The 121,896-nt window shown below is 38.2% G+C and overlaps 4 protein-coding genes across 4 annotated transcripts; 2 read left to right on the top strand and 2 right to left on the bottom strand.

Moving 5' to 3' along the window:
* Window positions 1-10,537: 10,537 nt before the first annotated feature.
* On the bottom strand, window positions 10,538-34,554 carry LOC307127032 (uncharacterized protein). The gene is made up of 3 exons (XM_079817964.1): window positions 34,486-34,554; window positions 33,058-33,204; window positions 10,538-12,471 (listed from the first exon to the last, which is right to left on the bottom strand). Exons 2-3 carry the CDS (start codon window positions 33,140-33,142, stop codon window positions 10,781-10,783), a joined length of 1,776 nt encoding a protein of 591 aa, XP_079674090.1. The 5' UTR covers window positions 33,143-33,204; window positions 34,486-34,554; the 3' UTR covers window positions 10,538-10,780.
* A 1,172-nt stretch (window positions 34,555-35,726) lies between these two features.
* Window positions 35,727-49,874, top strand: LOC307126773 (uncharacterized protein). Its single transcript, XM_079817464.1, has 3 exons — window positions 35,727-35,786; window positions 41,290-41,428; window positions 47,263-49,874. The coding sequence occupies exons 2-3, from the start codon at window positions 41,344-41,346 to the stop codon at window positions 48,918-48,920; spliced, it is 1,743 nt and encodes a 580-aa protein (XP_079673590.1). The 5' UTR covers window positions 35,727-35,786; window positions 41,290-41,343; the 3' UTR covers window positions 48,921-49,874.
* A 9,636-nt stretch (window positions 49,875-59,510) lies between these two features.
* On the top strand, window positions 59,511-75,408 carry LOC307126645 (uncharacterized protein). Its single transcript, XM_079817274.1, has 3 exons — window positions 59,511-59,541; window positions 61,963-62,064; window positions 73,306-75,408. The coding sequence occupies exons 2-3, from the start codon at window positions 61,980-61,982 to the stop codon at window positions 74,487-74,489; spliced, it is 1,269 nt and encodes a 422-aa protein (XP_079673400.1). The 5' UTR covers window positions 59,511-59,541; window positions 61,963-61,979; the 3' UTR covers window positions 74,490-75,408.
* Window positions 75,409-81,263: 5,855 nt separating this feature from the next.
* LOC307126683 (uncharacterized protein) lies at window positions 81,264-107,517 on the bottom strand. The gene is made up of 3 exons (XM_079817326.1): window positions 107,271-107,517; window positions 107,001-107,152; window positions 81,264-82,904 (listed from the first exon to the last, which is right to left on the bottom strand). The coding sequence occupies exons 2-3, from the start codon at window positions 107,083-107,085 to the stop codon at window positions 81,634-81,636; spliced, it is 1,356 nt and encodes a 451-aa protein (XP_079673452.1). The 5' UTR covers window positions 107,086-107,152; window positions 107,271-107,517; the 3' UTR covers window positions 81,264-81,633.
* Between the last annotated feature and the right edge of the window lie 14,379 nt (window positions 107,518-121,896).

Raw genomic sequence — 121,896 nt, 5'->3', positions numbered from 1 at the left:
TGACCCCCTTTCGCCTTCAGAACTGCCTTAATTCTACGTGGCATTGATTCAACAAGGTGCTGAAAGCATTCTTTAGAAATGTTGGCCCATATTGATAGGATAGCATCTTGCAGTTGATGGAGATTTGTGGGATGCACATCCAGGGCACGAAGGTCCCGTTCCACCACATCCCAAAGATGCTCTATTGGGTTGAGATCTGGTGACTGTGGGGGCCATTTTAGAACAGTGAACTAATTGTCATGTTCAAGAAACCAATTTGAAATGATTCGAGCTTTGTGACATGGTGCATTATCCTGCTGGAAGTAACCATCAGAGGATGGGTACATGGTGGTCATAAAGGGATGGACATGGTCAGAAACAATGCTCAGGTAGGCCGTGGCATTTAAACGATGCCCAATTGGCACTAAGGGGCCTAAAGTGTGCCAAGAAAACATCCCCCACACCATTACACCACCACCACCAGCCTGCACAGTGGTAACAAGGCATGATGGATCCATGTTCTCATTCTGTTTACGCCAAATTCTGACTCTACCATCTGAATGTCTCAACAGAAATCGAGACTCATCAGACCAGGCAACATTTTTCCAGTCTTCAACTGTCCAATTTTGGTGAGCTCGTGAAAATTGTAGCCTCTTTTTCCTATTTGTAGTGGAGATGAGTGGTACCCGATGGGGTCTTCTGCTGTTGTAGCCCATCCACCTCAAGGTTGTGCGTGTTGTGGCTTCACAAATGCTTTGCTGCATACCTCGGTTGTAACGAGTGGTTATTTCAGTCAAAGTTGCTCTTCTATCAGCTTGAATCAGTCGGCCCATTCTCCTCTGACCTCTAGCATCAACAAGGCATTTTCGCCCACAGGACTGCTGCATACTGGATGTTTTTCCCTTTTCACACCTAGGGTTGCCACCTTTGGTGTGGCAAAATAAGGGACACCCATTCACAACCCCCCCCCCCCCCCCCCCCCAAAAAAAAATAAAAACACGTCATGAAATGATTATTTCTACATTGACTACTAGACATCTCAATAATAAACTATAAGAAAACATGAGATCAAGTATGTGAACTTGCAACAGAACACATTTTATATTATTTTACATTTGATTATTTTATTTATTTCTAAAGAACTCTTTAGTAGTCTATTTGTTGCACTTTAAAGGGACAGTTCAGCCCAAAATGAAAATTCTGTCACAATTTACTCGCCCTCATGATGTTCCAAACCTGTAAGAGTTTCTTTGTTCTGCTGAACACAAAAGAAGATATTTTGAAGAATGTTTGTAACCAGACTTCTTTGGGGGCACCATTGACTTCCATAGTAATCTTCCTATTTGTTCAACAGAACAAAGAAATGTATACATGTTTGGAACAACTTGAGGGTGAGAAAATGATGACAGAATTTTCATTTTTGGGTGAACTGTCCCTTTAAGCAGCCATTCTGAACCAGTAATCACTTTTTTGAATTTCAAAAATGTAATTTTTTAAAATTAATTTACTTAAATTATGACTATATTATCATGTAATTATTTGTCCCATTTTTATCTTATTTTTTTTTAAATGTCATAAACTTTATATGACAGGATTATTGGTTATGTATGATTAGCTAAATTATAAATTAATAATTACATATATTAGGCTATTATCTATTAATTAACCTGTCTAAAAAATAATAATTCTGTCTGCCAAGCTCTGATAATGTTTGGAATATTATATGAATATATTATCCATAAAAAAAAACTATAGGCTACCTTTAGAAGCACAGATGTGTCTGTCACCGCTGTTGCTTTAAGTCAGTCAGTCTGAGCAACTGAAATGCTTCTCACAAAGTGTGCAGCTGGCCTGAGGTTCATCATGAGTTACTGGACAGACCCATTGATACCGGTTTGATATTCAGCTCTATATCTGGAGATCCTCTTGCGTTTAAACGGTGAACGCACGCGACGCGAGCTCGACATGTTTTTTAAAAAACGCGCAAGTTTACAGGCACACGGCACAGGGCATGTTCTCGAGACTCCGCCGCTGTGACAACAAAGCCGCTAAAACGCAATCACGCACAAATTAGCTCCTGTACTACTTATTGTGAAATTGATTTGTTTATATTTGCTATCAGTATTCTCCAAACTGCAAAATCCTTGTGTGTTTATTGAACTATGTGTGTGGACCTATGTAAAATACGGAACAAATCGCGTCCCGTATTGGTTTGATACGGAACGCGTCATTTTGCTTTTAAATACGGGACGATTCCGTATTTTACGGGACGGGTGGCAACCCTATTCACACCATTCTTTGTAAACCCTAGAAATGGTTGTGCGTGAAAATCCCAGTAACTGAGCAGATTGTGAAATACTCAGACCAACCCGTCTGGCACCAACAACCATGCCACAAAATTGCTTAAATCACCTTTCTTTCCCATTCTGACATTCAGTTTGGAGATTGTCTTGACCAGGACCACACCCCTAAATGCATTGAAGCAACTGCCATGTGATTGGTTTATTAGATAATTGCATTAATGAGAAACAGGTGTTCCTAATAATCCTTTAGGTGAGTGTATACAGGTGCATCTCAATAAATTAGAATGTCGTGAAAAAGTTAATTTAGATCTTGGGGGTTTCATAAGATGTTGGGTCTGGGAACTCACCATTGGCAGGGCTCAATCCGAGGGGCAGGATAAACGGTTGTCTTTCAAATTCCCTCTGCACGCAATCGGATAGCGCTACAACCAACCAGAGCAACGTAAAAGGTGAAGTGGAGCTAGTTGATAGATTAAACTTTCGCCCTATGCGGCCGACAAAACTCTGAACACATCTTCCTTTCTTAAGAATGACTTCAGTGCCGTTCTTTGTTCTTTTCTCAAAGAAAAGCTTAACACCAAGTCTTTCAGAGTCGCGGCCAAAGCTGATTCGAAAGACCGCTGTTCGCCAGCTTCTTTGTTGACAGGTAGCTGCCATCATTATGTTAAGCCCGCCCACCGACTCTATACACGATGTGATAGGCCTGACCAGAGTTTGGTATTTCCAGCTCACAAGTAAACGGAGAGTTGTTAGACTCAAGGTTATTATAGTTTTGCATTTTTAAATTAGTTTTTATTTTATTATCGTTTTCGATTTTGCAACAAATTTCAGTTTAGTTTTAGTTCGTTTTATAAATTATTTTGCTAGTTTTAGTTTAGTTTTTATTTTGTAAACACATTTCTATTTAGTTTTTATATATTTAGTTTCAGTTTTAGTTTTAGTAATTATAGTTTAGCAGAGTTACCAGAACGCAGTGTAGAGACCAAATCAAGATTTTTAACTTCAGCAAAGTTTAATGTTTGCTCCGATTAGAGTTTACTCTTATGCAGACATCTTAATAATATAAATAAAATAATGTAATAAAGATTGTTTTATTTAATGCCATGTCAGCAGCTAAGGCTATATTCATGGCAAAAATTAAATTAAAAAAATACAAACATCATATAAATACAAAAGACCGCTGCTCGTCAGCTTCTTTGTTTACGAGTAGCATGCGGAACCTCTGCAACTCTGCCGTGACGTACCATCATTATGTTAAGCCCGCCCACCGACTCTAAACACGCTGTGATTGGCCTGACCATAGTTTGGTTTTTCCAGCTCTCAGGTCTACCGAGAGTTGCTAGACTACACTCGCGGCAAAATAAATTTTCTGCCACTAGGGTGCGTCTAGATTTCTAGGCTAACCTTCTCCAGCATTTTTGCTAAAAAGGCACCTTTGGTCTATAATTGTTTAACATAGAAGGGTCTAAACTCAGTTTACATGCACAAATGGTTACAACGCGCCATAAGTATGTGAATTAACTGTTTCTATCACCTTCATGCACATTTTAACTAACGCAAAGCTCAAGATAATCTACATCTAGCACCTTAAATTCTGAGTTTAATTAGCATGCTAAAGGGATAGTTCACACAATAATGAAAATCAGCCCATGATTTACTCGCCCTCAAGCCATCCTAGGTGTATATGAAATTCTTCTTTCATACGAATACAATCAGACTTATATTAAAACAATTCCTGGCTCTTCCAAGCATTATAATTGAAGTGAATGGCAGCCCAAAATTTTAAGCCCATAAAAAGTGCATCCATCCATTATAAATGTAATCCATACGGCTCCTGGGGGTTAATAAAGGCCTTCTTCATAGAGTTCAATGGTCAAAATGTAAGCTCGCACGGATTGATCCAACTATTGACCCAGAGTGTGACAGGTGTCACCTAGGCCCAGCCACACTAACACATGTTTTGGACCTGTCCAGCTCTTTCTTCGTTTTGGGGGTGAGTATTCAATTCTCTCTCAGCCATTACATCTATAGACATACCTCCATCTCCTATCATGGGCCTTTTTGGGGTGTTGCCCGCTGGGTATTCGCTTCCCACTCACTTTTCTAATTTTGTTGCCTTTCTTACACTGCTTGCTAGACGTGTAATTTTATGAAACTGGAAAAGCCCTCAGCCTTCTCACACATACTGGATGAAGGATGCTCTGTACTTCATGAAACTAGAGCAGATTAGACAGGGGCCTAACAGTACTTTACTAAAATCCGGAAGCCCGGAAGCCCTTCCTAGGTCCCTAATCTAATCTAATCTAATCTTGTATATGTTGAGACTCTCCAGCTGGACCCAGTCTTATAACCCTAACCCCCCTTGATAATATGGTGGATTAGTTTGTGACCCTCTGTAACATTTAATGTGTGTTGGGATGGATGTTTATGTCTTATCAGGTCTTTTATGTACACTTGCATGTGTATCTAATTATTACAATTGTTTTTTTTGTTGTTGTTCTTTTTCTGTTTATTGTTGTCTGTACTGTAACTTCATCATCAATGTCTTCCTTTTGTACCTTCTCTGGTTGTAAAAATCATAAATAAAATATCCATATTTAACACTTAAATACATGACTGTTTTGCCAAACATTCTCACATATTCGGGTCTTTAGCGACCCTGATCTACAGCATATCTAACATGGATAGATCTCTACCTGTCGCAATAATATATAAAACTCCTGATATTAGAGTAACAATTACAGAAGAATAAAAAAAACGTATTCTTTTACATTTTGGAGCTTGAAAGGGTTCAGTTTGAGCAGATGTTTTATACTATCATCACTGTCCTCGTCAGAGCTAATTTCCCAGTACATTCAGCATCTGGCATATTCTCAAAACTCATTTTCAATGTCTTCAAAATCAATATTTGGATCACTGACAGCTTCCTTCACCAGATCCATCATCAAGTGACAGTGACAGTAACATTTGAATGTGTTCAGTACTTGCTCTGCAGTAAACCGCTGAGCCATTTCAAGTTTTGCAGATTATAATTATTAGTGTTTTGTTTTCTGTTTGTGGTAACTGAGTGAAACGTCACTTCATCATTGTGTATCAGACATCTTGTGGAATAAAGGTGAATTGCACTTATTTCGTCATTATAGATTCATTTATTATTGTGGAGGAAAAAAAAAGTACAATTTTATTCACCTCGGGCTGTTAGCAACCCTATACAATTTTGACCAAAAAAAACTAGAGGAAAAACAGGCATTCAATTATTATTCTTTTTTTTTTCTTGTTATATTGTTTAAAATGGATTGATTGAGGAATACTAAGAAGGTTGATGTCTAACTTTAAAAAATGAAAGAGGAGGAGGGTAGTGAATGATGTCTTGGGTCGCTAAAGACCCGAGGTATGCATTTAAAGGTTAACAAAAAAGTAAAACATCAAGCTCTCCAGGGCCCTCAAGAAAATTGCAAACCAGCGCGTCTTTAAAATCCCGAAGGTGTGCTCAATGATGCCAGGGCTATGATGGGAACTGTACCCCAAGGCAGTGTACACCTATTGTAGGAGCCATGCACTTAATTTGGCACTTAATTTATTGAGAAACACAATGTCCATCATAGAAAAGATTGCAGTGTTGTTCTCAGCCACAGGGGCCAGGAAAGATGCCCTGCAGGTAGAGATTAGAAAAGAAAGACAACCAAGAACAGCAGGGATCCCACGGATGTCAGACACTAGATGGGGTAGCAGAGCAAACACACTGAGTGCTTTTGTGGAGAAATTTACTGCTATACATTCTGTTTTGGAGACCATGGAGACAGAAGTAACTACCACCTCTGGAAAGGCCAGTACTCTCCGGCATGGTATTGGAACATTTGAGACCATCATTACAGCTGTAATGGCCAACAAAGTGCTGGGTTATATGCAACATTTAACCAAACAGCTGCAGGCTACCAACTTGGACATCATCATGGCATATAAGGAGGCAAGAAATGTACGGCAAGTCATAGCCAACCAAAGAAATGAGCAAGGATTCAGTCCATGTTTTCAAAAAGCCACAGCACTGGCCAACTCAGTTGATGTGGTTCCAGCAAAGCGGAGAATATCAGTTAAACAGAATTACAGACCAAACATATCCACAGAGTTAGTGGAAGACCACTATCGGGTGAATCTCTTCTATCCCTTCATAGATCACATAACTAATGAGCTGGATGAGAGATTCTCTGAAAGTAATGGGCCTGTATTACTAGCAGCTTACCTGGTACCAAAATATTTGAAGAAACTCGCAGAAGGGAGAAAAAGATGGTAATGTGGTACCATGAGGAACTCCCAAGTTTCACTCTGGAGATGAGAAGATAATGCATGTTGTAAAGAGTATAGTCATTCCCTTTTACTTTTGCACTGATTAAATATTATTTGTCTGAGGTCTTAATCTTCTTTTTTATTTTGTCATTTCAGTGCTTAATCAACACACACACACACACACACACACACACACACACACACACACACACACACACACACACACACACACACACACACACACACACACACACACACACACACACACACACACACACACACACACACACACACACACACACACACACACACACACACACACACACACAGCAAATAGCTTGTAAATAGTTTATAACATATAAGATGTAAAACACCATATTGAATAAAACATCTTTCACAAACATCTACATCTGTCTATTTTACAGTTTAGGCTATATGTTGTATGAAGAGTTACATTTGTGGGTGTTATTATAGCACAATTCTTAAAATCCCACCCCGGACCTCACTAATTTTCAAACTCTGGTTATGGCCTTGCTTGTGTTTGAGTCAGAGCATGTGAGCGAAGCGTAGTGGTGTGACGCTCAGCTCAATAATCCGCTCTATGCCAGTGCACTCAATCGCTCACAGCCCAAGCGCACGCTCCACTCATGAACCGCTCATGTTCACCGGTAAAACAAATCCCACTCCAACATGAAATTTATCTGTAGTAGGCTTATTGCTTTCTGTTCATAATGAATTTCTTGAATAAATGTATTAATTACAGTTGAATGATTATAAATAGGCAAGCAGCTATTTTGGGGTGACAGTCTGTCTTTACCGATTAAACAAATATGTCTAGACCTTTGGCAAACTTGCCTATAAAGTGCAATAACTGAAAAAGTATATTTGATTTGTTATTTTATTTCCGTGAACATACGTTGTTGCAAAACAGGCACATTAAACAAACACAAACACACACAAGATGAAATGCATTAGATCGTCACAAAACACATCTGGATTATCATGCCCACAAAAAGCACACACGAATGAAATGTACTTAACAAAAGGCTACCGGTACTTGTCTCACAAACATGAGACATATGTCTAAAGAAACGTTGAAAAGTCAGGTTTTAAATAATGTTAATCAAATATTCTATGTTTATGCAATCTGTTTAAAAAACAGAGAGATGTCAGTCGTTCGCGAGTGTCTCATTATCCGCTAATTTGTTATTAAATCGTACGCACAATTAACAATATAATTGTTCCCTGTTTTGATAAATCATGGCCACATTGTAGTAATCCGTCTAGTTTTAATGTTTTAAAACTACCATGTTTGCGTAGCACATCCTCGTGCTTTCTGGCAATGTGCCTCTTTAGATTCCAATATGAATCTTGGCTGACTCTCACAATCTCTCCACACTACCTTTCAATTTCATCTCCCTGCTCATTCTTTGATTTTTACTGTGAATTTATGTATATGGCTTGCAACTTAATTAAAACAATATTTGAACTCCATAACCTACTGCTCCACTATTTCACAGATTCTAGATCTAGCAAATCACCAAAGGGCATTCTGGGTTGAGTGGGTTGAGTGAGCGACACTGAGCGGAATGAGCGAGTTGAGCGGAATCATCAGAAAGGCGCTCACCGCTCTGGAGGAAATATTACTGCTCGTGCTCCGCTTCGCTCACATGCTCTGGTTTCCAGTCAAGTCACCTTTATTTATATAGCGCTTTTTACAATGCCGATAGTTTCTAAGCAGCTTCACAGAGTGAGACAGGAAAATAATGCAACAGAATTTGATTCGGCTGTACTGCTGCTCTGGAGAAAATGGTGATGTTATCCAGATCTCCATTCTTACTCTGTGACTTTGTGAGCATTCTCTTGATGGTTTGAACCATTCTTTCTGCTTGTCCGTTAGACTGAGCGTATCCCGGGCTAGACGTTTTGTGCTCGAACTCCCAGTTTTCTGCAAAACACTTGAATTCTCGACTGGCATATTGTGGACCATTATCGGATATTACCACATCAGGTATACCATGTCTTGCAAACAGTGATTTCATTGCAATGATTACACCTCTGCTGGTAGTGTCATTCAGCTTTGCAATCTCTGGAAATTTAGAGTAGTAATCTACACACAGCAAATACTCAGAACTATTGTGCTGAAACAAATCAGTACCGACTTTTGCCCATGCTCTGCCTGGCAATGCATGATATATTACTGTTTCGATGAGTGTTGCATGTGGCACATTGAGATACCGTTTTCTCAATTTCAGCAGACATTCCCACTGCAAGCCACACCTTGGGTTTGATACGGCAAGGATATGGCATCCACTATCCAGTGGTCCATCTTCTGCTTGGAAACAGCCTTTGCCTTCTGCTGACCTCCGTAACAGATGAAGAGCTGTTCTGAGGTTCTGAAGCTTTGCGTTCTGTCCATGTATACCCGCAGATAATGGACGGGACAGAGAAAAGCCAGGGCTGGGTCTGCCTCTTCTGAGGGCAGTGCTTGCAGGTTCACCACCTGGTCCCTGTAGGGGGTGGAGGGAACCTTGGGCATATATCTGGGCCGAGGCCTCAGGATCACATGAGAGTTAGCCGCCCCGAATTCTATTCATGATTCATTGACCAAAAATGCGTGCAGGTCCCCTACCCTCTTGATGGAGGCCAATGCAAAGGCTCAAAGGGCACTCTCTGAAGTGCCGTAAGCACCAGAGACAAGTCCCAAGAGGGTACAGAGTGAGAGCGAGGTGGATTTAATCTCCTCGCCTCCCTCAGGAACCTGACGATCAGATCGTGCTTCCCCAAGGACTTACCATCAACTGCATCGTGATGTGTAGAAATAGCGGCAACATACACTTTGAGGGTGGAGGGAGACAGCCTTCGCTCCAACCCATCTGAGCACAGAACAGATCGAACACTTTCGGGAGTCTTCCTGGCAGGAAGAACACCACTCAAAGAACAGGTTCAACTTGAAAGCATAGAGGCGCCTCATAGAGGGTGCTCTAGCTGAAGGGATGGTGTCTACCACCGCTTGGGGTAGATCACCTAGAACCTCCATGTCCCATCCAGGGACCAAGACGGGCTAAGAAACGCTAGCCAGGCTCTTATTATTAAGAGGCATTTATTAACCCCCTGAAGCCGTATGGAGCAGTTATATGACGGACAGATGCACTTTTATGGACTTCGAAAAACTATGCAACAATTCACTGCCATTATAAAGCTTGGATTAGCCAGGACTTTTTTAATATAACTCTGATTTTATTTGTCTGAAAGAAGAATGTCATATACACTGAGGATGACTAAATCATGGGCAAATTTTTACTTTTGGGGGAACTAACCCTTTAATTGCAAATCTGCATTAAACCCAAGTTGACAAAGAATGTTTATACTGAGCGTTGTGAGACCACTGAACCGGATCTAAACCAGGTAGGAATTGTCAACTCTACACCTACTCTGAAACTTTTTGTTCAGCTAGCTTCATGCAACAGGCCTCATGATTATGTCAAATAGTCAACAATGCAATCCAGCTAACTGAGTAATCCACATATTCTCGCGCATGCGTCGTGGAGGCACACGCGGAAGGCAATAACAAGCTGGATAAAGGTGTTATTTTGATTTTTTTTTGCGCACAAAAACTATTGTCGTCGCATCGTAAGATTATTGTAGAGTCACTGTGGTGAGATGGACTTTGTAACGACATTTTAAGTGCCTTTTATCGGTCTTGGGAGTATAAGTGTACTGAATGCCAATGGAGGCCTATCTGAAGCCTTTCTCAGCCATCAGCTTTCAACAAAAATATCTTCATTTGTGTTCCGAATATGAACGGAGGTCTTACGGGTCTCGAACGACATAAGGGTGAGTAATTAATGACAGAATTTTCATTTTTGGGGGAACTAACCCTTTAACCTTGCTTTCTGGAATACCCCCCTGATTGACAACATATATTTACCAGTGGATTCTTTCAAAATAAATAAATCCAGTAAAATATTCATAATTCCTTTTATTTTAATTTTCATTTACATTGTGGCATTTCCCTGCAAGACAGAAATGTATCTAACATTTTGATTCCAAGGCATTAAACATGAGAGATGCCTCCAAACAACAGAATTTAGAGTCAGTCTTCCACAATCACTATAAATGGGAAGCTATCGCATAGGAGATGGTCGGGCATTCCGTTGTAAATGACAAAAAAAAAATAATAATTTGGGCAGAAAATCATATTTGGCACACATTCATCTGTGGCGTGAACGTAGCCTCGATCTCACACAGACACGCATTTTCTGGTGACATTTTAAATTGCCAAGCCATTTAAATCTCTTTCCACACAAAGAACACGAATAGGGTCTCACATCCACATGACTTTTCAGGTGTATCTGTAAGTGTGATGGCAAAATAAACTTTTTATTACACTGATCACAATTAAATGACCTTCCTTCAGATTGAACGCACAGGTGATTTTTGAAATTGCTCCTTTTTCTAAACCCCTTTCCACACTCAGAACACTGCAATTTCTTTCCACAATGAATTTGTGAATGACGTTTCAAATCTTTTTGATATGTGAAACTCGTCTTGCACTGAAGACATGTAAAAGGCTTCTCTCCAGTGTGAACTCTCATGTGAACTTCAAGGTTTCCTTTGAATGTGAAACTCTTTCCACACTGAGGGCAGATGAAAGGCTTCTCTCCAGTGTGAATTTTCATGTGACTCTTAAGGTTTCCTTTAAATCGGCAACTCTTTCCACAGTGCTGGCACGTGAAAGGCTGCTCTCCTGTGTGAATTATTACATGCCTCTTAAGGTTTTTTCTGTCTGGGAAACTCTTTCCACACTGCTGACATTTAAAACAGTCCTCTTGTGAATGAATCCTCAGATGGTAATTAAGAGATTCTTTTCGTGTGAAAGATTTTCCACACTGAACGCATTTGAATGGTTTCTCTCCGGTGTGAACTCTCATGTGAGTCTTAAGATTTCCTTTTTGTGTGAAACCCTTCCCGCACAGTTTGCAGCTGTATGGGGTCTCTCCAGTGTGTCTTCTCATATGGGATTTAAAGGTTGCTTTATATTTGAAACCCTCTCCGCACTGGGAACATGTGTAAGGCTTCTCTCCAGTGTGAAGTCTGATGTGAGTCTTAAGACTTTCATTAAATCTGAAATGCTTTCCACAGTGATGACATGTGTAAGGCTTCTCTCCAGTGTGAATTCTCATGTGAACCTTAAGGCCTGCTTTCAATCTAAATCTCTTTTCACAGTGTTGGCATTTGAAAAGCTTCTCTTTAGAGTGAATTACTACATGCTTGTTAAGGCGTGTAATGTCTGGGAAACTCCTTCCACACTCATGACATATAAAACAGTCTTCTCTTGAGTGAACTCTAATGTGGGAACTAAGGGTTTTTTTACGCCTGAAACTCTTTCCACACTGATCACATGTGAATGGCTTTACTCCACTGTGAAAGTTCATGTGATTTGCAAGGCTTGCGCTCCACGTAAAGCTCTTTCCACACAGTTTGCAGGTGTAAGGCTTCTCTCCAGTATGAATTCTCATGTGCTTAGTAAGGCTTGATTTTTGAGCAAAACTTCTTCCACACTCTTGGCAGGCAAAAGGCTTCTCTCCAGTGTGAACTCTCACATGGCTTTTAAGGGGTGCATTTTTGGGGAAGTCTTTTCCACAGTATCGGCAGGTATAAGGCTTCTCTCCTTTGTGAATTCTTATGTGGACGTTAAGGTCTTCCTGTTGATTAAAACTCTTTTCACACCTAAAGCATGTGAAACGACTGTTAGGGTCAGTCTTCTGAGCTCTTTCTTGTGAAGAAGTCTTTTTAGTCTGCATGGAATTTACGGCAGTCATGAAATCATGATGTTTCTCATACTGATCTTTCTCTTCTTTTTCATTCAGTACTCCACTCTCCTCTTTCAGTGGCATCACATCTAGGGTGAAAAGAGACAACAACAACAAAAAAATGTAATGGTACAAAAGCAACAGATGTTAAAACATTTAAAGCATTGAAACCAACAACCTGACTAAGACTTTCCTATAATCCCAAAACCTCTTATTTTTCTATCTCAATATTTTTAACTCAATATTTTCTTAGTTTTCAGAATGTGTTCTAAATAAAGTGTTCAAGCTAGTAACTCCTAACCAAAACCACAGTTTGACCCAGGAAAATCGGTTCATTACAGACCTCTCAAATCAAAATATTAGAAAAGTGTCCTCGATTTGTCAAGAATTTCCGTCAGAATTTAAGTCCCATCACAGCACAGAGAATTTGCTTATCAAAAGTTACAAATGCCCTGCTTTTGGCATTTGTCACATCTACATCATTCTTCTCTTGCCAATAGACCTTTTGACAACATAGACCACAACTTGAAGAGTTTTTTCTTTTAAAGCTTGAGAATTATGTTGGCATTTGTGGACAAGTATTAGAATGGTTTATTTGTGTAAATGAAAAGATGTTTCATCAAACATAGCATAGAGCGCCACGTGGCTCAGTTCGGGCTGTGCCGGTAAACATGACAACCGCAGGGGGGTCGGCCTAAACACTGTTTTTGATTGGGAATGCTGTTTTACATGACACGTGTGAAGCACAAATCTTTATTTACAAAATAAATAATAGGTTTGCGATTAAATGTTCAATCGCAGCCATGGAAACACAACATATGGAATCATGCCAAACGAGAGAGGTAGGCTTTGTTAAAGGGTCATGAAACCATAAACCAAATTTTCTGAGATTTTATGAGTGTTGAGCATCATAGAAGTCAATGTTACCATCCATTAATTTTGATTGTAGGAGAAAACTAGTTCATTTTAAACATTTTTGCGCTATATTCAACTTCCGGGTTTAAATTAATCTTTGTATCAACTTCACAGAATGTGACGTTTTGTCGTACTATAGTACAGCGATGACTACTCTGTCTCATAATTATTCACGAGTCTGCGTGTCCTTATCCTATGAGAAGATGCCTCACTTAACACAGCAGCACACGCTGATTGACAGGCGCTTCAAAGAGTGAGATCATATTCGTAAGTGAGATTGTAAGTGAGAGATGCATTAATGGATCAAAAACGAGTGATTATTTTTGCTTTGTAAGAGTTTCTGCGTCGCATACGTTCTCTTCAGTAGATCCTGAGTCTTCACACAAACGCGATTCATCCACACTGTGAGTGTAACCTCTCTTTACGGCCCATTAACCGAACAAACGGCTCATAAAACACTGCAAAATAAGTCTCAAAAGTTATCAATGATGCAACAGCGTGTTCGTATATACACTCACCTAAAGGATTATTAGGAACACCATACTGATACTGTGTTTGACCCCCTTTCGCCTTCAGAACTGCCTTAATTCTACGTGGCATTGATTCAACAAGGTTCTGAAAGCATTCTTTAGAAATGTTGGCCCATATTGATAGGGTAGCATCTTGCAGTTGATGGAGATTTGTGGGATGCACATCCAGGGCACGAAGTTCCCGTTCCACCACATCCCAAAGATGCTCTATTGGGTTGAGATCTGGTGACTGTGGGGGCCATTTTAGTACAGTGAACTCATTGTCATGTTCAAGAAACCAATTTGAAATGATTCGAGCTTTGTGACATGGTGCATTATCCTGCTGGAAGTAACCATCAGAGGATGGGTACATGGTGTTCATAAAGGGATGGACATGGTCAGAAACAATGCTCAGGTAGGCTGTGGCATTTAAACGATGCACAATTGGCACTAAGGGGCCTAAAGTGTGCCAAGAAAACATCCCCCACACCATTACACCACCACCACCAGCCTGCACAGTGGTAACAAGGCATGATGGATCCGTGTTCTCATTCTGTTTATGCCAAATTCTGACTCTACCATCTGAATGTCTCAACAGAAATCGAGACTCATCAGACCAGGCAACATTTTTCCAGTCTTCAACTGTCCAATTTTGGTGAGCTCGTGCAAATTGTAGCCTCTTTTTCCTATTTGTAGTGGAGATGAGTGGTACCCGGTGGGGTCTTCTGCTGTTGTAGCCCATCCGCCTCAAGGTTGTGCGTGTTGTGGCTTCACATATGCTTTGCTGCATACCTCGGTTGTAACGAGTGGTTATTTCAGTCAAAGTTGCTCTTCTATCAGCTTGAATCAGTCGGCCCCTTCTCCTCTGACCTCTAGCATCAACAAGGCATTTTCGCCCACAGGACTGCTGCATACTGGATGTTTTTCCCTTTTCACACCATTCTTTGTAAACCCTAGAAATGGTTGTGCGTGAAAAGTAATTGAGCAGATTGTGAAATTCTCAGACCGGCCGTCTGGCACCAACAACCATGCCACGCTCAAAATTGCTTAAATCACCTTTCTTTCCCATTCTGACATTCAGTTTGGAGTTCAGGAGATTGTCTTGACCAGGACCACACCCCTAAATGCATTGAAGCAACTGCCATGTGATTGGTTGATTAGATAATTGCATTAATGAGAAATTGAACAGGTGTTCCTAATAATCCTTTAGGTGAGTGTATGTTCTATACAGAGAACATGCGAATGGCTGTGCATTTAATTGTACAATAAATAGCTGTCATAGGATTGGTATTTTATGTATTTGTGTTATTTAAGGTGAGCTTACAAAACCATGTGTATATTGTGTTAGGTAATGATATTTTGCAGCATGCAATTTTTTGGGAAGCGTTGATGCTTTTACTGAGAGTGAAATAAAACTTGTTGTTGTTAGTCAGTCTCCCCGCATCCGCCTCCACTCCGCAGCTTAACCACGCCCACTTTTATAGCACATTTCAAAACTGCGGTGAGAACTGACGGCTGCTGAAACCATGACCCTTTAAATTCCACAAATTTAACAATAGGCTTACTCCATTTTATTCTACTGGATATGGAATCTCTTATTTATTTTCCCAAATCTTAATTTTCATCTCTCACAGGGGATTATAAACGTTTCTTCCTTTTGTTTGCTTTTAATTAGGAGTATATAGGCATCATTTACTGTGGTAAAGTAGAAAAGAGTGTAGGACAGATACATAATTTCAAATTCTAATATCTCAAATATCGCAATTAGTTGTGAATTATTGAATTATTTGGGTTTAGTTGGTCGTTACATCGCGTTGCTCCAGGAAGAGCACGTGCACAATACAATAGTATGTTTATTTTGTATATATATATATATATATATATATATATATATATATATATATATATATATATATATATATATATATATATATATATATATGATTCATCTATATATATTATATATGATAATCTCATATAGGAAGTATTTCTTTGAGTTAAAATAACACGCTAGCAAAGAGCTTCACTGTACCGGTGTTCATTCAGCGCATTTACAGGAAGAGCACATCCACATATTCTGAATAAAGGCCATTACACATACTCTGCAAGAACAGAGAAAAAAAGTTCCCGCTCCCAGGGCTGCAAGAACAAAATAACATGATTTTGTTCTCGCAGCCCTGGTTTGGGAGTTCTCGCAGCTTGTTCTCGACACATCGTCTGAGCAGAACTTTTTTCTTGTGGGTGTCCGAGAACTATTGTGTGATTCGTCAGAAATTTTAAGTGGGCGGGGTTAATGCAGAGAAACGGAAATTGTCATTCCCCCTTTTCCGCTCAATAAATTTTTTCATCCAAATAAACACTATGCTGGACATACACCTGTAAATTGACAGATTATGACTGTGGTCATAAAAGCGGACCATCTACTACTTATATTTCATAAAGCGGTGTTGGATATTAAACTTGAGTCTGCAACAACCTGTAGTATCTAGTGCTGTGTGTAAACAATGTTCTCATTCAATAGTCAATATTAAAAGTAACTGATCAAAAAACACTTCTTATTTTGTTTTTGAGGAAATGGATTTAGACCCAGAGGAAGGACCATCATGTCAGCCTCTGTTCCCAGCTCCTCACTATCAGCATGACAGACCTTGGGAGCTCAGTTCTTGTGTCTCCATCAAACTTTCCAGCCCTACCCACAACCACCAATAACTCCTCGTGAATCAACTCCAGTTCCCACCCAACCTTCCACCATTCCATCATCTCCAACTTCACCTACTGGTCCAGCTTCAAGGCCCATGAAGAGGAAGCAAAGCAGCTCTGCCTTTTTGAAGCTGCACTTGCAGCCCTGGACAAAAGGAGAACCTGGCGGGAAACTGCAATGGAAGCTGGATGGCGGAGAAGGGGTGCCATGCTGCAATTGATTGACAAAGTTGCCATGCTTGGCAACAACACTGTAGAAATGTAAGTGCCTTCTACAGTAGGGCTGCACAATATATATATCAAATGTATTGTTATCTCAATATTCGTATCCCAAAGAATTACTTATTGCAATAACGCTATACTCTTCCATTTTATAGACATCCAAAATAAAAAATCATCCAAAATTGTACAAACAAAGCTTTAAATCAAACTGAGATGTGTCCAAATGAAAAAGTCCTGGGTTAGACCTGGTTCATTCCTACTTTTAGTCCTAGTTTAGACCCGTTTAATCCTGGTTTAGTCCTAGTATAATCTTTGATACAAATTTAGCTCCTGCTTTGACGAGTTGAAGTTAGTCCAGAGGGTTATATATATTTTTCCTGTAAAAGAGCATTCAAATATCGCAGCTAATATCATTATCACAATATTTTAAATAGTTATCATAAATTTCAAATTTTTCCAATGCAGTGCAGCCCTATTCTACAGTGATTGTTGGTTTTCTCTGTTGCCATTTTAGTTATCTGTATTTATTCTATATATTAAAAATATACAGTTCTGGCAGTACAGTTGTTAGAATACACCTTTTTATTGATTACACCCATTTGGAATAGGGATACATGAGGTTGACATGCAGGGGAAATGCAGCATCTCCCACATACACAGGTGGAGTCTTGATGGTCGTGCCAAGGAGATGTGCTGGTGGTGGCAAAGGAAGTTGCCCATTCTTCAGAGCAGACCCAAAGCAGCTCTGCTCAAACGCTCCACCATCACTCTCTTTGCCATAGGCCCCGACGTCAACCATTGTGAACCTATATCTAGCCCCAACGCAATTGGGAAAGTTCCACAACCTCCAAAAGTCCTGGGCAATATCAACCATCTGTGCCAGTGATGGAAAGGCCACAACGTCATCCTTCAAGGCCAGCCAGATTGCCTTGGTCACCTCGGAGACAATTGAGCACACAGTTGTCAATCCCATTTTGTAGCTAGCAGCCACACTGTTTTGTGAGCTCCCATAAGCTAATATTCGCAGCGTGACTGCTAATCTCTCTGGGGTAGAGATCGGCACACTGTGTGTGGGTGCATGCTGAATGAACAGTGTGATTCAATGGACAAGGTCATCAAAACGACTGGCCGACATCCTGAAATAAGAAAAGGGAGAAAAGTGCATCTCGTCGTCCATCTCCCACATCTGTTGAATCAATTAACTTAACTCACCCTGCTCAAGTCGGTTCGTATTCTATGGTCAAACATGCCACCTACATTTTTGTCTCATCTCAGCAATCACAGATAGCAGCAATAAATCTTCTTCTTCCTACGCTTCAAAAAAGTTGTTCTCCTCCTCTTCCTCTTCCATCATCAAAAATGCCATCTCCGCCATTGCTATGGTGCTTTCACAGTATTGTTGTTTTGATTGATTCCCACAATGCTTAGCACGCGTGACTTGTGCTACAGTGAGTGGGGCCTCTGAGGACTCCCCAGAAGTTCGGTATCTGCTTTTCTTGTGAAGTATGGAATGTCCTGGCCAGAACAAACTTTGTTCTTGCCACCTTGAGAAAACAAAAAATTTGTTTTGTTCTTGTGAAGTATGTACCAAGCGTAACAGATCTGAGGCAAAGTTGGTGACACATTGTATTAGAGGTTATATTTGATTATTAAATACAGGGTTTCTGCAGGGTTTAATCAGTCAAATTTAAGACTTTTTAAGACCTTTTTATGACCATTATGACTTAAATTTATGACCTACACGAATTACGATAAATAACTTCAGCCATTAAAATTCCTTTCTAAAGTCTTTATTGTTGACTTTTATTGAAAGTAACAAGTTTTATTATTTAAAGAGTAATTCTATTATTTCTTACTTAAGATTAAGAAACTGAAGCCTTCGCCTTCTTTTTCTTGAGTATCAAGAACACAGGAACACTTAACAATTGTAACATTGTAAAGTAACATTGTAAATTAACAATTATTTTATGGCATTACTTTCCAAAATAACAAGTCAGTCAGTCAGTGTCTGGCACTGGATGCGACAGAAACGGAATGCCGCGCTGTCAGGGTTCCTACTCTTTTTCAGCGATCATTTTCCAGGACTTTTCCAGGATCCATCCATCCATCCATCCATCCATCCATCTTCTTCCGCTTATCCGGCGCCGGGTCGCGGGGGCAGCAGTCTAAGCAGAGATGCCCAGACTTCCCTGGGCATCTTTTCCAGGATATTTAAAATTTTACTACAGTGAGAATAAAAGACAAGGATCACTCCTAAAGTAATATATTGCTCTCTAAGTCTTTAAAAGGCGCACCGTTTATTGCCATGACTTAACCCTCAGAGCCCGACGGCATCGCCCACGACGTCACACGGCACCTCCGATAAATATCTATATTATTTCATGAAACTTTTATCGATTTTCTTACCGTTTTTTCCAGCAGAAAGCTAACGAGCTAGCCATCACGGGGGTGTCTTTGGTGTCTTTGTAGCCTTTACAGAAGGTTTTCTATCCAGCCTGGAACATGTGCATCTTTTTGGAGTTGTTCAGCAATAAATCAAAACGCTTACATCCAAGATATATCCACTTGATGTCCATAATTTATAAATTTTTCGGTCATTTTTGCCGCTAGCGCGATGCTAGCTGCCATTTTGGATGAGGGTTTGACCAATGACAGGCTGATCCGTCATCCACGTTGGTGTGCGTCATTACGCATCAACCACAGCTCTGTTATTGTTGATAGAGAGACGCACGGCTAGTGTTGAGGAGAGAGAGAGAGAGACGCGCTGCAGTTTTTAGTAGTTTTGTGGAGAAAGTTTGAGGAAAAAGTTTGAGGAGAAAGTTTGAGGAGAAGTTCCTGATAGGAACTGTTTTGAGGCTTGGCACCAGTAAATATCCAAAATCCAAAGAGGCCAAAAGCGCCTGGACTTTTTTTGGAAAAATGTAAATAGTTTTGGTTCTGTATAAGTTATCATGTTTATTCCTGAGTTCCAGGACTCCAAAGACTTGAACAAACTGTTTTCCAGAGGAAATATGCTTAGCTTTTATTTATTTGTGTGTGTTTTCAATAAATATTTGAGTGATTCAATTTCCGTTTTATGTTTTCATTTGTCTTTATGGTCCCATAACTTATTTTACATTCAGGTGACATCAATGCAACACAAATATACTGACAGAGCAACTTGTCTTGAAAAAAAAGAGGTGTGTCAATTGTCTGTGCACAACAGGGTTGATGTTTTACAAGCTTTTTTAGTAAATAACACCAGGCGGAAAATTAATTGTAAAAATACCCTTAGGTCTTAAAGGGTTAACTATAAAATCAGTTTTTAATATGAGCTCTTAATCATACATTATGACTAAGGAAGCTTGTTTCCGTCACAGAATTAAAAAAAAGGGTAATTGCGACATATCTTGGTATTCTGAATTATTATTTTTTTTGCAATTGTGATTTTCAGTCTTTTTTCCCTCAAACTTTTGGACTTTATGTCAATTTTGAGAAAAGTAATAATTGCAAGATATAAACTTGATATTGCGAGAAAAAAGTCAGAATTTCGCAATTCTGACTATATCTCAAAATAATTCTGAGTGAGAGCCTACCCATATGGGCGTTGGTTATGGGGTTATGGGGTTGAAAACATGCGGAACTGGCTCCTTTAGTCTATAGCCTCTGGCCAAAAATCCTCCGATGACACAAAATGACGGTATTTGCGTCATCGGAGGATTTTTTCCAGAAATAAAATGCATAATTCTCTCGTCTCAGGGGGATATGAGGGGGGAAAGTACCATAATTCAAATATACTACCGGGTTTCTACTGATACAAAGCCTAATGCTAAATCACTGAAGTTACCCTTTAACTTTTTTAAAAATAATTTTCCAGGACATTTTACATTTTCTCTAACTTTCCATGTGTTTTCCAGGACTGGAAAATGTATCATACATTTTCCAGGTTTTCAAGGTTTTCCAGGACAAGTGGGAACCCTGGCTGTACTTGGACCGGGTAACGTTAGTGACGGAGCACTGACGGATCGCCTGCACCCGCTGCAGGCCTTTTACAGCAACGATATGCTTTTCCGACTTTGCATGCGACTTCAAGGCTTTTATGCCTAAACTAGACAGCTCCAACGTCTTCTTACACAGAGTGTAATAGGCTTGATACCGATTGTTAGCGACGGGCTTGAGCCAGGCCCAGTTCCAGAATCAAATCACTGAGGGTGCTTCTGAAATTACTGAGGGTGCTCAAGTAAATGTGCTCCACCACAGCAGTGTACAGTGAGAAATGTATGATTATTTATTTACTATTCACTTTTACCAATAATTGGAATTTCACAAATATTTTGCTTCAAATTGTATATTAATCTATTAGTCTGCCTTTCCATTGCTTTAATGCGTTACTAGTATTTTAACTCATCATCTTCCTGAGAACCAGAAAAAAAGGTTTTGTGAATTTAGATTTTTTTTTAGGCCATTACATTGTTTGGAGCATAAAAAAAAAATCCTATGTTATATCCTCTGCTCTGTAGAGGACACCAGAACTATTTATTGAGAAAATGAAAAGACATGAATAGACAAAAACAATGGGATTTTTTTTTCATTCACCAGTCAATTTTTATTCTTCAAGCTTTTTTTATCCAAACTTTGTATAAAGATGATCTCAATGTTATGAAATATATAAAAGAATAATTTGATATACCATTTTACTATGCAATATGTGTGTAAACACATGGCCATATGCCATTCCCATTCTATGCAATGCATCTATACACTGAATATAATTTGTATATTCATGTGTTTTGGGACAATATGTAATTGTAAAAAGACGTGTAATAATATTTTCATAAGAATATCCAGACTTAAAACTGTGCATGTTGTCAGAGAAATTTGCTAAAATATAATTAAAACCTCTATTCTGGGTCTCAGGAGGATATTTCTGTCTCGAGCAGAGTGGCATTTATATTTAGATGTCACTTCCTAAACTTTGCTGCATGCGATTGAAATAATAGTTTTATTCAATGAATGTTACAGACTGTAGCCTCGAAAGCAAGCCAAGATCGCTACGATCACTAAAATGCTGTTGCTTTGTCAGTTCATCGCGATCTCACAAAGATTTTATAAAAATTAAGTTGTCAACAATAAATATCTTACCTACATCGTGTCTTGTTAATGAGAGGTTTCGCGAGCCTGCATTAACTGCATAACGTTAGCCTAAAAACGCTGCCGCTTTGAGCAGTGAGATTCTGATCGCGTTCAAGAGATCAATAACTATCTGTGATTGCAATCATTGGCTGCAATACTCACCGCTGCAAACACTCTCTGTAATAGATGCATTTGATGTTCTCCAGAGGAAACAAATGTGAAAATCTGCCAAATCTGTTTCGCCAATATTACTACAGTATCAACTGAGGGTGCTTTTACTTGCGTTTGAGGGTGCTTAGCACCCCCGTTTAACCGGGCCTGGCTTGAGCCAGCTACTAAACGCACCGTCTTCGAGCCATAGATCATTAAAGGTACATTTTCCCATTGTGATAGCCAGGATGATTTCAATTAAAGTAAGCAGTGACTCAGTATGATACAGTATGTTCGGAGTTCGCGCGGGTTTCTGTGAAAGTGCTTCCGAACAAGTCTGTATGCTGCCGCATGGACCTTGTAGTTCTGGAACGCTGTGATACCAGTGTGTGATACCACCCAGATTCCTCATACAGAACTACAACAGGCGATTAATGCCATAGCCGCCGCGAGTGCATTTTGATGGAAGAACAAATGAACGGACGAGCATATCAATTTTAGACGTGGCTAAATGTTTTTTATGACCTTGTATGGAAAATCCGGACGTTTTTATGACCTTTTTATGGCCTTAAATTCTTATTGTTAAATTTATGACTTTTTATGACCCCGCGGAAACCCTGTAAATAAGTCATTTAATTAAATGATCGATCACATCGACTCCTTTTACAATCCTACTAGCTAAAAACCCTTCTCATTCATTTGGTGAGGAACATGGTGTTGAGCAGCATTTGCACACCCTGTCATGCTGTTGGCTATAAGCCACTACTGTAGACGCATATTGCATTATTAAGGCTAACAATTAATCGATCAATTGATTGTTTCATTTCTTTTTCTTTATTTATTTTAAAGAGGACAATGTACATTGATCAACATTACAATAATGTAAATGTACCCGAGTTAGCTCAAAAGTGCTAATTTTCATCGGCAGTCCTCCAGCCAGATGTTAAGAATGGCAACCTTAAAAATAATCAAAATTATAAAATCACAAAATAAAATTGCATACTACACATTATGGTTAGCAAATACAATGAAATATAAAATAGTTATATAATATATAAATACACAGATGGAATTAGTGCCGACAGGTTTGATTCTCTACAAGCCATTTTTTTGCATTCTTTTTGAATGAAGAGAATGACAAAGACTCTCTGATGGTTTCCGGTACTGTGTTCCATTGCTGACCTGCCCTTGCGGAGAAAACAGCCTGACCAAAAGCAGTTTTTCTCCGGGGGATAATACAGTCTTCCCTCACTGCTCCTCTTGTTACCCTAACCTCACTTGATCTAAACTGTATAAAGTCACATAGTGGAGGAGGTGCTAAAACACGTCTGATTTTATAAATTAAACAGATGTGGTTGAATTTAATAAGATTATCCCAAGTAAGTATCTGATATTTACTTAGAATACTACAGTGGTGGTAGTAGTATGGTTTTTTATCCAGTATTTTTAATGCTTGTTTATATAGGGTTTCTAATGGTTTTATCGTTGTAGAATGCGTATTGGACCAACTTATTAGGCAATATGTAATGTGGGATAAAATCATGGAAAATAAATATAATTTCGCAGCTTCTGTCGAAAGGGAGTCTCTAATGAATCTAAAGTTTACTAAACTGAATTTAATCCTATTACTAATTTTTTTAATGTGAGTTTTGAAATTGAGATTCGAATCTATATATAATCCTAAATATTTGAATTCTGTGACGACCTGTACTCTTTCTCCAGATACAAAAATTTCAGGTTTTATAATTATATTATTTTTTGAAAAGAACATGGAAACTGTTTTAGATATGTTCAATTGCAGACAGGATTGTTCAAGCCAAATTGAGATCAATGACATGGCCTCTGTTAGTTTTGAGGCAACTTCCTCTGTAGATTTTCCATAGGCCAAAATAACTGTATCGTCTGCATACATCAAAGTGTCACAGTTCTTACACAAAGATGGTAAATCGTTAATATATAAACTAAAAAGGATTGGACCGATAATTGAACCCTGTGGAACACCAGTAGATAATAGTAAGGTTGTAGAGTTATATTGGTTAATTCTTACGCTTTGTGAACGAGATAAAAGGTATGAATTAACGAGGCTAATGAATTTGGACGAGAAATTAAATGCATGAAGTTTGTGCAGTAAAACTGAATGGTTAACTGTATCAAAAGCTTTGCGAAAATCCAAAAAAATAGCTCCCACTAACCCTCCTTTGTCCATATTTGATTTAACCTTTTCCAGAAAATAACATGTTGCTGTCTCCGTAGAATGATTAGCCCTAAAGCCAAACTGCATTGAATGTAATAGAAAAGAACTGCAATTAAGATGATTGGTGATTTGTTTAGCAACCAGTTTTTCAAAAACTTTAGATACCGTTGGCAAAATGCTAATAGGTCGGTAATTAGATATAAGAAGGGCATTACCACCTTTAAATACAGGAATAACACTAGCAAGTTTCCATGACTCAGGAAATTTCCCTTGATCTAATGACACATTAATAATATGTGTTAGTGGACCCATAATTGGCTGACCTATTTGTTTTAGCATGAGTGTGTCCATCCCATACACGTCTTTTGCTCTTGAAGACTTAAGCTGTGTAATTGCCTTTTCCACATCGGATATAGAAACAGATTTTGGATATAGTGGAGGCTCAATTAACAAATCTGAACTCATGACAGGTAAGTTGTTACATTCCACAGGGAAACTTTTGGCTATGGTATCAACAGAATCAACAAAATACTCATTAAATGTCTGTGCCACGGCAGATGGATCCTGTAAAAGCATGCCATTATTCTTTAACTTTATTGAATTGTTACTAGAAGAAGTTTTACCTGTTAGTTTATTGATCTGTTCCCAAATCACTTTTGAGTTTCCATGACAGTTTTTAATGATTGTAATAAAAAAGTCTGCCTTTGCTTTTCGTATTTGTCTTGTCACTTTATTCCGTAACAAAGCAAATTTTTGTCTCTCACAAGGTAATTTGGATTTTATGGCTTTTTTAAGGGCATTGTCTCTGTCTTTCATTAATTTTCTGATATCATCACTGATCCAGGGAAGAGAACACTTTCTATTTTTGAGTTTAATTGTCACTGCAAGGGACATTTAAGTAGGCATTCAGTGAATTTCTGACTAATTATTTCCCAGTTCATATTTCTTACTGCTGTATGAAATTCTTCCTGTTTGCTCCTTGGAATGCCGATGAACTCCTTTTTTCCGGAATAAGCTGCAAATCGCTTTCTGGTTAATTTCCTTATTATCAGCACCATGTTGTGATCTGAAAGGCCAGTTAACATATTGTACGATTTTATGATCCGTTCCGGATGATTGGTGAAGGTGTTCATTTAAACAATGACCGATCATGGGAATTCATGTAAATTGACATCCCTAATCTCTACCTCGCATTTTACTTCAGTGATTAAGCATTAAGCTTTGTATTTAAACTGGGTCATTTATGTAGTAGGAATGTGAAATTATTTTTGAATTTGGTGCCTTCTAGACTGAGAAAAGACAGAAAATGTATTTTTGTCTCATGTGGATGAAAGACAACAACTCCCAGAATGCACTTGCTTTGCTGCCCTACGAGGCCACTCTGTACACCGTCGTTTTGATCTTCATAGTAATACAATCATTTCGTTCAGTTAGAGAATAACTGCTACAATTAAAAACTGAACGTGTCTTTTCAATAAAGTGTGAGTAAGCCGAACAAAAGTCACGGCACAGACGCAGCAGTGTCAGATTTCATTCCTCACGAAGAGCTGAGCAGAGCTGAGGTAACGTTAAGCGCCAGTCTGGCACGTTTTCAGATCGCATATGGAAGCTAAACTATCACAGGAATTCAATGATAGTTAAAAACTCACTTTGCTCTGCAATGCTCCGTTATGATTGTCCGTGCGGCCGTCTGTGTCTTACATTCTTTGTGTGGGATCTCTCCCCTATGGGCGGGTTGATAACATGCGGAACAGCTCCATCTAGTGGCTGTAGTCTTTAGCCTCTGGACACATTTTTTTTCCAGAAATAAAATGCATAATTCTCTCGTCTCAGGGGGATAGGAGGGGGGAAAGTACCATCATTTGAATATACTACCAGGTTTCTACTGATACAAAGCCTAATGCTAAATCACTGAAGTTAACCTTTAAACTATGGAATGGCTTCAGAACACTTGGAATATAGCACACGAAATGGTGATGATGATGCTTTTTAATGTTGTTGTGCCTTTTGTGGGGCTTAACAAGAACACAGAATATTATACACATAATATCAGATTTGGATCGGTCTTGTCTGACTGATACCCGATTCGGCAAAAATGGCAGTATCGAAGACGATACCTGATCTGAGTATCAGGCTGCTTGATGCCGATTCAGCATGCCAATTCAATTGGCCAAAAAGCTACGACAGGGTCCGACTGGTGTTGGTATGGTACACACTGCAAAAATTAAGCTGACCATCATTTAACAATGAATTTGGCCAATTGCTGACCGTGAAAACTTGGTGTATGGCGGCATTAAGATGATCCTTCACTGGCCACCCAAAATTTCAAATGTTTTCCTTTTAAAAGGAAGAATTTACAGGAGTAAAGGGCACACAGGTGTTCTCAATCAGTCTGCCTGGAAACAAAGCCGTGTTTACAAGAGATCAGTTTGATATAGGGACGAGTTCACAATAACCCGGATAGATATTATAATTTGACTATCGTAGATATTATAGTCTTTGACTAGGGTTGGGTACCGAAATCCGGTTCCAATATGGCACCGGTACTTATATAACCGGTATGTACCGGACCGAATCAGAACGCAGATTTCGGTTCCTCATTTCGGTGCCAAAATTCAAACGTGCTTTCGCGCTTTGGCTGAGCCAGAGACAGACGCTCAGCGCTCGTCACATCACAACTCATGACAACTATTCAGTGTTTTCAACCACATCATGTTTATTTCAGGTTTCAGACATTTAAATGCTCATAAGTAGAGCTAGCAAAAAACACACACTGATGTCTATGAAAGCGCCTATGACAATCCTTTCAGACGGTTTTAATTTGACTAACGTTACGTGTTTTATTCACATCAGATACATGCACATTATATAGTTACCTATATAGTTTACTCTATTCTTCTTCCAGTTCACTGGTCACTTACTTTCATGTATTTCGTGAGACGAGAATGAACTCAAGTGTTGTAAATCCGACAGATCCGATTCTGAGGCGCAAACTAACATGGCGCCGCCCATTGCGCTTTATAGATCAACTAACACACATTCACTCACACATTTGAACATCAGATAGTTCATGACACAGTTAAGAAGTTTGTGAATATTTTGAATAAAAAGAAAAAACGAAATAAACCCGATACAGCTGAGCTGTCAGCGCTATTGCGGCTGCTGTGTGTCATGTGAGAAACATGACGCGTCGCCATGGAAACATTAAGACGATGCGTTCAAAAATATTTAGCCAGAGAATATGATCATATTTCAAAATAAAGCTGAAGCTCGAAGCTGGTTCGTAGCAGAGCAAGAATACAGACGACTGCTGTTATTACTGTAACTGTTATTTAGAGTTAAATTAGGCTTGTTGTAGTTAGGTTAGGTGGCTTAGGTTTTACTGTGAATTTGTAAATAAGTCAATTATAATTTGTAAATAAGTAAATTGTGTTTTGTATTTATTTATATTCATACATTTAAGTATGCATTAAACTTTTAATAAATGGTTCAATTTAAATAACAAATAAATAAATAAAAAGCCATTTAATGTCTGGCTTTAATGCCATTTAATGTCATCCACCTCGTTTTGTGGCCTTTTAAAAAAAAAAAAGTATCGGTTCAGGCACCGGAACCGTTTTAAAAGTATCGGTTTGGCACCGGAATCGAAAAAAAACCCAAACGATACCCAACCCTATCTTTGACTATTGTAATTTTGAAAACTCACGGTAAATCCTGTCCAGCCAGCATCAGTCTGACGCAGGCGCAGCATGCAATAATGTATTTTGTACGAGAAGACATGACGAAAGTCAGTACAGGTGCTCAGGAGATTTTTCAGCCTTCTAAGAGGACTAAATCTGAGGTTGGGACAATAAATCAATGCATCGCAATTTGTGGATCGATTCTGAGATTTCCGCTATGCATCGTGATACACTTTCCAATCGATTCTGAGCTTAGTTTTTAACAGCAGATGGCACTGTAGGCTAGTTTTTAAATTAACCGTAAAGGCTCTGCTACACAGAGTGTTTCTTAAATCGAAAACAAAGTTACACCAGCTTAAAGTGTCGTGCTTTTCAGAGACACTACTGGATTAACTGTGACAGAGGGACCAAACAGCAATGCTTTATTTCCACCAAAGAAACACCTGAAGTCAGTAGTCTGTAGCTGAGCCCCAGCATGAGGTTTTGTTTTAAAGCGACCGTTATTTTAGAACATATTTTTTTCCATGCCGATGCGTCATGCGGTCACAATACTGCGTTTATTATGTTTTTTTCCTAAATACAAACTTGTTAACTATATCATAAATTATGATATATTCCGATTGTCAAATATGTGGAAGTGAATGCGTTTTGTCATTTAAACCCGTTTATAATGATCATGTTAGTTGATATAAGCATTATTATTGCAGCTTTCATAGATATCAGTGTATGGAATTTAAATGTAACAAACTATACATGTCTTTTTTATATAGGCTAATAATTTATTTAAATGTCTATTTAAATCTCTGGAACCTCAAATAAACATTATGTGGTTGAATAGTGATATATGAATAGTGATATATGAAAAGCAATGAGCGCATCGTCTCTGGCTCAGCTCCAGCCAAAGCACGGAAGTTTGAATTTATCAGTGAAGCAAACAAACAAACCAAAATAATTGACATGACTTTCTCAGGCCACATGTAAAATTAGATTATTAAAATGAATACGTATGGATGACAGTTAGTGACAATAACAGTTCAGTTTATTCGCCTCACACTGACATGGATGTTTACAGAGCATTGGTCACCTTTCTTTAATTCCAAAGGGAGAGATGGACTTTTGTCTTTTATTATTATTTTGTGCTGTATTATTTGGTTACTGTGTTATTTCTGGTTCAAAAGGGAGCAAAAAATAACATTTTAAAATCTAAAGAGTGTTCATGTGATTTTATACATTGTTGTGAAATTAATGAATGCATAATAATCGTGACTATAATCGTAATCGTAACAAAATCTATAAATCGCTGCATCCCTAGTTGTTGGTTCATTGTCCTGCGATTCAGGATCGGGCCAAGTAATAAAAAAATAACATTCCAATTAATTGTGGATGGATGAGAGATGAATCATTGTGTTTGTTTGATAAAGACATTTTGCGAACCCTGTTGGTGAATCATTCCAATTGCCGTTTTTCCACATTGGAAGTTTTCAAAACAATTCCTCACGTGTCAAAACTCATTATTATGCAAAACTGTTATCCAATCATAGCAGTGAGCATTTACTTCTAAGTCTTCAATGCGGCACGCCCATAAAAACTGAGTGTTCCAAGAGCCAGGCTCAAAACCAGGGTAGAAAATAGCCTATTACTTGTTCATTATGATGTTTTTGAATGTAAAAACCACACAAACATCATAAGTTGACCTCAGACAACAGTATAAAAGAATTAAAAAAGCCAGTTCATGACCCCTTCAATAAGACAATGAGAAAACTGTTATTCATTTTTACTTATACAAACATATTTCTATGATCAATTTGTGAAAAGGAGTTCAGTTAGGAGGTCAAAAGTTGTAGAAGCTCATAAATCATGTGCAGTTCTAAGGTCTGAAGAGACTCGTGTGAAGTCAAGTCAAGTCACCTTTATTTATATAGTGCTTTATACAATGCTGATGGTTTCAAAGCAGCTTTACAGTGGTAACAGGAAAATAATGGTTAACACTTTACAATAAGGTTCATTAGCTAACATTAGTTCACTACATTAGTTAACATGAACTAATAATGATCTGCACTTATAACACTCCCGGCACCTTAGGGGTCTGGGCCCGCCCACAGAGCTCCTGTGCTTTTTTTTTGAGCTTTTTCAAATCGTCAGCTTCTGGAGGGAAGAAACTGACACCTGTGGCGCCTGAAACACCTGCTACAACGACAGAAGGTGGTGATCCAAGCTATGTTTTTTCTGGCGCTAGCCAGTCTGGTGAGCATGTCGTCACGGTGGGACCAAGCAGGCCAGTGGAATTATTAAAATTGAAATTGCGAATTGAAAATATTTCGAAATAGTTTTTTTATCGATATTTAGATAATAGCGCAAAACAGCTGCGCAAATCTGTAATGGAAACGCAGCTACTGATATGCTATGTGTGTGAGTGTGTCGTAGTTGATTATGCATGGTTGATTTAATACTTAACTTGAGATTTGTGACTATTAGGCTGTTATTAGGAAGTTGGCTTATAGCATGCTGTGTTCACGGAACAATGCAGACCAAGGCTATAACTGTAACATGATTTCTTCAGTAACCGAAATATGAGTGGGCAATAGGCTAATTGTAGTTAGGATATTGAAATCGCCGTGAAACTGTTGTAGAAATAGTTGATTGTTGTCCTATAGAAAAATGTATTGGATGTCATAATTAGGCCCCCCCAAGAATATTAAATGCCCGTCCATTGATTTGTTTCTGCCGCCGGCTCTGACTTATAAAGCATTTATTTATCTTTGTTAATGTCAATTTCAACATTTCCTAATACTTTATTAAAATCTTGTTAACATTAGTTAATGCACTGTGAACTAACATGAACAAACCATGAACAGCTGAATTTTTATTAACTAACGTTAACAAAGATGAACAAATACAGTAACAAATGTATTGCTCGTGGTTAGTTCATGTTAGTTAATACATTAACTAATGTTAACTAATGAAACCTTATTGTAAAGGGTTACCGAATAATGCAACAGAATTTGATTCGGCTATACAGCCGATGACAGTGATGTAATCCAACTCAGTTCAATTGTCATATAGACTATATTTACATGGACAGCAGTAATCTAATTATTGACCTTACTCTGAATAAGACAATAATCTGATTAAGGCGTTTACATGAGTTGCTTTTAGAATATTACGTTCATGTTCCCGTTTTACATGTTACAGAACATAGCTCGATTAATGGTACGTCATTACGTCCCCATGCCACGCTACACTGTCCGACGTCCAATCATAGCGTGACTTTCGTAGGTCTGTTCAAATCAATGGGCTCAGGCAACCTGCTGTAACTTTACCTGCGGGTGTCGCTGTTGAACAGTGTGACTTCATAAAAACGAGTGACTTTTAGACTTTTTAATGTAATTATATATATATATATATATATAGTTTTATTTTTTGTAATATTATATATATTGTGTCTTTCAGTTTTTTTTAAGAGACACTGCCCATCTTGCCTCCTTCTTGACAGCCAACATTTCGAATAATAGCTTTGATTAATGATGAAAATTAAGGTTTCAAAATCGTGATTGTTTGGATTGTTTTTTTTCTGCCATCGAGCCACAAGCGTTCACTGAATGCCCATATGGCTCGCGAGCCTAGAGGTTCCCGACCGCTGTTGTAAGCAGACAATTATGAATCTGGGATTACAGATACAAACTTATTGTATTTTACTTTTACAATGAGCAGAATTATTACAACACAAAGAAAAAAATATAGAGGAGGTCGTGTCCGAGTGAGCAGTCAAGCAAGACACGCAGTCACGCACCATAGCAACACGTCATGGCAACGACATATCAGACTGAAAGATACGTAAAAGATAAACGGGAATGTGAGCGCATTGTTACTGTTTTGTACGCGCGGTTATATTAATTATAATCCAAATTCTGTTTTATTTGTCACAATATTATTGATGATTGTTTAGAGGGGCACTTTATATACTTTTGATACGAGCCCCCAAAGCCCTCCCCTCTGCACTTGCCTGGTGTGTGTGCCTGGTGTGTGTGTGTGTGCCCTGTCACAAAATGCGGCGAAAACTCCTACACAACGTTAATAGTTAGATTAAGGTGTGTACATGTCTACAATGCACTTAGATAATGCGACTAAAATAGGCATACTCCACATGTCTTAATTCTTGTTTAATTCGAGTATGGCTTTAACCGGATTAAGGTAATTAGAAATCGCTGTTTACATGGTAGTTTCTTAATCAGAGTATGGTCTTAATCAGATTAATATCGGAGTATTGTTGTCCATGTAAACGTACTGATAGTGTCAATGCGGGCAGATCAGTAACATAGTATATATAACCAAGCAAGCCAAAGGCGACAGTGGCAAGGAACCAAAACTCCATTAGGTGACAGAATAAAGAAAAAAACCTTGGGAGAAACCAGGCTCAGTCAGGAAGCAATTTTCTCCTCTGGCCAACGAACAAACAGTGTAAGATTATGATTCAGGCAAACATTACAAGTCAGAAGTCATAATCATACAGGGGAGAAGCCAGTCAAGTTTGTGGCAAATCCATTTACAGTGCTTGAGTATTGTTGTCTCTAACTGCATATGATCATTCATACTCAGAAAGTAGAACTTAAATGACATTAATTACAAGACGAGTTAAAACATTTCAAATGCACCTGCAGAGTATTGTTCTAGTCATGGATTTCGTCACTGAGGATTTCTTAAAAATACTGTGTAAAAATCTCGTCTCGTGAACCCAATCTCCTCCCACCCCTAGTATTAAAACTAAAGTCTTCTGATTTCATATTCAATACAATCAAAAACTCAAGACAGCATTGCATTTGAAATGAAACGAGAGAGTGTGTTCACGGTTATACATAAATACATTCGTTCACTGATCTATATAAATGACAGTGGCTATCTTATAAAGCATTGCTATTGATGACGGTCATATAATTTAAGGTTTATGCTTTAAAAAAAGAACAAAGCTGCTAATTTTATTGTTTGTTTGTTGATTTTCAAATACAAAACTGATCATTTTGGTTACTAAAATCGTAATATGAAATGTTCATACTGTTTCATCTCTAGTTTAAAACAATAAGTGCTTGAGGTTAAAAAGAAAAATCGCTTACAGACAACAAATGCAAAGTGTGACATTCTTCAAAAATATAATTATTTTATGTAGAGGCATTTTAATAAGGATCAAATGAAACCAACCTGTTTGTGCCTCAGCATCTTCTTGTTTCATGCTGAATACTTCTTCAATCTTGATGTCTTCACTCTCCTCCTTAATCAACGTCATCTTTACAATAGTGTCACGTGGAACTCAGCTGCTAGAGTTTTTCTGTGTTTGGACACTCTGTCCTGTTTAAGATGAGAATAATTAACAGGAAGAAAAATAAATCCAACCTAAATCTCTGGGATCGTCTCAATCAGCTCTAGTTCAGTAGTCAGCACACTGGCAAGGGATGGAGTCATGATGATAGTCATAAATAACCTGATTTAGGGATGGCTGACGCGAAACTTTCGCCGCTTTGTCAAGATCTCGAAGCGAATATGTTTTGAAACACTGCTCCGGCCTGTGATTCGAAACACCCATGTCACATGACTATGGCTAAATGAAGCTTCGAAGTGTTTCATCAGGTGGCGCCTGTCGAAACTGCGTTTGATTGAAAGGGGCGGGAAAAAACCACACAGTCACACATCTGTATGAACCTAATTCACCACAGTTTAAAAGGGAAGTTAATCCATCTTCACCTCATGGGTTTTTGTGAGAGGAGAGAGATTTTGTGATAGCAGTGATTTTCCCTCATTTGTACTTGCTAAAAAATATTTGTGCATGCCAGCAACAAGTGTCCCTTGTGAGAGGATTTTTTTCAAAGGCTGGAGAAATTATATGTTAAAAAAAGAAGTCGGCTAAGTCCTTCAACAGCAGAGCAAATAATATTTTTGAATAAAAATGTTATGTAACAAATGTGACACATTGTGGCTTTATTTATATTATTAATGTTCATTTTTCATGACAAAAAAAACCCTATAGATATTCACAATGAGGATGCTACAGGTTACAAAACCAAGATAGTCAGACAGATGTTAAAAACTATTTTTTTTACATGGATCATTGTCAAGGTTATTTCAGATCAACACATCCAAGTGACCACAGGTGTTGCCGTAGAGACGGGTGTCGGATTGATCTGTTTCAGTGCTTCACAAAGCCTTGGTCTGCCCATCACTATGATTAGCGAAGCACTCCTCAAAAACTCTTCAGTAGATTCCACTTTCATTCAAAAAAAATTCGTTTGTAAAAGTTGTCACTAAACGTTTGTGCTCTTTTGTTCCATGTGCACACTAGTATGTGATCATGCGAAACATTTTGTGATTGGTTCAGCTGTTCCGAAAAGCTCCGTTTCTCCCATCACTATTTGTCAGTGACCAGTTTGTGTTTATGATTTATGATATAGGGCACGAAATGAGACTCAACGTGACGCAAATACTGTTCATTAATTTTAGATAAAGCATGACTATTATGTGGAATAATATAACATGCAATTCCTTCATAGTTACCCATTCTTCAAAGTTAATAAAACTGTAAATGTTATAACATTTGCATTGACTTAAACACTTAAAATGCTTTAAAACACAAACCTTTCTTCTTCTGAATCAAGACCATTTCAAGACGAATGAATGTGTCGCTGTGCAGCCTTATGATGTCATGTCGCCAAACCAAAATAAAAGTCTTGCTCCGTTTTGGATAAGAAAAGAGATTGGCACAAATACATTAAAATGTATGAAATGCATTTAAAAATACAATTAATCTGACATCACAAAAATACACAAAATAATTTTTTAACACTATCTGCTTGTTAAGACAAACGTCATATTACAACATTACAACATTGTGTGCTAACTGCATTTGACTAACACATTGTTAAATTTGGTGTCTTTTTGGACAACAAAAATATCAAAGTTTTGTGTAATAATGTTGATTTTAGCCAGGTTTTACCTACACAAATGTAGATTTGTTAAAGTTGCTTCATGTTTTGAGGCATTTAAAACTGATTTTAAGCTTTTATTTCAATCCTTAAAACAATTTTAAAAAGAGGAGTGCCAGTAATATACATTGCCAGTAATTTATAATTTGCTTTTCATGTTTTTGTATTTTCTTTTGTTGTTATTGTTTACAATATGCTGCTTGGTCTTATTGTTAATGTGTTTAACAATGATAATATGTCAATGCCTGTGTGTTATTTGAAATAATTTAATAAAGTAAAAAAAAAAAAAAGAAAATCTTAATTCGTCACATTATTGTAAAACATTTTTTATTTATTTATTACAAATTACACTTTAAACACTCTAAATACTTAAAAAACAAAAACAAAACAAAATTCTGCACAGATTTTTTTATGTAATATTATTATGCATCAAACACACAGGTAGAACCTCTGGAATGGAATCGGATCCTTATGTAAAGCAAAAACAAAACGAGAGAGAGAGAGAGAGAGAGAGAGAGAGAGAGAGAGAGAGAGAGAGAGAGAGAGAGAGAGAGAGAGATAACAAACACATACAAAGGAAAATATTATGCATAAGTGGTATTTTTGGCAACAACAAAAAAATCATAATATTTAAAGAATCTGTCACTTTTCTTGTTTTTGTTAATCACAGTATTTGATTCATATTTCAATTGTTTGATTTGTGATCAGTATTTGACTGATATTTGTTATAATTGATGCATGTTCTTTCAAATTAAATTGTTTATCCCATTGAAATGTCATGCTGATCACTTGTCTTTGTCTACCCACTGACATATGTTTTATTATTTTGTGTTTTCTGTATGTAAAGTTTTATGCACTGGTTTTACCGCATGAACAGGACTTTTATTTTGGTTTGGCGATTTGACGTCATAAGGCGGCGCCGCGCCCCTGCATCAGTGATTCGGCTGAAGAAAGGTTTGTGTTTTTAAGCATTTAAAGTTTAAATCGATACATACATTTGAGATCTCTACTATAGTTGTTTTGTTTGTACAAGAGCTGTTAAATTATTTATTATTGAATGAAATTGTGTAATGCTTTATCTAGCATTAATGAACTGTTTGTGATCAAAATGCGTGCACACGAGTAAGTTAACTGAAAAACGAGGCTGTTTGTTACTTATTGAAGTGTGAACCTCACTTTAAATGACACAACGCTTCCTTAAGCCATTGTTTATGTTAGACAATGTTAGAATTGAAAGACTAAATTCAGCATATCTCCTATACCTGAAGGGTTGCCACCTTCAATGTGCAAAAATAACAAGGGGTAGCAGAACAATGCCAGACTTCAATGACCCAATTGAAAACTGATTGTTTCAACACGACAACTTGACATCTTGCAACAGAGCATATTTTATGTTTATTTAGATTATTTTATTATTTTTTAAAGATATGTTTGTGCGCCTTAAGCAGTCATTCTGTCTGGAACCAGTAATCACTTTTAGACAATCCTCCTGCAGCTGTTACCTGGATCCAAATCATTTTAAATTTGTTAACTTAAATTAGGACTACTTCATGTAACTATTTGTCCCATTTTTAACTAAATAAACTAACTCTAAAATAAATCAAACTCTTTTTTATGTCATAAATAGGGTAAAAGTCAAATATTACAAACAGTATAACAGGGACATAAATTAACATTTAATGTATATAAAAGACGTGAGGACTTTGCCTCCTCAATTAAAAAAACCACTGCACACACACACATATATATATATATGTGTGTGTATGCGCAGAGTCCTCACGTTTTTTTATACATCAGATGTTAATTTATGTCCGTTACACTTCATTTTCCTGGTTAAATAAACTTTAAATAAAAAGAGAGACCAAATTTAGTTCTATTTTGTATCTTTATGTTATGTTCTATTTATTAAAATCAAGTATTCATTTCATCAAGTTTTTACACATTTTATATTTATTCCAAAATAATAACTAAAGTTAACTAAGTTACAATTTAAACAATATATATTATTTGTGAACTAATGTTCAGCTTTTCTTTTTAATAGTCAACTTATTTTCAACAGGCATCAAGCTTGTACATGTAGATTACATTTCAATTACCTAGCACAAAATTCAGCGCACGCTTTTGGGTATCTGCTTTAAGTCAATGGGGAGAGAGGAGGTGCGCAACTTCACTGGCGGGTGTCTCTGTTGGACAGTATTACTTTATAAAAACGAGTGCCTTTTACAATTGTAATCGTCATATTTTGTAATATATGCTTTGTTTTATTTTTTTGTAATATCGATTATTTTCTCTCATCCAGTTTTTTTGAGGAGGCACTGCCTGATATATATATATATATATATATATATACACACACACACACACACACACACACACACACACACACACACACACACACACACACACTCGGGCAGAAACGATTCCTCGAGTTACTCGAATTCAAAAAATCATTGAGGCAAAATCATTTGCCTCGAGGCTTGGTTTAGTCCATTTAACAACACACTACAAATTTTTTTTTTTTGTAAGGACTCTGAGTATGCGCGGATTACGGTTATATCCGCGGGTCAGGTGGGTAAAGTAATAAAAAGTAACATTCCAAAAATGCGGGTGGATAAGATATATAAATCATTAATGTATTAATTTTAATAAAGACACAGAACTCTCATTTCATGATAAAACGCTTAACTTTCGCTTTCAGCTCATTTCAAGATCAAAGACCGCAATGCAAGAGAGCGGCATCAGCACTGCTAATATAATTTCCCTATTTTTAAATGAAGACAACTGTGTTGTGCTTCAGGATGCGACACGGAAACATTTAAGTTTAATTTGTGGCAGTTCATGTGTCAGCTGAAGAGATACGAGCAACTCGAAACACATGAACAGCATGAATGGAGTTTGCCCATGCATCACCGTCATTGTGATGTGTATATGAAATGTTTAATGGGACTTTATTTACTTGATATCTCCGAAATACACCATTGTAATGTTCTCAAAGCTAGGCGCAACAAATAGCAGAACAAGCTGTAACTGTTGTGTGCGTGTGATCGCGCAGCGCTCGTGCTTTCAGAGCTGCATGCTTTTATTGATTTGCGTTATTTAAATTTCACACTTCAATCATATTTATAGCTCCTAACTTCATAAAACAAGCTGTGTAACTTACTAGGATTAATGATTAGCTCAAAATGTAGATCTGTATGTGCGATGTAGGCTACTTTATCTGAATTAAATACAAACACATCTCTCTCTTTTGCTCACATTCCAGCAGTTACTCCTCCGTGTGCTGAATAGGTTGTCGACCCTAGTTTAGGTTATTTAAGAAATGTAATTTTTAATTTTCTATATAAACAACCCACTTCAGTGTAGCTAATATGTTACAATAGCATTGCACTTAACACTAAAAATTTGAATAATTGTAATGTGACGATCGGGTGCGGATCTAAAGCAGAGAAAATCATGTGCGGGTGGATGGTTTGTTTTTATCAGCGGATTCGCTGACGTTAAAGCTGATCCGCGCGTCTCTAGTGTGCCCATCTCTTAGCCTGGATGCCAGCCAAACTTAGCCCCGCCCACAACATTTTTACTCGGGCAGTTCGGTCTGGAATTGATCGGTAGAGAAGTAATTATGCCCGAACAGAAACTGTTCGGACCAATTAAATTGTCAGGGCGGGCTTTAGACGATGATGGACAGATGATCAACAGTAACGTAATCATCCACGTCATCAAAGGCGCTTGGGTTGAGTTTGTTCTAATCCTAAACGGAGAACTTGTTCATATGCATTCACCTTTACTATTTCTCTCAGAAATGATGATCGTGTTGGTAAGTACTCTGTGTATCCTTAAATTATTTTTTTACAACACCGGCAAAGATCGTTTACACTCATCTTTTTCTTCTAACGTTAGGCTACTTATTCCAGCGTGCGTGCAGACAGGGTTGCCAACAACAAAACCTGCCCAATTGCCAACGTTCCTCAAAACTAGCCAAAAACAAGCCCAATAGCTTTCTAGGGGGGGGGGGTTCTCCGGGAAAAAAAAGGCATTTGGGGGGTAAAATATGTGTTATTTTGGCAGGGCTGGCAGCTAAAAATCGCATTCCTGGGTTTGTATATCACATAATTGGGGTCGCTTCAACCCGTGGACTTGGCAACACAGTGCTTTACTAATTACTAACGTTATGCGTCGCTCCGTTGCTCTGATTGGTTGTAGGTCTATCCAATTGAGGTCTTTCCTGGTTCGGTTGAAACACGCCCCATAATCACAGCCCAACGGAGCGGTCTCAGACTCATATTCTGACTAGAATTGAGTATGACGACGTCAGGCTACCCATCTCTACTCTTGTTCTTGTTCCAAGTTACCTTCCTGTCCAATATTTTTTGCTTCTTACAAAAGCCACAAAGCAATTTACTCAATATACTTTATACAATTTACTCACCCGAATACAATCGGGTGAGTAAATCATGGGCTATTTTTTCATTTTTGGGTGAACTATCCCTTTAAAGGGATAGTTCACCCAAAAACGAAAATTTGATGTTTTTCTGCTTACCCCGAAGGCATCCAAGATGTAGGTGTCTTCGTTTCTTCAGTAGAACACAAATTAATATTTTTTACTCCAACCGTTGCTGTGTCTAACTTAGGGCTACAACGACACGTGCGTGAAATGCGTCGACGCGTCGGCGGCACATTATTTACGTTCTAGAATGGAACAGAAGATCTAGAATAATGGCAGCTTCTGCTCCCGGGCATAGTGAAAATTATCATTTATCATATAAAGCCAGACCGCGACATTCAAAAGTGTAGGAGTACTTTAAACAGAAGCCGAATAAAACTGTGCTTTGTTCGCTCTGTAACGCCGGTTTATCACTGCGCGCGGTGGCAGAGCAGAAGCTGTGCGCGTGGAGAGCGGGAGCTTTCACACTGCCAGTCAGTGTTGCCAAGTCCGCTTTTTTCCGCGGAATTGGGCTACTTCTACACTGTTGCCGCGGGCTGTGTCTCATGTCCGCGGGTTGAAGCAAAAAAACACACATATTTAACCCCCCGAACGCGATGTTTACCAGAGAACCTCCCCGAAACGCGATTGGGCTTGTTTTGGGCTAGTTTTGAGTAATGAATGGGTGGGGTTTGTTGTGTAAACCTGGCAACCCTTCCAGTGTTCTCTCGCGCAGCTGAACTGTGGCGCGTGTATTGCAACGGTCACATTTTCCTGGGTTCTTCTCCGACCCCAGTACGTCTCGTGCTTTTATTTATTATGGGCTGCATATATCTCCTGTTAATGCGACCCGGTTCCCCTCTGTCCCAAACACATATGCATAATAACATGCTGTATATAGGTAGTTTGCATGATTAAAGTAACATTAAAGTTAAGATATGCCTCTAGCTTTAATCATTTAAATGTGTCTTTGAAGTTTGGGCTAAAACTTCTGGCAGCTTTAGTCGTTGTTTATGCACATGTATCTTCAAAATAGACGACTAGTTATACATTAACACTATGCTGAAAGCTCCTGTATGTGAACCTTTTGCAGATAAATACAAGTGCATTTTCGTTTACTATTGACACAAATCAATAAGTAAATCATACTCAACTACTATAGTAAACAACTTTTCCTAATTAGGCCTACTCTGTATACATTTTATGATGAATAGTATCATTATATATTATGTTTAAAAAGCTTCTTTTGTTCATACATTTCATTATAAAATGGCATACTATGTACACTACCCTTCCTGAAATACAATTAATATTGTCATCATTCATTGATTTCATGTTAAAATAATATACAAATTCACTACCCTCTTTTAAATACAATAATCAGTAAAAAAGAATAATAAGATTAATCTGGAAAAATAATCGTTAGATTAGTCGACTAATCGAAAAAATAATCGTTAGATTAGTCGACAGAAAAAATAATCGTTAGTTGCAGCTCTAACTCATATAATGCTTGTCAATGGGGTCTAATTCTATTAGAGTAAAAAAAAACATGGACAGACAACTTCAAATTAAACCCCGCGGCTCGTGACGACACATTGATGTCTTAAGACACGAAACGATCGGTTTCTGAGAGAAACCAAATGGTATTTATGCAAATATATCACCTCATATCAGACGAATGCTTCAGCTCTGCAGACTGCCATCACTTCCCGTAGGTGAGGTCAAAATAGCGGCCGGGTCATGGATATGTATACGTAGATTCCTCATTCGAGCGATCCACGCAGGCACTAATGAGGTATCTATGTATATATCTATGACCCGTATTCGGGTCATAGAATACGGGTCATTCAATTCGTATTCAATTGTATTCGGGTGAGTAAATTGTATAAAGTATATTGAGTAAATTGCTTTGTGGCTTTTGTAAGAAGCAAAAAATATTGGACTAGGGAGCTGATTGAGACCGAGACACACCCAGTTGTATTATTTTGGATTCCTTTTTCTTTCTGTTAATTATTCTCATCTTAAACACGACAGAGTGAAGTCAACTCCTGGTGAAGCAACTGAGATCCACGCCACACTATTGTAAAGATGGCGTTTATTAAAGAGGAGAGTGAAGACATCAAGATTGAAGAAGTATTCAGTTTGAAACAAGAAGACACTGAGGAAGAAACAGGTTGGTTTCATTCTCAAAGCTGAATTAATTGAAATGCCTCTACAGAAATGGATGATGTTTTTGAAGAATGTCACCGGAGTGTCCTAATTAAAGCAGCTTTATTTGACATGAAGCGGGTCTCTCATGTGGGCAGACATGTTGAGATCACATGACTAGATACATTCCAATGCTGCCTTTAAATGCACCTGAGAAGATCCTACTTGCAAGTTGGGCATTCGTTAAATTGAATTAACTTTTTTTTTTGTAACATTAAACCCATTATCTATTTCTGAACTCAAAATTATGAAAGCCGTTTATGCAACAGTATCTAAAAAAACATTTATCATTATTATTATTATATATTGTCATTCCACAATCCTGGCCAGTGTTGTCCTCCAAACAAATGTGGCAGTTGAATGCTATGAAAACAAAAGAAGGGAATGTATCTGTAGTCTATGCAATATAATAGGTGCCAAATTAAAAAAAAATATATATATATACACATTTAAAAAATATATAAACTATATATAATCTACAATAAAACAGCTTGCCTACCATTTAAAGCAGAAGCTAAAAAACTAAATTAAAAATGATAAAGAAAAACAAAAGTAAAGACAGATTCATTGATGCTCAAGAACAATGTCGTTTAGTACTGCTCTTCAAACGCTACATTAGATATTTACATTGTATGTAAATATCTTTACATTTACATTTATGCATTTGGCAGACGCTTTTATCCAAAGCGACTTACATTGCATTCAAGGTACACATTTTTTACATTTTTTTGTCAATTCTTTACATTGTATAAAAGCAGTCAAACATGATGGGAAAACCTTTCCACACCATGTTTCACTTGAATTGGATCAGGTTTCTATGGACAACCAAAAAGATGCCACACTTGTGAATGATAATAAATTCCTTAGGACTCCCAGAAAAAATACGTTTTGCGATGTGACGGAATCCACAAAAAAAGGACAGATTTTTACAGACAATTGTATTACTCAAAACAGCAAGAAGTGAATTTGGAAACTGCACTGAGCGTGTGCCCCCAACTTTTAAGACCTTGTACGCCAACTTCAGAATCTTCTCTTCAGGGATCCTCTGACTGCATGTATCAGTTTATCCATATCTTCTGCACAGATGTCAAATCATTCACTTTCAAGGTTTCTTTCCTCTGCGTGTCCCAGACAAGAACCTTCTTGGTGCTCATATATACAGATGGTGCCACAAACGGCTGCCTTGATAAGGAGCTCTGCAATTATTTTGCGAGTAAAATCTAAGCATTCATTAGTCAGTGTGTGTGTGTTAGAGGCTAAGAATAAGTTTCAGTTTCACCAGAGAGGAACTACTGGATATAAGGCAGCATTGGCAAGAAACCGAAACTCCATCAGCTGACAGAATGGAGAAAGAAACCTTGGGAGAAACCAGGCTCAGTCAGGGGGGGCCAATTCTCCCCTGGACAATGAAACAAACAGTGTATGATTATGATCGAGGCAGCATTACAGTTCAGAAGTGAGATTAGATTGGATCTAGGGCTGTGCAATTAATTGGATTTTGATTTTGATTTTGGCTCCCAACGATCACCAAAATAGTACAATCGAGAAAAAACTATTATTTTGCCATGTTCAGTTTTGCAATAACACTCTTATTTTGTCTTGCGTTCTGAATGAAACGCGCACGCACACATCCGCCACTCCCGAAGCCACAAACTCTCTCTCAGGTCGTGAGTCTCGTGACTCATGTGCATATCATCCGCTGGAATTTAAAAACTTGCCGCGAGTAAAGATGGCAGAAGGAGGGCAGTTACAGCAGCGTTTGGTGAGCAAAAAAGGCAAAACCAACTCCGTTGTCTGGGGACAGTTTGGCTCAACATGCTACGTGCAAGATTTGCTACATGGTAGTGGCTGCAACGCAAGGGAACACCACAAATTTGTTTAACCACTTGAAAATTAAACACAGAGTGACCTATGACAATCTAATAAAGAAACAAAAACTGACGAGAGCAGGGGTGCTGTGTAAACGTCCTTTTTTTCCTTCATATTTTTCAAATAATTCTCTCTTTGTAAACGTTGTTTAATGCATGCGAGTGCTGTCTTATGTTCGAATATGACCAGTCATTTTCGCCGTCATCACCCGGGTTTAGTGCCAGAAAACGCGAATGAGAAGTAGCGCGCGCTTTAGGGCTGGGTAAAAATATCGATTCATCAATGCATTGCAATTATTTGTTTCTCAATTCAATATCGATTCATCAAATCCTATGAATCGATTCAGCCCACCGGCCAGTGGCGGCGCTGTGGGTAACACTCTAGTGAGAGCGTTCAGCGTTGTACAAGACACGCTTTACAAAAACAGCAAGATGGCAGACAGCAGCTGCGCTCCGTTCAAGCCTGCACCGCCAACGTTAAAAGCCGACGTTTGGGCTCATTTTGGATTCCACTGTAACGGCCGTTTCACACCGCAAGCGTGAGCAGCCCGTATTTTTTCGGCGCCCATGTTAATCAACGAGTGCATTCACACCGGGAGCAGGAGCTTCGCGTGAGCAGCAGTGTGTTTTAACAAAAACTGAAGAGTGTCAGAAAAGAAAATTAAAAATAAAAAGATATTTGTAGAAGATTTACCCATTAAACCGTTTTAATTAATTAGCTTGGGTTAAAGTATATATATATGTATGTATGTATGTATGTATGTATGTATGTATGTATGTATGTATGTATGTATATATAGGCTATTATTTTAGGCTACACAGAGAGGTCTAGGCTCTAGCACTATAAATCAAACGAGTGTGCGTTTTATTTTTGTCTACGGAGTTTGCTGTCTTCTAAACATCGAAGTATGAATGAAACCACATGATCGCAGTTTTCTTGGTTGTGTTTGTCGTTTACCATTTACATGCAAATGTTGCAGCCTACACCTCCCCATGTTAACAAAGTTTCAGAACTATCAAGTTTATAAATGACCACCTTCTAAAAACAAATATAGGCTAGTTGTCTTTATAAAGAAATGCTCACATATGATATAAGTGAGCATTATATGTAGCGTTGGAGCCGGGACAGGAAACATGCTGGGGTCAATATGTTCTTAAACATTGGTAATACTGCACACATTATTTAAAAATATACTCAGGTACTTCATTACTTGTGTATTTACTTATTATTGAATCGATATCGAAGCTAATAAATCAATATCGAATCGAATCGAAGCCTCAAGAATCGAAATCGAATCGAATTGTCAAATTTCTAACAATACCCAGCCCTAGCGCGCTGAGAAAATGTGTCTCTGTGCACTCATCCGAAAGCGCGCACACGTCTTACAGCGCGCAAATATTGAGTTCTCTTTCAAGTCTTGCTCTTGAACGGACAAACTCACACAAAACGTATGTCAACGTCCATCTTGATGAGTGTTCTAGCAGACATAGTCTTTATATGCCTTAAGTAAACTTTATACAGTCGAGAAAGATGACGCATATCCGAGAATTAGGTCTTAAAGGGGCAGTAGCCTTTACTGCTGTCTGTTTAATGTCAAACAACAAAAGACAAGGACATCACTCACTGCTCTTGATTGAATAGCTTTTGTAAGTTTAATAGGATTAATCTTTAATTTATGCACTCACATATGCAATGTTATTTTACATTTGATACATTTCTGTACCTGAAAACTAATGTTAGACGTACCTGAAAAACCTGAAAACCATATCTAGCCGAACCATATTGTTGATCTTATTTATTTGTGGTTATCATTTTTACTTGAATACTTTTATACTTTGATTTGAATATGTTATAATATTTATTTTAATAGTTCAAAAAGTACAACAAATGTTACAATTTCAATTGAATTGTTGAAAGGTGTCTTTTTTAACAAATGCAACACATTCCCAAAGTCATGTGAAATAATCGTGTTACATAATCGTGATTTCAATATTGACCAAAATAATCGTGATTATGATTTTTTCCATAATCGAGCAGCCCTAATTGGATCATTCAGAATCTTTATCCAGTTTCATCTGGTTGAATATCGGAGTCATCACGCCGGTATGGAGACGGGTTTGTTGAGGATCTGTTTCTCAACAAACTGGCTGTTGTTTCGATGAGGCCTAAACAGGAGAGTCTAGTTGGGACACTTAATATTCAACAATATTATTAATCTGCCTGCATTGACAACATTCTAAGAGAACTGAACTGTGCTGGACAATGACATCGCTGTTTTCCCCAGAGCGGCTGTGTTGATAAATTAACTACATTTACTTTTTTTTTACAACAGAAATAAACCATCACTGAATTTTCACTATGACGCTATTTTATTCTAGATCTGCTGTACAGTCTAAACAAACTTTGTTGCATTATTTTCCTGTTATCACTGTAAAGCTGCTTTGAAACAATCTGTATTGTAGAAAGAGCTATATGAATAAAGGTGACTTGACTTGAAAGTTTTGGGACGTGTCCTAAAGAAAACAAAGAGTTAACAATATTGATAAGAGGTTTTGACATTACAGAAAACACCTCTTTTCAGTAGCTTTGTCTGTATAGGATTTAGCATACATGTTGTTGCAACCCTGTACAATGCGAGTAAATCACTCGCGTATCTGAGTAAATCTTCACTCGGGCGACTAAATATCATTAGCCATTGGCGAGTAAATTCTAAGCATTCATTAGTCAGTGTGTGTGTTAGAGGCTAAGAATAAGTTTAGCATAGATATATTTTCACTCGCTGAACACTCAGAGCAACATAGTTTCGCTCTCTGATCAAGCGATTTGTCTATTTCAGTTCTACTCAACGAATGCGCAGCGTACCTGTGTGTGAAACTCTAGTGTGAAGGCGAAACCTCTCCGTTCCTCTGAGAGTGCTGTTTCTCAAACACACACGCACGCAAAGAGAGAATCTGAAAAATCACGCAGAATCGACACGCTACATGTGAATGATATTCTTTGTTGTATTTTCCTGTCAAAATAACGGAGTTTATTTGGAAATATTCGGCTTTTAAGAACAAGCAGAAGATATGTGTTTTGATGTATAATATGGTATGTGATATAAACGGCAATCTCAATGGCTGGCTCTCATCTATAACTGTCCCTGTTTTGATTTCAGCAAATCAGTTTGAGCGAACACAGACAACGTGATTAATATTCATGAACCCAGCAGCTCATAATTTCTTTGTGTTGTATATTGTTATTAATAGTAGAATTAGTAGTATTATTATTATCTTTTAATAATAATTATCAATTTTCTTTACAGAAACACTGAATGAGCACCACCACCAGTCCTATATTTGGTTAAAAGGACAAACTATGCATTCATACATTACATGAATAAGTTTTAGTTCTAATTACTAATGTTCTGTCATTAAATAGTGCTTGATAATCATCATAACATAATATAATGCTTGATTGGGTGGAATATATATATATATATATATTATATATATTAGTGCTGTCAAACGATCAATTGCGTTTACTCACCTGGCAAATAAAAGTTCATGCTTTTATTATATATGTTTGTGTACTGTGTATAATTATTATATATAAATACACACACATTCATGTATACATTTAAGAAATATTTTCATGTATATACTGTATATTTATATAATTTATTATATTAATATTTTATATATAAATATAACACATTTTTCTTAAAGATATACATGTATGTGTGTGTATTTAAATATACATAATAATAAAACACAGTACACACACATATAATGTAAACTAAAAAATGTACTAGCCAATGGCAATTATTTTGCCAAGGTGTGCGTAGAGGGTTGTGTTGGTTTTGATGCTTTAAATGTCTAAATGTTTTGATGTCTGTTGCTCTGGGTCATTACACTGAGGGTAACTTGTATTTGTCTCTTTTTTCCTTAGACCTGATGCCGCTAAAAGAGGAGAGTGAAGTACTGAATGAAATTGAAGAGAAGGTTAAAATTGAGAAACATGATTTCATAAGTGGAGAAAAATCTTGCTCACAGACGGTAAAGAATCCCTTACGAAACAGAGCTCAGAAGAAGGCAACTAAAAGTTATTTCTCCTGCTTTGAGTGTGGAAAGGGTTTCAGTCAACATGGCGACCTTAAAGTCCACATGGGAATTCACAACGGAGAGAGCCCTTTCACCTGCCAACAGTGTGGAAAAGGTTTCACTGAAAAAGGAAGTCTTAAAAGGCACATGAGAATTCACACTGGAGAGAAACCTTACTCCTGCCAACAATGTGGAAGAAGTTTCACTCAAAAAGGAAGTCTTAACAGGCACATGAGAATTCACTCTGAAGAGAAGCCTTTCACCTGCAAACTGTGTGGAAATGGCTTTAAAGCAGAACTAAACCTTAGGTATCACATGAGAATTCACACTGGAGAGAAACCTTACACATGTGATCAGTGTGGAAAGAGTTTTAGATGTAAAGTAACCCTTAATTGCCACATGAGGATGCACTCAAGAAAAGACTGTTTTATATGTCAGCAGTGTGGAATGAATTTCCCAGATAAGCAATGCCTTAACATGCACGTAAAAACAATTCATGCCGGAGAAAAAACTTTTAAATGTGACCAGTGTAAAAGAAGTTTCCAATTCAGTAAATGCCTTAAGACTCACATGAGAATTCACACTGGAGAGAAGCCTTACTCATGCTCTCAGTGCGGAGAGAGTTTCACTTATAAAGCAACCCTTGATTCCCACATGAGAATTCACACTGGAGTGAGCCGTCACACATGCAGCCTGTGTGAAAAGAGCTTCTCACACAATGGAAATCTAAAGACTCACATGAGAATTCACGCTGGAGAGAAGCAGTTCATATGTGTTCAGTGTGGAAAAGGTTTCACTCGTAAAGAATCCCTTGATTATCACATGAGGATTCACTCAAGAGAAGACTGTTTCGTGTGTAATCAGTGTGGAAGGAGTTTCCCAAACAGGAACAACCTTAGGAGACACGTTAAAACTCATGTTGGAGAAAACCCTTTGATGTGCCATTACTGTGGAAAGAATTTTACACATAAAGGAAATCTGAAGACTCACATGAGAGTTCACACTGGAGAGAAGCCTTTCACATGTCATCAGTGTGGAAGGAGTTTCAGACATAAAGTAAGCCTCCAAACTCATATGAGACTTCACACTGGAGAGAAGCCTTTCACATGCCATCACTGTGGAAAGAGTTTCACGCATAATGTAAGCCTCAAAACTCACATGAGAGACCACACTGGAGAGAGTTTCACATATCAAAGAGACCTGAAACGTCATTCGCAAACTCATTCTGTAAAGAAATTACAGCGTTCCGACAAAAGGTGTGACAAAATGAGCAAATTTAAAAATCGTTTGAGCGTTCACTCTGGAGGAAGGCCATTTAATTGTGATCAGTGTAATAAAATGTTTATTTTGCCATCACACTTAAAGATGCACTTGAAAACGCATGCGGATGTGAGACCCTATTTGTGTTCCATATGTGGAAAGAGTTATAAATGGCTCGGCCATTTAAAATGGCACCAGAAAACACGTATCTGTGTAAAATTAAAGCTACGTTCACACCGTAGATGAATGTGGGCCAAATCTTTGGCTCAAATATGATTTGTTGAGACTGTTCACATAATCTGTAGCCTGGTTAAAACCAGACCATTCTCAGTAGTAACTGAGTTATGGTCTGGCAAAGCTTCATAGACAAATCATTTCCAAAGGGGCGTCACCAACGGGCGTCGCTCAAATGCCTCTCGGCACAATTGGATAGACCTAAAACCAATCAGAGCGATGAGGGAGATGACGTTTGCAGAGCGAAGGAGAAACAGCTGAGACTATCAGCTGGCCGTTTCTCAATATGCGTTCTTGTCTGTACTTGTGTTCTCAAATAGGAAATGTCCCCGGTTTCCATTTCAGAAATCTGGTCACTTTACCTAAACCACATATTAATGTTTAATATATTATTTTTAAAATGTTAACGAAAAGAGGCAGGGTGTTTTATACTTAGTTTTATTATAAATATATAAGATAATCAATGTAGGCCTAGCTATGCGTTGCCTGAACCACATTCGTGTGGCTATTATTATGTTTAATTATTATAATTTTTTTTAATGAAATGAGGCAGTGGTGTTTTTTATGACATATTTCGTACGCGAACTTCTGACTTACCAAGTTTGACTCCGGAGAATGAACTCCCGAGGACGGGAGGACACTAGTCCGCCTACTATGCTCTTGACAGTATGACTCACTATATATTTGTATATGTAGTGCAGGCAATGCATATTATCTTTAATGCATGTTTATAACAAAACGAAATATAAAAAACCCAGCCTCTTTTCGTTTACATTTACTATGCTCTTGACAGTATGACTCACTATATATTTGTATATGTAGTGCAGGCAATGCATATTATCTTCAATGCATGTTTATAACAAAACGAAATATAAAAAACCCTGCCTCTTTTCGTTTACATTTAAAAACACACACACACACATAATATAGGCTATGATTATCACTGTAATAAATTAAATATGACACAAAATACAACCCAGTCTCTTTTTGTTAAATGTCAGTTTATGTGTGATCATCCATAGCAATCATAAAAGTATAAGTAAAAGGTATAAGAAGCTATACAATAAATAAAGCAATTCAGTCAAAGTCAGCGCCAGGAGACTACAACGGTAAAGTTTAATATCTTAAAAATATAAAGTTATGAAACTTCACTTTGCCCACAGACAAAACGATCTGTCTAGGAACAAATTATAGATTAATGAGAGCAAAGATCAGCCGTTAGATCTACACAAGACGAGACGGTTTAACCACTACAGAGACATCAGAGCCAGCGGCAGACGGCAGAAGGACTGGCCGAGGAAAGGCGCCTCTCGGCGGGCTCAATGATCAATTGAGCGCCGCTGAACCACTGGCGCTCACAACTCCGAAAACGGCAGATAAAATTTTAAAAAAGGCGCTCTCTTTATAAATAAACCACATATTTGAGCTTTAAACAACTACATTCACGCCTGAAAAGGACTTAAAACTATATTTTGTAAAACATTAACACTACCAGAGGGCTCTCGCTAAGACCCATTCGTTTAGCCACCAAAGGGCCAAGCTGGTATCAGACTTTTGCCGAATCCAGTCGGTAAGACAGCGATAACATCTTTTTTAGATATGAAGGCTTCGAGTGTTGTTCTTTGCTCGGGTTTTAACGAAAAGGAAAAGTTTAAATCGCTTAAAACAGACGCGATAGCTGATTCGAACGAGTGATACTCCACAGTAGCGGCAAATCTGCTTCAATGTCGCTGCGCTGTCGTCATCGTGTAAAGCCCGCCCCAACGTTTCTAATTGGTGCCGCGATTTCTAGGGTTTAGAAATGGGTTTGAATGGACTCTTTGCCAGACTACTTGCAGAACAAATCTAAATTTGCCGGAAGTTGTCTGGGTTTTCCCAGGCTACATAATCTGTGGTTGGAAGAGCAAGACACTGAGTGGGTGTGGCATCAGGCCTCAGAAAGGCATTTATTTAACAGAAAACTAAAAGTGAAAAGTGTCTAAATAAACAGGGACTCTGGTGCCCTCACCATGCTGGGGAATTGTAAAGGAGGGGCAGTGTTCAGTCAGGATTGGTCCGGGTAAGAGGACAGGGTCAGCGGCCCATCAGCGGGGACACACATGGTTCTAATACAGACGTGGGTCTGATGACTCAAGCACTCACGGCAGTCTCTTTCCCTGCTGGTGTCCTCTTGGTTTGTGTGGAAGATTCCTGCACTGCTGAGTACTCAAGTTGCCGGATTTTTTCACGTTTTGCTGCTGAGTAGCTAGGATGTCAAGCTGCCATTCCCCGCTCACACGCTGCATCCCCAGGGATAAATAAATGCCTCTCTGAGATCTGTGCCACACACTGTCTGTCTTGCTCATCCTCCCCACAGACCTTTTTGTGGCTCATACTTGTGGCGTAGATACTTGAACAGGTGACACTTCTACAACATTTCTTCCATGTCTTTTATTTGAATTCTTCAATTTTTACTTTGACCTTCAGGCTGTTTATTTTCTTTTTTTGATGTACATATAAACTCATGGCCACACCTGATAATTTCCTTTGCTATAGTTTTAAATACTAAGTGGTAACGGTAGATGCCTAATTGTGATTATATAGAGGCATGTCTATAAATATTTGATTCAGTTTAATATCTTGAAATCAAAAGATTCTAGATTTAAAAAAAACTTTTGTCTTGTGGTGAAATTCCACTGTGTAAATGGAACTTTATCAATAAAATGGCCATGAACATTGCACTGCATTATTCAATTAATCTTTAATTAGAGAAAATGTCGCCACCTTGGAATAATAAGGTTCTATCTGCATTCTGACTGGTTTGGAGGTATTGAGCTTTAAAGTTTTTTGCATTCCATTTGACTGTGTAGAAAGAACCTTTTTATTTTCTAAATAAAAAGTTCCAAAAAACTTAAAAAACAACATCACATAATATAAAGAAGTTGTCACAGAATAAGAATATGTGAATAACTCAATTTTGACAAAAATGTCAGATAGAACCTTATAATTCCAAGGGGATTTCCAAGGGGTACTGTTGGGGCTCATTTGATGACATCTGGAAGCTGGTTCTAGCTGCGGGGGTCTCGTCATTGATCCTAGGTGTTTTTAGCTTATTCAATTAGTCCAGTTGATTTCTTTAACACAGTCAAGTCACCTTTTTATATTGTGCTTAATGCAATACCGATGATTTCAAAGCAGCTTTACAGGGATAAACAGGAAAATAATGATTTGATGCAAACAGTTTGATTATGTTGTAAAGCTGCTCTAAAAAGAAAATAGTGTCATTGATTCAGTGAACACAGTGCACACTGTTTCAATACACCTTTACAGAAAAATAATGTTTTGAATTTGTTAAGGTCATTATTGAATAGTCTTAAAATCTTCATATCTTCATTGGGCAACTCACCTGCCTGTAACTTTCTAGTAATCCTGAAGACATTGATTAACCTGTTCAGGTGTTTGATTCAGTGGTGTAAAGTATTTGAGCAAATTTTATTATTTACTGTACTTCTATCTTTTTGGCTACTTTTTGGGTGGTTTATATCGCCATCTACAGGGCATTGAAGGCTCTATATGTTGTGCGTTTTGCCCTTACCCAACCAAACTTGTCAACAAGTCTACTTTACATGAATATGTCCATTAACAGGTAGTTGCTGAATTTTTTTTAGGCTTTAATTATAGTTAATAGGGCTGTGACAATACACTTAGTTCACAAGACGATACACGATATCGGGTAAACGAGAGTGAGCCATTTCCATTTGTACCCTGCCAACTAACGCAAAATGGCACCTGTTTTCGAGTACAAATTAACAGAACTTGCATTTATTAATGCATTGAATAACAGATAAAAATTACATTTAATTTTTGCCTTATATTGTGAGCTCACGTAGCAGTAGTATACATTTGAGTGTGACGTCTTCTTTTCTAATCTTCAGTTAATTTCATCTAAGGCTGTGGCTAAAGTCAGTTGTAGTTCTTGTGTTTTTCTTTCCTTCGGTGATTCTGCTCATTATCATCAGGTGTTCATCACTATCGCTCAATTATCACTTATTTAATCACTTAAAGGTGGGGTAAGTGGTATTTCAAAACTGCTTTAGAAAAGTGTCTCAGGTCAAGTACCAAAACACACTATAGCCAATCAGAAGTAAGGGGCGTGTCTACTAATGACGGGGAGAATATGAGAGTAGTGCACTAATGCTCAGTGCACGTCATTATTCAAAAGACACGACACAGGACGGACATTAGCCGGGTGACAACAGAAATGGCAGATAAAAAACAAATGTGGAAGATGTCTGTGGAACAAAATAAGTCTTACGATCAGGCTAGAAGTAGGACCCGTGTAAATATCTGATTAGCTTTCCAGCGCTGGAGAGAACTCAAGGAGCTAAGGTCGAGGTTGCTTTATTTCTTCTCGATAGGCAAGTAACATTGATTTTGTTTTGTTTCACAGAACTAATATATGCTGGCTTTTGCTTGAATACAGTGCCGGCCCGTGGCATAGGCGGAATAGGCAAATGCTAGGGGCGTCATTCATCCATAGGGGCGCCAAAATGTATTACTGATAGTATTTTATTAATATTAATTTGAAATATTACCAAATAAAGCGCAAAAAAAAACCTAACTAAGTCCCCCCTTCCCGGTCGGCCTCATCAATCTCCCCCCGCCGATCTACTTGAAGTGCGTCAGAAATATAACGCGCGATCAGTTTATCGTTAGGGGAATTTGTTGTGTTGCGTCGCCTCTCGCCGCATCCAACGCAGACAGGATTGCTTTCATTTTTTAGGGTGCTTGGCCGTTCGCGCCAGGTGTTGACACGGTGTAAGTTGCCTCATTATTATTGACGGATGGCCGAATTGAAGTGTCAAAAAAGACAGAAGCCCTCTGATGCAGCGAAGATAAGGGATAAACTACTCTTCTTACGTAGTATTTGTCTTGTTTCTAGTCTAAATATCTAGAAATTCTTAAATCAAGGTGCATTTACTAGATAAGTAAAATGACAAGATATTTTTCTTGTTTTCTTGAAAATAAAATCAAAATGAAGTGAGTTTTTGCTTAAAAATAGCAAAATTATCTGCCAATGGAGTGAGAAAAATAATCTGGTTTCTGATTGAAATCTTGTTTCTGTCCCAAACAGAAATAAGATTATTTTTCTCACCCCATTGGCAGATAATTTTGCTTGTTTTAAGCAAAAACTCACTTCATTTTGATTTTATTTTCAATAAAAGCTTCTTTTTTTTTATTCCAGTTATTTTTACCTTAAACTTTATGCAAGCAGCTGTTCTGGGTTCTCCAGAAGCCACAGCCAGTGTAATTTTGTAAAAAATAAATACAATAAAAATATTAAACGCATGTAATATCACTTTTTTAATAGCCTAATGTTTTTACTCTGCAGTTTTAAGGGGGTGTATAGCAATTTTAAAATGTGTTTGCCGAAATTAGTAATGATATTTATATACAGGTTTATTTAAAATAGCAACATTTTATGTAAAATTCACATTAAAGGTCCTGTTCTTCGTGATCCCATTTTTCAAACTTTAGTTAGTGTGTAATGTTGCTGTTAGAGCATTTATAATACCTGTAAAATTATAAAGCTCAAAGTTCAATGCCAAGCGAGATATTTTATTTAACAGAAGTTCCCTTTCAAAGCCTACAGCGATCGGCTGGTTAGGACTACATCCTGGTATTTCCTGCTTTAATTACGTCAGTAGAGCAGTATGTCGACTAACCTCCGCCCACAAGAACGCACGAAAAAGGGGGCGTGGTCTTGTTGCTCCCGCGTGGAGAGAGGAAGTGTTGCGTTCGGTTGCGTTCGTATAGCTTGTTTGTTGCCATGTCGTCGAGACGCTGTTATTTTCATCCCGGAGTCAAGTCACCTTTGTTTGGCTTTCCCAGGGACGCTGTACTTAGAGATCATTGAGCGCATGCATCCCCGTTATGGTGAGAGGCGTGACCTTTCCGGTAACGTGCGCTCTGCGTGCCCTAAGCTGCTGTCCAATCACAACACGGGAACCGCTGGCACAATCAGAACTCGTTACGTGTTTCTGAAGGCGGGACTTCATAGAACAGGGAAATCTTTCAAGCCGTTTTGAGGACAGTGAAAACAGCAGTATACAGATAAGTAAATTGTGTGAAAAATACTGTGTTTTTTTACACGCGAAACATGAACACATTATATTGCACACTGTAAACACAATCAAAGCTTCAAAAAAACACGAAAAACTGGACCTTTAAATATAAACATTTCTCAGTTGAATTCCTGGTGAAAACATGAATGCTCATAGTTTAGTGGAATATTGCTGCCATCTACTGGAAAACAAACACTTTTGCTTGTTCTAAATGAATAGTTTGTGCATGAATGTTAGATGCACTCTTGCTCTTTGTGTTTAGGCTGTAATGTGGCATTGGTGCAATTTTTGTACAGTTTTACTATCATCAGCCTTTAAAAAATAAAAAATAATATCATGAACATAATGACGGGGTAGAATGGACTGGACATAATATAAAACAACAACAATAAAAATAAAACATCAGTACAAGTGTTTCCACAACTTAAGACTGATAACGTGTAGTGCTAAACCTTGATACAAGGGGCACAAAGTAAAATCTTGCCTAGGGCAGCAAATTGGTCAGGGCCGGCCCTGCTTGAATATGTTCATGTTTGCTTGCTTGTCCATTTGTGATCGTATTGTCATTCACTTCAGCTATGATAATTACCCATTTCCACACCGTATAAGCCTGGAGCGTCTAAACCTCCTCACTGTCTGTTTCAAGCGTCAGCTCCCAAAGTGTGTCCGAAAAGTAAGATAATATACTCCTAATATGTTTGTTTCCTTTGGTTCCTCTTTTCATGATCGATATAGCCCTCTAATCTTGTCATATTTGGAATATGTTCGTTAGTTGGTCTGTCATGCTCATGCTATCGAGTTGTTCATGAGAACTGTGTTTGTATTTTTGGGATGTAAGGAATGACTTTTTCCACTGAACATTCAACCTGGATTACCATAGTAACACACATTGCTTTCACTTATTGATGACATACCCTAGGCCGGCTGGCACAGCAGATTCCGCCATAGTCGTTGCCTGGGTTACGTATGTGTAGGGCGGAGCTATCAAAAAAGGGGCGTGTTTGTTTTGGTGATTTAAAATCAACATCGGTTTCCAGAAAGCACTTACAACACATTTAACAATATAATTATTTTCCAATGATCATGCTGTAAACTAGAAATGTTCTATAACTCATTCAGTTTGTGTTCTGTTTCAGTCCACACAACGTTCTGTAATATTTGAGTGCACATTTTTTATTTAGTACATAACTGTTAGGGTTTACAGTGTGTATTTTTCAGACAATAAATGCTGAATGACAATCAATAATATACTATTTAGAAAGTGTAGCCTTTTTAGTTGTCAAAAGTTTAATACTAAGGTATATGATAAACTGTAGGACTGGGTGATATGACTACAGCTCCAGAAGAAGAAAAAAAAGAGACCACTGCAAAATGATCAGTTGAATAAACTCTAAACCAGTGGTTCTCAAACTTTTTATACCAAGTACCACCTCAGAAAATATTTGGCTCTCCAAGTACCACCATAACGACCAACATTAAAATACAGTAGCGTAGTAGGCCTAACTATTCAGCTACAGCTCTGCACAGTTCAAAAACGAGGCAGTTTATCCCTAATAGGAATATGTATTGTTGACAGCCAATTTAACATTGTAAATGCAGTTTGTACATTAACACTGCACTGTGCTTACATACAGGTAAATAAAATAATGATTAAATTAAAATGTGTTGTATCTAAAAGTTAAATTAAAACTGTAATGTACTTAAATGTAAAAAAAAAAAAAAAAGTTTACTCAAATAAAGATTAAATTAAAATGTATTGTTTTAACATTCATTTATATTTAAAGTCAAAGTTAAATATTTGTTCTGAGTTTGTCACACCACAGAAAATGTGTTATTAAATGTGTGCCAAATTTAAATTATATTAAAAAAAAATTTAAAAGCCAAGCTGAAACCACAACCCCTAGCGGGAAAGTAGCAGTAAGCACACAAGACAACTGGGCAGGCAGTGGCACGTACTGCAACGATGGCACCAGATGTTGGTGGGACGGGCGGATGAAGTCCCGTGTCGGACTGGCAGTGGATTATCAGTGAATCCCAGTTGTCTCTGATGAACGTTTTTAAAACTATCCGGTGTAAAACAACCATTGCAGAGGCAGGTGTTGGTGGTGTTCAAGGTAGCTGTTCACAAAATTAATCCACCTCTTCTTGATATCAGCGGTTTTGTTTTTTAAAATAATTTATATATGTTTTTACAATTAAGTAATATGCATTTACATGATGAAGGCATAACTAGCTAGCTAACTGTAGGCTGTAGTAACTAACGGTAGTGACAGCAACGCGCGATTGAATGGGGGAACTGAAGCGAATGCGCTCTAACGTTAGTTGTTATAATGTTAGGGGAGGGGCCAGGCTCAGTGGCTCCAGTGCGTCATCGAGCCACTGTTTTAGTACAACACAGTTCACAGTCTTTGTAACGTGTTTCAGCAATACATTTCTTACATTTATTATGTGTTTAGAATAGAAACTAATTTTAGAATCGCGTTTACAGCAACTTTAATTTAGTGATTCCTCTGCGTACCACTAGAGGGAGCCTGAGTACCACTAGTGGTACGCGTACCACACTTTGAGAACCACTGCTCTAAACTTTACATTTCTATGTTAGGAAAACTCCATATTTCTAGTCGACTATACTTAAAAATGGGAGTTTAAGTTTGTTCAACTTAATATATTATGTTGATTGAACACGCATGCAACTTAAATTGTTAAATACTTCTTTCAAGTAATAAAGTATTCTCGTAAGTTTTTAAAATGCCATTGAAAATACATACGGGTAAGGGGTTCGAATGCGGGTCGCCATGTTGCCCCTACATCTTGAAAGTACATTAGCCAAAGAGGGACATACCCGTAAATTCAAGCTTCGCCTTTCGAGTTTTAACACTCAATGGCACCGTGTCGAATGTGGACGAGGTCGAACACAACAAAAACTAACAGAAACGCATACATACAGAACTCACATACATGGGTAAGATGTAAAGTTAAAGTGGTTGAAGAACCGGATCAGAACAGAGGAATGGAGCTATGCAAAACACCTGAGAGAACCATCAGTTATGACTGCAAGTTCCTTTGTCTGAACAAAGCGATTTTGTATATCGTACGTTACTTTCATTTGCCTGAGCGGTTGAAGGATGCCCGGACATACTGTCGCAGGAGAAAGTCTTGATAGTTCGTCCGATGGTGTTGAAGTTGCATTTGATTTCTTCTGTGTTGACTGAAGAAAATACGATGAACTTGCATGGTTAGTTTGACTCCGTTGTGGTAGAGGAAGTTGCACGTGGCTTGAGGTCTTGGACCTGATGATCCGCGACCGTGTGATCGGATTGGGTTTCTGGTCACACACACGCACATGGCTTGATGTGTGTGTAGGCCTACCAGCCTGGCCTGCTTGGCCAGCTGACAGACAGCAGAGGTGATGCGTCGGTCATCTATCCAGAGAGAGAAAGAGCCATTGAAGAGTGTCTCTCATTAAAGGTCTAGGACAGGTCACACCCCTCAGGGTGGACTTGACCATCGAGGAAGGCCAAATCTTCCAAGTGGGACAATTCCTCTATTGGAGATTTTATGGCTTTTGGTTTCAAGCATGTTCCTTTGCATGTGCCGCTGGATTGGTTGCAGATGAAGAAACTATTGAAGATTCTTGTAATACTAGTATGTTGTGCAGGTATCGACATATCATATACAATGTTTCAGATCTTTAAATTACTAATACAGTTCACTTGAAGGAGTGAATGAAAACAAGTGAGCAAATTCGGACAGCCGCAGTATGTACATCGGCTGTACACTCGTTATTGCGGTGCAATGTGGGATAGAATGAGTGCACTCAATAACGTCCACTATGGTTTCGAACACCACTTCATAAAAAAATACCATAATTCATAAATATGGCATACAAATGTTCATGTTCATTAATTTCATTTCATTCTTTATTTAACCAGGTTAAAAACCTCATTGAGATAAAATCTTATTTTCAAGAGTGACCTGGCCAAGAAAGGGGCTTCAATAACATAAACATACAGATACAAGTAAGATGGAATTAGACCACACATATACTTATTATAAATGCATTTGTTCAGACCTTGTTGGTTTGAGCAATGGCATAATCTTCATTCGAATTAAATTGTTAAAATTAAATTTCATGGGAAACATCGTCTTTGTGTGAACTGGACTTTACACAAACATTCACATATGATCCATAATAGAAGAAATAAGAGTCTGTTTTGTATATTGTTGTAAAAATATTTTTTCTTTAGCCCCTACAAGCAATGTGAAAGAATAGACAAATCCCAACACTAGTTAAATTTCCTCAATAAAAACCCTACAAGCTAAGATATTTCATATCATGTATTTAAAAATGTTTTATGAACTCAAATCTGACTACCCACTGACAGATGTTATTTTTTGTGGGTTTTTTTTCTGTATGTAAAGCGTTATGTACTGGTTTTAGCGCATGAACAGGACTTATATTTTGGTCTGACGATGTGACATCATAAGGCGGCGCCACGCTCCTGCGTCAGTGATTCGGCTGAAGAAAGGTTTGTTTATCCGTGAACCGCTTTATTAGACTGTTTTCTGAGGCTGCACAATGTATTTGAACAATTTAAAAACAATTAATAGCACAGTGCAGTTGTGAATTCACAAAGGCTGCAATTCAATATGTCCTGCGGGGTTTAATAAATATATGCGCTTTAATTATTTACATGCCTGTAGGTTATGTGTGTCTCAGATAGGCTCCGTTCACTGTAAAGCTGCTGTCATTTTACACGCGTCCGTCTCTGCATATGCTGTGAATTTAGGTTGTTTATAACGTTCATCTGGGAACTCAATGTGCACCATTTCATCAGATTTGTCAACTGCAGCATCAATATGTCTCTAAATATGCAAACTGTTCATCGTGATTTCAAAATAAAAGTGTAAACCCTCGTTCTGAGTTTGCATTCCACGTGTTCTTGTTCAAGAAATTACAGTAGCTGTAGCATTTCTATCTTGAGGTAGTATTATTGCCTTATTGGTATGTATATATTTTAAGAAGTCATTTTAAAGGTTTAGGTGTTTGCTTACACTTTTTTTGTGTAAAAAAAACCAGACCTATCCGATTAATCGTTAAAATAATAGTCAGATTACTCGTTTGTGTCAAGCCTAGTCTCGTGACGGCAGAAGGTCTGGACTTTTTTGCAGCTTTCATTGGTCAAGGACCACCTAAGAGGACGCTTGACTGACATGTAACGCAACCAATCACAAGCCGCGTTTCCATTACAGATTTGTGCAAAACTTTTGCGATATTTTCTAAAAGTCGACAAAAAAAATATTGCGAAATGACAGCGTTTCCATTAACTGATGTTATGCGACTAAAACCATTTTTTTCCTCTCGTGATAAATCATTCCAAAAATCATGCTACGTATGTTGTTAGGTTTATGTATATCCCAGCCACCGCACGCCATTATTTTTACTGGTAAGAGACGTGCGTGTTATCCAAGCACTGATGGCAAGGAAAGCACCTTATACTTGAGCGGCACATATGAGGTGTTATGATAAATTGTGGCATTTTGTATTCTATTGTTTTTTTATGAGTTTAATAAAGAACTCGTCTTCTGTCCAAACATACCATCATCTGTAAAGAATGATCCACTTTTACATACGCCAGGTTATTGTGACGCATTGCCACATACAGAGACGAGCAAAAAGTTTGAATTTGCATGGTGGTAACTCAAAGGTTTTTTTCACCACTTCGTTATTTTGGCTCGGAATTTCGTTTTTTGGAAATATAAACTGAATTTAGAAATGCTTTTGAAATGAAAATCTTTGCGTTTAATAAACAAAATATATTTTTGAAATGAAGACAGCGAGTGGAGTGCAAAATAATCTGTTCCCTGAGTCCACGGCCTTTGCTGTTATCGTGAGTGTACACAAAAAAAGTAGAGAGTTTACTGTTTATAATTATGTCTTGCACATCTGTATGGCTAAAAATGAATCTGAATATTGAGAGTTTCCTGGAATAAGGAAAAAATCCATCAGAAGTTGCCAACGACTTCGTCGGAAAGAGGGTTAAAGAAAACGTAGCCTATTTGGTTTCATATATAGCTAGTTAGGCTATGTCTAAATATTATAATACTATTTGTTTATAATATCTAAATATTTATTATCTTTTATATTATATTATATATTTTATATTATATTATATATTTCATATGTTGATTATGAAAAGTGAGCAGCATGAGAAAGGCAAATCAGATGCGCATATGTCTGGAGACATGGATTTTGAGCACAATTGAATTGTTTTCTAGAAAGTCTTTCTTTAAAATTAATTTTGTTTTGAATAAATTGTATTTTAATTTTGATCAATATTTAATCAACTATTTGGCTGTAGGCTATATTTAATAAATAAGAAGCAAACCAAGATCGTCGGGAATGGATTGACCTAGGCTAGTCTTTGAGCAAGGCTGAAACTATAGCGTCTTTCTGTTTTAATACATTTCTTGAATATATGTCATAATTACAGGCCTATAGATAGTTATGATAGGCCTATTTGTGGTTGCACCGGGGTCCGTCATTATAAAGTTACGCCACTTTCCTTATTAGGAGAAAATATATGTCGTTTTAACGACATAAGATCTAGTACATACTTGAGTGGAAAAAAAATTATATTTAGGCCCTATGTAAGAGCAATGCGTGACCGTACCAGGTGACCTGTAAATGCGAAAAAACTGTTTCCATTGCAGTTTTGCAATATTCATTCAAGAACGTTGTGCAAGTTTACAGCAACAATGGAGCCGCAAACTTCACATACTTTTGAAAAACCTGTTTAGTTGATCCTAGTAACTCTACTATAATGTCCATGTTCGCTTGGTGTCAATCCTGCCTGATGGCACAATAGGTGGCTCAGTATGTATTGTCCCATATAAAAATTGAAAGGTCAATTAAACAGTAAAATGTTCTAAAACTTTGTATTTCACAGGAAATACTATTATAAAGATGGCGTTTATTAAAGAAGAGAGTGGAGACATCAAGATTGAAGAAGTATTCAGTTTGAAACATGAAGATACTGAGGAACAAACAGGTTGGTTTCATTCTCAAATCTGAATTAATTAAAATGCCTCTACCGAAATGAATGATATATTTGAAGAATGTCACTGAGTGTCCTAATTACAAGAATTAAATTACTAAATTAATGAATTCATTAAAGGGGTGGTAAAACACATTCTTTCGAAGGCTTGATTGTGTTTGTGGGGTGCACTGTAACATGTTATCATGCTTCGTTTAAAAAAACAATTCATTATTTTTCATATACTTTACCTTTATTCTACACTGCTCTGTCCCTCCTTGTAAAACGGTCTGATGCTTTCCGGGTTGTATGAAGCCGGTCCCTCAAAAATATACAATGGGCTCAGATTGGTTAGCTGGCCCAGTGTGTTGTGATTCGCTAACCGCAGTGCACGTTTATCGGTAACGCCACGCCCCTTACCTGGAGGCTGTGCTTTGGGTAGTATTAGAAACAATGGCGTCAATAAAACCATACCAATTTGAGCCCGAATCAGACCCAAAACATTTTAGTGAAGATGATCGAGCAGAACCTGTTCAGTCCTCAAGAGTAAAGATTGTGGATCTAGTGATCGCTACTGAATGGCACTGTTTCTTTTGTATTTTTAGAACGATTATAGCCAAATATCTGTCGCAAGAACTAACCCAAAACGAACACTAAGCACTAGCTTTACTAGTAAGTTAGCCAAATCATACACAGAACCATGTTTAGCAAGCCTGTAGATAAACAATACATAAAAGCTCTAATCAAAGAATAATTTACACTAATGCCAAGTTCGCTGTTGAGATTTTAACGTTAGTGTTTGTAATATTAGGTGTTCGTCGGATAACGTTAAGTATGAATGAGCATTTAACAGACTGGTTTGCAGAACAGTGTTGTCATCTGTTTACTTCCTTGCTACAACCTATTACAGGAAAACACATCGATGAAAAATAAATCAGACTTACAGGTTGTGGCCCGTAAACAGCTTCTGTTTGTAAATTCAGCTTTCAGGACAAGCCGTTGTGCATATGGAAGTTTTCCTCTGTGAAATGTGCTGCGGGAGGGAGCCCCGCACGCGTCGTGCATCCACACACTGGCAGTGTTTGTCACGTGCAGCTGACGTTGTGCAAATCCTGTATTGAACTTGCGAAGATTGTGGAAGTTTTCCTCCATGAGATGTGCAGCACAGGGAGCCCCGCACGCGCCTGTTCCCCTCTGTCTCATACACATGTGCATATAACATGCTGTATGTTAAATGCTCTGCAATGCACCCCCGTCCCAAGGAAGGCTGAACAGAGCAAGTACCCCAGACCTGCAATCCGGATGAAAATAACAGCGTTTCGTTGGCATTGCAGCAACACCACTCCAGCCTAATTTTACCACAACAGCGGCGCGATACAAAATGGCCTCACCCCCCCTTATTTAATATTCTCGGAGGAGGGGTTTATGTAAATATTGAGTAGGGCTGCAACGACGCGTCGACGTCGTCGATGACGTCGACTACGAAAATACGTCGACGTGCGTGAAATGCGTCGACGCGTCGGCGGCACATTATTTACGTTCTAGAATGGAACAGAAGATCTAGAATAATGGCAGCTTCTGCTCCCGGGCATAGTGAAAATGATCATTTATCATATAAAGCCAGACCGCGACATTCAAAAGTGTGGGAGTACTTTAAACAGAAGCCGAGTAAAACTGTGCTTTGTTCGCTCTGTAACGCCGGTTTCACACTGCGCGCGCAGGCAGAGCAGAAGCTGTGCGCGTTGAGAGCGGGAGCTTTCACACTGCAGTCAGTGTTGCCAAGTCCGCTTTTTTCCGCGGAATTGGGCTACTTCTACACTGTTGCCGCGGGCTGTGTCTCATGTCCGCGGGTTGAAGCAAAAAAACACACATATTCAACCCCCCGAACGCGATGTTTACCAGAGAACCTCCCCGAAACGCGATTGGGCTTGTTTTGGGCTTGTTTTGAGTAACGAATGGGTGGGTTTTGTTGTGTAAACCTGGCAACCCTTCCAGTGTTCTCTCGTGCAGCTGAACCGTGGCGCGTGTATTGCAACAGACGGTCACATTTTCCGGGGTTCTTCTCCGACCCCAGTACGTCTCGTGCTTTTATTTATTATGGGCTGCATATATCTCCTGTTAATGCGACCTGGTTCCCCTCTGTCCCAAACACATGTGCATAAAACATGCTGTATATAGGTAGTTTACATGATTAAAGTAACATTAAAGTTAAGATAGCCTATGCCTCTAGCTTTAATCATTTAAATGTGTCTTTGAAGTTTGGGCAAAAACTTCTGGCAGCTTTAGTCGTTGTTTATGCACATGTATCTTCAAAATAGACGACTAGTTATACTATATTAAAACTATGCTGAAAGCTCCTGTATGTGAACCTTTTGCAGATAAATACAAGTGCATTTTCGTTTACTATTGACACAAATCAATAAGTAAATCATACTCAACTACTAGCCTATAGTAAACAACTTTTCCTAATTAGGCCTACTCTGTATACATTTTATGATGAATAGTATCATTATATATTATGTTTAAAAAGCTTCTTGTGTTCATTTATTTCATTATAAAATGGCATACTATGTACACTACCTTTCCTGAAATACAATTAATATTGTCATCATTCATTGATTTCATGTTAAAATAATATACAAATTCACTACCCGCTTTGAAATACAATAATCAGTAAAAAAGAATCATAAGATTAATCTGGAAAAATAATCGTTAGATTAGTCGACTAATCGAAAAAATAATCGTTAGATTAGTCGACAGAAAAAATAATCGTTAGTTGCAGCTCTAATATTGAGGCTGGTGATGTCACCAACCCTGGAGGAATGTGTGTAGTCGCCTGCTGGCCGTTTGCTGTAGTCCTTAGAAACTGATTTCTTTAAAAGCAAATATCTCCCTTTGCTTTAAACTTTGAACGTTGTTACTTTGCAGATGTTGTTTATGCTCAAGCAGCAACATTACACGTTAGCTAAAGTTAGAATAGTGAAATCGTGGTTTACCACCCCTTTAACAAAATTACATGCTATTTGCTCTAAATCAACATTGTTTCTTCTAATCCTTTAAAGTATCAACCTATTTTTATATATTGTTTAGGGTGGCAACTAATGACTATTTTGGTAAAAGATTAATTTGTTGATTTAAGGGTGCTCTAATCAGGTTTTCACTGCATTATTATTTGGGATGGGTATCATTAAGGTTTTAACGGTATTACTACTCTTACAGATACTGCTTATCGATCCGGTACTTTAATAGTATTCTAATCGGTTCTTTTTGTTGTATTTTTTTATAAAAAATTTATTGAGAACATAATTAACATTGCTTTATAATCTGAAATGTAAAATAAACTGCAATGTTTGAAGTTGAACAAAGCAAATAAACATCTAGGCGTTTTTTGTGTTTTATATGCATAAGATAAGATACAACAAGAACAAAGAAAGTTCGGCCCCACTTTATATTAGGTGGCCTTAAGTACTATGTACTTACGTCCAAAAATAAGTACAATGTACTTACTGTGTTCAAATTGTATTGCAAAACACTTTTGCTGATATTGAGGTGGGATAGGGGTAAAGTTAGGGACAGGTGTGGTGGTATGGGTAAGTTTAAGGGTATGGTTTGGTGTAAGGGAAGTGTCAACTGTGTAATTACAAATGTAACTACATAAATTAATTACTGAACGTAATTACATGCAGGTATTTTTAAAATTGTAAGTACAATGTAATAACATGTAAGTACACAATTAGTGCATTGTATCAAATAATTAATTAAAATGTTAGTACATAGTAGTTAAGGCCACCTAATATAAAGTGGGTCCGAAAGTTTAAACAAATGGCCAGATAAATACAATAAATATACAATGAAACAAAGATACAAATTAAATACAATGCTTTAATTTCAAGAAGGTCTACTAACAGTTAAGTAATATGTTAAGTAATAGTAATCAGTTAAGTAATATGGCCTACAAAAGAAATCTAATAGAGTAATGAAATGCAAAATAACTGCATAGTTTTCACTGTTTAAATTGATAGATTAATGCTTATTAAAGCTAAAGTTATACATTCAAGAGCTGTGAATATTTTCTCTTTGCCTTTTGTTTGATTCACATTAATGGCTCAATCGTCAGCAGGTTTATTAGACGCTGCCCCTTTAAGGCCAAATGCAGATCATATTCTCCCATTTCTCCAAACTATTTACACCCATTTAAGCGTTTAAAGTGACTACTCTCCAATCCGGTCTTTTGTGGGGTGATTATGTCCTCACAGAATTGTACATACCCAGAGATAGCGAACGCTACGTCATTGACGTTGTCAGTCCCGTCGGTCACTACATTCCAGTCTATGCACTCCAGGCAATCCTGAAGTGCCTCAGTCGCAGCAGCAGTCGGGACACATGGGTAGGCATCAGTTTAATCATATTATGGTCTGAGTTTCCTAGACCGGGCAAGGCCTTAGAATAAAAGGCATCCTGGATGTTTCCATACCAATGGTCGAGGCAAGCATATTGTTGGTAAAGTCACCCAACACGAAATTGGCTGCGCCGGGGGCCTCTTCCTCTGCTTTAGTTACAAGTTCATGAATCATAGTGGCAGCGGCCAGTGTGTCGGTGGAGGGGAATATACACAACAAACAGTCTTATTTGGTGTATTTCCCTATGCAAATGGTAAGGCCTTTGGCAGAGCGCTATAGTCAATGTCCTTCGTGCAGATCTTATGCTTCGTCATAATATGACTAGGGTTACAGTATTTATTGTTGACAAACACACAAAAGTCTTGTGTGTAGGTGATTCGGGCTTCCTGGCCAGTGGCCACTATACATGTAATGGTTGTAGCCGGCGGCATGGTTGGTAAAGAAAGTGATCACAATCACCAGCAAAATAACTCTGGTTCAGCTTCATCTAAGCCGTTAAACGTCCTAAAATCTGTCTAAAAAACTTGATTCACTCATCAATATTCTGATGGATTGTAAAACAATTACTAAAACAAACAAACACAGCTATAGACTGTGTTCGAGTGAGATGGTGGTCCAGTGGGTTAAACCATGGAACTGATATGCAGAAGGTTGCTGGTTCGATCCCTTGAGCAAGGCACTTTACTCCATGTTGCTCCAGGGGGATTGTCCCTGTAATAAGGGCACTGTAAGTCGCTTTGGATAAAAGCGTCTGCCAAATGCATACATGTAAATGTAAAGAGACTGTGTCGCCGCTCGTGCATGCGCCACTTATATCCATATTTGACCTCAAAGCATATAAGCTCCTGACCCTGATTATCCAGATCTTCTGCATAGATTTTAGATCATTCACCTTCAAGGTTTCTTTCTTCTGAACCTTCTTGATGTTCAAAGAGCTCCTCAGTACTTCGAGTTTGAGGCTGTTTAAATGGAATCTTGCTCCTTTCTTCCCATTGCAATGCGGCCCACTCAGAATAAGCAACGGACCTCTTTTCATCAAATATAAACTGTAAAAAAAATAAAATAAAAATAACTGATAAGTAAAGTAAATACACTTTTTATGTAAATACCACAAACAAAGTAAATGCATACTTTGGACAACCATATTCCTCTCCTTAAAACAGCAGTAAACAAATGTACTCCTTGTTGGCTTCAACTTGCAGAACAAACACTTTAAATTAGGGATGCACCGGTTGACCGGCCAACGGGTTTTCTTTGTATTTTTCTGCCGATTTTTCCGGAAGTGCGTCCGCGTGCACATACACCTATATTGCAATCATTCGCGAACATGTCACTTGTGTGTTACAAACGGAAACTGGAGAACTGAGGGAAGAGACGAGATACGCTGAAGGGAATGAAGAGCCGCTTTCCTGTGCGAGCTGAAGTTGCGCGAGCTTACCTATCCGCGCCCTGCACAAGCATAGATAGTGACGTGTTGGATCGGATGAGAACGAAACAGACTAACTTGTGACAAAACCGAAATACTTCTTTTTGTAGCCTAAAGAAGAACATGCATGCACTTTTGAAATTAAATTCTATCAGTTCTGTAGCCCAGTGTTTCCCAACCGAGGTGCCGCGGCACCCCGTGTAAAAGTCCTTCAAATAATATATATATATATCACATTTTTCAAATAATTCTCTCTTTGTAAACTTTGTTCAATGCATGCTAGTGCTGCCGTATGTTCGAATATGACCAGTCATTTTCGCCGTCATCACCCCCCCCCCCCCCCCCCCCCACTATATCTGCTTGGTTACAAACAATCGTCATAATATCTTCTTTTGTGTTCAGAATTTTCATTTTTGGGTGAACTATCCCTTTAACAAGAGACTGGTATATAGCCTAGGGCTGCAACTAGCGATTATTTTGATAATCGATTAGTTGGCCGATTATTTTTCAGATTAATCGGACAAAAGGCCCATTTTTTTATATTTTATTGACAAAACACACTGTTCTACATCCTGCCCAATGAGTGCTATGAAAACACACACAGTGAATATATCTACCATTACTAAAATTTACCATGGTTTTACAACAATTAAAACAAGCAAAAAATATTTAAAAAATAACAGGGTTATTGTAGTTATTCCATGGTAACCACAAATTAACCATGGTTTTGCTTCAAATCCATAGTTTAACTATATGATATTTTTGTGGTTATACAAACGGTAATCAATACGCCAAAACCGTGGTTTTACTATAATAAAACCATGATTAATTTTTGTAAGGGTATGTCTGTGCTATACATTATGTGCAAAAGTTTCTAAGTAAAAGGACAGTTTAAATCCCTACATTAAAATGCTATTACAGAGGAATGTTCTGCAGGAACACACACGCACACATAACCAGTTACTGCCATTTCTTAATCCTTTAAATAGGCTATAAGAAACGTCTTCCATTTATATTCAATAACACACTTTTATTTCTTTAGTTACTGCTCATAAAATACTTGAATTACGCATCTGTCAAAGCGCATGACAGGATTTGTTAAACGCTAATGCATTCGCTTGAAGCTTAAAGTACAGAATTGCTCCGTTCACACTCCACTATTTTTAGATGCATTTTGTCCATAAGAAATGCATTATTCAGTGCTGCAATTTGGCACGACAGGTGGAAGCTTTGCGTGCACAGAGGGCAGACCCGACTAATTGTTAATGAGCAGTGTTGTGGTAGTTACTCAAAAAAAGTAATTAGTTACTAGTTACATCTGTAAATTGTAATGAGATTACTTTACTACAGGGAGTGCAGAATTATTAGGCACGTTGATTTTCTGATCATATTTTTTTCCAGGCACATTTGACCAATTCCAAACCACAGTAATCCTAATAACTACTATTGATTTAGTATTTAATAATGTATAAGTGATATATAATTGTTCATGAAGGCTGGAAATGAAAAACACCTTATATTCAGGTGTGCAGAATTATTAGGCATGTTTTCTTTTACAGATAAATTGAGCCAAAAAAGAGATTTAACTCAGACTGAAAAGTCAAAAAGTATTAAATGCCCATGAGAAGGATGCAATACTAATGCAATACTAGACATTGCAGTTAAGGCGTGACCATTGGACAGTGAAATGCTCGTTGGGTCAGCAGGATCTGACAAAAACAGGTGGTGAAGAAAAGACACCTGTTAACTGCAAAAGAATTAAGAATTAAGGTGAAGAATTAAGGGTGAAACCATCAGGAACCCTTTAGTCTCCAGCGCCACCATTTTCCAGAGCTGCAACCTACCTGGAGTCTTCAGAAGTGCAAGGTGTCAGGATCTCAGAGACTTCAGTTAGGTAAAGAATCCTAAAAAATGACCCCCACTAGATAAGAATCACAAGCTGAAGTGTTGTAAAATACATGAAGCCTGCTTTTTTATAGGCTTTATAGGTTTTATAGGTTGAGAATGACTCTTGAAGGACCAGCACCACATCCTCTAGTACCACTGTTTGAAGAATTCATCTTCCAGAATCTGGCAGTATGTTTTGGGAGTTCATTTTAGTCCATCCTGAAGTCCGTTTTGCAAAATGAACTCCCAAAACGTACTGCCAGATTCTGGAAGATGAATTCTTCAAACAGTGGTACTAGAGGATGTGGTGCTGGTCCTTCAAGAGTCACTCTCAACCTATCTGTCCATAAAGCCTATAAAAAAAACTTCTTCATGTATTTTACAACACTTCAGCTTGTGATTATTATCTAGTGGGGGTCATTTTTTAGGATTCTTTACCTAACTGAAGTCTCTGAGATCCTGACACCTTGCACTTCTGGAGACTCCAGGTAGGTTGCAGCTCTGGAAAATGGTGGCGCTGGAGACTAAAGGGTTCCTGATGGTTTCACCCTTAATTCTTCACCTTAATTCTTAATTCTTTTGCAGTTAACAGGTGTCTTTTCTCCGCCACATGTTTTTGTCTGACCCTGCTGACCCAACGAGCATTTCACTGTCCAATGGTCATGCCTTAACTGCAATGTCTAGTATTGCATTAGTATTGCATCCTTCTCATGGGCATTTAATACTTTTTGACTTTTCAGTCTGAGTTAAATCTCTTTTTTGGCTCAATTTATCTGTAAAAGAAAACATGCCTAATAATTCTGCACACCTGAATATAAGGTGATTTTCATTTCCAGCCTTCATGAACAATTATATATCACTTATACATTATTAAATACTAATTCAATAGTAGTTATTAGGATTACTGTGGTTTGGAATTGGTCAAATGTGCCTGGAAATAAAATATGATCAGAAAATCAACGTGCCTAATAATTCTGCACTCACTGTAGTTACTGTATTTGAAAAGTAACTTCACTACTTATTACTTTACTTTCCCATTTCTTAATTTACCGTGTAGATATATATGGACAAATATCATATGGCCCTATGGCAGTGTTTCCCCAAACAAACAAAAAGGACTACTGTCAAATAAAGATAAAGAAAATAATAAGAACAAATGATTTAAATACAAGCAGCAGCACAAATAAATACTATTGAACAAAGACACTAATAAAGTAAACAATGCTTTTCAGGTTTTTCAGGTACGTCTAACATTAGTTTTCAGGTACAGAAATTAATCAAATGTATAATAACATTGCATATTTGACTGTATAAATTAAAGATTAATCCTATTAAATTTACAAAATCTATTCAATCAAGAGCAGTGAGTGATGTCCTTGTCTTTTGTTGTTTGACATTAAACAGACAGCAGTAAAGGCTACTGCCCTTTAAGACCTAATCCTACTGCCCCTTTAATGCTCGGATATGCGTCGTTTTAAGGCATATACAGACTATGTCTGCTAGGATACTAATCAAGATGGGCATGTTGACATAGTTTTTGTGTGAGTTTGTCCGTTCAAGAGCAAAACTTGAAAGAGAACTCAATATTTGCGCACTGTGAGACGTGTGCGCGCTTTCGGATGAGTGCACAGACACAAAATCTTCTCACAGCGCGCGTGACTTCTCATTTGTGATGACGGCAAAAATGAGTGGTCTTATTCAAACATACTGCAGCACTCGCATGAATTGAACAAAGTTTACAAAGAGAGAATTTGAAGGACTTTTACACGGCACCCCTGCTCTTGTCAGACGGCAACTCGTTTGGGAAACACTGCTCTATGGCAACGGTGCACGCAGCACTTAAACATATCAGATCTTTACACACAGGCAAACGCGGCTTGAGTAACGCAGGAAAGCGCGTTCCTATAGTCGTGTAGTTACCAATATTTTTAGTGTAATGCGTTACTTTACTTCGTTACCCAAAAAAGTAATACCGTTACTGTAATCCGTTATTTTGTAACTCGTTACCCCCAACACTATGAGAATTAATGAGAATAGTTGTTGATGATTTTTTTTATTGATTATTGGCGATTTTATCGACTAGTTGTTGCAGCCCTAATACAGCTAAAATGTTTTCTTTTGTGCAGACCCTAAAGAGTTAACCACCTCAAAATCATCCTGATAGAGCAGTAGCCGGAGGTTTGGGTAGTCTTGAGAGTTTTTCAGGCAGGTGCACCAAAATGCAATTTATCCCAACAACAATTTAACAGACCCTTCAATGTCTCTTTCATTGGTACATAGTATGCCAATTGCACTGTCCAATTCTCATCTCTGCCTAAAAAAATACTGACTCCTTGAATACTCTGTTCTCATACACTATATTGGCCAAAGTTTTGGGACGCCTGCCTTTACATGCACATGAACTTTAATGATATCCCATTCTTAATCCGGATGTTTTAATATGGAGTTGGCCCACTCTTTGCAGCTATAACAGCTTCAACTCTTCTGGGAAGGACACACGGTTTAGGAGTGTGTTTATGGGAATTTTTCCAGATCACTCCACAAATGTAAGTTTGTCTGTCCATGTAATTTTGGAAGACACACGGACGCTTGGACGATGTGGGCATTGAGGAGAGTTGAAGTCAGGTCAACTTTATGGTAATGAGCTATGAACTGGTTCGGCGGCAACCAATCGGAATGTAGAAGTCCTCCGCTTGTGAGTATTCCAGAGAACGCAGTCCTGTAAACTTTGGTTCCAACCACATTAGTTCCCAAGAAAAATGGAGGAGAGGTTGATCACTGTGGCAGGTTTGATAAGAAGGTGTGCAGCACTATTTATAGGCAACATTTTTGCTTGTTTTCCAGTGGGAATGCAATTAATTTGTTCAAAACAACACAGATTTGACCAGTTGCATTAATGCTGCACTTCAACCAGGCCAGAATGTCAGCGCGTCCACAAATCTTTCTACAGCGTTGCTGGCAGGGCAGCCAGAGCGAATTTTGACACTCACGCCAGTGGCGGTGTGAACGCACAGTAACATTTACATATACGTCAAACTGTATACTTATGATTTAGTATATGTTAGTGCTTCATGAGTTGTGATTAATATGATGTATTCTCATGTTTTAAACTGCTTGGTTAAAGTGCTTGGGTTATTTACTACTGTAAATTGACGTGACTGATATACTACATGCAGACATGGTTAATTGATAATGACATTTTTTGTGATTATTTGCATTATCATTTATTATTTAACAATATTATCAATTTGTTGATGCTGCCCTTATATAAACACAATTAACTAACTTGTGTTGTGCTGTTCTCCTGGGTCAAGCTGTGCTTTTGTCCGAAGGGTTTAACATCTGCCAGCTTGAAAGTTTTGGGACATGTCCTAAAGAAAACAAAGAGTTAACAATATGGATAAGAGGTTTTGACATTACAGAAAACACATTTTCAGTAGCTTTGTCTCTATAGGACTTAAACTACATGTTGTTGGTTTTGATGTCTGTTTCCGTGGGTCATTACACTGAGGATAACTTGTATTTGTCTCTTTTTTTCCTTAGACCTGATGCCACTAAAAGAGGAGAGTGAAGTACTGAACGAAATTGAAGAGAAAGTTCAAATTGAGAAACATCATGATTTCATAAGTGGAGAAAAATCTTGCTCACAGACTGTAAAGAATCCCTTACGAAACAGAGCTAAGAAGAAGGCAACTAAAAGTTATTTCTCCTGCTTTGAGTGTGGAAAGAGTTTCAGTCAACATGGCGACCTTAAAGTCCACATGGGAATTCACAACGGAGAGAGCCCTTTCACCTGCCAACAGTGTGGAAAAGGTTTCACTGAAAAAGGAAGTCTTAAAATGCACATGCGAATTCACACTGGAGAGAAACCTTTCGCCTGCCAGCACTGTGGAAAAAGTTTCTCTCAAAATGGAAATCTTAAAGTCCACATGAAAATTCACACTGGAGAGAGCCCTTTCACCTGCCAAAAGTGTGGAAGAAGTTTCACTCAAAAAGCAACCCTTAACAGGCACATGACAACTCACTCTGAAGAGAAGCCTTACACCTGCAAACTGTGTGGAAAGAGCTTTAAAGTAGAACTAAACCTTAGGTGTCACATAAGAATTCACACTGGAGAGAAACCTTACACATGTGATCAGTGTGGAAAGAGTTTTAGATGTAAAGTAACCCTTAATTGCCACATGAGGATTCACTCAAAAGAGGGTTGTTTTATGTGTCATCAGTGTGGAAAGAATTTTACACTTAAAGGAAACCTCAAGACTCACATGAGAATTCACACTGGAGAGAAGCCTTTCACATGCCATCACTGTGAAAAGAGTTTCAGACATAAAGTAAGCCTCCAAACTCACATGAGACTCCACACTGGAGAGAGGATTTTCAGGTGTTTTCAGTGTGAAAAATGTTTCACATATCAAAGAGACCTGAAGCGTCATTCGCAAACTCATTTTGTAAAGAAATTACAGCGTTCTGACAAAAGGTGTGACAAAATGAGCAATTTTAAAAATCACTTGAGCGTTCACTCAGGAGGAAGGCCATTTAATTGTGATCAGTGTAATAAAATGTTTATTTTGCCATCACACTTAAAGATGCACTTGAAAACGCATGCGGATGTGAGACCCCATTTGTGTTCCATGTGTGGAAAGAGTTTTAAATGGCTCGGCCATTTAAAATGGCACCAGAAAACACGTATCTGTGTAAAATTAAGGCTACGTTCACACCGTAGATGAATGTGGGCCAAATCTTTGGCTCAAATATGTTTGGTATGACTGTTCACATGATTCTGTCCCTTCAAGTGGCTCTTCCCGGTGGCCACGGTACATGAGGGAGCCCGCATCTTAGCCCTTCAGTGGCAACACGCATACTTCCAATCTCTTTCCCTGCTGGTGTCTTCTAGGATTCCTGCACCGTTGAGTTGCTGGATTTTTTCACATCAAACCATTGCCATTCCCCCTCACACGCTGCAGCCCCAGGGATAAATAAATGCCTCTCTGAGATCTGCGCCACACACTGTCTTACTCATCACAGACCTTAATTGCAATTCATCAACTGGCCGCTAGAGATGCCCAGCTTTACAGCAGAAAAAAACATATTTACCGCCTGGTACAAATTGTGGTTTTGGTCTATATGGTTAATTTTTCCCTTCATGACAACTGTGAGGGGGTGAATATTTTTTTTATAACTCATTCGTTTACATTATATAAAGCCTTAAAGTTCTGCATAATTAAGGGCATGGCCACTTTGAGTGACAGGTGGATTGCCGTTTGTCTGCTGTCTGTTAGTCATCACGTCACCTCAGCTCCAGTCACGTCCCGCCTCTCTACCCATTTTCAGTTATCCTGGAGTGACGAGCTGCCAAGATGCCAACCGCCGACTTTACGCTTCAAAACGGCTCTTCAGAATCCTATGGGTGACATCATGGACACTACATCCATATTTTTTTTACAGTCTATGTGATGTACATATGAATGTGGCCACACCTGATAATTTCCTTTGCTATAGTTTTAAATTCTAAGTGATTCCTTCTAATACTTATTATATAGAGGCCTCCCTTAAATATTTGATTAAGTTTAATATATCTGAATGGTCTTGTGGTAAAAATCCACTGTGTAAAGGAAAGATTATCAATAAAATGACAAACTGAATGAGACCATGAACATTGCACTGTATTATTCAATTCATCTTTAATTAGAGAAAATGTCTACTGTTGGGGCTCATTTGATGAAATCTGGAAGCTGGTACCAGCTGCGGGGGTCTCGCCATTGATCCTAGGTTTTTGTAGCTTATTCAATTACGGCTGTTTCACACCACAAGCTTGAGTGGCACGTGAGCAGTGAATATTTTTTCCGCGGTGCAAGTTAACAAATGAGTGCATTCACACCGGGAGCAGGAACAACCTGTTTGTTTTTGCTGCGCTGCTTACGCTCGATTAAAGTGACTTTTGATGGACAAAATAAGCATGATTTTACACAAAAAGTGGTAAAAATGCACAGAATAAGCATTCCTAGCGTGTTTTAACAAGAATGAAAATGAAAAGTGTCAGAAAAGAAAATGAATCAAAAATATTAACCTTGTTTTTAATTATTCATTTTGGGTGAAAGTATGATATATTATTGCAGATCTGCAAAAAACTTAAGTAAATAAGCCAAAAAATCTGATATATAAACGTTCTATATTGAAGTATTACTGAAACGACATGACCAGGGGCCCATTTCAGTAAGGAGGTTCAACCAACTCTGAGTTTAAACCTGAACTCTGAGTTGTCTTACTCTGAGATGGGAAACTCTGAGTTTTGGGTTTCAGAACAGCTGAATTGAGGTAGTTCAATCAAATCTGAGTAGACTGACTCTGAGTTAAGCACATGCACCCCAACTATGAAAAGCCACGATCAATGGAGCTCCGAAATTCAATTCCGAGATTTACCATGGCAACAGCACCTAACAAAAAGACGTTTGCATACTTCCGGGTAAATATGTACGTTTAATTCTTAATTAGTTTAATTAAGTTTAATTTTCATGGTATCCAAAAGGCAAAAAAAGAATGTGGCAGCAGCTAAAAATGAAAAATAAAAACATAATTCAATCAGGTAAAGCTTTAAGCACAAAATGTTCATGGGTGTAGGTTTCATGACTTTACAAACATTTGACATATTAAATCAATATCATTCAGTGTCCAATGTGCAGCAACTTTTCCAACATAGACCCTTTTCACAGACTGTGATGATGTGTTTTAATGGTCAAGAAATCATGAATCATGAAATGTTCTCTGATCCCACCTATTACATTTATTAATTAGGGTAATGACATTAACATTTGACTTCTACTCAGGCCAAACACCAGCACCACTGACAGATGAAGAGGAGATGGAGGAAGAATATTAACATCCAACAGGAAAGAGAATAAAGTATTTGTAGGAAATAAAGATGACCATAAATATTGGTGTGGTGGTGGTTATGGCATTTATCTCGTACTACCATCTGGTAGCATCCTTCCATTCCATACAGTAATCCGTTTTCAGAAAGTGTGATGATGGGAATATGAGTGTCATCAATGCGTCCAACCACTGGAAATCCTAAAGGAAATTCTAATTTTTAGGATACTTCTAGAGGTTTATCAAGTGAATGTCAGGATCCTGTATACAAGGACATGCCATTTTTGTCACTTTGACGTGTCTTCATGATGAAAATATAAGCAATGAATGAATGTACCTCCACTGCAAAGAATGCTTTTCTTACTATGTATTTTTGTCAAGTGGCAGATAATTTAATTTGTTTTACGTAAACTTTGCTTACTTTAGATTTAGATTAAATTTATAATTTCTTGATATTTGTACTTGAAATATGACCAAAATACTCAGTAAGAAAAGAATTTGTGGCGTTTGAATGAATGAATTAAGTATTTAAACACCGCTGGCGATTTAAAAAGGGAGAGGAGACCGAAATAAACTCTGGGTTTGCCAAAGAAAACCTGCTCCTGACCAGGTTAGGTTCACAGAGTAAGTTACCCTGGTAACTGACTCTGAGTATAAGTTACCTCTCTTTCAGAAACGGGCTTGGCTTACCCTGCTTTCTCGGGTTTGACATACCTCCCATTCTGAAACAGAAAACCCAGAGTTTCCCTTATTTCAGGGTTAACATACTCAGAGTTTTCACTTAACCTCCTTTCTGAAACGGGCCCCTGAGCTGTTTTCTTGGTTGTGTTTGTTGTTTACCATTTACATGTAAATGTTGTACACCTCCCCATGTTATCAAACATGAGGGCATGCCAGGGAGCCAAGGAGGAACGGCCTCCGTGGCCTTCACCCGGGACCGTACACTGGAGCTGACTCAGGGGCTGGAGCAAGAGACTTCCGCAGGATGGATTTTTCAGTCTTGCTCCCGCAGGATTCTGTCCCGCTCCCGCAAAAAATATACGTTACCTTCTCCTGCCCCCGCCTGCAACATTCATGTTTTGTCCCACTCCCACTTGCAAAAGCCTGCATAAAAGTATACATAGATTTTTTCTGTACGTCCATTGGCCATTACGTGGTGTGAACAGGCCTTTACATTGGCTCTGTTCAAAACAACACACTCACTTACTAGGTACTTATGCTGTCTTCACGTGCTCAACACACTCACTTAATAGGTACTTATGCTGTCTTCACGTGCTATCGGAATTATAAATACTAGTTTCCAAGGTAAAAATTGGACATGAACGCACTCTCAAGTCAAAATTTGAATGCAATGAGTTTGTAATTATGACTTCAGAAGTGGGAAGTAGGGAATTTCCAATAGCATGTGAAGGCAACATTAATTTCAACAAGTACTTACTTAGCACTAAAAGAGTACTTACAATATAGACTGAATGCGTGTAGAATGAATGCGATCCAGACATCATCCGCCATGTTGACGTTATCATATCATGATCTACGCCGCAAGTGCAACAACTTAAAAGGTATGAGCAAAAGCTCATTGTTAGCCCACCCACACTTACACACACTAATAATGATAAATACTGACCAATACTTAATTATATTATAATTTTTTTTTGACTGAAAATTATGTATTTTAGTTAAATAAACTAAATGTAATTGAATTGTATTGTAATATGACATACTGTAGCTATGCATGAATGCACACTAGACAAATGCAGCTGATGGGAATACATACATTTTCAGTCAAGCAATGAAATAATGCATAACAAGAGCGTGTTCACCTTTGCCTGTCTTTTCCGTCCATCTTGTCCCTCATTGATGCGTGTTAGATTTGAGGTGCTTGTGTTCCTCTACTGGCTTGCCCATGCAGCATCCTTCAGGGTGGTTTCTCAGACCTTCCATATCCCCAAGTCCTCTGTGCATGACGTTGTGCTGAGTTACCAATCAATAATCAATGCACACTATGCTGTAATGTTTACCAAAAATTGCTGCAAATACCACTATAATAGTGAAGATGTAATCTATCCTGCTTAAAGCCATTCAAATATATTGACAGCGCTAGTTTGTTATGAACCACGTTACAGCGACGCCTGCGAGATCAAAACATGTCGCACCTCTTTTTTTCAATAGCTCTTAATTGAGGATGCTACAGCGATAGGTTATGCCATATTAAGTTACGCCAAGACGGTATTTATTGATACCGATCTTGGACAGATGCCAAGATTGATATTTGAATTTCGAATTAAAACTTAAAAATATGACTTTGTTTCATATTAAAAGCCAGTTTGTCAATTTGGTGTGAGATTTACTTGGGCAGAGTGAGAGCGTGAGACAGCCTGAAAGCGTGTCACACCAAATGATAATTATTAAGCTAGAAACACTTAGGGTAAATGGTAAAACAGCTATGTTTAGCTAAAACACAACCCGTAGCTTCCAAATGTTACCACACTCAAAAAAATATTTTGGTCTAAATATAAGTTTTATGTATTTGAATTACATTACAATTTTCCATCCATTTGGACTACATAGTTTTAACATAAACAAACAAATAAACTTAATGTGATTCATATTTGTCAGTCAAACGTAAATGAAATAGGTAAGGTTTATGTAATGGTACACAGAAAAATGCCCATGATAAATTAACACAGCCTAGTGCACACTACTGAGATAAAGTACCATTGAAGCAGTGTTCAAGTTAATGAGATAATTGAGTGATGATTGAGAATTAATGATGAACACCTGATGATAATGAGCAGAATCACTGACGGAAAGAGAAACACAAGAACTACAACTGACTTCAGCCACAGCCTTAGATGAAATCAACTGAAGATAAAAGAAGACATAAAATCTGAAGATCTTGGCAGAAGAGGATTAAACAACTCCACAAACAGCATTACCAGCTTCACGCATTATTAACCAGACTGACTTTATTTCTGTAATTTTCTGTTTATAGTTTTGTTTGAAGTCACCATGCTGGAGATCAGTGTCTGCTTTAGTTGGGCTCTTAACGCTTTCACTTTTTTCCCTAGCTCTTTTAACTGTGTGTTTATAAAGCACATTTGTTATGGCAAGGAAATCCGAGAGAATATCTGGTGATGTTGGCGATTTTTATATTGTTAATGACATCGTGTGGCTAAATCACTGATCTTATTCGGAGTCTAATACTCTGGTGATTGTGGTACTGTGTTAATAGTTTTGTTTTATTCATAATAGTTGCCATGTGATTCTACAGCACGAGTTACAGCACCGTTGTAATATTCGGATAATATGCAGGATTGAAATCTATGGCATTGCTTAGATATACACAGACATCAAGAATCAATGTATGAATCTCAACAATGGTGACAATCAATTAAAATTTTCAAGCTGCAGTGCATGTTGGGTACCACCAATCAACCCCCCCCCCCATGTGTCCCAGCATGCATTGCGGCATGAATAAATGATGCATCTGAATTGACAAATTTTCTTTGATACTTACTAATTGCTTTTACTTTTGCTGTTTTTGTCGTGACATTTTAGTTGCTTGTTTTATGTTCAAAGTTGATCTGTTTATCTTAATTTTTTTTGATTGTCACCATTGTAGAGATTCAAACGCTGATTCATGATGTCTGTGTGTGTCTAAGTAATGCCGTAGATTAAAACCTTTTGTGCACTTTTTTTTATTTTTTATCTGGAGATTATTCAATCTACACGACCGTCCTTTATCTTGTGCTGCATAATCACATGGCTAATACTATGAATACAACACAATTAATAACACATTACCTCTATAACCAGCAAATTAGCCTCTATATTAGAGCAGTGATTCAGGCCAAAACAAATAGCCAACATCACCTGATAATATTTTCTCTTGGATTCCCTTGAAATAACAAATGTGCTTTATAAACACACAGTTAAAGGAGCCAGAGAAAAACTAACGCTAAAAAAATTAAGGGTCAAGAGCCCAACTAAAGCAGACACTAATCTCCAGTATGGTGACTTCCATACTATGAAACTATTATTTTCATTGAAACAGAAATTACAGAAATAAAGTCAGTCTGGTTAGTAATGCGTGAAGCTGATAATGCTGTTTGTGAAGTTGTTTAATCCTCATCTACTGATATCTTCAGAGATTTAATGTCTTATTTTATCTTCAGTTGATTTCATCTAAGGCTGTGGCTGAAGTCAGTTGTTTCTCTTTCCGTCAGTGATTCTGCTCATTATCATCATTAATTCTCAATCATCACTCAATTATCTCATTAACTTGAACACTGCTTCAATGGTACTTTATCTCAGTAGTGTGCACTAGGCTGTGTTAATTTATCATGGGCATTTTTCTGTGTACCATTACATAAAACTTACCTATTTCATTTACGTTTGACTGACAAATATGAATCACATTAAGTTTATTTGTTTGTTTATGTTAAAACTATGTAGTCCAAATGGATGGAAAATTGTAATGTAATTCAAATACATAAAACTTATATTTAGACCAAAATATTTTTTTGAGTGCAGATGAGCTATAACAGTTGCCAAATTAAATCCAGACTGATAACATATGCTTACTTGCACATTCTCCCACTAAATTGCAGTGAAATGATCATTATCTCATTCAGTTTATGACCTTTTTTATTTACATTCTTTCATTTACATTGTGGCATTTTCCAGCAAGACACAAGTTTAACTAATAATTTGATTCTGAGGTATCAATAAGTAGAATGAAGTATTGCAGCTAAACAAACGAAATTAGAGGGCATCCACCATGCTCAATATTTGAAAATATAGCATAGAATCAAAAAGGTATTTAGTAAAGATTGTAAATAAAATGAGTGGTCATTAAGTTAGACAATCAGATTGGACACATTTAGCTGTGTAGTTACTATAGCCTTAGTTTCACAGTTACATACTTTCCAGTGACTTTTTAAATTGCAGAGCCATTTAAAACCCTTTTCACACTAGGAACACAAATAGGGTCTCAAATCTTCATGACTTTTCAGGTGTATCTGTAAGTTTGACAGCAAAAGAAAACTTCTTGCTACACAGATAAGTTACATTTTCTTTATTCAAGAGTGAATGTGCAGGTGATGTTTGAAATAGCCTTTTTTTTCCTCTAAACATCGTCACACTCTGAAATGCGAAACTCTCTTCACACTTAAGACACGTGAACGGCTTCTCTCCAGTGTGAACTCTTATGTGAGTCTTAAGATTTCCTTTAAGTGTGAAACTCTTTCCACACTGAGGGCAGGTGTATGGCTTCTCTCCAGTGTGAACTCTTACGTGATCCTCAAGGTTTGTTTTGTTTGTGCAACTCTTTCCACAGTGATGGCACATAAAAGGCTTCTCTCCGGTGTGAGTTATTACATGATTCTTAAGATGATTACTGTCTGTGAAACTTCTTTCACACTGCTGACATTTAAAACGATTTCCTTTTGAGTGAATTCTCACATGGCGAACAAGATTTTCTTTACATCGGAAACATTTTCCACACTGATCACATGTGAATGGCTTCTCTCCAGTGTGAATTCTCATGTGGCCTTTAAGACTTTCTTTTTGTGTGAAGCTCTTCCCACACAGTTTGCATGTGTAAGGGCTCTCTCCAGCATGGCTTCTCATGTGGGAATCAAGGGTTGCTTTACGTGTAAAACTCTTTCCACACTGAACACATATATATGGCTTCTCACCAGTGTGAACTCTCATGTGCGTCTTAATATTTGCTTTTTGTGAGAAGCTCTTCCCACACAGTTTACAGGTGTGAGGGCTCTCTCCAGTGTGATTTCTCATGTTGGAATTAAGGCCTTTTTTCTGTGAAAAACACTTTCCACACTGACGACACTTGTAAGGCTTCTCTCCAGTGTGAAGTCTCATGTGAGTCTTTAGATTTCCTTTTCGATTGAAACTTTTTCCACACTGTTGGCAGGAGTAAGGCTTCTCTCCAGTGTGAATTCTCATGTGGACATTAAGGCTTCCTTTTTCATTAAAATTTTTTCCACATTGTTGGCAGGTGTAAGGGCTCTCTCCGGTGTGAATTCTCATGTGGACTTGAAGGTTTCCCATTCGATTAAAACTTTTTCCACACTTTTGGCAGGTGAAATAACTTCTATTTGCTGTCTTTTGGGCTCTTTTTAGTGAGGAAGTCTTTTCAGTCTGTGAGCATTTAAAATATTTCTTTCCAGTTATGAAATCATGTTTGTCATTCAGATGTTTCTTTTTCATTTCATTCAGTTCTTGACTCTCCCCTTTCAGCAACATTAAGTCTAAGGCAAAAAAGACAAATACAAGTTAACCCCAGTTTAATAGTATAGAAAGCAACAGACAACAAAACATTACTGTTACTGAAAGAGGTGTTACAGAATATACAGGTGCTGGTCATATAATTAGAATATCATCAAAAAGTTGATTTATTTCACAAATTCCATTCAAAAAGTGAAACTTGTATATTATATTCATTCATTACACACCGACTGATATATTTTAAATGTTTATTTCTTTTAATTTTGATGATTATAACTGACAACTAAGGAAAAACCCCAATTCAGTATTAAGACCAATACAAAGAAAGGATTTTTAGAAATCTTGGCCATCTGAAAAGTATGAGCATGTACAGCACTCAATACTTAGTTGGGGCTCCTTTTGCCTGAATTACTGCAGCAATGCGGCGTGACATGGAGTCGATCAGTCTGTGGCACTGCTCAGGTGTTATGAGAGCCCGGGTTGCTCTGATAGTGGCCTTCAGGCCTTCTGCATTGTTGGGTCTGGCATATTACATCTTTCTCTTCACAATACCCCATAGATTTTCTATGGGGTTAAAGGGTTAGTTCACCCAAAAATTAAAATAAGCCCATGATTTACTCACCCTCAAGTCATCCTAGGTGTGTATGACATTCTTGTTTCAGACGAATAAAATCTGAGTTATATTACAAAAGTCCAGGCTAATCCAAGCGTTATTATAGTAGTTATAGTTGCTCTGTTTTTGAAGTCCATAAAAAAATGCACCTGTCCGCCAAATAACGTGCTCCACGCAGCTCCAGGGTGTTAATGAAGGCCTTCTGAAGCGAATCGAGGTGTTTGTTTAAGAAAAATATCCATATGGCTGACCGCCTTCCGTGTTAAATTTATGGAAAAAGTGTTGAAAGGTCCTCTGCCGATCGAAAGACTAACGCGACCAGGTACGCTCGTCATGATGTCTGGATCAGAATAAGCAATATTACGCTAAAAAAGGCACTCAACAAAAGTAATGCTGTTTGCAATATAAGCCATGCCAAAATCAAATACTCAACAAACACATCTAATCTAAAGCCCTATTCGGACGGCAATTGTTTCTCACGTGGAAGTCCGTAAAAATACATTTGCATGCCACCTCAGTGATAAAACTCATGCATTTGGAAGGTGATTTATTCATGGTAAAGGAGCGAGTTTTGTGATCCTGCACACCTGGGAACCTGCTCACATGGTCAATAACATGATTGTATGCTGTAATAAAATGCCTTGGTATAATAAGAATAAATGCCTATTTAATTTAATAATAGGAAAATAATATCCTAATTGTTATGTAATTATTTTGATCTGTTTAAAAATGGGAAGATATAAAGACGCAAATAGTTAAAATGTTTTTCTGTCTTGTATTTTATCTCAAAATAATGGATGTAATTTTATTCCACATGGAAATGAGCAGAAATAAGTTAATACAGCCTCTTATTTACATGAGGTTAACATAATGCTGCTTGGTTATTTTAACATATATAATCGCTGCCGTAATAACGGCCCATTTCAAGTGTTTACGTGCGTTTCTTCTTTTTTTTTTTTGAGTGGTGATTAAATATATTGCTCTTGTAAATAATTGCCAGGATTTCAGTAATAAAAGTCTAGGGCTGAATCCGAAATCGCCCCCCAATTACCCTCAAATAGGCCATTATTTGAAGGGACAGCCATTTATAGTGGTGTCCGAAACCATAGTGGACGTTATTGAGTGCACTCATTCAGTCCAAACAATGGCTGTCCGAATTATTTCACTCGCTTTCATTCACTCCTTCAAGTGAACTGTATTGGGCCCAATCCCAATTCTATTTTATACCCCTTCGCCTTCCCCTACTCCTACACCTACCCGTTCCCCTTGCCCCTTAGAGTGGCAAGGCGTAGGGGTGAAAATATTCCCCTAAGAAATGGGACACCACTACTATACCATTACACATCGTCATACCCCTTTTCTTTTATTAGTGTCCTGTGACATTTAACCAGTTTGAACATCAATTAAGTGCGTAGGCTATATCAGGCACAAGCACGTTTAACAAATTACTCACTCCCAACGTTGTTGTGCACTGTATTTTGACTTAATAAAACGGCGCTCGTTTTCAGTTCAAAAACGTATGAGCCTTAGAGTTTCCTAAGATGATACATGATACATAGAATGATACAGAACATTCAAGACTAGTGAAGCCGCTTTTCCATCGAGCCAAACTGTTCTCTTTGTTTATTAACCGGTCCATTCCGTGTCAGTCGTTGCCTTGGTAACGCAAGAGTTTACAGACGATACGCGATGTAAATATCGACTGCGTTATGAAGGATGACGAGATAATAGAGAATATATGTTTTTTTTTTTTTACTATTATTAATATGTTCACATCACTCAAATAGTGCGTTTAGCAAGCTATGGAGAAACTGGCAGCCAGGCAACACACAAGTGATCGATCCCAAGTGGCAACATACACACAATCTAGCAGCACGGAGTCGGTGGAGGGAAACTCCTCATACCCCTTTAGGGCTGAACGATACATCGAATTTTCATCGTCATCGCGATATGAACTCGCGCGATGAACACATCTCAACCGACAGCCTGACACGATGAATAAGGGAAAACAGTTTATTACATGCGCCAATCTGAGTAACGTATTCTGAATACTTGGATTACTTCCATATTGAATAGGCTACGTGCACGTAACTAAGGAGTTCTACTTCCGCCGCCTTGAGTGTGCGGTCGACCATTTCCGGTTTGCGGACGGCAGGTTTTGATTGCGAACAATGGCATATTTTACCCGTTCTCTTCAAGGCCTCCCGAAAATAGACGTAAACGACGTCCACAAGATTGTCGACCAGTGCTCACCTGCACCCGGTAGCAAGCGGGAAAAGGGATTTAGATTGTACATATCAAGTTACATCCATAACTTTGAAGGTGAGTAGCGATAACGTTACCTCAGCTGTTAGCGGCTAGATCAGCTGTTAAGGTTTCCATTGACTTGCAGCCAAGTATTTTAACTTACATCAAATCGTGTCAATATTACAACGTACTTTATTAGTGTTATTAAATACCTTATGTTGATATGATTATCAACTGTTGTGTGTATTTTTAATGTGAGTTTTGTATTTCCTCTCAGTGTCCAAGAAAGATCCAGTGACAGGAGTAGTGTGTGTGAGGGCGTTATGTCATCCGTCAATGGACAGATCTAAACCACCTCACAGTTTAAGTGTAGGATGAGTGTAGCGTTAAGATGGTTACCCATGTTCCAGGGTTAATCGTGTTCATTTGGTTCAATCGTGTTCTTTTGGTTCTTTGCTGTAGGTTAACCATGTTAATTTGGTTGACCATGTCCCCCATTCACGGTAAAAACGACCAGTATACGTTTAGTGCTACGTTACTACAATGTTTTCTCTAACAGCAATCAGTGGTGTAGTATAGTTTGTTTTTCCAGGTATGCTGAACATCCCAGGTGAAAGGTGAAAAGCATAAGATAGGTATATAAATTTATGTAAACCTGCTAAGTCTAAGTAGGTATACTGAAATCTTGGTACTTTTTTAGTGGGGATTCTGAGTGTACCTGCAAATCAAATAGACTGCTCCACTGACCACATTAAAAGAAAGACATTAATAACAGTGCTTACAAGAAGGGGCTGTAGAGCTGGCGTACTCGTCAGATTAAGACGCCGCGCAAACCGACCCCCGCTTCCCAGTATTTTACTGGCAAATGTTCAGTCTCTGGACAATAAACTCTGCGAGCTGAGAGCGCGGATCTCTTTCCAACGAGACACGAGGGACTGCTGCATTATCTGCCTTACAGAAACTTGGATGTCCGCTGAGATTCCAGACTCAGCCATCGAAACCACGGGGTTCTCCGTGCATCGGATGGACAGAGAAAAAGATCTCTCCGGGAAAAGCAAAGGCGGGGGTGTGTGTTTTATGATCAACCGATCCTGGTGTGATCAGAGGAACGTACACTCTATCAAGTCTTTCTGCTCTCCTGATCTGGAATTTCTCATGGTTCTGTGCCGACCATTCTGGCTACCGAGGGAATTCACCGCGGTCATCATCACAGCGGTGTATATTCCCCCACAAGCCGACACAGACCGGGCACTGAAGGAACTGTATAGGTCAGTGAGTGAGCAGGAAAGCGCGCATCCTGAGGCTGCGTTTATTGTGACCGGGGACTTTAACAAAGCCAACTTCAAGCGCATCGCACCCAAATACCACCAACATGTTAGCATCAACACGCGAGGGAACCGTGTTTTAGACCACTGCTACTCCCCCTTCAAGGAGGGTTACAAGTCCCTCCCTCGCCCACCATTCGGCAAATCAGATCACGCGTCCATTCTACTTTTGCCCGCTTACAGGCAGAGACTGAAACAGGAAGCACCCGCCCTCAGAACCATCCAGTGCTGGTCAGACCAATCGGACTCTATGCTACAGGACTGTTTTGATCACGCGGACTGGGAGATGTTCCGGTCGGCCTCTGATGACGACATCGAGGTCTACGCTGATAGCGTAACGTGTTTCATCAGGAAGTGCGTAGATGACGTTGTTCCGACCAAAACAATTCGGCTGTACCCAAACCAGAAGCCGTGGATAAATGGGGATGTTCGCGCGGCACTCAATGCGCGGACCTTCACTTTTAACTCTGGTAATGCGGAGGAGCATAAACAAGCAAGTTATGCCCTCCGGAAAACAATCAAAGCAGCAAAACGCCAGTACAGGGACAAGATTGAAGGACAGTTCAACACCACCGACTCCAGAAGCATGTGGAGGGGAATTAACACCATCACAGACTATAAAGGGAACACAAACTCCACCGTGAACACCGCTGCCTCTCTCCCGGACGAGCTCAACACCTTTTATGCTCGCTTTGAGGGAAATAACACCGCCCTCACGGAGAGAGAGCTCGCGGCTGAAGATACAGAGGTTAGTGCACTCTCCGTATCTGAAGCGGATGTTACCTGATCCTTCCGGCGGGTGAACGTCCGAAAAGCTGCGGGTCCAGACGGGATTCCCGGCCGCGTCATCAGAGCGTGCGCGCGCCAACTGGCTGGAGTTTTCACGGACATTTTTAACCTGTCCCTCTCCCTGTCTGTGGTCCCCACATGCTTCAAAACGTCCACCATTGTTCCTGTACCTAAGCAGTCAAAAACACTCTGCTTAAACGACTGGCGTCCTGTTGCTCTGACCCCCATCATCAGCAAATGCTTTGAGAAACTAGTCAGAAACCACATCTGCTCTGTTCTCCCCCCCTCACTGGACCCACTGCAGTTTGCATACCGCAAAAACCGCTCCACTGATGATGCCATTTCATCAACAATTCACACTGCTCTCTCCCACCTGGAAAAGAGGAACACATATGTGAGAATGCTGTTTGTAGACTACAGCTCAGCATTCAACACCATTGTGCCCTCCATACTTGACATTAAACTCCGGGCTCTCGGCTTAAACAGCTTGTTATGCAGCTGGATCCTGGACTTCCTGTCAAACAGACGCCAGGTGGTCAGAATGGGCAGTAACATCTCCTCACCACTGACTCTCAACACTGGAGCCCCTCAGGGCTGTGTTCTCAGCCCACTCCTGTACTCTTTGTACACACATGACTGTGTGGCAACCCACAGCTCCAACACCATCATCAAGTTTGCTGACGATACGACGGTGGTAGGTCTCATCACTGACAATGATGAAACGGCCTACAGAGAGGAGGTGCACACTCTGACACGATGGTGTCAGGAGCACAACCTCTCCCTCAACGTCAGCAAGACCAAGGAGCTGGTGGTCGACTTCAGGAGGAATGAGAGAGAACACCGCCCCATCACCATCGATGGAGCACCGGTGGAGAGAGTCAGCAGCTTCAAGTTCCTCGGTGTCCACATCACAGAGGAACTCTCATGGTCCGTCCACACCGAGGCCGTTGTGAAGAAGGCTCATCAGCGCCTTTTCTTTCTGCGACGGCTGAGGAGGTTTGGAATGAGCCGCCACATCCTCACACGGTTCTACACCTGCACCATAGAGAGCCTGCTGACTGGCTGCATCACCACCTGGTACGGCAACAGTACCGCCCGCAGCCGCAAAGCCCTGCAAAGGGTAGTGCGCACGGCCAGCTGCATCATCGGAGGTGAGCTTCCCTCCCTCCAGGACATTTACGCCAGACGATGTGTGAAGAGAGCTCAGAGGATCATCAGAGACTCTAGCCACCCGAACCATGGGCTGCTCTCACTGCTGCCATCAGGCAGACGGTACCGCAGCATCAGATCACGCACCAGCCGACTCCAGAACAGCTTCTTCCCACAAACAATCAGACTCCTTAACTCTTGACCCATCAGGATCATAACACACACTGGACAGAATATCACTCAGCACAACCCACTGTAGATAAACACACATTATATACACATTTATTTATCATACAGCATCTATTGCACTTTGGATTTCAATTTTTCAATCTGTGAATAATATTTTATACTGTACATTGTATATTATTATTACTATTATAGCGTAATGTATATTGTTTAGTGTATGTTTAGTGTATATTGTTTAAAGTATATGTATATTGTAAGTATGTGTATATTGTTTAAAGCTGTGAGAACTACACTCACATTGTGTAAATTATTTATTGTTTATTGTAGAGTTTACTGTGCTGTGAGTAATTGTGGGCGCATCAGTGTAATCTGATGCTGCTTTAAATGTTGTACATGTCATGTCATGACTACCATGTTGCTCGGAACTGCACCTAAGAATTTCACCTACTGTTGCACTTGTGCATATGTAGAGTGACAAATAAAGTGATTTGATTTGATTTGATTTGATTTGATTTACAAGAAAAAAAGTTAACTTTTTTTTACTAGCTATTTTAACTAAAAGTGTACAAACATAAATAGTAGCTTACTTGAGTAGTCCATATACATTTATTACATCAGTTATACTACTTTATATATATAATTTTTTTTTAAACATCTTGTTACAGGTGGGGCTGAAGGACTCAATCCCCGTTGAGCTGGCTCATCACAGCTGTACATGTGTAGCTGGATCAGTGCTCTGTAACCATTGTGTGGCTCTACTTTTCCAGTCTGCACATTATTCTCAGCTAGACATTCCAGTTGTTCCACCAGTGCTGAGCTGTACGGAGAGTGAACAACAGTGGCACAAGCCAAGAACCCTGGCAAGTCTTGGAATAATGTAACATTAATTTCAATACTACATCTGCACACACCCCCACACACACACACACACACACACACACCCACACACACACATCACTGCTTATTGCCTATATACACAGGGTGTTAAACCAGGCCCTGTCGAGAAGATGGCTGTGATGTCTGCCAAACCAAAGCAGAGGACCATGGCTGAGGGAGTAAGGTGAGAACACTCAAAAAAATATTTTTGTCTAAATATAAGTTTTATGTATTTGAATTACATTACAATTTTCCATCCATTTGGACTACATAGTTTTAACATAAACAAACAAATAAACTTAATGTGATTCATATTTGTCAGTCAAACGTAAATGAAATAGGTAAGTTTTATGTAATGGTACACAGAAAAATGCCCATGATAAATTAACACAGCCTAGTGCACACTACTGAGATAAAGTACCATTGAAGCAGTGTTCAAGTTAATGAGATAATTGAGTGATGATTGAGAATTAATGATGAACACCTGATGATAATGAGCAGAATCACTGACGGAAAGAGAAACACAAGAACTACAACTGACTTCAGCCACAGCCTTAGATGAAATCAACTGAAGATAAAAGAAGACATTAAATCTCTGAAGATATCAGTAGATGAGGAATAAACAACTTCACAAACAGCATTATGAGCTTCACGCATTACTAACCAGACTGACTTTATTTCTGTAATTTCTGTTTTAATGAAAATAATAGTTTCATAGTATGGAAGTCACCATACTGGAGATGAGTGTCTGCTTTAGTTGGGCTCTTGACCCTGAATTTGTTTAGCTTTAGTTTTTCTCTGGCTCCTTTAACTGTGTGTTTATAAAGCACATTTGTTATTTCAAGGGAATCCAAGAGAAAATATTATCAGGTGATGTTGGCTATTTGTTTTGGCCTGAATCACTGTTCTAATTTAGAGGCTAATTAGCTGGTTATAGAGGTAATGTGTTATTAATTGTGTTGTATTATAGTATTAGCCATGGGATTATGCAGCACAAGATACAGGACGGTTGTGTTAATTGAATAATATCCAGATAAAAAAATAAAAAAAAGTGCACAAAAGGTTTTAATCTACGGCATTACTTAGACACACACAGACATCATGAATCAGCGTTTGAATCTCTACAATGGTGACAATCAAAAAAAATTAAGATAAACAGATCAACTTTGAACATAAAACAAGCAACTAAAATGTCACAACAAAAACAGCAAAGGTAAAAGCAATTAGTAAGTATCAAAGAAAATTTGTCAATTCAGATGCATAATTTATTCATGCCGCAATGCATGCTGGGACACATGGGGGGGGGGTTGATTGGTGGTACCCAACATGCACTGCAGCTTGAAGATTTTAATTGATTGTCACCATTGTTGAGATTCATACATTGATTCTTGATGTCTGTGTATATCTAAGCAATGCCATAGATTTAAATCCTGCATATTATTAGAATACCACAACAGTTTTGTAACTCATGCTGTAGAATCACATGGCAACTATTATGAATAAAACAAAACTATTAACACAGTACCACAATAACCAGAGTATTAGACTCCGAATAAGATCAGTGATTTAGCCACAGGATGTCATTAACAATATATAAATAGCCAACATCACCAGAAATTCTCTTGGATTCCCTTGCCATAACAAATGTGCTTTATAAACACACAGTTAAAGGAGCTAGAGAAAAAAGTTAAAGAGTTAAGAGCCCAACTAAAGCAGACACTGATCTCCAGCATGGTGACTTCAAACAAAACTATAAACAGAAAATTACAGAAATAAAGTCAGTCTGGTTAATAATGTGTGAAGCTGGTAATGCTGTTTGTGGAGTTGTTTAATCCTCTTCTGCCAAGATCTTCAGATTTAATGTCTTCTTTTATCTTCAGTTGATTTCATCTAAGGCTGTGGCTGAAGTCAGTTGTAGTTCTTGTGTTTCTCTTTCCGTCAGTGATTCTGCTCATTATCATCAGGTGTTCATAATTAATTCTCAATCATCACTAAATTATCTCATTAACTTGAACACTGCTTCAATGGTACTTTATCTCAGTAGTGTGCACTAGGCTGTGTTAATTTATCATGGGCATTTTTCTGTGTACCATTGCATAAAACTTACCTATTTCATTTACGTTTGACTGACAAATATGAATCACATTAAGTTTATTTGTTTGTTTATGTTAAAACTATGTAGTCCAAATGGATGGAAAATTGTAATGTAATTCAAATACATAAAACTTATATTTAGACCAAAATATTTTTTTGAGTGAACTTGGCTTGTAGTTAGTATCTATTATTTAACCCCTTCAGACCAGAATTATGTTTAAAGTTTCTGAAAAATATAAAAGTACATTTTCCCAGCTCATGTGGCTTCTATAAATTATAAAAATGTTTGGCTTTAATTGTAAAAAATGTTTTGTCCATTTCAATGGATGTCAGGCCAAAACAGGTGTACGTCACAAAAATGTACCAACATAAAATTAAATAATAAACATACAAAATTGTTGGTATATACTTAAACTTTTCAACAGTGTACCATTTCAACTTTAATTTTGAGGTTTTTGTTTTACAGATTGCACATTGTTTGTAGCAAACTAAATAATTTAGAATCAATTAATATGGTCATGTTAGAGTCATTTTTGTGCATCTTTCTTTTTTTTAGATCAAAAACTTATTGGTCACAGACCAACATTACAACATTTTAACTTTAATTGAATTATATTTTAACATATAGGCTGTAGTAGTAAAAAATACTATGGAAGTCAATGGCTAATGTCAACTGTCTAGTTACCGACATTCTTTAAAATATCTAATATTAATTCATGTTTCTCAATTTGTTTCAAATAGGTCCACACTGTACAAAGCCATCAGTGGAGAGTTACTGGATCTGTCTGTTCTCAGAGTGTCGGAGATCTACAAAGAGTTTACCCCTGTTTCTGCACCAACCATTTGTACAATGGGTATCACCTGTGAGGTGCCACTAGTGGACTCTGCACTCGGTTTGGTACAAGCAGGCAGCCCCCTGTCATACCAACAACCCAAGGCAAGAAGTCGCCCTGTTGCTCACCATGATGCTCCACCATGCCCAGATTTGCCATTGGCTGGCTGCAGACTGGAGACATCATGCTGTATGTTTGTTTTCACTGAGCATCAACAACTGCACTTCAAGTCACTTGAGGTTACCTGGGAGATGGCTAATAAAATAGAGGATGCAACTAAGAGTCAAAGTTCATCAGCGGACTGGCATAGGCTGAGAAAACCCAGACTCACTTCCTCACATTTTGGGGAAATATGCCATGCTAAACCATGCACCTTAGATAAGATGGCAGACCGGCTGCTCAAAGGGGTCCGTCAGACAGCAGCAATGAAAAGGGGTCTCGAAATGGAAGCTGATGCCATCGAAGAGTACTGCAAGCTCAAGAGGGTGAACTACTACCCTTGTGGCTTCATTATACACCCCGACACTCCATGGCTAGGTACGTCCCCAGATGGGGTTGTCTTTGACCCAACAGAAAGTACTGAATTCGGCCTTGTGGAAATAAAATGTCCAAATGTTAAGAGCTATGTGGATTATCCACATCTCAAAATGAAAGACGGCAGCCTGGAATTGAAGCAGGGTCATGGCTACTACTGGCAGGTGCAGGGTCAGCTGCTCCTAACAGGGATGGAGTGGTGCGATTTTGTGGTGTTTGCGGAGGAAGACACCCTGATTCAAAGAATATACCGGGACAGTAGTGTGATGCAGAAAATAAGAGAGAAAGCAGACTTCTTTTTTTTCTACACATACCTACACAAATATTTGCTGTAATAAAATGAATTATCAGTAAACAAAAACTTCTAAGAACTCTCTCTTTTAGGATTGACCACTGGACTTAAAGTGTACACAGCAAAGGTGAACCCATACCAATGTATTGCTAGATGTTAAACTAATATTCAATGAGTCAGGCAGGAGGGGAAATTAAACAACAAAAAGGAGACCAAGTTAATTTCAAATAAATAATTTATTAGTTAAAAAAGGCAGTAAATGTAAGCAAAAACTAAATTGTGGTGTGAATCAGTATGTTTGTAAAAAAAAAAAAAAAAAAAAAAGGAAATTGAGGAAGAGGAGCAGCCAGCCATGAAGCAAACAGTCAGATTTCTACCTGGCTCTTGTGTTCTCTCCAGTCTTTGACCAGAGGTCCATTTTGGTAGTTGCACAAGATACAAGATACAGTGAAAAGTTGGCTAATGCTCCCTGAAATAGACAAAGGGATTACAGTGTCAAAAAGTTTGTTCTCCTTAACCCGCCTGATTAGCCTTTCAACATGAACTCTCAGCCGCGCAATCGACTGGGTCTCCAGGACGTCCTGTGCTGCCATTTGGTCCTTGTTGGAGCGGAAGGCAGGCCTGTGAAGTTTTCCTGGCACAAGGTTGTCCACCCTAAAGCCCTTGTCCACCATCACAGCCATGTCAGGGGACAGGAGAGGTATGATGCCAGACAATCTGAAGAGCTCACGGTCACTGATAGAGCCCCCATAGAGTGCAGAAACAAATGTCAGAGGACCATGTGGTGCCATGCCAATCATGGCCTTGAAGGTACAGTGTGATTTGTAGTGCGAGTACACCTCACTCTGTAGCACAAGTGAGGATGGAGTTTGGCACCGCAGTTCTGTGCAGTCAACAATGACCTGAGTGTCTGCATATTCCTTGAACTCAGGAGGTAGGTTGGCTGTGATTTCTTCAGGTGTCATCCAGATACACACAGCTCCCAGTACACAGTAAAGAAAGTTGGCCCAGGTTGTGATGATCCTGCTGGCTGTTGTCCGATGGATGTTAAATCTGTGGCCAAGCTCTCTCTGTGTGCATCCGGTTGATAGATAATTTAGAAAAAGAAATAACTCATCTATGGGCAGCAACTTAGTTGATCTGTTTGATGTTGTCTTCTCTGCCACAGAGGCCGATGCTTCTCTTGCCACACTTGTCACACGGATCATCCTTGATGTTGCTGGTTCGATGAGCCTCCAGAATGCCATCAGGTGGTCATAAGAATGGAATCTTTTAAACAAAATACACAAAAATAACATTGTTGTTAGAATGGTTTGGGTAAGTTACTCAAAATTATGAATTACTAGATAGTAATTACATCTTCAATAATTAGATTACTGTACAAATTACTCTCCAAAAATTATTTAATTACTTATTACTTTCTATAATCTATATCATCCTCGACTAGTTAAGCGAACCAAGAATAGACATGAAACTTAATTCAGTCAAAAAAAATCTAAAACGACATAATTTATTCTTATTGACTGACCAAAATATTACAAATGTGAGAAGGATACATAAAACATGCATTTTAAAGTTAGACTTTAAATTATGATGTTATTTCCACTATTATTATACTACATTTGTTTTACATGAAGAAAAGACAATAAAAGGTTGTGTCTACACATCTGAGTACTGTAAGTAGCACAAGTTTGGGCCTGATCATATCCTTATGTCAGTCATTACTTGTACTTTTGATATTTGATGTACACTTGAAGGAAAATACTAATCCTCTTGTAAGGTGTACTTTTAGTGGAGCAACATTTTACATGTGTAGTAGCCCCCTTTACTTTCACTAAAGTACATGACTTGCGTGAATTTTTTTTTTTTTGTCCATGGCTGTTAATATGGTACAAGACATCAGCTTCCTGCAATTCAAAACACCTTAATTATGACTTACCTGGTATAAAATCGGATGTCCTCGTCCGATCCTGCAAAGCGCTTCAGTCCAAAACAACTCCGTAGCTGGAGAGCCTGAATTTGTAGTTCGAGCTCCTTTACTTTCTGGCGAAGTGTTTCGTTTTCCTCAGCGAGCTGATCTGCGACCATTGCTGTTGTAGGAGTAATACAATAATCGTGATCTGGTGCCAGGGTAGCCACCTCCATCTCCTCTTCCGAGTTGATTTCATGGGCAGGAGGAGGGCTATACGCTCTGGGTCTCCGCTCCCACACGCTCGCCCTCGGCGCCGGTATTTGAAAATTATTCCAGGAAAAAAGAGCAGGAATGGCCCCTTTCTTCAACCTCCTCAGTTTACCCGGGTTGTTAACAAAATCGCCCTTTTGGAAATGCCTGCTGCAAACACGACTTGTCTTGCTTGGGGTGAAGTTGTCCCGCCGCACTCTTACCACCCATTCGGCTCTCACCGACACATCCACTGGAAAGCTATGAAAGCTTATAGTACTGTTGTACCTGGACGAATTCGCACACAGGGGTACACAACAATGGAGTGCGGTCTTTTTCACGCGTTGGTACACCAACCGCCTCTCTTTTACCCGAAATCCGCTCATATTGAAACTTTTTCTACTGTACGTCTACTCAAAACTAGCGCCTCCAGAAACTAGCGACAGGAAGTAGCCGAGCGCACACTCAAAACACGGAAGTTAACCGGAAGTTCTATTGTGCACGTAGGCTATTGCATTTTATAAGTGTAGGAATGCGGCCATCAAATCCTGCTTACTAAACATATATTATAAAATATTTAGCTAACGTCAAACGGGGCCAACGGCTCTTGGGCTGGTAAATCAGCGCATAGGAGAATGTAAAGTCGCACGTCAACTAAGCAGGAGCACCGGCGGTGGGCGGCTAAAACACTTTGTTTTGTTTGTGAATGCTGTTTTACGTGAATATTAATGACACGAGTGAAGCACAAAGCTTAATTTACAAAATAAATAATCGGTTCGCAATTAAATGTTACATCGCAGCCATGGAAACATAAGGATTTATGCCGAATGAGAGAGGAAGCTTTGTGTGGTGAGACAAATTTAAGATTGCTTGCGTTTTGCTATCTGGTCACACGATTTTCCTCGAATTTAACAATAGGCTTAGGCTTACTCCATTTTATTCTACTGGACATGTAATCTCTTATTTGTTTTCCCAAATCCTCATTTACGTCTCTCACAGGGGATTAAACGTTTCTTCCTTGTTTGATTTATTTAGGAGTAGGCTATATTCACATCATTTACTGTGGTAAAGTAGAAAACGGAGTAGGACAGATACATTTTACTTCAAACTTTACTTTATTTAACACAGTTTGTGCTTGCTATTAGACTTGGTCAAGTTTATGTGTATAGCGTATTTCATATACGCCGGAGATTTTTAGTTTCGCTTTCTCTCACAGCGCATAATCAAACAAAGCCTAAGTTCTTGACCCTGCGGAAGATAATTTCGTTCTTCACATTTTACTACAAGTAGCCTATCAGTTCTGTAACATGAGGAGAAAACATGAAGATATTAAAAAACTATGCTTCTTTCCTGCTCGTGTCTTCCCTTTCAGCGCAAAGAGGCACGTCTGTGAGGAAATATAAACACATTTTTTCTTTAACTAATATTTAACTTATATTATTTATATTTCGATTATTTACAGATATTTATTTAAATGTTTTACAGACTGTAGTTTGTTGTTTCACTGACGGAAGTAGGCCTACTCAAATAAACACGCATGTTTGAGCCTTATATATATATTTTTTTTTTCAAAATGTAGGCTATTTAATTGATATATATGTCAATCTCAATTAAATAGCCTACATTTTGAAAAAGAAAAATTTAAACGAATAATATATTGAACGAATATATAACGAATTTATATATATAATAGGCTATATAAAAAAAATATATATAACACGCACGTGCGTGCGTAGCCGCCACCCCCAAACACCGCGCTGCACAGTTACACTGCAGTGTTATATTTCGTTCTCCCTTCTCTTTCTTTAATATGAAATGCTGTTTGAATTTCCAAGATAGAAACGCATTCTTGCCCTGGCTCTGTTGTTCTGGCTCCATCTCTACCTCTAGCTCCCGCTGCTCCTGTCCGACTCCATTGTGACTGATCACGCAAACCATGCATTTTTTCGTTTTCATATTGGGGCTTCTGAGAAATGCATTGAGTTGCCTTAAAGCAGCACTAGGTAACTTTTCAACCTTCATAATATATTTCCAAGACTCTTGTGATGATACATCGTCTTACAATAGGTTGAATGACACGTCTGCCATAGCCTGACGGGGTCTGTATCGTTTTTAATCATACTTTTAAACTTCGGGTTTCGGGTAGTAACCCAAGAACAAAAAGAACTACAAAATTCGACTGCTTTATGGCATATACGTCACTTTCACCACCACCCCCACTTCCTTAAATTCGGACGTGCAACTAAACAACTATCGTTTGTTTGCCGGATGTTATAGTCATGGCCGAAGCAGCACAGACAAATAAGAAGCAAAGGTTTTGTCGGAGGACAGCAAAAAGAGGAAACGAGAAAATGATCGGATTAAAGGCAGGACGAGGATCAACATTGGGCCAGCGTTTGCTCGTTGGCGTGAGCTGAAGGAGGAGGGGCTACATTCTTGCAAGTAAATACATAAGACATACAAAATCATATTTTAGGAGACCTAACATGTCTGTGATATTTGTTTATTTGTCTTGCCTCAAGCTATAATGCAAATCGATTTTTCAAATTTGCAGATTCATCTATTGTAGCTTGATATTATAATATTGACGATATATGGTTATTACCTACCACTCAAACATTGAATTTAAGTATCTTAGATTCTGTAAAACGGTAACCAATAGACTAGGCTACTATAATGACGCTGGCTTGTAAACGTGAGCATCGCGATCATTTGGCGTTTGAAAAAAATAAAACCCATGAAATGATATTCATATGACATGCTGAAACATATGCCACTGTACCTGGGATGAAGACATTTCACACGCGACGCAAGCAGAACACCTGCAGTGTTCAGGGCTATCATGGTTGTCATGTCAACAAATGCACGTGCGATGCATCCCCTGATAGAGTTTACGACAGTAGTAGAGGACAATACTGTTTCCCAACTGTAGGGGGACCCCGAGAGCAAAACCTACCTAGTGCTGCTTTAATTTATTTAGAGAGTAAATAAACTCATGAAACAGAGAAGTATGGTTACTGTTATCCATTGATTTCAACAATGTAACTGTATTCTAAATATCAACTATTTAAATTGTAAGTGTAACGGAATACAGTTACTCATAATATGTATTCTGAATACGTAATGCCGGTACATGTATTCCTTTACTGCCCAACACTGAACACGACCTATTAAAGCACTGAGACATGGGAACAGTGTAGCTAACATTCACATTTGAATATTTATCGCAAGTCATATCGTCATCGCAATATTAAACAATGTTATCGCACATCGCAGCTTTTCCTCATATCGTGCAGCCCTATACCCCTTCGTTCGATGTGTGGTCCTGAAAAATCTTAATTTGAAGGGCTATCTGGCCCTTGCCTTTACCCCTACCACTCCAGCCAAAAGAGAATCAAGACACCCCTACCCCTTCACATGAACGCGCAAAACGAAGGGGTTGGGGAAAGGGAAGGGCTAAGGGGTAGAAATGGGATTGGGCCAAAGTGGACTAACGTAGGGAATAGTGAATGAGGGTTTTGGGGGCAATTTTGGATTCAGCCTAGATCTTTAAAAGGGTGTTAAAACACATTCTTTCGAAGGCTTGATTGTGTTTGTGGGGTGCACTGTAACATGTGTTCATGCTTCATTTTTAAAAAATTGCATTATTTTTCATATACTTTATTTATAAATAATTGCATTATTTTTCATATACCATTATTCTACACTGCTCTGTCCCTCCTTGTAAAACGGTATGATGGTTTCTGGGTTGTATGAAGCCAGTCCCTCAAAAATACGCAATGGGCTCAGATTGGTTAGCTGGCCCAGTGTGTTGTGATTTGCTTACTGCCTAGTGCACGTTTGTTGGAAACGTCACGCCCCTTACCTTTACCGGTAGACTGTGCTTTGGGTAGAATTAGAAACAATGGCGTCAATAAAACCATACCAATTTGAGCCCGAATCAGACCCAGACAATTTTAGTGAAGATGATCGAACCTGTTCAGTCCTCAAGAGTAAAGACTGCGGATCTATAGTGATCGCTACTGAATGGCATTGTTACTTTTGTATTTTTAGAACGATTATAGCCGAGTATCTGTCGCAAGAACTATTAACCCAAAACAAACACTAAACATTGGCTTTACTATAGTAGCCAAATCAAACACAGAACCATGTTTAGCATGCATGTAGATAAACAAGCATGTAGATAAACAATACATAAAAGCTCTAATCAAAGAATAATTTACACTAATGACAAGTTCGCTGTTGAGATTTAAAAAAAAGTTTGTAACATTAGGTGTTTGTCGGATAACGTTAAGTATGAATGAGCATTTAACAAACTGGTTTGCAGAGCCAAACAGCGTTGTCATCTGTTTACTTCCTTGCTACAACGTACAATTAACAATACGAACTATTACAGGAAAACACATCGCCGAAAAATAAATCATACTTACAGGTTGTGGCCCGTAAACAGCTTCTGTTTTTAAATCCATCTTTCAGGACAAGCCGTTGTGCGAATCCTTCATTTAACTCGCAACGATTGTGAAAGCTTTCCTCTGCGAAATGTGCAGCGGGAGCCGCGCGCGCTGTTGTGCATTCACACACTGGCAGCGTTTGTCTCGCGCAGCTGAACCGCAGCTCGTGTATTGCAAATACAGATGAATATTGTCCATTATGTCACATTTTCCGGTCTTCTCCTCCAACCCCTGTGTGTCTCGTGCTTTGATCTCGTGCGACCTGTTCCCCTCTGTCTCATACACACATACATTTAACAGGTTGTATGTTACAGGGCTCTACATAGCGACCTTTTTGGGCGCATTTGCACCTGAAAATTACTGCGTGCGACTGTGAAAAAATATTTAGGCGCACCGGTGCGAGTGACCCGATCGATTCTCATGAATAGATGTATAATACAATCGGAATAAAAATTACAACTGCCAAAGTTCATCAACACTGACTGAGCAACAGTTAAGTTTCGTTCTGCGATCGACTGCTTGTCGATTAAAAACAACAACAACAACAACAAGAACCGTACAGAACCGAAAACCGTGACCCTAAAACCGTGATACGAACCGAACCGTGGGTTTTGTGAACCGTGCCACCCCTACACACTAGCTAAAGTTAGAAAAGTGAAATCGTGGTTTACCACCCCTTTAAGATGCATCCAAATTACAGTGAAGCGCAACCGTACGGTGCTCTGCAGTGGTCAAAAGGGATATAAACAGTGAATTTTGAAGTGATATATTCTTGAAAACTCAGAGATGTGGATTCGGACAGCAATTCAATTACCACACAACCTTGGTGTTTGTCAAAAAACAGTAGGTAATTCAGCAGGGGATTTTTACATGGGTTTTACATAGGTAAATTCTGGATTCGGATGGCAATAAAATCACTGACCGTATGAAAATATCTTTATAATAAAATATAAAGTACTTTATAACCCAGTATTTTTGTCTTGTTTCTAGTCTAAATATCTAAAAATATCTTAAATCAAGATGCATTTACTAGATAAGTAAAATGACATAAGATATTTTTTCTTGTTTTCTTGAAAATCAAATTAAAATTGAGTTTTTGCTTAAAAAAAGCAAAATTATCTGCCAATGGGGTGAGAAAAATAATCTTATTTGTGTTTGGGACAGAAACAAGAATTCAATCAGAAACAAGATTATTTTTCTTACCCCATTGGCAGATAATTTTGCTTGTTAAGCAAAAACTCACTTAACTTTGAAACAATATCTTATGTCATTTTACTTATCTAGTTAATGCATCTTGATTTAAGAATTTTTTAGATATTTAGACTAGAAACTAGGGCTGTAATCAACCAAAGAAAATCTTGGTCGACTGAAGTCCTGAAATTTTCGACTAAAAATCGACTAAAAGCTATTAATTTAACGTTAAATTAATTAGCTGCGCACTGTGCGCAGTACTTGGTAGCCTTGTTATAAATAAACATTAAAAACGAGTAGGCTATTTGCAGTATATTAAATCGTTTTTGACCTGATCATTTTGCACTGAAATGAGTCTGACACACGAGTCTCTCGGCTCTGACAGCGTTGCATCACGTGCACCTGCGCAATATCAAAGCCTATGATTTCCGAAAATATAGTACTGTTGTCAACTAGTGATATCATCACAAGAACTTTTGAGGAATATGCAACATAATTTATACAATTGTTTTAGTCATAATTTATTATGATAACTGACAGACACTATAATTTCAGCCGCTCTGTGCAGCTCGAACAGGAGCTCAGCTCAGTTTCGTGGCTGAGACACGAATAGACTATTAACTTAAAGCTTTTACTCTTAAACACAAAAGGCACATCCACTTTAATAAAAACGGAATATTTATTAAACAAGCCAGATCAAGAGCAGAAAAAACAAAATAAAGTGCATAACTGAAAAATAAAGCATAGGCTCAAAACTAATACAAATAGTGGGCACAGCGCATCGCGTATTAGTCTCCAAATAAAAAAAACATTTAAATATGGCAATTCTGATATGATCATATAGCCTACTCAAAACAGACGGGGCAAACTAACGCAGACAAGTAAGCTTACCGTCTTTAGGTGATATGACATGTTTGTCGTCGAGCTGTGATATGCAAACTGTTGCTTGCAAAATTCGACTTTTTTCCCATTTTCTATCTTTTAAAAATGCTGCCACACTGCCGATGTCTTTGTTGACATGGTAAAAGAGGACTGACTAGGAAAACACTCTCACAATTGAATAAATAAAATACAGCAAAGTAGCCTACTTCAATCTAGGGCTGTTGGAACGAATTTCGATAGTCGAATACAATTCGAATATTAGAAAAATTCATACTAATCGAATGTTAAAACTACTATTCGAATGGGTTTAAAAAACAATAAAATATTTAATTTGTTGACTATCTTTAGCGTAGATCTCAACGGATCTCGAGAAGTGATACAGTCACAACAAAGACGCATTCATGCTGCTTAATACCGCTAGCTACCTCGACCCGCGTTTCCATCGGCAAATTCATTTGGAACGAGACTAGCAGCAGGAGGTACGTGAGAAAGTAAAAGCGGAGCTGATAGCGATTGCGGAGGAAAGCTATGAGGAAGATGAGGAGGGAGCAGCCATGGCGAAGGGGACACAGTGCCAGGAGAAAACCGCTCTCAGTGTTTGGCGATCTTTTTGGGAATGTTTATCAAGGTTAGCCTACCTTGGACATTGGCAATATGTTGCAACAAGAAATGCTGATCTACGAGAGTGAGACCCCGCTACCCACCGACGGCGATCCACTGTCATGATAGAAGACATCAGGGTCTCCGCGCTGCGGAGCCAGGCGAAAGTATAAACAAGGCTTAATGGTGCGTTCACACCGGACGCGATTCGCGCGAGTGATTTACATGTTAAGTCAATGCAGAGACGCGAATAGGCATTTCTCCGGTGTGAACGCCACATAAGTACTCTCACATTGCCCAGCTGGCACGACGCTACTTGAGCATCCCAGGCACCTCGGTTAGAGCAGAAAGGGTTTTCTCCACGACGGGGATTATAGTAAATAAAAAACGCTCTGCACTAGATCCAGAAAACGTAGATTGCCTTGTGTTTTTGGCCAACAACCTTTAGGACCAAATATTTACATGTTTAAAGGACATGTTTATTATTATAGCCTGGCCTATAGCCTAATGTTAGTGTCACTGTTACGCACTTAAGCAGCGCACATTGGTTTACTTTTGTTCTACATTTCTTTAATGCTAATTTGTTTGGATAAGTTTGTATTTTCGATATTGAGCAAATTTCGAATTGAAAATTGTATTGTCAAATTTGAGCATTTAATATTCGAATATAATTTGAATATTTAAAAAAACAATGAATGAAATTTGAATGGGATAATGGAGGAAGATTGACAGCCCTACTTCAATCTGTCTCTCTTCTCCAGTGGGTTGGGCTAATCCAAAAGAAGTGAAAACAAGGGGGGTGTTCTGAAAACACCCCCATTAGCAATTAGTGCTTTCCACCTGATGAAATGAACGCGGCAAAACTGATGAAATGAACGCGGCAAAAAAACGACCAATCAGAATTTTGGTCGAGCCAGAACGTATCGACTAACAATCGACTAATCGACTGGGAGATTACAGCCCTACTAGAAACAAGACAAAAATACAAAGTAAGAAAAGCATTTTTTGCAGTGAAATAATTAGTCCGAATAGGGCTTAAGAGCACACTTCCAATACAATCTTTTTGACAGAAGCATTTAGATGAATATGTAAATATGTGCTACACACCTTCCTCTTAATAACAAAAAACAAAAATGATCTGATCATAACGATGTGGATATTTTTGTTTAAGATATTAGCAGTTAATTTCATGTAAACCGGATTAGATTGCATCTTTTTAAGCAGAGGTGAAACTTAAAGTCTGTCCCAGCCACAGTCTTTTTTGCGCGTACGCAACGTTTATACATCCGGGGGCGTATTACAGAAACTACAGATAAAATGATATTTTGTAAGATAGGATAAGAATCCTAAATCTAGTTAAGATTTGTTTCTGTAATACTGAATTAACTTATCATATCTTAAGTTAAGACCTAAGATAGAACGTTTCTGTAATACGCCCCCTGATGTATAAACATCGCGCATGCACAAAAAAAGGCATTGAAATGCACAATGTTTTCCATGCACATATCAGGATTTATAAAAAAATAAACTAGGCATAGATATGTGGGCACTGTACGGACACTCTAGACCAGTGTTACTCATTGCACGGCTCGCCCAGCTTAATTTGCGGCTCGCATGGCAGTAAATAATACAGTGAAATGATCATGCAGTCAATACACTTATTTCATATAAACAAGCAGGGCTAACATAACCCATTAAAAATTCAAAGTGCCTGGTTTATTACAAATAATAAAAAATACCCAAAACAGCGGCATTACAAGATGGAAATATCAAATAGAAAATATACATTTTGGGGCGCTCTGCCCTTAGGTACATGACTCACTGCGGAGTGGCCAGTTTTGGCTGTCTTTCCTGCTCTTAACTTAGAATGTGCTCTTATAGATAAGAGATTTGATTTGAATTTTTTTTTAATATTTTGTCAGTGATGCGTTGAGTCAGACAATTATTTACACTGCATGAAACAAGGCAACATCCTAAAATATATGTTTACCTTATAGCTAAAACTGCCTACATTTGATTTATTTGAAGCTATTAAAAATACTACTTAGCAAGTGGAAAGATTGAGAATAACTCTTTTCTGAAAACTTTCTCAATGTATTTTATACCATCTTGATTTAGCCTATTTATTCTAAAACAATGTAATGTGACGGCACATAGTCCGTATCTCATATTTTCCTCATGTCTTGTACCGTTAAACATGGTGTCACATGGATGGAAATATGCATGGTAATGATATGTAGATGAGATTATGCATAGTAAAACTAGGCTTTGTAAGCTCCATATATGGTTATTTCGGGAAGGAGATGCATGTACGCACAATCTTCCACGGTCTGAGTTTTATGAAGGGAATTTTGCGCAGGTTCTGCCGTACACATGGTTTTATAAATGTGAACACTTTTGCGTGCACTTTCAGGATGAAATCTACGGAGAGTTTTATACATGAGGCCCCTGGTCTTTTCTAGGCTTGATTACTGCAATGCTCTTCTGGCTGGACTTCCAACATGTGCAGTCAAACCTCTACAAATTATTCAGAACACTGCAGAACGTCTTGTCTTCAATGAGCCCAAAGGGGCCCACGTCACCTCTCTTTATCTCTCTGCACTGGCTACCACTCACTGCTAGCATCAAGTTCAAGGTATTGACGCTTGCTTACAAATCCACCACAGGCTCAGCACCTGCATATTTCCACTCACTCTTACAAGTCTACATCCCTACCAGAAACCTGCAATCTGTATTCAATTTACGAAGAAAGTGTAGCGCCTCTTGCAGTTCAAAATGCTTACGCTACATCCAACGTCATCGTAGCGCCAGTTATGCATTTTACGCTACGTCATCGGTGTGCCAGCTACGCTTTTATACGCTACGTCCGACGTCATAGTAGTGGCAGTTATGTTTTTTTACGCTACGTCATCATTGTGCCAGTTACGCTTTTTTTACGCTACATCTGACGTCATCATAGCGCTAGTTACACTTTTTTATGCTACGTCTGACGTCATCGTCGTGCCAGTTACAATTTTTCCGTAAGTTGAATACGGAAGGCAGTTCACCGGAACCTAGATTTTTTACTTTATAATGTGTTAAATACGGATATTTTTCTTACAAAACCCATTGATATGCTTTAGAAGGCCTTTATTAACCCCCGGAGCCATATGGATTATTTTTATAATGGATGGATACACTTTTTTGGTCTTCAAATTTTGGGCTGCCTTAAAGCTTGAAAGAGCCAGGATTTTTTTTTAAATATATATAACTCTGATTGCATTCTTCTGAAAGTCATGTCATACACCTAGGATGGCTTGAGGGTGAGTAAATTATGGGATAATTTTCATTTTTGGTTGAACTATCCCTTTAAAGCCTGTACAAAAACTAGAAATCGTAAAATCATGTATCAAACAGTATGCATTTCATTTATTAATAACTTTTGTGTGGTTCTGGTTACTTGGTGGTTTCCTTATAAAGGTACAAAAATTCAAGTTTTTAAAGAATGGACCCCGGGCATCTGCAATTGATCGCTGTTGGGCAATTAGTGTAGATGTAACAAAAATCCCTTTCATGCAAAATAAAAAATTAAAGGGATAGTTCACCCAAAATGGACAATTCTGTCATCATTTACTCACCCTTAAGTTGTTCAAAACATGTATTAAGTTCTTTCTTCTACTAAACATAGTAGAAGAAGAAAGTTTGTAACCAAAAAGTTGATGGTAGCCATTAATTCCATTGTAGGGTTATGGTCAATGGGGTGTTTGTACACTTGGAGACAGCATTAGTATTTGTCTGGTCATGTGATCACAACTTGTCTGCCCACATGAGGGGCCATGTCAAAATATGAGTGTCCCACTTTAACTAGGACACTCATATGATATTCTTCAAAATTAGTTTTGATAAATGAAACCAACCTGTTTGTGCCTCAGTATCTTCTTGTTTCACTCTGAATGTTTCTTTAATCTTGATGTCTTCACTCTCCTCTTTAATAAACTCCATCGTTATAATAGTGTCACATGGATCTCTCAGTTGCTTCACCAGGAGTTTTTCTTCGTGTTTTGACAGTCTGTCATGTTGAAGATGAGAATAATTAACATAGAGGAAAACAAATCCAAACTAAATCGCTTCTTGTTTACAATATAGCGCATTCACGACATAGGGAGTAGAATGAGACGTATGGCTACCTTTTCTGTTACTCCTGTGTGGATGCTCTTACCTCAAATTATTCCTTAATAATTTTCATTAACGTTAGATAAAGCATTACAACGTCACTTTCAACAACAGTTCAGTTTACAGACACTAAAAAAACTACAACTTTGGATGAATTTTGTACTAATTTAGTTTGTATCGATTTAATACGTTAAATGCTTAATAACAAAACCTTTCTCCTTCCAAAAGACGCAGGACCGTGGCGCAGCCTTATGACATCGCACCGCAGGACCAAAATAAAAGTGCTTCTCACGAGCTGCTCTCTAGAACAGCTAGTCTAAAACCTTTACCTATTCTTTAACCTACAATATGATTTCCTCATAACGTAATTTCTTAGTGTGCATTCAGGTTTCTAGTTTTCTCCACCAGATTGAGGACATCCAGCTGTCCCTGTCATTCAAATGGCTAAATAAATACCAAACAATTTTTCTATTGAAAAAAATTATGTGAGGATTATGTTTAGAGGTTGGGTTAGGACGGAGATATAAAATATCATTAGCATAGAGCGGTTTAGTCTGACATTTTCTGATGAACAGATTTAATTTGAGCTTTTATTCACATATAAACATTTATCATGCACACATTCATATATGGATAAGCTCGAGTCATATATTGTTTTTACCTGAAAAGAGGGGATAAATAGAACTTGACCATTTAAAGAAGAAAAAACTGCCACTAGAGATAGTGATTAGCATTTACTCTGAAGTTCCTTTCAAAGCAACTATTTCACACAGAGTACTATTATTGACCTTATACATTATATCTCTTATTGCAGGCAGAAGATGGCTTATTCGCTACATGATTCTTTATCTATCGCTCAAGCATTTAATCAACATTTTTCTTCTGTCTGGTCTACTTTAGTATCCTTCTTATTTTAATACTGGCACTTTTAATGAGACTTCATCTTGTAATAGTTTATTTTCATTTAGGAAGATCTTACCAATTGATGTTCAGAATGCCATTAATGAATTAAAGGTGACTAGCGGTGTTGGATGGGATTGAAAATAGGTTTCTTAAATTATCCTCTCATATTCTTATGTTTCCATTAGCTGATTTATTTAGTCTTTCTTTGTCTACATGTGAGCTGCCAACTATCTGCAAATGTGCACGCATTACTCCACTTCATAAGGGAGGTGATGTACTTGATCCTAATAATTATATCTATTATATGTTCTTTATCTAAAGTTTTTGAAAAATTAATTTGTAAACAATAATATATATATATATATATATATATATATATATATATATATATATATATATATATATATATATATATATATATATATATATATATATATATATATATATAAAGATTAATCGCGATTAATTGCATCCAAAATAAAAGTTTGTGTTTACAATATATGTGTGTGTGTACTCTGTTAATTATTATTTATATATAAATACACACACATTCATGTAAATATTTAAGAAATATTTGCATGTATATACTGTATATAATCTATAATATATATAAATATAAATGTTTTATATATAAAAATACTTTTTTTCTTAAATACACTCACAGAAATATTTCACCCAAAATTTAAGATTTATGTAATTTTATTAAATGACAAATTCCCATTTATATTTTTTTCATAATTTTAACACAAATCTACCAAATAAACTTTACACAATTTATTTTCATTAGGATAATAAAACCTATTTATTTAAAATACATAAAGTTTATTGTATAAATTGCATAATAATTAAGAGAACTAAATCAGGATAATTAAAAAAGTTAAATAACATTTATTTGAATCATGTTAAATGTATATTCATGGCAGAGTTAGTTTTTATGCATTTACATCTATTTGATTTTATTTAAAAACTCATATTTTTAAAATCTATACATTAAAAGTAAATAAACTCTAAAAGATTTAATCAATTTTACAATTTATTTAATGCAATTAGTTAATAAATACTAACATTTTTGAATAATAAGAGTTATAAAACAAACAAGATTCTGTTATTTAAAGTTTATGTGATTGGTTTTCATCAAAGTTATGAAAAAAAATCCATTTGGGAAACAGGAAACGACGTCACTTTCGCTGGACACAAGCCCTCGAGATATTGTGGGAATCCGTCACACACATCCCACTGAGCAAAGGCGTACGTTGAAAAGACGTCCACTGAGGAGCCAGAATGAAAGTTTTTATGACGTCTGTTTTTGACGTGTTCTGCACGTCCGATATAGACGCTCATGGAACCTCAAGGTTAAAAACTAGTTCAAATTATGGACATATTTTCCATTTGTAATTGCAAAGCAAGTCACAGACAGTGTGTGTTTGTCCAGAAATCATGAAAATAAAAGAAACTTAGCTCAAACCTTTAGACACTTTAGACAACTTAGCATCTGTAATTCACACATCTTTGGATGGTGAGAGAATCGTGGGATTCAATCCAGGATCTTCTTGCTGTGAGGAGACAGTGTTTCCCACTGAGACACTGGAGCTGCCCTTAATCACAGACATAAGACACACTTTGACTATTTCTGTCAGACGTCTACAGAAGCTCTTACTGAGAATTAACAGAGGTTTAGAGGTTGATGTTTATGGTTAATTTGAAGTCACCATTGTGGTGGGAAGCGTTTGCTTTAGTTGGGCTCTTGGTCCCCGTACTTGTGTTAGCTTTTCTTTGGCTGCTGTAACTGTGTGTGTGAAACACAATAGTAATGGCTGAGAAAGCAAAGATAAAGTGACTTCAGGTGTTGTCAGCTTCTTGTTGATGACTAAATCATCAGAAGTCTAGAATCTGATGTTGTGCTTTTGAGTTTTGTGTTCTTGTTTGGCAAATAATAATTTGTTTATATACTACAACCTTGTGAATCTGCTGTATTGACACCAATAGCAATAAACAAATCACTAATATTGAAAGATGATAAAACAGCAGGTGCACATTGTTTTGAGAAAATATTTCTCATAGTCACACACAGACATCAAGATTTTGCATATGATTCACAACAACGGTGACAATCAAGCATGAGTTTTGAGTTTTGTACTTTGAAGCTACCCATCATGCATTACAGCATGAAGTTTTTTTTTTTATGATTGTCACCGTTGTTGTGAATCATATGCAAAATCTTGATGTCTGTGTGTGACTATGAGAAATATTTTCTCAAAACAATGTGCACCTGCTGTTTTATCATCTTTCAATATGAGTGATTTGTTTATTGCTATTGGTGTCAATACAGCAGATTCACAAGGTTATAGTATATAAACAAATTATTATTTGCCAAACAAGAACATAAAACTCGAAAGCACAACATCAGATTCTAGACTTCTGATGATTTAGTCATCAACAAGGAGCTGACAACACCTGAAGTCACTTTATCTTTGCTTTCTCAGCCATAACTATTGTGTTTCACACACACAGTTACAGCAGCCAAAGAAAAGCTCACACAAATACGGGGACCAAGAGCCCAACTAAAGCAAACGCTTCCCACCACAATGGTGACTTCAAATGAAACATAAACATCAACATCTAAAGCTCTGTTAATTCTCAGTAAGAGCTTCTGTAGACGTCTGACAGAAATAGTCAAAGTGTGTCTTATGTCTGTGATTAAGGGCAGCACCAGTGTCTCAGTGGGAAACACTGTCTCCTCACAGCAAGAAGATCCTGGATCGAATCCCACGATTCTCTCACAATCCAAAGATGTGTGAATTACAGATGCTAAGTTGTCTAAAGTGTCTAAAGGTGTGAGCTAAGTTTCTTTTATTTTCATGATTTCTGGACAAACACACACTGTCTGTGAGTTGCTTTGCAATTACAAATGGAAAATATGTCCATAATTTGAACTAGTTTTTAACCTTGAGGTTCCATGAACGTCTATATCGGACGTGCAGAACACGTCAAAAACAGACGTCATAAAAACTTTCATTCTGGCTCCTCAGTGGACGTCTTTTCAACGTACGCCTTTGCTCAGTGGGATGTGTGTGACGGATTCCCACAATATCTCGAGGGCTTGTGTCCAGCGAAAGTGACGTCGTTTCCTGTTTCCCAAATGGATTTTTTTTCATAACTTTGATGAAAACCAATCACATAAACTTTAAATAACAGAATCTTGTTTGTTTTATAACTCTTATTATTCAAACAATGTTAGTATTTATTAACTAATTGCATTAAATAAATTGTAAAATTGATTAAATCTTTTAGAGTTTATTTACTTTTAATGTATAGATTTTAAAAATATGAGTTTTTAAATAAAATCAAATAGATGTAAATGCATAAAAACTAACTCTGCCATGAATATACATTTAACATGATTCAAATAAATGTTATTTAACTTTTTTAATTATCCTGATTTAGTTCTCTTAATTATTATGCAATTTATACAATAAACTTTATGTATTTTAAATAAATAGGTTTTATTATCCTAATGAAAATAAATTGTGTAAAGTTTATTTGGTAGATTTGTGTTAAAATTATGAAAAAAATATAAATGGGAATTTGTCATTTAATAAAATTACATAAATCTTAAATTTTGGGTGAAATATTTCTGTGAGTGTATATACATGCTTGTGTGTGTATTTATATATAAATAATAATTAACAGAGTACACACACATATATTATGTAAACACAAACTTTTATTTTGGAGGCGATTAATCGCACTTAATCTTTTGCAAGCCCTAATATATATATATATATATATATATATATATATATATATATATATATATATATATATATATATATATATATATATATATATATATATATATATATATATATACTGTATAGGCTATGATTATCACTGTAATAAAATGAAATATGACATAAAACACAACCCACTCTCTTTTTGTTAAATGTCAGTTTATGTGTTTAATAGCCATTATAAAAGTATAAGTAAAAGGTATAAGAAGCTATACAATAAATAAAGCAATTCAGTCAAACAAAGTCAGCGCTAGGAGACTACAACGGTAAAGTTTAATAGCTTAAAAATATAAAGTTATGAAACTTCACTTTGCCCTCAGACAAAACAATCTGTCAAGGAACAAATTATAGATTAATGAGAGCAAAGATCAGCCGTTAGATCTACACAAGACGAATCTTATGTTAAACCACTACAGAGACATCAGAGCCAGCGGCAGAATGGACGAGGAAAGGCTCCTCTCGGTGGGGTTATTGAGCACTAAGCGCCGCTGATCCACTGGAGCTCACAACTCCGAAAAGGGCAGATACAATTTTCAAAAAGGCGCTCTCTTTATAAATAAACCACAGATTTGAGCTTTAAACAACTATATTCTCGCCTGAAAAGGACTTAAAGGGATAGTTCACCCAAAAATGAAAATTCTGTCATAATTTATTCACCCTCAAGTTGTTCCAAACCTGTATGAGTTTCTTTGTTCTGCTGAACACAAAAAAAGATAAGAGTGAAGAATGTTTGTAACAAAGCAGATAGAGCAACTATTGACTACCATAGTATTTCTACTATGGTAGTCAATAGTTGCTCTATCTGCTCGGTTACAAACATTCTTCTAAATATCTTCTTTTGTGTTCAGAAGAACAAAGAAACTCATACAGTTTTGGAACAACTTGAGGGTGAGTAAATGATGACAGAATTTTCATTTTTGGGTGAACTATCCCTTTAAAACTATATTTTGTGAAACATTAACACTACCAGAGGGCTCCTGCTAAGACCCATTCGTTTAGCCACCAAAGGGCCAAGCTGGTATCAGACTTTTGCCGAATCCAGTCGGTAAGACAGTGATAACATCTTTTTTAGATATGAAGGCTTCGAGTGTTGTTCTTTGCTCGGGTTTTAACGAAAAGGAAAAGTTTAAAGCGCTTAAAACAGACGCGATAGCTGATTCGAACGAGTGATGTTCCACGTCTGCATCTATCTTTGTAATGTACAGAATCTGCTTCACCGTTGCTGCGCTGTCGTCATCGTGTAAAGCCCGCCCCAACGTTTCTGATTGGTGCCGCGATTTCAAGGGATAGAGACAGAGCGTATTTAGGCCACGCCCACACCGGGGGGGGGGGGGGGGGGGCAATCCAACGCTCTCCATTGACTTTGCATTGCGGGAGGCTGCCTCATTGTTGGCTGCCCAAAAAAAACGAGCGTTTAAGAATATAAAAGTGGATACAGGCAATACGAAGTGACGCTTCAGCAGGATGAATGGGTAAATTTTGGGATCCTGACACTCAGTATGTCTTAGTATGTGTATGTGTGCAGTAAACATTTTGTCACTGTTAAGTCAAATATCCAAATGTCCGTTTTATATATTATATTTACTGTCGCGGATGACGTTCCCCTCTAGTCGCCGTAGTTCTCAGTGTAATATGACCTGTAGCGCTCTGTCTCATTGGCCTGAATCCACTTTTTTGTCCTTAAACGCTCGTTTTTTGGGTCAACAGCTTATAAAAACGTCTAGGTTTTTGCTTCTGGGTTTTGTTTAGCTTGTTTGCAGTTCACTTTGTCACATATCAGCTTTTATACATTGTTCAGTTTTTTGTAATAAGTCCGAAATGACAAGGAGGCAGCCTCCCGCAATGCAAAGTCAATGAAGACGGATTGATTGTTTTCCCCCCCGGTGGGCGTGGCCTTCAGATTATGACGCATGTCGCTCTGTCTCTATTAGAAATGGGTTTGAATGGGCTCTTTGCCAGACTACTTGCAGAGCAAATCTAAATTTGCCGGAAGTTGTCTGGGTTTTCCCAGGCTAATGTGACCCTGAAGACTGGAGTAATGATGCTGAAAATGCAGATTTACATCACAGAAATAAATTACATTCTAAAATATATTCAAATAGAAAAAAGTTAAATTGTGAATTAAATGGTAAAACTATTTCACAATAATACTGTTTTTGCAATATTTTGGATCAAATAAATGCAGAGTAGATTTATCTGTCAGGATAAATAACTATTATTAGGGACAATAACTATTATCAGGATAATAATAATAATTACTATTATTATACTATAATTATTATTGCTGCTGTTTGTAGTGTGGTATTAAAAAGTTTTATTGGTTTATTATGAACCAAATGTTCATTTATAATATACATTTTTGATGACTACATAAGTTCTGGGCTGGTCTTAACATTTTTCATTTTGTAAATGCATGAACAACATAGACCTAGACTCCCTGTGTTCTACCGCTGGTCACAATTGTGACCAGACATAAAACCCCCTTTTCATGGATTTTTCTTTTTCTTTTTACATAATCATAATAATTGACATTGATTGTTTAATATCCTTTCAAATACCATACAAATGTATATCGTTAGCCTCATAGCATAATTGCCTAAGTCATTTGTTGGCCCAATTGAGATATCTGCCTAACTTTACTGTGAAAAAATACCTAAAAATGTTTTTTTTCTTGTTTACCAAAAACATTGAAATATGACTTAGGCAATTATGCTATGAGGCTAACGATATGTCATCTGGGAAAAATGTAGTATTAACTGGGTTAATTTTCATTAGCACAGTAATGTAACGATTTTAGATAAATTGTAGATAAATATTGAAAATATTGAGGAAAGTTTAACTATGAGGGTAATAATAATAAAGAGGTACTGGTGGTGTGCAGGGACAGCTGCCAAGGGAGGTGCAGCTGTCCATTGCTGCGGTGCTGAAATTATATAACTGATGGCCACGCATTGATTGATAATTTCCTAATAATTGCCTAAGTGGTTAAATTACATCCCATTTTGCTCCCGACTCCACTTTGGTAACCACTGGTATATAGCAGTCAAGTTTCAAAACAGGAGTTCAGACAGTAAACGTGTTTTATGTTAGCATACAATTTCTTATTGATTACACCAATTTGGAATTAATTTAAATGTTTCTTTTGGCATTTTTATATTACATTAATAGCAACATAACTGAATAGGGATGCTTGAGGTTGACATGCAAGGGAAATGCAGCATCGCCCTCAAACACAGGTGGAGTCTTGATGGTCGTGCCAGGGAGATGTGCTGGTGGTGGCAAAGGAAGATGCCCATTCTTCAAAGCAGCTCTGCTCAAACACTCCACCATCACTCTCTTTGCCATAGGCCCAGACGTCAACCATTGTAAACCTATACCTAGCCCCAACGTAATTAGGAAAGTTCCACAACCTCCAAAAGTCCTGGGCAATATCAACCATCTGTGCCGGTGATGGAAAGGCCACAACGTCATCCTTCAAGGCCAGCCAGATTGCCTTGGTCACCTCAGAGACAACAGTTGTCTATCCCATTTTATAGCTAGCAGCCACACTGTTTTGTGAGCTCCCAGAAGCTAATATTTGCAGCTTGACTGCTAATCTCTCCGGGGTAGAGATCGGCATACTGTGTGTGGGTGCAAGTTGAATGAATGGCATGATTCTATGGACAAGGTCGTCAAAACGACTTGCCGACATCCTGAAATAAGAAATGTGTATCTCGTCGTCCATCTCCCGCATCTGTTGAATCAATAAACTGAACTTGCCCTGCTCAACTTGGGTCATATTCAGTGGTCGAACATGCCACCTACGTTTTTGTCACATTTTAGCGCATACATTGGAGCCAAAGGTACTTCCACAATCTCCTTGAAGCCTACTGTAAAGATATCTGGAATGCAAACAACAGTCCTTAAAGTCATACTTTTTTCCAGCATTGCTACCCATCTGATGCTTTGTGGTCCACTCGTTGAAACTAAATGTAGAAAATCTTTTAGATGAAAAGTCACGCGCACTAACGATTCTTAAGACCCTTTTGGAAGTTGTTGTTTTTTGGGGGTCTTTCTGTCTCTCCTATAAAGTAAACTTTGTGCAATGAGGTGCTACCGTGTGTTGTGTAAAACAGCAGTTGTGTTCAATCATGAGCACTTCCAACTGCCCACTCTCCAAATGTGGAACCACCCACAGCTGTAGCCAATGATGGCCTAATGGACATCATCTTAAAACTGGGAGCTCTACTTCATTCAAGGCTGAATGGTCCTGAGTACAAACTCTTTCAGAACGAGGTGGTGATGCACAGGTTGGCCAAGAGAGAGTTAGCCTTCCAACGTCTTCTGTAATGTCTTTGCTCTTCTTCTGTTCCGTCTTCCCCGTTTAAGGTGGCCTAGCGTTGAAACAGATGTGGGGAACAAAGCCACCATGGATACCCCAGCACTGGAAGAACCTAAGTTCTTGGTTAATTAAAAGATAATTTCTGTTCACCCGTCTCTCTTGTGTTTGTGTTTAGTGGCAACTTAAACCTCTCCTCGACTTGGGGCCCGTGTCACAGCGCCCTATGTGTAAAGTAGGGATGGGCATTGATAAAATTGAGAATTAAAATCGGGAGAATTAACGATCGACTATCGATGAATCATTTTTTTTTTTAATAAAAAAAATAATTATTTTAACTTTTATAATTAAAAAATGCAATGAGTACAAAAATACAGCGTGTTTTCCTCGATGAGACCTTTATTACAAGATCAACTTGTAGCAGACAGCTAAACTACGTTCAGTTAGTCAAACCGAACATATATGCGCATGCATATGCGGTGCTCTAAAGCAGCGGAACCTGCAGCTGCGAGCCGGCGTTCTTAAACAGAGACATAATTTGTTCCAAAATAATAATAATAAAAAAGAATCATGTTAAACAATAACTTAAACAAAAAACATAATAATACTTAGATCTGACAGGTTTTGTCAAAATGTAACTCAAAACTATCCAAGCCAGAAAAAAAGGGCCTGATATTAGCCTTCCTAACAATTAGGCTAATTGTGTCCTCCATCAGCTGCCAGTACTCATCTTTCAACTACAGGATCCTGGCATCTTGAAGCTTGGTCACGGTTCGGTCCGACAGCACAGCAACAACAGCCCACTGCTGCTCCACCAGCCGATCAAACATCTTGCACACGGAGTTCCACCGTGTTTTACACGACTGGGTAAGCCGGTGAGTTGCGAGGCCCATTTGCTCCTGTTTATTTTGCAGCGCTTTGGTTGCTGTAGAGCTGTGATTAAAGTGGCTAACGAATTTACTAGCCGCTGATATTACCTGATAAAGATACAGTGCAAATCCGTGATTTATGGCCAACTGGAGGGTGTGTGCAAAGCAGGCAATGGAAATCCAGGGCACTCTGGTGGGACTGTTGGCCGCTACAATATTGGCCGCGTTGTCATGAACACATGCAATAACTCGGCCTTTAAGTCCCCACTGCTCTACAGCTCCATCCATTTTCTCAGCGAGGTGGTCAGCTGTATGCCGGCCTGGCAGGCTTTCTGTGAGCAGGACCGCTGAGTTCATTTGCCAGTCATCACTGGTGTAGTGGCAGGTTATGGTGATGTAGCTCTCAGCTGTTAAAGCGGTCCAGCAGTCTGTACACTCTCAAAAAAAGAGTACAAAATTGTACATTTTAAGGTAAAAGTGGCCGCCACTGGGGTGGTACCCTTAAGGGTACATTTTTGTACCTCTAAGTCAGGGGTAGGCAAGTTCAGTCCTAGAGAGCTGATGTCCTGCAGAGTTTAGCTCCAACCCTACTAAGCCACCACAATATAAAACGCATGGCTCCCAGCATGCATTGCAGCATTAAGTATGTCACCATTGTTGAGATTCATATGCTTTTTCCCCCCTAGAATGTATTTAAAAATAAAAGTCCAGAATGCCTGATCTGTGACAAGAAAGCATTGTTGGTGAATATTATTTATTAATAGTTTTAGTCAGTGATGAGTTCAGTCAACCATTTTTCTTCATGACAATTTTTGTTTATGGCTTCTTTTGATTTGAACAGATTGTGTGTTTTGTTAACACTGTAACAAAATCAAAAACTCAAATAAAAAAAGTCAAGAGTTAAACTGCCCAACTAAAGGAAACACAGATCACCATAATGGTGAACAAACATTTTCAATAAAACCAACATCTAAACCTCTGTTAATTCTCAATAAGAGCTTCTATAGATGTCTTTCAGGGTTTGAGCCAAACTCTGCAAGACATCGGCTCACTAGGACCGAACTTGCCTGCTAATGGTTAATTGTAGGGGAAATTGTACCCTAAGGACCAATTGTGTACCTTTAAAGGTACAGTTATACGTTTTGTTCCCCAAGGAACAAAATTGTACCTCCACTGTACCTTTTTTTCTAAGAGTGTAGTTAGAGCAACTCTCTCAACTTTGCTCAATTCTTTTAACAGCTGCTGCTTTCGTTCTTCGTAGAGAGTTTCTACCAGTCTGGTGATGGTACGTCGTGATGGAATTTGATATGCTGGTTCCAATAAATGTATCAGTTCTCGAAAACCATTGCCCTCAACAATATTTAAGGGCAGAATATCCATCTCAATGAACTTGCAGATCCCTTGGGTAATTTTCTCTGCTCGTAGTGCATAACAGCTCCGAGTCCGTGCTAACGCCGACTTGATGCTAGGTTGAGACTGAGAGCAGGATGCACCGCCACCGATATTAACCAGGGATGGATGCACTTTGTTTAAGAGGTACATCATTTGAGTCGTGGCCGTGTTGTACTTATACACGGCATCGCAATGTTTGCAGTGAACTATTTCGCTTTTTAAAAGAAAATGGTCCCACGTCACACTTCGCCGTGACCTCTTCATGATTATTCTTTTGAAATCAAAACGGAAAATCACAGATAACCGAGTATGGCGTCAAATATTGCACCCTGGTGGTAAAATGTTTAATTGCTGCCACACAGTGAAATGAATTGAATTGCTTCAAGACTCACACTACGCAAAGCAACCTGCATTAGATTAAAAAAAAGCATTAGATAAATTGATAACAAATTAACGTGATCAACGAAATCCTTAATGATCAATTAGTGTAAAGCGAACATTGTCTTATGCAAGATACAATACCACATCACTGCGAAAAGTTGACATGTTTGCAGAGATGTGGTATTGTATTTCGGATAAGACAGCAGATACAAAATCAGATTTTATGGAAAAAGTGGGCCTGTATCTGGGCTCATTTCGCATTTCAAGGTCAGCCATAGCACGTTTTCTAAGCGCGCAACCAACATCAAGTTTCTGAAATGTCTACATTAAGAATCGTTAGTGCGCGTGACTTTTCATCCAAAAGATTTTCTGCATTTAGCTTCAACGAGTGGACCACAAAGCATCACACGGGTAGCAATGCTGCAAAAAAGTATGACTTTAAGGACTTTTGTTTGCATTCCACATATCTTAACAGTAGGCTTCAAGGAGATTGTGGAAGTGCCTTTGGCTCCGATGTATGCTCTAAAATGATCCGTAAACCTTAAAGCCCACAGAATTCAACTACGCAAAACCATTTTAGAGGAGATGCGCATCAGAATGAAATGCCGATTGAGATTTGATAAAGCGTTAAGACTATATTTTCAGTGATCATTTCTATAGTTCTTTGCTTGGAAATGTGTTTCGAAAGTGTTTGTCTCCCAACCCACGATGACGAGATATGATGCTCCTTTCAGAGCGTGAATTGGGCGCAGAGCAGCGACTTTGGTTGTGATCTCTGTGTTGTTGATGATCGTTCTGTATTGCTTTTAGCAGTATAGAAGAAAGGGGTATGTTCTGAGTGGTGTTTGCTGTTTGAGACTCATTTGAAAGATGTAATTTTTTTGGGTCTGTCTCTTCTATAAAGGAAACTTTGTTCAAATGTGGAATGTTGTGTTAAACAGCAGTTGTGTTCAATCATGAGCACTTCCACCTGCTCACTCTCCAAATGTGGAACCACCCACAGCTGTAGCCAATGATGGTCTAATGGACGTCATCATAAAACTGGGAGCTCTACTTCACTCAAGGCTGAATGGTCCTGAGTACAAACTCTTTCAGAACGAGGTGCTGATGCACAGTTTGGCCAAGAGAGAGTTAGCCTTCCAACGTCTTCTGTAATGTCTTTGCTTTTCTTCTGTCCCGTCTTCCCCGTTTAAGGTGGCCTAGCGTTGAAACAGATGTGGGGAACAAAGCCTCCCTGGATACCCCAGCCCTGGAAGAACCTAAGTTGTTGGTTAATTAAAAGATCATTTTTGTTCAACCGTCTCCCGTCTCTCTTGTGGTTGTGTTTTGCGGCAGCTTAAACATCTCCTCGACTTGAGGCCCGTGTCACAGCGCCCTTTGTGTAAAGCGAACATTGTCTTATGCAAGATACAATACCACATCACTGCGAAAAGTTGACATGTTTGCAGAGATTTTGTATTGTATTTCGGATAAGACAGCAGATACAAAATCAGATTTTATGGAAAAAGTTGGCCTTTCTCTGGGCTCATTTCGCATTTCAAGGTCAGCCGTAGCACGTTTTCTAAGCGCGCAACCAACATCAAGTTTCTGAAATGTCTACATTAAGAATCGTTAGTGCGCGTGACTTTTCATCTAAAAGATTTTCTACATTTAGCTTCAACGAGTCGACCACAAAGCATCACACGGGTAGCAATGCTGCAAAAAAGTATGACTTTAAGGACTGTTGTTTGCATTCCACATATCTTAACAGTAGGCTTCAATGAGATTGTGGAAGTGCCTTTGGCTCCGATGTATGCGCTAAAATGATCCGTAAACCTTAAAGCCCACAGAATTCAACTACGCAAAACCATTTTAGAGGAGATGCGCATCAGAATGGAATGCCGATTGAGATTTGATAAAGTGTTAAGACTATATTTTCAGGGATCATTTCTATAGTTCTTTGCTTGGAAATGTGTTTCGAAAGTGTTTGTCTCCCAACCCACGATGACAAGATATGATGCTCCTTTCAGAGCGTGAATTGGGCGCAGAGCAGTGACTTTGGTTGTGACCTCTATGTTGTTGATGACCGTTCTGTATTGCTTTTAGCAGTATTGAAGAAAGGGGTATGTTCTGAGTGGTGTTTGCCGTTTGAGACTCGTTTGAAAGATGTAATTTTTTTGGGTCTGTCCCTTCTATAAAGGAAACTTTGTTCAAATGTGGAATGTTGTGTTAAACAGCAGTTGTGTTCAATCATGAGCACTTCCACCTGCTCACTCTCCAAATGTGGAACCACCCACAGCTGTAGCCAATGATGGTCTAATGGACGTCATCATAAAACTGGGAGCTCTACTTCACTCAAGGCTGAATGGTCCTGAGTACAAACTCTTTCAGAACGAGGTGCTGATGCACAATTTGGCCAAGAGAGAGTTAGCCTTCCAACGTCTTCTGTAATGTCTTTGCTTTTCTTCTGTCCCGTCTTCCCCGTTTAAGGTGGCCTATCGTTGAAACAGATGTGGGGAACAAAGCCTCCATGGATACCCCAGCCCTGGAAGAACCAAGTTCTTGGTTAATTAAAAGATCATTTTTGTTCAACCGTCTCCCGTCTCTCTTGTGGTTGTGTTTTGCGGCAGCTTAAACATCTCCTCGACTTGGGGCCCGTGTCACAGCGCCCTTTGTGTAAAGCGAACATTGTCTTATGCAAGATACAATACCACATCACTGCGAAAAGTTGACATGTTTGCAGAGATTTGGTATTGTATTTCGGATAAGACAGCAGATACAAAATCAGATTTTATGGAAAAAGTGGGCCTGTCTCTGGGCTCATTTCACATTTCAAGGTCAGCCATAGCACGTTTTCTAAGCGCGCAACCAACATCAAGTTTCTGAAATGTCTACATTAAGAATCGTTAGTGCGCGTGACTTTTCATCCAAAAGATTTTCTACATTTAGCTTCAACGAGTGGACCACAAAGCATCACACGGGTAGCAATGCTGCAAAAAAGTATGAC

Source organism: Gobio gobio (genome assembly GCF_949357685.1).
Source record: "Gobio gobio genome assembly, chromosome: 5".
Classification (NCBI taxonomy): domain Eukaryota; kingdom Metazoa; phylum Chordata; class Actinopteri; order Cypriniformes; family Gobionidae; genus Gobio; species Gobio gobio.
The sequence above is the reverse complement of the archived record's forward strand: the minus strand, read 5'-3'. Positions and strand labels throughout refer to the sequence as shown.

What these genes read in the sequence shown, in the direction of transcription:
- LOC307127032 (XM_079817964.1), bottom strand. Translation starts at nt 33,142, where the DNA reads ATGACGTTGATTAAGGAGGAGAGTGAAGACATCAAGATTGAAGAAGTA. An exon ending in AGATGCTGAGGCACAAACAG is followed by an intron (nt 12,472 to 33,057) that starts GTTGGTTTCATT and finishes TTTTCACCCTAG; the next exon opens with ATGTGATGCCACTGAAAGAG.
- LOC307126773 (XM_079817464.1), top strand. Translation starts at nt 41,344, where the DNA reads ATGGCGTTTATTAAAGAGGAGAGTGAAGACATCAAGATTGAAGAAGTA. An exon ending in AGACACTGAGGAAGAAACAG is followed by an intron (nt 41,429 to 47,262) that starts GTTGGTTTCATT and finishes TTTTTTCCTTAG; the next exon opens with ACCTGATGCCGCTAAAAGAG.
- LOC307126645 (XM_079817274.1), top strand. Translation starts at nt 61,980, where the DNA reads ATGGCGTTTATTAAAGAAGAGAGTGGAGACATCAAGATTGAAGAAGTA. An exon ending in AGATACTGAGGAACAAACAG is followed by an intron (nt 62,065 to 73,305) that starts GTTGGTTTCATT and finishes TTTTTTCCTTAG; the next exon opens with ACCTGATGCCACTAAAAGAG.
- LOC307126683 (XM_079817326.1), bottom strand. Translation starts at nt 107,085, where the DNA reads ATGGAGTTTATTAAAGAGGAGAGTGAAGACATCAAGATTAAAGAAACA. An exon ending in AGATACTGAGGCACAAACAG is followed by an intron (nt 82,905 to 107,000) that starts GTTGGTTTCATT and finishes TTTTTGCCTTAG; the next exon opens with ACTTAATGTTGCTGAAAGGG.